At 57.1% G+C, this 107491-nt stretch overlaps 3 protein-coding genes and 1 long non-coding RNA gene across 6 annotated transcripts; 2 read left to right on the forward strand and 2 right to left on the reverse strand.

Moving 5' to 3' along the window:
* Nucleotides 1-987: 987 nt before the first annotated feature.
* On the reverse strand, nucleotides 988-9381 carry LOC130706555 (uncharacterized). The gene is made up of 3 exons (XR_009006777.1): nucleotides 9258-9381; nucleotides 1769-1832; nucleotides 988-1296 (listed from the first exon to the last, which is right to left on the reverse strand). It is a non-coding gene; the product is annotated as an uncharacterized LOC130706555 (long non-coding RNA).
* Nucleotides 9382-9545: 164 nt separating this feature from the next.
* Nucleotides 9546-34556, forward strand: MAP2K2 (mitogen-activated protein kinase kinase 2). Its single transcript, XM_057540772.1, has 11 exons — nucleotides 9546-9933; nucleotides 13602-13812; nucleotides 19835-19981; nucleotides 24089-24166; nucleotides 24827-24878; nucleotides 24956-25080; nucleotides 25804-26017; nucleotides 27871-27935; nucleotides 29163-29224; nucleotides 30153-30198; nucleotides 32012-34556. Exons 1-11 carry the CDS (start codon nucleotides 9842-9844, stop codon nucleotides 32120-32122), a joined length of 1203 nt encoding a protein of 400 aa, XP_057396755.1. The 5' UTR covers nucleotides 9546-9841; the 3' UTR covers nucleotides 32123-34556.
* A 21465-nt stretch (nucleotides 34557-56021) lies between these two features.
* On the forward strand, nucleotides 56022-76566 carry ZBTB7A (zinc finger and BTB domain containing 7A). Of its 2 annotated transcripts, none has more exons than XM_057540333.1 (3): nucleotides 56022-56415; nucleotides 66140-67413; nucleotides 71456-76566. In XM_057540333.1, exons 2-3 carry the CDS (start codon nucleotides 66155-66157, stop codon nucleotides 71955-71957), a joined length of 1761 nt encoding a protein of 586 aa, XP_057396316.1. In that variant the 5' UTR covers nucleotides 56022-56415; nucleotides 66140-66154; the 3' UTR covers nucleotides 71958-76566. The 2 variants fall into 2 exon arrangements, with proteins under 2 accessions (XP_057396316.1, XP_057396317.1); XM_057540334.1 differs by lacking the exon at nucleotides 56022-56415 and adding an exon at nucleotides 57356-57662.
* Nucleotides 76567-79538: 2972 nt separating this feature from the next.
* Nucleotides 79539-104258, reverse strand: PIAS4 (protein inhibitor of activated STAT 4). Of its 2 annotated transcripts, XM_057541555.1 has the most exons (12): nucleotides 104135-104258; nucleotides 98730-99156; nucleotides 87437-87521; nucleotides 86693-86734; nucleotides 86265-86355; nucleotides 86010-86138; nucleotides 85805-85910; nucleotides 84178-84234; nucleotides 83123-83196; nucleotides 82872-83032; nucleotides 80714-80844; nucleotides 79539-80377 (listed from the first exon to the last, which is right to left on the reverse strand). In XM_057541555.1, exons 1-12 carry the CDS (start codon nucleotides 104159-104161, stop codon nucleotides 80109-80111), a joined length of 1599 nt encoding a protein of 532 aa, XP_057397538.1. In that variant the 5' UTR covers nucleotides 104162-104258; the 3' UTR covers nucleotides 79539-80108. The 2 variants fall into 2 exon arrangements, with proteins under 2 accessions (XP_057397538.1, XP_057397539.1); XM_057541556.1 differs by lacking the exon at nucleotides 84178-84234.
* Between the last annotated feature and the right edge of the window lie 3233 nt (nucleotides 104259-107491).

Consider the following 107491-nt stretch of genomic DNA (forward strand, 5'->3'; position numbering starts at 1 on the left):
TCCATCCATCAGCAGTCTTATCCAGTCTGCCTCACTCTGCTCCAGCCACCCGGGCCTCCTGGCTGTCCCTCCAACACGCCAGGTGCAGTCCTGCCCCAGGACCTTTGCACGGGCTGTGTCGTCTGCCTCAAAACTCTTCTTCCAGATCTCGATGGAGCACACTCCCAACTTTTTCTGCTTTTGCCAAATGTCACCTTCTCAATGAGACCTTCCCTGGCATCCTATTTATTTATTTGGTTGTGCCGGGTCTTAGTTGAGGCTCACGGGCTCCTTAGTCGCGGCATGCATGTGGGACGTAGTTCCCTGACCAGGGATCAAACCCAGGCCCCCTGCATTGGGAGCGTGGATTCTTAACCACTGCACCCCCAGGGAAGTCCCTGACATCCTATTTAAAACTGTGACTTTTGCCCTATTCCCAGCTTCTGTGTTTCCTCTTCTCTTGCATTCGCTATTTTTCTTCCGCGGCACTTGCTGAAATGGGACATACTGTTTTTTATTTGTTTGTGGCCTATTTCTCCCTATCAGACTGTGAGCTCCATGAGAGCTTGGTACAGAGTAGGGGTTCAATAAAAATTTGAACGAACTGCTATAGCTGTTGAATGAATGAATGATTTGCCTTAACTTAGTTATGAGGAACATGCCACGTCTTATACCCCAAGTGCCTCGAAGTGTAACCAATGTCCTGATGCCCTAGATCAGGGGTTGGCAAACCACAGCCCATGGGACAAAGCCAGCTCACCACCTGCTGCTGTATTGTCTTCAAGAATGCATTTTACACTCTTTAACCGGTTGAGAAAAAGTCTTAAGAATATTTTCTGTTACTGAAAATGCAAATGTCAGTGTCACCTGGCCACACCCATTTGTCTCTATATTTTTGCGACAGAGACTGGCCCTCAGAACTGAAAATATTTATTATCTGGTCCTTTACAGAAAAAGTTTGCAGAGCCCTGCTCTCGTGTCAAAGGAGGAAATGGTGTTGCCAAAGGGGAAACTGAGACCCAGAGGGGTGAGATGAGTTTTCCAAGGCCCCATGTTTCTGAGGGACTCCTCCTTTGCTGAATTATCTGAACAATGTTTCTGATGCTTTACAGGAAACAGAAGTCAGACTGCTGGGGACTTCCCTGGTGGTCCAGTGGGTAAGACTCCACGCTCCCAATGCAGGGGTCCCAGGTTTGATCCCTGGTCGGGAACTAGATCCCGCATGTATGCCGCAACTAAGAGTCTGCATGCCGCAACTAAAGGATCCTGCGTTCTGCAACGAAGATCCGGCGTGCTGCAACTAAGATCCGGCGCAGCCTAAATAAATAAACAAATATTAAAAAAGGAAAGGAAGGGGCTTCCCTGGTGGCGCAGTGGTTAAGAATCCGCCTGCCAACGCAGGAGACACGGGTTCGAGCCCTGGTCTGGGAGGATCCCACATGCTGTGGAGCAGCTAAGCCCGTGCACCACAACTACTGAGCCTGTGCTCTAGAAGCCGCGAGCCACAACTACTGAGCCCGCGTGCCACAACTACTGAAGCCCGCGCGCCTGAAGCCCGTGCTCTGCAACAAGAGAAGCCACTGCTATGAGAAGCCCGCGCACCACAACAAAGTGTAGCCCCCGCTCAGCGCAACTAGAGAAAGCCTGCGTGCAGCAACAAAGACCCAACGCAGCCAAAAATAAAAATAAATAAATTTATTAAAAAAAAAAAAAAAAGGAAGGAAGGAAGAAAGAAATCAGACTGATGAAGAAACACCTTCATAAATTGAAGGTCACCTGAGGTACCGACCTTGAGAGAGAAATCTGCACCCAACCATCTGATCTTGCCAAGCCCCGGAGATTTTTAATTGCCCCTGTAAAAAAAGAGAAAATAAAGTCATCACTCACTCTAGAAACCTTGAGTTTGGGACTTTGATCGGAGTGATTACGACATCCCATCAAAACTCCATTTGACTTCATCCCTTCCGCAGACATTTATGGGCACAGTCAGAAGCTGATGGCAAACTGGAGGCAGAAAAGCAAGTTTCCGGGGGCTGGGGAGCGACGGCTAATGGGAACGGGGTTTCTTTTGGGGGTGATGGAATGTTCTGGAACTAGATAGCGGTGAGGGTTGCACAACACAGTGAATATACTAAAAACCACTGATTCGTACACTGTATTTTATTTTTTTATAATTTTTTGGCCTCGCCACGCAGCATGCAGGATCTTAGTTCCCCAGCCAGGGATCAAACCCGTGTCCCCTGCAGTGGAAGCACGGAGTCTTTACCACTGGACCGCCAGGGAAGTCCCCATACACTTTAAAAGGGTGGATTTTGCATTACATACATGATGCCTCAATTTAAAAAAATAATAATAAATTTTAAAAGACAATGCTTATCTGTTTCTTACTAAATAATAGTGCTATGAAATAAATAAATAAAGGGAAGGCAAAAAGTAAATTTCACCTATTAACCACCCCTGCCCCAAGTCAAACTCCTTTTCCACATTCCTCCTAATTCTTATTCATCTGCATGGACCCTTTTTGCACAGCTGTAAAATAGATATCATCTTGCCCATCCATTGGTCAGGACATGATACAACATCATTAAAAAAGAAAAACAACTCTAGGGGCGGGGATAGGAGGGGCAAGAAATGGGTGAAAGGTGTCAAAAGGTACAAACTTCCAATTATAAAATGAGTCCTGAGGACATAATGTACAGCATGGTGACTATAGGTAATAGTACCGTGTTGTATATTTGAAGGTTGCAAAGAGAGGAGGTCTTAAAAGTTCTCATCACAGGAAAAAAAAAGGTGTTTGTTAACTACGTGTGGTGACGGATGTTAACTAGTCTTGTTGTGGTGATCGTTTCTCAATATATACATAAGCCAAATCATTAGGTCGTACACCTGAAACTAATATAATGTTACATGTCAATTATATCTCAAGAAAAATAATCAAATAATAAAAGGAGGTAAAAAGGAAGGAAGGAGGGAAGGAAGGGGAAAGAAAGAAAGAAAGGAAGGAAGGAAGGAAGGAAGGAAGGAAGGAAGAAAGAAAGAAAGAAAGGAAGGAAGGGAAAGGAAAAAAGAAAGGAAGGGAGAAAGAAAGAAAGTAGAAAGAAAGAAAGAAAGGAAGGAAGGAAAGAAAAGAGAAAGAAAGAAAAAGAAAGGAAGAAAAGAAGGAAGAAAGAAAGAAGGAAAGAAAGAAAGAAAGAGATGGGAATTCCCTGGCAGTCCAGTGGTTAGGACTCTGCACTTTCACTGCCCAGGTCTGAGGTTCCATCCCTGGCTGGGGAACAAAGATCCCTCAAGCCACGGTGGTGCGGCCACCAAGAAAACGAAATGAAAAACAAACAAAAAAAACAAGCAAAAAACACACAAAAAACCCTCTAGGGATGGCATCACAGAGATGGGCCCTCTGTGCTTTTGTCCACTTATTTGCTACTTCCTGAGTTTTTGCTCAACCCCATATCCCTTTCTCTCTCTGAATAGCTAAGTATCTGGATCGAAGCTGATGCAGGGAATGATCACAGACATTTCTGTTGAAGTAATTAGTGAATATCCATATCCCCTGGGGTAGGTCTTTCTGCCCGGCAGGGAGTAGACACTCAATAAATGTTAGTTGAATGAATGCACACCGTTTTGGTGGAGGACTATCTCAGCTCCCCAATGTGTAAAAGTAGTGGTGTGCTGGTCTGTGTTTAACAACCGGCTCTCTTGGAAGGGAATTTAGATATCTCTGTATATCTAATATATATTATACATGTGTAACATGCATGCATTGCAGACATCTCTATATGTTGAATATACATTACACGTGTATAATATACATGCATTGCAGACATCTCTATATGTCGAATATACATTACATGTGTATAATATACATGCGTTGCAGACATCTCTATATGTCGAATATACATTACACGTATATAATATATATGCATTATATAATATATATATTTATTATTATTATTATTAATCTTATATTTTTTGGCTGCCTTGGGTCTTCGTTGCTGCATGTGGGCTTTCTCTAGTTGCGGCGAGTGGGGGCTACTCTTCGTTATGGTGCATGGGCTTCTCATTGTGGTGGCTTCTCTTGTTGCAGAGCACGGGCTCTAGGCATGCGGGCTTCAGTAGCTGTGGCATGTAGGCTCAGGAGTTGTGGCTCATGGGCTCTAGAGTGCAGGCTCAGTAGTTGTGGTGCACGGGCTTAGGTGCTCCGCGGCATGTGGGATCTTCCCAGACCAGGGCTCGAACCCGTGTCCCCTGCATTGGCAGGTGGATTCCCAACCACTGCACCACCAGGGAAGTCCCTAATATATATTTTTAAATGTTAACGATATAAAGGAGGTGTAGGACACAATTTACAGATAATAATCACATATACAATATCGTATTATAAATTCTCTATAGCCACTTGAATCTCAGAATAGGTTTTGGTTGATTTTTGCCAAACTCTTGTATCCATAGCCAACCTCTGGTGGCAAATAATGGAACAAGTGTAGTTCTGACATGAACGTTGGCAATATTTTTCATTTATGTTAATAAGTAACATGAAAGTGAAGATGTATGTTGGAATTTCACTTGTTCATCAATAATGTGAATGTCTTCTTTGGTGAATCATATATCAGTTTTTGAATACTGGAAAATATCTTTCCATTTCTCTGTGTGTGTGTGTGCTAGTCACAACCTAACAATGGTAGACACACACATTTTGACATTTAATCTGCATTATTAACTTTTCTCCACCACTTTTTAAAGCCTAAACCAGGAGTTGGCATGCTAGGATCCTCTGCCTGTTTATGTAAATAAAGTTTTATTGGCACGTGGCCATTCCCATTTGGTTAGTGTGGTCTGTGGCTGCTCTCTCCGCCGTACAGACATGCAATAGAGATGTAGGGCCCACAAAGCAGAAAATATTGACTGATCCTTTACCAAAATATTTTCTGACTCATTCTGTGCAATCAAAAACACAATAAATCAAGCCCTCATTTGTATCATTTGCCAATTTCCAGGGTGTAAATACTCTCACTAGGGACCATTTCAATCTACCAATGTGATGTCAATGACACAAAGTTAAAAAGATACAGAAAGTACCTCCCCATCATATTTCCACCAAACAGATACAATAACAAAAACAATGAAAATAGGTGAAAATCAAAGCAAATTAAAAAGCGTATGTAATAGCAAAATATAATTAGGATGTGATGTTTTGAGTATAAATACTTTTTACCTTTAAAAAAAACTGAGGTGATGGGGACTTCCCTGGTGGCACAGTGGTTAAGAACCTGCCTGCCAATGCAGGGGACACAGGTTTGAGCCCTGGTCCGGGAAGATCCCACATGCCGCGGAGCAACTAAGCCCGTGCACCACAACTACTGAGTCTGCACTCTAGAGCCCATGAGCCACAACTCCTGAGCCCACATGCCACAGCTACTGAAGCCCGCGCGCCTAGAGCCCATGCTCCGCAACAAGGGAAGCCACCACAATGAGAAGCCTGCGCACTGCAACGAAGAGTAGCCCCCGCTCACCACAACTAGAGAAAGCCCGCACACAGCAACAAAGACCCAATGCAGCCAAAATTAAATAAAATCTAAAAAAAAAAAAAAAAAATGGTGTCGTAAAAAGTCTTCTGTAACTTTCTGTTTCTAAGACTTTTTTACGTTGTTGTTGTCATTTGTGAGTTTACTGCTCCCTAATATTTCTTTGGGGACTATACTGGAACATATTTTTCCATTTTTCCATCAATGGATATTCGTGTTGTTTCCAGATTTTTGCCACAGAGAACATTAGTGTATGTGTCTCCTGGTTATACAAGGGCATATGCCTAGGGGTAGAATTGCTGGGTTGTAGGTAGTCTAGATAGAGCTCAACTGCAGTATGCAAAGGGGTCAGGTCAGCCGTTCTTCAGTTAATCCATTGCCCAGGTGAGAGAGATAAAGTTCAGGGTGCATTCCGAGATAGGCAGAGTGTACACATGTGATATTAACGCTAAATTGTTCCTGAGTGAGATAAACTCACTTTGGATTTAATCTATCAACAAAGCTATTGGAAATTAATTTCCATGGGGAGGGGGAGATTTCAGAGAGATCCAAGTCTCTGGGACCAGGGAACAGATGTATCAAGAAAGATGTGATTGGAACCAACGATAAGCAGAGAGATAGGTAACAGGGTGAGGTTACAGAGCAAAATGTACTCCGTGGTCAAGATAGAGAAGGGGGTGGAGGGCAAGTCTGCTGTAATCGCAACAATAAAAGCTCATGTTCTATAACAAGGGCTGAGCATTAGGTGATTAGCAGGAAGTTCACCTCCCAAGGACAGGAGCACCCATTTCATTAATTCAAGTAGCATATATTCGGAGGGTTCCACTATCCAAGGAGCTGGACTGTTAGAGGAAGAGACAAATCCAACATCTTCCTTGCCTTCAAAATGTTCATAACTGGAAGGGAAGATAGAATAAGAGAGCAGGGAAGGGAATCAGAATGCAGCAAGAGCCATACGCCAGAAACAAGCAGAGTGTAGTGGGAATTCCAAGAAATAGGGAACTGAAAGGAACAGGGAGAATCAGATTTAATGTACGCTGAGCCCCCAACTAGGAATTGAGGAGAAAATTCTGCTCATTAGAAAAGATTTGATCCCTTGATCCTCCTCAAGAACTAATTTAACTCAGCCATTAAAAAAAAAAAAAAGAATGAAATAATGCCATTTACAGCAACATGGATGGACCTAGAGATTATTATACTAAGTCAGACAAAGACAAATATATGTCACATATATGTGAAATCTAAAAATAATGATACAAATGAACCTCTTTACAAAACAGAAACAGGCTCACAGACATGGAAAACAAACTTATGGTTACCAAAGGGGAAGGGGGGGAGATAAATTAGGAATTTGGGATTGACAGATACACACCACTATACATAAAATAAACAATAAGGACCTATTGTATAGTACAGGGACCTATATTCAATATTGTTTAATAACCTATAATGGAAAAGAATCTGAAAAAATATATATTATAATATATACATAACTGAATCACTTTGTTGTACACCTGAAACATTGTAAATTGATTATACTTCAATTTAAAAAAAAAGAACTAATTGATTGGTCTACATGAAGGGCAGTCCCCCAAATACACACGATGGAATATCATACATACAGCAAGGAAAAAACCAAATTACTGTTACATGCAATCACATGGATGAATGGCCAAAATATTTTGCTGAGCAAAAGAAGTTGGGCACAAGAGTACATACTGTACAATTCCATTTCCACGAAGCTCTAGAACATGCAAAACTAATCTCTGGGGATAGAAATCAGAATCTAAGGTGCCTGTAGGGGAGTAGGGGGCTGCAGCCAGCTTGTCCTGGCTCATAGGTGCCTATTGTTACCATCCTTTCCAACTTCATGGTAGATGGAAATAAGTCTCGGTGGGAATATATACACCACAGAAAAGGACAAGTACTACAGATTACAAAGCAGCCTCTCTCTCTCTCTCTCTCTCTCTCTCTCTCTCTCTCTCTCTCTCTCAATCTCTCGTTTCACAAGCCCATCGTTAAACATTTACCAGCACACCACTGCTGCTTGGGGCAAGGGGGATTAACTGAATAGGACACCGAGAAAACTTTCTGGAGTGATGGAAACGTTCTGCATCTTGTTTCCGGGAATGGTTTCATGGGTGTATACAGTTATAAAAGCTTAAGGAACTGAACATTCAAGAACTGTGCGTTTATTACATGTAAGTTACAGCTCAATAAAAAAGACTATACGTATATATAGCCTAAAATAAAATAAAATCATAGAGAAATCATTTTGCAGAACAGAAAGACATTGGAAACGCCCAGATCTGGGAAAGGTCATGGCATTATTTGAGGCTAGATGAGCATTCTTCTGAATTTTGGATGAGCGACTGGGAGCGGTGAGAGGCAAAACAAACACGGCTCAGATTGTAAAAGTGGAGGGGCAGGCAGTGTCTGGGAGCAGTTTTCATCAGGGGAGAGCTATGGTTACATCTTTGCATTTTTAGACCATTGTCACATTTTGCAATTATGTATATTTAGATTATGTAGCTATTTTCTTAAACATTGTATCTCTCAGTGCCCAGCGACGGTCTAGCACCTAAAAGGCTTGCAAATTAACTGTTAAAAGAATGACTGCAGGGCTGCTGGACAGGAAGTGGGCAGGGCTGAGCCAGGGGGACCAGGGGACCTGGGTTGGACCTAGAAGAGGTGGACTGAACCTTCCTCTCTGTTTCCTCCCACGTGAGGATGCACCCTACCATGAAATGCACACAGGTGCTCATAGATGTGAGCCAAAAAAAGCAATGTGGTGAGTTTTTCATGAAGCCAACATTTTCCCATTTAAATGGCTGTGCCTTTATTCTGCGCCATATACTGCCTCCTTTTTTTTTTTTTTTTAGTTTGTGTTAAAAATGACCTTTCTCATAAAATGGTGTAGCCGCTGTAGGAAACAGTATGATCCCTCAAAATTAAACATAGAAACACCATATGATCCAGCAATTCCGCTTCTAAGTAGATATCCAAAAGAATTGCAAGCAGGGATATGAACAGATATTGGTACACCCATATTCATAGCAGCACTATTCATCACAACCAAAAGGTGGAAACACCCAAATGTCCATCACTGGGTAAACGGATAAACAAAACATGGTCCAACCATACAGAGGAATATTATTCAGCCTTAAAAAGGAAGGAAATTCTGACACGCGCCACAACATGGATGAACCTTGAGGACACTATGTTGAGTGAAATAAGACAGTCACAAAAGGACAAATATTGTATGATTCCACTTTATGGAATCATATGTATGATTGTATGATTACAATCATATGTATGTATTTATTGTATGATTTCCAATTCATGATTCCACTTTATATGAGGTCCCTAGAGGAGTCGAATTCATAGAGGCAGAAAGTAGTGGTAGTCTGGGGGAGTAGAATGGGGAGTCTGCGGTTCATGGGGACAGAGTTTCAGTTTGGGAGGATGAGAAAGTTCTGGAGATGGATAGTGGGAATGGTTGCCAAACCGTGCGAATGTACTTAATGCCACTGAGCTGTGCACTTACAAATGGTAAAATGGTAAATTTTATGTTGCAGATACTTACAACAACAACAAAAGTTTTTAAATGACCTCTCTTTCGTGAAAGAATGATGGTAATTGATATTATGAGTGGGGTGTGTGTGTGTGTGTGTGTGTGTGTGTGTGTCCATAATTGGCAAAAAGCCTTTGACACTGAGGTCAATTTAAGTCGCCCACAACTTTTGAGGATTTTACCGGGTGATGTATTCGCAGTCCGGCACCTGCAAGGCTCTAACGGTCTGACGTCTCCCCACGCGCACCTGGTCACCAAGTCCTCCCTCTCGCCCTGCCTCCTCCGAACCCCCTCCAGGCGCCCCGGGCACATGCGCACACGCTCGGCGGGAGACGAGCGAGTGCGCATGCTCCAGGCGCCGCCTAGCGTCGGTATCCTCCCCTTTTCCCTTCGAGGAGGCGGCCTCAGGCTGGTGCGCACGCGTCGGGGTGAGGGGCGGGGCCCGGCTCGGTTCACCGGCGCTGGTTCTCGCGAGAGGCCCGCGATCTCGTAGCTCCCCCTCCCTTCCCTCTGCCTCCCGGGCTCCGGCTGCAGCGTCAGCCTCGGTCCGGCCTCTGTGGCTGCCGCGGCCCCGATCCCTCGGCTTCAGCCCCTGCGTCCCTTGGCGCCTCTCGTCCCCGATCCGCAGCGCCGCCCATCCTCGCCCCCCCGGCGCCGGCCTAGGCCGCGGCCGCAGCCCCGCGCTCGCGTCGGCGCCGCCCGCTCCCGGCCCGCCCCCTATGGGCCCCGGCTAGAGGCGCCGCCGCCGCCGGCCCTCGGATCCCCGATGCTGGCCCGGAGGAAGCCGGTGCTGCCGGCGCTCACCATCAACCCCGCCATCGCCGAGGGCCCGTCCCCCACCAGCGAGGGCGCCTCCGAGTGAGTGGGCCGGGCCAGCGCCGGGGAGAGGACGGGATGGGGGTCCTAGAGTACCGAGGTCGGGGGAGGGGGTCGAGGAGATGAGAGGACGGGGGAGTGGACCCTGGGTGGGAAGGACGGGGGGAGGGGTCCCTGAGTTGCGAGATCGGGGAAGGGGGTCCCTGAAAGGAGGGGAGGGGGCCCTGGGTAGCAAGGTCGGGGAGGGGGCCCTGAGAGGAGAGGAGAGGTGAGGGGCTCAGAGTATCGCTGTCGGCGGGAGGGAGGTCCCTGAATGGTGAAATCGGGCTGGGGGAGGGTTCTTGCTGGGAGAAGATGGGATGGAGGGTCTCAGAATAGTGAATCGGTCCCTGCGGGGAGAAGACCGGAATGTGGCGCCCTAAATAGTGAAGGCAGGATGATGATGGGAGGGTTTCTGAGGGGAGAGGATGGGTCAGGGGTCCGCAGTAGTGAAATCGGAGGAAGGAGGAGGAGTCCCTGAGTAGTGATGTGGAGGGAAAGGCGGGGGGGTGGGGGGGGGGGTGGGGTGGTCCTTGCGTTCCAAGAACGGTGGCGCGTGGGGTTCCTGAGAGGAGGGGATGGGGCAAGCGGGGTTCCTGGGAGTGAGCATGGGGTAAGGAGGTCCAGGAAAAGAGGAAGGGGGTACCTGAGAGATTCGAGGGTGGGGAGGGATCCCTGAGGGGTGGGGGGTCCTCAGGGAATTGAGGGGAAGGGAGCCTGAGAAGACCCTGCTGGTGGGGGGTGGAGCTGAACCTGGGGAGAGTGGTGAGGAGGCCTGGGGGAGGCATAGAGGCTGGGGGGGAGCACGGAGCGAGGGGCATTTGAAGGGGCGGGGGTGGGGAGAACTGGGCACCCAGCAGGATAGAAGTCGGGGGCCTGCTGGGACCCCTGAAAGCAGATGAACAGAGATTCTGGATCGAATGGATTAGCAAAGCCTTGAGGGGCTGGAGAAGTGTGGGTGGGTTTGAGGCAACTGAGGGGGACAGGAGGACTTGAGAGGAAGGAAGGGGACAGAGGAAGAAGTACAGGGCATTGGGGTTACCCGATGGTAGAGTCGCATTGTGTGAGGTCACTCCACTTGGCCCCAGAGCATGTCCCTATGACCTCGCTACTCCCGTTCTTCATGCTGGAGCGGCCAGACTGGTCTCATAGGTCCGTGGCCGGGATCCGTGTGCCGTGTGCCGTGTGCCTTGCCTGTGGTGTGACCCATGAGAACCAGGTGTGATGGGCGAATGGCATGTTTGGTGCCTCTCGGGGGACTTAGCCTCCTGCAACCAGATGAAGGAGGAGCGCCTTGATGCATATGTGTGTGAGTTCACATCTTTCTCTGTCCCCGAGGGCGCAGCTCAGTGTGGGGACGTGTTCCTGATTCTCAAAAACTCCACTTATTCTTACAAGACAGCTCCTTCATCATATTCTCTTCTCGTTTTTTTTTTTTTTTTTTTTTAAATGTGATTTGTGATTTCCATCCCTTCAAGAATTCCCCCAGTAGAAGAAGCCAGCCGTTGGAATTCCAGGGTTTTTTTAAAATAACCACAGTGGAGTTGCCATGAAATGTAAAATGTCTTAATCAGCTGACTCCAGAATGCATTTTAGATGTCATAGGCCAGGCTGGACACATTCCAGGGTCTGAGGGTCTGGCTGCAAAAGCTGCCTCTTCAGCCCTATGGTGAAGGGGTCGTGGCACATTCATTCCTTCCCTTTGCCTTTCCTTCTCTGTCTGTCAGCGTCCTTCTTGTTCCCCCTTTATCCAGGTCCTGGCTCAGGGGACCACTACCATGAGCACAGGCTTTGCAGGCTGGAAGGACATAGGTGTCGCTCCAGCCTCTGCCACTTCCTTGCCTTGTGACCCTCAGGCAGGTTACTGAACCTCTGAGCCTTGTCCCTCCTGGGTGGGCTGGGTCTACAAGAGAGGTGCCTCCCAGGAGGATTGTGGGAGTTAAAGCTCTTGTACCTGCTCAGGAAGTGGCACCTAGCCCCCTACCTCCCAGCGACCTCTTCGAGGTACCAGCTCAGGTGACATCACCCAGCGGCAGGTCATCTTGCTCCTGTGTGCCCTTTTGCTCACATCTCTTTAAGTTGTAGGCAAGTCATGGTTGAACTTGGGGCTTGGAAGGTTCCTGCCAGAACTCCAGTGTCCCCCTTCATCTCCTGCTTGAATTCCCCCGGGGGGGGTCTCCCCTAGGTGGGCGGTAAACCTTGGCTTAAATGCCATGGAGAATGGTGAGTGGGGACCTCTGGAGGTGGCCCATTCTCCTCTAGTGACTTTTCTTAGAGCTGCACTCACTGTTTGGGTAGAGCCCTTGGCCACAGCCAGCGCTTGAAATGTGGCTTGTCCAAATTCAGGGAAGCTGTAAGTATAACACGTATTCCAGAGTAACTAATTTCACCAGATAAACATTTTCTAACGTGGCTAGAAATTTTTAGAATTGCATACATAGCTCATGTTCTTTTTCTTTTGGGCAGCCTCGGGTTAGTCCTTGTGTGCGTTGAGCATTGAGCTGGCGTCTACCTGCCTGTTATAGTGAGCTGCTTTTTACTCCAGGATTTGGTTCAAAGTCAAGGCACTAGTGAAAATAGCTAACTGTCAACCTTTCCTTTGAAAGTTCGTTGAATCACCCAATAAAGTGCAGTATACGTGGTTTTTATATACATTTATTTATTTATTTGTTTACTTATTTTTGGCTGTGTTGGGTCTTCGTTACTGCGCGCAGGCTTTCTCTAGTTGCGGCGAGTGGGGGCTACTCTTCATTGAGGTACGCAGGCTTCTCATTGCGGTGGCTTCTCTTGTTGTGGAGCACAGGCTCTAGGTGCACGGGCTTCAGTAGTTGTGGCATGCGGGCTCAGTAGTTGTGGTGCACGGGCTTAGTTGTTCCGCAGCATGTGGGATCTTCCCGGACCAGGGCTCGAATCTGTCTCCTGCATTGGCAGGTGGATTTTTAACCACTGCACCACCAGGGAAGTCCCACATGGTTGGTTTTTAATAACCGGCTCTAGGAATGCGTGTACATATAAATGCCTAACGTTTACAGTAATGCTCAGGATATAATAAGAGCGTGCTGCTGGAAAGGAATGCCCTGGAATTGTCTGCACTGTTTAAATTATGCCCCTCTCCTTTCCCCTGCCCGTACCTCTGGGTAATTCGTGTAAATTAGAGGCACAGATGCTACGGCTTCTGTCATCTGCCTCTTGGTTCTAGTTCTTTGCTCTGAGTCCACTCAAAATGAGTTTGCTCCTCCATCCCTGTGAAAAACAGGTGTCCTGACCTGGGCCTTCACTCCCCGACCCCCAGGCTTGTCTCTCCGGTTCCCTTGTCTCCTTCCCATGTGGTCCAGAGCTCTTGTGTCAGGAGGAAGGGCTCCTGGGTCTGATACTAGGGCCACTGAGCTAGAGCTGGTCCTCAAGGTCCTGAGGTCTCCTAACCTTTATGAGCAGGGGGGAGGGACGGCATCCCCAGTTCTCAGGGACCTCAGCTGTGTGTCTGCGGGTGGTCTTTCTTTCCCATGAGATCGTAGGCCCTTCAAGCACCAGAATCAGGTCTGATTCACCTCCCAGCTACAAACCCCAGGCCTGGAATGTGCAGTGGCCACGCGGTGACCTCGGCTCGGGCTGAGTCATCTCTCGGTAGCGCGTGCAGTCTTGGCTAACCCTCGCCCTTGGGGTCTCCGCAGAGCAAACTTGGTGGACCTGCAGAAGAAGCTAGAGGAGCTAGAACTTGACGAGCAGCAGAAGAAGCGGCTGGAAGCCTTCCTCACCCAGAAGGCCAAGGTCGGGGAGCTCAAGGACGATGACTTTGAAAGGATCTCGGAGCTGGGAGCCGGGAACGGTGGGGTGGTCACCAAGGTCCAGCACAGACCCTCGGGCCTCATCATGGCAAGAAAGGTGAGAGGCAGCTGACGGCAGGGCAACGGCTCTGTCCCCGTGCTCTGCGGGTGCGAGCAGTGGCGACAGGTGCCCTGGCAGCAGGAGAGAGGGGCCTCAAGGGTGCCGGCCTCTGCCTTCTGACAGGCTCCCAGGCTCAGAGGCCACCCCTGCCAACGTGGGTTCTAGTTAGAATGTGGTGATGCAGCCTGGTCCCACGCAGCTCTTCCCTTGGAGGCCACCCCCTGCCTTGCGGGATGTCTGAAATTCAGGTCTCCGGGAACGGACTGGCTTGAGAAGGGTAGCAGACGGAAGGGAGGAGAATCGAGTCCCCTTAGAGCCGGCCTTCCCCTGACTTCACAACCAGGAGAAGGCCCTGCCGACCAGGACTGGCTGCTGGTAGCGACGGTCACATCGGTGGGGTGGGGGAGGGCGGTCCCTTGGCAACGGGGTACCCGAGCCACCTGTAGTAGCCAGGGTTCTCCAGAGAAACAGAAGCACTAGGGGTGTGTAGGAGGTGGGGTAGGTAGAGGTACTTTAAGGCATTGGCTCAGGTGATCGTGGTGGCTGGCAGGTCTGAAATCTGTAGGGCGGGCTGGTGGGCGCAGACCCAGGAAAGAGCTGGTGCAGCTTGAGTCCAAAGAGAGTCTGGGGGCTTCCCTGGCGGTCCAGTGGTTAAGACTCCATGCTTCCACTGCAGGGAACGCTGGTTCGATGCCTGGTCAGGGAACTAGGATCCCGCATGCTGCGCGGCGTGGCCAAAAAATTTAAAAAGAAGAAAAAAGAGAGAGAGAGAGAGGGAGTCCGGAGGCAGAATCCTCTCTTTGTGGGGGCAGGGGGGCACGACCTCAGTCTTTTCTCTTAAGGCCTTCAACTGATTAGATAAGGCCCACCCACTTATGGAGGGTCACCTGCTTTCCTCAAAGTCTGATGATTTCCATGTTAGATCACATCTAAAAAATACCTTCACGGTGACGTCTAGATTGGCGTCTGACCCGACAGCTGGGTACCGTGGCCTAGCCAAGCGGACACACAAAATCAACCATCACCTCCCTGTTCAGTGCAAACCCTGGTGCTGAGAAGTCCCTCATCGGGGCTCCTGTGCCACAGTGCAGCCTCCGTGCTACACGTAGGGGAGGGTCCCTGAGAGACATCGGGAGTGGGGAAGAGGAGGAGGTCACCACCTGGGGATGGTGGCTTCTGCACACGTGACTGGGATACGTTGAGTTGACACATGATTCAGCTTACACAGGCATGTTCCTGCAGACATAGAAAGCCCCCTCTTTCTGGAAGCCCATCGTCCCGTAGTTTCCGAATTGTGCTCTTGGAAACCTGACCACCCCGTTCCCCGGGGGTATCTGCGCAGGGCCCGCCTTTCCTGGGAACCATGCACTCGGTTTCCACTGGGGGGGGGAGGTTAGCGCAGCAGCTATTCCTCCTGCCTCCAGAGCCCCGCCCTCCCTCCTGAAACCTACAGCCACATGCTTTCTATTTCTGTCTGCTTACCACAGGCAGCCTTTTCAAAACCAGAGCAGCCCCCGAAATCCCTGGTCTGCCATCGCCCAAAGCACAGGGAGTGGAAGGGCAGACGTGAAATTCAGACGGTGACGGAAGGTGGGGACTTGGGGACAGAGTGCACGGGTCAGAGTGCTCGTCAGGGTCGGAGGGTTCTCACGCCAGCCAGGACTCTTCCAGGTGGCTGCCGACGTGCCTGGTATAACCATGAAATCCGAGAGTTTGTCTACGGCTTTCTGAAAGCCTGCGAAGTAAGGCTTCCGGGTTTAAAGCTGGGGGGCCCAGGTGTAGTCTAGTTAGTGGTGCTGCCCCGATGTCTGTGTCCCGGCTGTGATACCAGCCTCGGTCACAGACAGCGTCACTGCCAGGGGAAGCTGGGTGAAGGGCACACGGGACTCTCTCTGCTGTTTTTGCAGCTTTCCTGTGCTTGCATAATCCTTTCAAAATAAAAGGTTTAAAAAAAAAAGGGAGGACTTCCCTGGTGGTCCAGCGGTTAAGATTCCGAGCTTCCACTGCAGGGGTTGTAGGTTCAATCCTTGGTCGGGGAACTGATCCCACATGCTGCGCGGTTTGGCCAAAAAAATAATAATAATAGAATAAAAATTTTTTTAAGAAAGGGAATTCCCTGGAGGTCCAGTGGTTAGGACTCAGCACTTTCACTGACAAGGGCCCCGGTTCGATCCCTGGTCAGGGAACTAAGATCCTGTATGCCGCGTGGTACGGCCAAAAAAAAAAAGTTCTAAAAACTGGGGGGGGGGGGGGGTGAACCTCAGACTTTGTTCCCCATCAGTCGTAACCCCTTCCAGTTGCCTGTGGCCTGTGCAGCCGCACCCAGAGTCATGCAATTCAGGGCGTGAATTCACTTCCTGGTGGCCCCGGAGCCCTCGGCCGGTCTGCGGAGGTCAAGGGCTCCCAGAGTGACAGTTCTCCCAGGAGCTCTGTTTGCCTGTATTCAGCAGAGGACACAGGTGGGAAAATTGACGTGTCAAAGTGGTTTTTGAGGAACAGTGGCCTCCGTCCTTGCTCCACTACCCTGGGTGGAATTCCGAATTCCTGGGAAGCCGAGTAGGAATTCCACGCATTCTGGAAGGCCTGCACAGATCCTGCTGTGGGCCGGCGTCCCTCCAGCCCCTGTGATGGGCAGGGGATTATCCTGACCACTACGACACAAGCAGTGACGCCAGTTCCCTAAGACCCGCGAGAACTGGTCTCCATTTCCACTGTTACGTCCGTTTGTAAATGTTCTCTGAACTCATGCCTGGTGTCACGATTCCTCCCGCATCCTTGCGGGAGCCCTGGGCACACAACCTCTGCGTCACTGGGACCGGCAGAGGAATTCAGTGACCGTGTTGCACCTGTGGGGCTCTCCCAACTTCCCTGTGCTCCGAGCGGAGGGATGTTTTCAGCCTCGTGTGTGTGTGTGTGTGTGTGTGTCTCCCCTCGGCATCTGCATGCTTCCAGAATGGAGGTTACAGACCTGCCCAAGGCCACGTCCTAACACTAGCTGCCTTCTTTCTAGTGATGGCCCTGGGTCAAAGCTGGTGCGCACGTTCTCATTTGCATGGACCAACAGCTCTGTTTTACTGAGAAACTGAGGCTTAGCTGGGTCGGTGTCTGAATTGGGCTTGAACCCTCTTGGGTCCTCCCTTTGCAGTTGACCCTGACCCAGAGGAAGCTGTCAAGGCCTCGCCTCTGCAATCCATTTCCCTCTTTACATAGTTTGTGCCCCCTGCCCCCATCCCTAACTCGAATCCCCCATTCTGCAGTAGGAACAGCCTTAGACTCCTAGATGGGGTTTGAACTCCTAGCACCATACTTATTTAATCAGCTGTTGGAGCTCGCACGGCCCAGGTGCTGCCGTGGAAAGAGCATGGGTTTTGTTTGGCATTCCATGAGCCAGGCCCCAACCCTTCCTGACCGCTCACCAGCTGTTTGCCCCTGGGGGCGTCATTTAAGTCTCTGAACCTGAACTTGCTGGTCAGCCCAATGGGGGCAGTTCTCACCACCACTCTCCAACCCCTATGGGTCATCATCGTCAGGGCGAATCGCAAGCACCAGTGCTCAGAAACGTGGCCCTCGTCCCATTCCTGCTTTTTCTCCACACCCCCTCAGCGGTGGTTCCTAGGTGATCCACGAGGCTCACTTCACATGGCAGCCGCCCCTGCATGCTCTCTTTATCATGTTTTTCTGGAAAGCCTCTGACTTCTTTTGGCCTTATTCACATTAAGGCCCTGACTCCAGGCTTCCAGGACCCCTGGGATTTGTCCAGATCTGCCCAGTTTCGTCCAGTTTTGTCCAACTCCCCCACTTCTGCTTCTCTACCCACCCCCCCAGTGATTCATCTGCGGCTCCTTTGAAGTTCTTGGTCGAGAGCAGCTCTGTCCACGATGGCTGCCCCTGGTCAGGCGCGGTGGCCGAGCCCGTGAGACACGGTCGATGTCAGCCAGGGCTCACCGTACGTGCAGAAACACAAACCAGGTTTCAGGGGCTCCGTGTGAAAAAACTCAATATTTTTACATCACCCTCACGTCGAAACAGTCAATTTTTGATACATTACACCGAGTTTCAACAAAACACATGAAAAATTCATGTCACCTGTCTCTCTGTACTCTGAACACAGCAGCTAGAGGATTCAAAATTAAATTGGTGGCCCGCGCTGTATTTCTCTTGGGCCTTGATGGTCCTGACGCCGGCATTGCCCACTGTCAGCCTCGCCGTGCCCTCCCGCCTGGCTTGCAGGATGAACCTGCCGCGCTGCACGCGGACGGCAGCACTTGGCTTTCAGACCCTCATCTCGCCCTTTCCAAGCGGGTCTGTGTGCACGTGCTCACGGGGGCGGCCGATGGAGGAGAGAGCACCTGGGGTTCTGGTGTGTTCCGCCATCCCGCTGGTGGTGGCCAAGGGGCAGGTGCGGTGTCCCAGGGCCCACAGCCAGAGCTCTGCTCTGCAGGCTGGGTCAGGTGGGGAACCTTCACGTGGAGGCGTGAGGCTTTGCCTGGGGGCGGCGTAGGCACCAGGCACCGTTTCGCCGGGAGCTGCCGCAGTTCTCAAGGTTTTGAAAGTCGTTGGTGGGTGCCCCACACACGCCCTGTGCCCCCCTGAACTCGGCACACAGCCCGCCAACAGGCAGCTCTCTGTCCTTCCGCCCGGCATGCCCACCCCACCTGGTCCGTCTGGCAGAGTCCCACCTGTGCTTCAAGGCCCGGCCTGAGTGTCGCCTGAGCCCTGGACCCCCCTCTGTGATTCCTCCGTCAGCATCTCCACCACAGCGGGGTTGTTTTGCCTGCGTCTCTTCCCCTCCTGGTGGTGCGTCTCCTCCAAGCGGGACCATCTGTGCTGTCTCTCCCTGTCACCAGCCCCGAGTGTAACTGACTCTACAGAAATGTCTGTTGAATTGATAGTGGTCATTTTCAGGTACCAGGGATCTGGTTCTGCCTCTCTGATGGACAGGTGGAAATCACACCCTTTTCTTGTCTTATCAGCATGGCTGTAGCATCTAGGACTCGAAGTAACCAGGACGTGGACCCGCAGCCTGACTCTCCCCCGCTGTACGGGGGATCTTGGCTTATTTGGGGTTTGTAGCTGGGCGTTGCTCTTGGCTGTTTGTCAGCTGTCTTTTCTACATCTCTGGACGATCCTTTCTTTTCTAACCTTTCCAGATATTGCGATGAATTTGGTGACTGTCCTCTCTGCTGACTTAAACTCAAGGGGAAGGGGAGCTAGGATCCTAGGGTGGCAGTGGAAGGCTATCTGTTCTCTCTAGGCTGGGGGTGGGAAGGGGTTCAGAAAACCCAAGGGGCGGAGGGGGGCAGAGGTGAAGTAATTGCCGCATCGGACAGGGCATTACCTGGTCTGCTCCTGGAGAAGGCTGGCCCTTTGTATGATTTGATTAACAGAGCTCCCCCTGTAACCAAGTGAATAATGTTGCCTCTGATGATATATTTTGTTTAAACAGCATTATTGAGATGTACTTCACCTACCATACAAACGACCCTTTTAGAGTATTTAATTCACTGATTTTTAGTATATTCACAGAGCTGTGCATCCATCTCCATCATCAATTTTAGAACATTTTCATCACCCCAAAAATATGCCCCATCCCCATTAGCAGTCACTCCCCTGTCCCCCAGCCCCTGACAGCCAGGAATGCACTCTCTGTGGATTTGCCTGTTCTGGACATTTCCCATCAGTGGAGTCACCCACCGTGTGTCCTTCTGCGTCTGGCTTCTCTCACTGAGCATGATGTTCTCAAGGTCCATCCACATTGCAGCGAGTGTCCGCGCATCACCCCTTTTCACGGCTGAGCGATGTTCAGGGCGTAGAGAGACATTCTTCTGGCCCTTCCTCCGTTGATTCAGGGCATTTGGGTTGCTTCCACCTTTCAGTTGCTGTGAAGCCGGTTGCTGCGAACATTCCCGCTCCAGTCTGTGTGTGGGTGTGTGTTCCCCGTTCTCAGGTACATAGACACCCCCCCTTCCCGGCCCCCCTCAGTGGCCCGATCCTGACCCCGCCTCCCTCTCCCTTGCAGCTGATCCACCTGGAGATCAAGCCAGCCATCCGGAACCAGATCATCCGTGAGCTGCAGGTGCTGCATGAGTGTAACTCCCCGTACATCGTGGGCTTCTACGGGGCCTTCTACAGCGACGGCGAGATCAGCATCTGCATGGAGCACATGGTGAGCGCGGCGGGGCCCAGGGCACCTCCCCTCCCACCCCGGAGTCCCCGTCCTGTTCCCGGGGGGCCCTCTTGGAGGTGGGCGAGGCGGTGCAGCCGTGTGTGCACGTAGGCTCCTTTGTTTCTTAAGCACCAGACACCTTCCTCCCGATGTTGCTTTTTCCCCGGATCCATGGTAGACGTTGCTCTCTGTCGGCACAGAGCCGGCTCCGTCTTTTTCCCCTCCGTCTAGCGCCCTGGCGTCCGCGTGGACCTGTTGGGTAATTTATGAAACGCTCTTGGTGGACACTGAGGTTGTTTCCGGTCCCCGCGGCCTTCTGAGTAATGCAGCGTTGAAAGTCCTTGCACCTAAGCAGGCACGCCTGAGGGCTGAGGCCCGCCGGTGGGCTACGCGACTAAACACTTGATCTCTCCTTCCCAAGTGCCCTCTAACCAGAGTGCGTGGTCTGGGGACCCGGCTCTGCACCCCAGCTCAGACCCATGGGACCAGGCCTCTGCCATGGAGGGTGGTCGCCCATCTCTTAAACCATGGTTGATTCTGATGTGCTCCTTCATTAAGGAACTCTGGTCTCGAGGCTCAGAAGTGGGTGGGATCAGGTGTAACGAAAGCAGAAGTGGTCAGAGCCGAAGGCCCCCAGAGGAAATGCCGCCGGCCCTCTGCCGTGCCTCCTTTGTCAGGTAGGGCCCTGCCCGCGCCCGGCTGTCCAGGCCCCGGCCCTCAGGGCCCTTGCAAAACCAGGATGCCGCGTGGCTTTGGGCGGGTGGCTTCGATTACGCCTCGCCTCCAGCGTGCCGTCCCCTCTGATGGTTTTGTAACGGAGGCAGGAAACGAATTTGAGCAAGAGCCCGCGAGGAATGCATGTGGGCCGGAGGGAGGGCTCCCCCAGCTGCCTTGCGCCGACCTGGCTGCCTGATTCCCGCCTGGCACTGCCCCGTGGGAGCCCCTTCCCCACCTGGGAGAGGGCAGTCGTACCTGCCCACCCACCTGGTCGACACTGCACAGACGAGTATCAGGGCAAGAAAAGGATGTGACATCACTGTGGTGTGAGGGGAGCCTCTTCTGTGCTGTCTCTCCCCGCCTCCTCCCTCCCTCTCCCCTTCCCCCCTCCTCCCCTGCTCGCCCCCCCATTCAGCTACCCCCATCCCTGCTCCCTGAATACCCTGAGAGTTTGGAGGCCCCTCTTTGCCTTGTACAAAAGAGGCAGCATGGGACTTCCCTGGTGGTCCAGTAGTTAAGACTCCGTGCTCCCACTGCAGGGGGCACGGGTTCCATCTCTGGTTGGGGAACTAAGATCCCGCGTGCTACACAGCACGGTCTAAAAAAATAAAATAAAATAAAAAAGAAAAGAGGCAGCATCACAGCCCCACCCCCTCCCCCTCCGTTCTTGGTGGGTGTAAAGCACCAGTTCCAGGTGAGACGCCTGCACCCCGGCAGCGCACAGACGGAGCCGCTGGGATGCAGGGGAGATGCTGGATTCTCTCTGTTTGCCGCGTTTGTCCTTCAGAGCTTCACGGTTGGGCTTTTCTTGTTCGCTTTCATAGCGAGCGTATGACGACAGTGGAACGCGTAGATGGCACACAAACGCAAAGACACGGGCCCGGGTGTGGCCCACGCGCCCCTCTTTCTGCTGACGGGTTACATCCGTGGAGGTGAGCCTTAAGTGGTGGGCGGCTGCTGGGCGGGGAGGGTGTGAGGAGGACAAGACGACAGGAAGCGCTGAGAGGGCCTGTGCCACCCACCCCGGCGTCCTCGTGCCCGATGGTCCCCTGCAGGGTCTCGCACATGGCGGTGAGAGGACGCTTGCAGTCCCCCCACCTCTCACGCGGGACTGGACGAGTCTCACACCTTGTCTGTCAGGCCAAGGGTGTGAGGACGGGGCGAGCTGGTCCGTGAACGCTGACGGAGCGTCAGCCGTGACGTTGTCACCACCGCCACCATTTCCCCAGATTCCCGCATCACCTCCATCTCTCTCCCTGTCGAGGGCGCGCATTCGTCTCTACGCAGGGTCGTGCACGAATTGACTCCTGTCTCCCGCCGGGTAGATTCCAGCTCCAGCTTGTGAGAAAGGCCCGCTGGCTGTGACAAGCAGCCCCGATTCAGCACAGAAGGAGAAACTCACCTGTGGGCACGGGAAACAGCGGGGCTGGCGGCTCCCCGGTGCCCAGACCTATTCCTATTCCTGGGGAGACTTGGGGCCTGGACCAGCAGACAGCGGGTGTCTCAGGGCCGGAGCGGCCAAGGAGCAGCCGACTGACCACTCAGAGGCACCTCTTGGTATTTTCTTGGGTCCTGGTCAAATCTACTGAAGAATGCACTACCTTGTTCTACAATAATGAAAAATCAGACACGTCCATCAGCAAAGGGGAGGTGAAGAATGACACCAGGCCGCTTTCCAGGGGAGAAGTGAAAGCAGCATATATGCACTGGATGAGAAAATCCCCCAAGAGGAAAGTATGCATAATATGAGCCCCCAGATAGATAGACAGATAGATATACTTAAAACTCCATATCAGCTCGGCCCCCCACAGAGGATGATCCACGCTGACGTCAGTGGGTGGGTGGCAGTGGGGCTGCGTGGAGAAGACCCGTGCTGTGTCCTGAGTCGCCTTGAGACCCCAGTCTGGGGCCTGGCCCACCGTAGTCGCTGCGGAGACGTTCTCCCTGAATGTCATCCAGCAAACATACTGCAATCCTACGGAAAGTTAAGAGTATAAGGAAACGAGTCAGGGAGCAGGGATCACGAACGCTTTTTTTAAAAAATCCTTTTAAAGTTGATGAAACAAAAAATGAGAAAAAAATGGAATTCCCATCTCGCCCTGCACGCAGAACGGGGCTGGGCCGGGCAGCCTGCCGACCAAGTACACTGGACCGCCTGGTCCCGTGGGTTCCTCTGCGGCCACACCCGCCGTCGCTGCACGCACAGCCCCCTCGTCCTCAGGATGGGGCTAGCCTACAGAGTCCCTCATGGGTTCCCAAAGCGTTGGAGGACCTGGGGCTTTCCACAACTCCCACCACGGCCCTTCTCCCCAAGCACAGCTGGAGCAGAGTGCCAGGGAGGGGGGACCAGGCGTCTCCGAGGCTACAGGCTTCTCGCCCTCCCTCAAGCGGAATAAGAGGCCTCCTGGGACAGCCGGTGGCCACAGGAGCCCTAGAGCAGCATGGAGAGAAAACAGGCTCTCCACCCAGCTGCGCGTTCAGATGCTGACCACCTCCCACTGCATGCCCCGAGCCTGAGCTCTGGTCTGCCTAGCATCCCGGGGGAGCCTCGGTGTGTCCTCAGAGCCCATCTCTGAAGAGGCGCCTTGGGCCGGTCGGCGACACCCGGGTTTTGGTCTCCAGGTTTGCTGCCGGGTGACCTTGCGCAAGACACTTGGTTTCTGTCACTTCCTCATTATCGTGTGGATTTGGGGCCATGCCCTGGTCAGGGGATCAACTAGGGTGTGCTGTGTCACGTCCTTTGCTGGACATCCCAGGTCCAGGGTGGCGAGCAGTGGCTACCCCGGCAGGACGGGGGGCCGAGCCATCGTTCCCCCTCCCCCATGCCCCTCGGCCATCAGGCCTTCCTGGCGGAGCTGGCTTGGCCTCCCGTCTGTGCCGGGCACTTGTGGGCGGCGCCCCTGTGCGCGCGCTCCCCTTCCCGAGGCCGCGGCTGACTTGCTGGGAGGGGATGCAGGCCCAGAGCTGCTGCGGGTCTGGCTCAGGTACGCTCTCTGGTGCTCCGGCTGCAAGCTGGGCGGCTCAGCCGCAGGCCTCGTGGAGCACTGGCCGCCTGCCGCTGCCGTGGCAACCTCAGGAAGGCTGAGTCACGCCGTCCAGCCACGGGCCTCAGTTCCGGGAAGGATGGACCGCCTGGCGAGCACACTGGCACCCTTTCCGTTTCCTGAGGCCCCAGAGGTGGCCGGGGCCGCGGGAGTCCCTGCTCTGAGCCAGTGGGCTGCCTTTGGCTGTGGTCTGGGCTCTGTTTTCCATGGAGGAAATTGAGCACCAGCTCGCTGGGAACCAGGGAGATGCTTCGTTTTCCTCCCTGCCACTCTGGCGTCCCTCTGGGGAGCCCTGCCTGGCGACGGCTCAGGGCAGCTCTGCCTCTCTCTCCTGTGCTGCCCCTAGGACGGTGGCTCCCTGGACCAGGTGTTGAAAGAAGCCAAGAGAATCCCCGAAGAGATCCTGGGGAAGGTCAGCATCGCGGTAAGTGCGTGCGGGCGCGCCCTCCCGGCCCCGCGTCCTCATGGGTTTCTTCTTACTTCTGCCCCCTTCCACGCGGCCAGGCTCGAGGAGCCTCCGGAAGCCAGTGGTGGGCATCCGCCTCCGGGCAAAGAGGCAGAGGTGCCAGTGCCAGCCTCCACCGGCTGTGGGACTGAGCGGGTGGCGTCCCTTCGCCTGTGAAGTGGGGGTGATACTTCCCTGCCCCATACAGGCAAGGGGGTGGCAGGAGGAGCCGTGGCGTGGTGCCAGGCACGCACTGTCCCACGGTGCTGTCGTCGTCGAGTGTTGCCTGTGTAACTCGGTGAAACAGCCACTGTATCCTTCACGCCGTCGACCTGGGGGCCCTGAGCACGGTCCCGGCACCAAAGGGCTCAACAGAGGACGCCTCTCGGGCGGGGGTGACCCCTGAGGCGGGGCGGTCGGCTGGACGCTGACAGCCCTGCTGACAGGGCCTCGGGCCCTCCTCAGACAAGGGGAGGGCGGCGTCCTCCTCAAGGTGGGGGGCCGTGTGAGAGTTGGGGAGGTGGGTGACTGTACCCACCCGAAGAATGTCATCACTGTCACATGGCCACTTCGGCCTGGGCCTCGGGCCTGTCCAGAGGACAGTCCCCCTCACGGCACTGCCCTGCGGCTTCCCTGCAGGTTCTGCGGGGCCTGGCGTATCTCCGGGAGAAGCACCAGATCATGCACCGAGGTAAGGGGACGGGCGCCCCGGGGCCGGGAGGGGCTGGCGGCGACCCGCAGCGTCCACACCGCCGGCTCTGCTCCCAGATGTGAAGCCATCCAACATCCTCGTCAACTCCCGAGGGGAGATCAAGCTGTGCGACTTCGGGGTGAGCGGGCAGCTCATCGACTCCATGGCCAACTCCTTCGTGGGGACGCGGTCCTACATGTCTGTGAGTCCTTCCAGCGTCCTCCACCCCCCCCACCCCGACCCTCATCAGCTCTTCCCCATTTTCCAGAAGCTTTTCCAAAAGCCTGCCCTTCCCTGTAGTATAGTTTCTTTTGCGGGCTTTCTTCTCTCCTTCGAATTTCTAGTTTCCATCACCTTCTCATCTGGGTTTTTGTCTCTCTGGAGACGCTGGCCTGGTGTCTGTCCACTCGGGGAGAGTAGTCAGTTAATTTCTGAGCCAGTCAACTAGCCCTCCGTTATCTTAGGAACTATCTGGGTGATTTTATTTTTTTATTTTCATTTTTATCTCTTTAATTTTTTTTGGCCGCACCGCGTGGCATGCGGGATCTTAGTTCCCCAACCAGGGATCGAACCCGCACCCCCTGCATTGGCAGCGTGCAGTGTTAACCACTGGACCGCCAGGGAAGTCCCCATCTGGGTGATTTTAAGAGCAGATTCTGAGAAGTCCGTGTTGGGATTGTTGGGAGAAGGAGACGTTCCGGCGTCTTTCCTGGGCCGGTCGCTCTCCAGAAGCGCTTTGGGTTGCGGGGCTTTAAGGGGCTGCTGTCAGCACGGCTGGAAGCAGGTGGAGGGAGGGGGCGGAATGGCTTTCTTTCTGCTGCTGGGTCCCTAAGCGGGATGGGGCTGCAGGGGGACCACAGGGACACTCTAGGGTGCCAGCGCCCCCCCATCTCCCTCGGGCCGTCTCTGCCCATCTCCCCCCCAGCCGGAGCGGCTGCAAGGCACTCACTACTCGGTGCAGTCAGACATCTGGAGCATGGGCCTGTCCCTGGTGGAGCTGTCCATTGGAAGGTACCCCATCCCCCCGCCGGACGCCAAGGAGCTGGAGGCCATATTTGGCCGGCCCATGGTCGACGGCGCAGAAGGAGAGCCTCACAGCATCTCGCCGCGGCCGAGACCCCCCGGACGCCCCATCAGCGGTATGGCCCGAGGCTGGGACTTCCGGTTTGGACGGGGCATACGGTGCCTGGGGACGGCAGCTGCCTCCCCTCTGGCCCCTCTTAGCGCCACCTGTCCCCCTGGGCCGCGCTCACTGCGGTCAGCAGTCCTCAGATGGTCCTGAGGCTTCTGGGGACAACGCGGCAAGCAACGCCCCGAACTGTCCCGTCTGGGGCAGCTGCACCTGTCGCTGCCAGCTGGCGGGGTCAGGACACTCGCCCCTCAGCCAAGCCGTGGGGTGGCGGGTGGTTTCTCCAGCATTTCATCACGAGAACGTTCAAGTGTACAGAAAAGCCGAGAGGGTTGCCCAGCAGGCAGTCTTCTGCCCCCCACCTGGACTCTGCAGTGGCCGTCCTGCTGCGTTGGGCCAGACCTTCCAGGGAGTCCAAAGTGAAAGGAACTCGACTCGGGTCTCGGGCGGCTGGTTAGATTCAGCCCCAACACACAGCACGGGTACGGGAGGGCAGCGGGGCTCCCAGGGGCCTCCTGGTACCTCAAGCAGCCGCCTGCGAGGTTCAGGCTGATGCTTCCACCCCGCTGGGGGCTGGTGAGGGGGTCAGGGTCATGGCTCAGGTGGTGTAATTAGGAAGCGGTGCATAGGGCTCTGTGATTTTTTTTTTTTTTTTTTAATGTCAAGTGACCGGAAGAGAGTTGAATTGAGTGAGAGCCCAAAGGACCATGCAGTGGACTGCAGTTGGTTGCTTTCTAACAGCTTTATTGAGATAGCATTCACATACCATATGGTCCACTCGATTCCGGCTTATAACTCACTGGATTTCTATACCTTCACAAGGTTGTCCAACCATCACCTTTATCTCACTTCAGAACATTTCATCACCCCAAAAGGAAATCCTGTCCCCTCCCCAGCCCCTGACAACCATGAACCCACTCCCTGTGTCTGTGGATTTGCCTGTCCTGGACGTTTCCCATCAGTGGAATCACACACTGTGTGTCTTTCTGTGTCTGGCTTCTGTCACTGAGCATTGTGTTCTTGAGATCTGTCCACACCGTGGCAAGTATCAGTGCCTCGCTACTTTTTTATGGTCACATAATATTCCACCGTGTGGTATCTGTTTACCACTGACGGACACTTGGGTCGTCAGATGGTAGTTTTCACAGTATTCTCAAGCCCAGACCGTCCCCTTTCCTGGTGCCGCACCCAGACTGCTGAGGTGTCTTGATTTCCTCCGAGGGGAGAACCCCCCCGCCCGCATCTGTGTCCTCAGGCCCCGGCCCTGCCCCTCCCTTTCCAGCCCAACTCCCAGACGGTGCCCAGGCCTTCCAGGCGGGGAGGAGCGGGGCGCTGTGCCAGGCCGCTCGGCCGGCCAGCACCTCCCCCAGCCCCGGCCCCGGCCCACGTGCCCATTTCAGGACAGGGGACAGAAGGCAAAAGTCCAGCTGCCAAACGCGGGCCTGGCCAGCTGGGTCTAGGACAGGGGTCAGCCATCCCAGCCAGCCACCATCCTGAGCCCGCAGGTCCGTGCCAGGTCACACTGCTGCCCTTGCCTGCTCGACCCCCCGTGCCCCCTCCCCCAACGCCAGGGGGCAGGGGGTCGGCTTTAGCACAGCCCAGACGCAACCCCCTGCCAGATGTGTGCCTTCTCAACAAACGTTCCTGTTCGTTCTGGTGTTTTGTTTTTTTAATTCACCAGAGGCTCAGGAGGGACCTGTTCCTCTCCCAGGAAGGCAGCTGGGCCCGGGAGCCTGCCCTCTGGGTCGGGCCGGGTGCGGAGGAGGGCACTCGGCTGCGCGCAGCGCGCTCAGGCCCCGCCGCCCGACGGAAGCACAGTGCCCACCTGGCCGTCTCACCCGTCTTTGTTTCTGCCCCGGGCAGGTCATGGGATGGACAGCCGGCCGGCCATGGCAATCTTTGAGCTGCTGGACTACATCGTGAACGAGGTGCGTGCCCGGAGCCCTGCTGGCAGGCAGGTCTCCACAGCGGCGGCATCAAGCCGTTCGCGTTGGAAAGCGTCCCCCAGAAAGAAGAGCGTTCGACGTGTAGACTGTGGGTTGTGTCGGGGAGGGGCCGCAGGGAGCCGTGGAGACCACTGAGTCCAGTAGGATGCGCACACCTCCCCTCCCCAGGGGACTCTTTTTTATCTTTTCACGGGGATGAACCCAGAATTCTCACTCTGAGCCCAATGGCCGAGCGCTGGGGCCCTGTGGGTGACGTCATAAATCATCCCACTTCCTCAGAGAAAGTTGAGGCATCACCTTCCTCTCTGGGAAGGGGGCACAGGGCGCCCACCCAATCCTTCTCCCCTCCCCGTGAGAGGGCAGCGTGGATACTCCCACTGTACAGATGGGTAAATCCAGGCATAAGGATGGGAGTGGCCTCCTCAGGCCCGCAGCTGGGACGGGACCGAGCAGGACCTGACCCTACAGCCCTCCCTCTCGGCGTGGCCGGGTCACCCTCCTGGCTCTTCTCTGATCAAGTGTGTTTCCAGTGGCCCTTTGGAGTTGGGGTGGCCGAGCTTGGCCCAGGGTTGGGTCTTGAGGTGAGCAGCTCAGAGCAGGGTCAGTGGTGACAGAACAGGGTGGGGTGGTTCCGGTGACACAGCTATCCCTGCACCTGGCAGCGACGCCCAGGCCCAGCGAGCACGTCCTTCCAGGGAGGCCACCGACACCTCCCACCCCTGCACAGGAAGAAGGCCCACCGCCCTCCTGGACGGGGCCTGAGACTGCGCACGGCTGTCCCCACCCCGGGACCTGTGCGGGGCCAGGCCCCTCGGGCTCCCCCTCTTTTCAGGCAGACCCCCAGCTCTCTCCAAGCACCTCCGGAGGGTAGTGGCCCAGACCGTGTAGCACGTGGTCAAGAGTAACCACCCTCGTCCATAAAATGAGGATGAGCCCTGTTCTCCTTCACTCCAGAACCAGTCGTGGTCCCCAGACAAGAAGAGCTTTTGGAGGAAACTCTGGGAAAAGGCCGACCCAGTTGGCAGGGCTGCCTGGGGAAGCTGCTGGAAGGGGGGGGTGGGCGCGCTCTGCCTCCAGGAAGGGTGCGTCCTGAGGGTCCCCGACAAGTGCCGAGCTGTCCTCAGAGGCACAGGCTGGGAAGCGCCTTTTCTCCCTGATTCCAGAAGCATCCTTGAGCTCTCACCCCCGCCTGTCTGTCCTGCCCCACAGCCTCCTCCCAAGCTGCCCAACGGCGTCTTCACCCAGGACTTCCAGGAGTTTGTAAATAAATGGTAAGATGCCACGGCTGCCAGCTCGGGTCGGGTGGGGCAGGGGCCAGGCCGTCTGCTTCCTGGGGCGACCGGGGCCTCGGGGATGCCGGGCAGTGGCGGCGGCTGGCGGGACCGGAGCTCACCTGAGAACCCAGATCCCCCAGCCAACCCCCCACCGAGGCTGCTGAGTCACGGCGTCCAGCTGCCACCCCCAGCTTGTCCCCAAAACCCCGCGCGAGCCAGCATGGCAGGCTCTCTGGAAATAACGCTACTCCCGCCTTGCCTTCTGCCAGCAGGCAGCCCACTGTCCTAAACCCTCAAGCCCCTAACCCGCGGCTCCTAGGCAGGCCTTCAGAGCCGGTTTCCGGGGGATGGCCCTCCCACCCTCTGAAGCGTCTGGGTGATGCGGCCTCGGGGGAGCGGGCTGTGGACCCGGAGGGCCGGCCCGTCGAGCGCCCTGCATGTCAGGACGCGACACTGCGGCCCAGGGTTGCGTACCTCGCAGCCAGCCTGTTGACTGTGCGTCCAGCGCGCCCCGTAAACCTCTCTGTGCCCTGTGAGGTTGCCAGTTTGAAGAACTGCCACTCAGCCCTGAACTGCTTTGAGCAGCTGCCTTTTAGACAGTTCTGCTTTCGTGAAGGGAAGACTTCCACTTTGACCCTTGGACTCCCAGACTTGGGGTTTTTATTAGAAACTTAGCTGCGGTTGCTGCTGGGCCTCTGATGGAGCAGCGTGGGGGGGTTTCCCACCCTTTTCCCCTTTCCCTCCTGTCCTGGTCTCAGATTCTTGCCCTGCCCTCCTGGGGCATCCTGCTCTCACACCCAAGGATGGTGGTGGAGCCCCTCACCCACGGGGGCCAGGCAGGAAGGGGCAGCAGGATGCAGGCCTCCTCCCCCAAGGCCACTGACTGCCCTCCTGTCTTCTCTCTCCCACCCCCTGGAACCCACAGCCTAATTAAGAACCCAGCAGAGCGAGCAGATCTGAAGATGCTCATGGTGAGTGATACCCACAGATTTTGGACTTCCGGAGGTCCCTGGCAGGCCCTCCTCGCCCTGAGTGAACACTAAGCTGGCTCCGATGTCTCTCGGCCAAGCTGGAGAACCCCTGTGGGTCTCCCTGGCTTGCTGGAGGGGGCCATGCAGAGCGGCCGTGGTCCTCTTAGCTCCCCGGGGGACAGAAGGGCCCGTGTGCCCGGGGCTAGGGCTGTGTCTCAGAATGGCCAGCCTCCAAGGCGTTGGGGGCACCACTGGGGTGTTTGCCTTCCTCTAAACCCGTACTGTCCAACGTCCTTGAAAACCAAGGTGGTCTCCGGCATTGGCCTTCCCCCGGCAGGGCTGCCTGCCAGCCTCAGGGTGACCGTCACAGTGCCTTCCACCCACGTCCGCTGTGGACGTTAGGCCTTCTTCCTCCATCACCAGGCCTGACCCCCTGAGTCACCCCCGATGCTGAGTCAGCCCCTTGTTTATGCGTCTTGTGTCTCGAAGAGAGAAAACACTGCCAGCTACAGGCGTGAGACGTTGGTTGTCAACCTCAGGTGTCCACACGGGAGAGAAGGAGCCTCTTAGGGTGGCCACGATGCGGTAGTTTGAATAACCGAGCCACGCCCTCCGGTGGGCTCCTGTGCCCCTGCCCCCACCTGCAGGACCACGCTCCCCCCTCCCCACCATGTCCTCCACCGAGCCTCCCTCCCGCTTTCCACCTCAGGACCTTTGCACAGGATGGCCCTTCTCCTTCTGGGACGTGTCCTGTTGCCCTCTCCCCAGCTGTGGGCCTCTGCTTCGGCACCGCCTCCAGGAAGGCGCCCTGTCTAAGCCCACCCCTCTGTTAGCTGTGGCTATACAGCCTGTGTGTCGCGGCTGTAGTCAGTTTGCTGTGGCCCTGAGAGTGAGCCTGGCCTGGAGCGCCTTGTGGGAGGGGGTCTGCGTCCGTCTGCTTCTTTCTAGAAGCTCCTTACTGAGTCCAGTGACGTGCGTTCAGGGCACGCACGACATAAGAAGCACGTGTTCACTGTGGAACATGCAGACCCACGGAACAGGGGAGTGAACTTTGACACCTGCCGTTGTCTTCCCCGCCCAGCTCCGCGCAGTTCACACGGGGCGGGACGACGTCCAGGTCTCTGCCTGCGTGACACCGCGGGCCGTGTGGGGCTGTCTGTCTCCCCGACCACGAGTCCTGTTCCCTTGGTTTGGTGTTTTCACCCAAGCCTGCGCCCACCTTTAGGGAGGTGGGGGTGGTCTCGCCTCCCCAGCTGGCATAACAGGCGGATGTCACGTGGGAGGCCTAGACCCCCGCCCTTCCGAACGGGAACCGCTGTCAGAGTGACTGTTAAAGTTACTTAAACTGCCGGACGAGGCGCGATCCTGCTCTCCAGCCACACGGGCCCTGTTTCAAGGGCTCAGGAGCCTCAAGCGGCCGGTGGCTGCCACCGGGACAGGACACGTAGGGCACTTGCTATCCTCACAGAGTTCCGTGGTTCCAGATCAGATGTTCTCACCCAGGCGACTCTGCCCCCGTGGATCCCTGGGCCACATCTGGGGACGTCTGTGGTTGTCACACCTGGGGGGACTCCTGGCGTCGAGCGGGTCGGGGCAGGGATGCTGCTTCACACCCCGCAGCGCCCAGGACGCCCCACAGAGGGTGAGCCGACCCCACGTCACCCTGGGCTCCAGGGGGCATAGAGTGGCCTCCCCTGTCGCCTGAGACCCCGTCCCAGGCTGCGTGGCCTCGGGCCCGGGCCTCCCTGCTCTGGGGTGGGGACCCGGCCAGCCGGCCAGGGCTAGGCCACTCACGTCATTCCTTCCCTTTCAGAACCACGCCTTCATCAAGCGGTCCGAGGTGGAAGAAGTGGATTTTGCCGGCTGGTTGTGTAAAACGCTGCGGCTGAACCAGCCCAGCACGCCCACGCGCACCGCCGTCTGACGGTCCCACCACCAACAGACCCGCTCCCCCCCCGCCCCTCCCGCTGCACCCTCCGCGGGGATGCGCGCGTGGCCCTCGGGCCTGGGGAGGCCGACGCCGCTGTGCTGTCTTCTCAGAACCTGCTTCCTTAGGTTTAAAGAAAAAAACCGAAACAAAACAGGGAAAGAAAACGCAAACGTGCCGGTTGTGCTTCTTGTGCCTCGTCCTTGGGGTGTCAGCCTTGGTCCAGCCCGGGGTGGGCGCCTCTGCGAGGGCGGCCCCACCCCCGAGAGACAGGCCTGGCGTTGGGCACTGGCTTTGCTCCTTTCCCAGGGCTGAAGCCTCGGGGGGACCCCCAGCCGTGGGTGACTTTCACCAGAAGAGAAGGGGGCTGCCGCCTTGGGGTGCGTGTGTGCCCCCAGCCTGGCATCTGCCCCTTGGAGGTGGCCCTCCCGGCCCGCAAGAGCCATCGGGCCCAGTGGCTCTCGTGGGGTCCCCTCCCCGCCCCGCCGCCCCGGCGGCTCCAGCCTCGGGCCATGCAGCCTGTCCTCAGCAGTGCGTGACCTGCCCCCTGGGAGGGACCTCCGGGTCCTCTCCTGTGCTTCGGGGAACAGAGACTTCTGACAGCTCGCAGCAGCCTGAGCTGACACTCGCTCCGCAGAAAGGAAGCCTTGGGTTTCCAAGCTGTCCTGTGGTTGAAGCCCCAGCAGATCCTGCAGATAAGGCCCGCTCCCCTATGCCTGCAGGCCGACAGACGTGGGCGGGTGGCTCTGTGTCACCTCCGCTCGCCCAGCAAATCAGAAGTGACCACCCAAGGCACGTCACTGTCTCGGGCCTTGAACCGTTCGACCGCAGCGGATCGGAAATGAGATGGTGGGGGTGAGGCTGTCCTTACTCCTGGTGGCCATTGAGGTGTCCAGCCAGGCCCCCTGCAGGGGTCTGCATGAGGTCCGAGGCCCGAGACCCAGCCTTTCCGCCTTCAGGGCCGTACCACCTCCAACGGAGAAGGCCGCCTCTGGGCCATCGGGCAGTAGGAAGTGGTGGAGGGCAGGGCTGCTTCTAAGCCCTCCCCTCCTGCAGGCTCTCTGAAGATGAAGCTGTGAGTCTCCCCACAACCCCAGTACTTCCTGAAAGCTTGAAATGAGCCGATATTTATCTGTGATAAATCGCAGAGGAAGGGTTCTCGTAGAGCAGCGGTCCTGGTGCAAGCCACACCGGCCCCGCGTTTCTGGAGAAGGTACAGCTGAAGGTGGGGGACTGTGGCCCTCTGGGAACTGCTGGGTCCTTTTCTTCCTAGGGAGACCCTTCAAGTCTCCTCTGTTTTTTCCTGTGGTCACCAAAGAGAAGACAAGTTGGTAGCTGTTCCAACCAGCTTTCCAGATTTCTGCCACCTCGTAGTTGCCCCCAAAGTCTTTCCTGATTTAGAAAAGAATAAAAAAGATAACTAAAAGTGATGGAGGTGTCGCTCTGTGGGTACCCCAGCTCCCTCCAGAGCTTCAGAGGGGGAAGGGGGCCTAACGGGTGACTGTGACTCAGCGTCTTGGCCCGTGGGCGCCCGGCGCTGGCAGTCACAGCCCCATCGTCGGGCCAGTCCTGTACACGTCAGGCTGTGGGCCTGACCAATGTCTGTTAACAGAGCCGACTGCCGTTTGCAAGGAGTGAGACCACATTGACGGGGTTCCTAGGGGTGCGGGTGAATCAGGTCGGTGGGGTAAGGCCTCCAGCGTTGCTGGGGGAGCACGGATCGAAAGCAGGCGCCTCCCCCAGCCCATCGGCTCCAGCCACCCACCGTCTGCTGTGTTGCTTTGCCAGGACCCCGAGGCGCCTCAGGAAAGGACCAGAGAGACACTTGGCGCTTACCCTTCCCACTCCGAGTCAGCCAGGAACACGCCAGAGCCTTGGAGACCGTGATGAAAGTGTCCGACTTTAACAGCCAGGGGTCTCCCTCCCTCCCCCGCCCCCCCGCCCGCTTCCTCGCTCCCGCTCCCTGCAAACGTCCCTAGACTTGGCCCCCTCTGCTCCCACACCCCGACACCCCGTCTCTCCCCGGTTCACAGTGGTCCAGGCCTGGCTGCTCCCAGCGATCTGGCCAAAGGTGACCACAGGCAGGCCTGGGGACGCTGCTGCCTGTCCTGTCGAGGTCCTCTCTTGCAAGGGGGCAGGCTCTTCTCCCTGAAACATGTAACATCTGTTGGTTTTGGGGTCTCCTGACGTGTAGGGGTCCAGGCAGAAGGGGGGGTCAGGCAGCCAGGCTGCTGGACCCTCCCGAGCTTCTTGTGAGAGACTGTGTTCTGTGTCAAGGTTCCCCGTGGCTCTTCCTTAAACCCCGAGACGGCCAAGTGCGTGAGATGATGCAGCCGCCCTGTTCGGGGCCCCTGGGACCCCCAGCGCCCCTCTGTCTAACCTCTTTGTCCAAAAACAAATCAATCAGGAAATGAATCCAAGAGCTTCAGAATCTCGCCTGTTGGGTGTTTTCTTACTTGGGTTTTGAGTTTTCTTCGCTTCTGGGGTTTTGGGGTTTTTTTGTTTTTTTGGTTTCTTTTGCGCTTGGTTTGGAAGAAGAAGGTATCCAGCGTCTTGTCGATGCAAGTTTCTCCTCAGGTCCAAGTTTTCATCATATTAAACAGCACTTTACAACACCACGTGTGCTGACCCCTGTGTCCCCAGAGAGCAGACTCTCCCTGCCTTGTTCTGAGCAGCTCACAAGTGACCTTGGAACAGGTGATGAGCCGGGAAAGGTGGCCCAGCTCAATCAGGGTGCCACAGGCTTTTACCCCCAACCCTGGCCATGGGCCAGAGCCATCTAAAAGCTCGGGGTCATGGGCGGGCAAATGCCTGCCCGCCTGATCCAGTGGAATTCTCAGGTTGGACCAGCCCCGGCCCCGGGACCGTCGCATTCCCTTCTCTGAGTGTAGCAGACATTCCGGGGATGGGGCAGAGGGAAAATGGAAGGAAAGAAGGTGTGCAGAACCCAGAACCGGCAGGCAGATTCCAGGCGGGTCTCGGCCCCCTGCGCCCTCAGATGCCACTGGGACGCATGCGCATCTTTCAGCTGCAGGCGCAACTTAAATTTCCTCGTGGCCACGTTTAAAATAGGAAAAAGAGTTAACCCTTCTGGTTTCTTGTTTTTGTTTGTTTTTTGTTTTGGCCTCACCGCATGGCACGCGACAGGCGGGATCTTTAGTTCCCCAATCAGGGATCAAACCTGTGCCCCCTGCGGTGGAAGCGCGGAGTCTTAACTGCCAGGGAAGTCCCTGGCGAAGGTAATTGGAGGGTATGTTTTATTTAACCCAGTGTAGCCAAAATATTACCCTTGCACTTTGCAGTCAATATGAGAATCAGTCTGGTCTTTTCCTTTTTTTTTTTTTTTTTTTTTGGTACGGAGTTGTGATACCGTGTGTTTTGCCCTCACGGTGCATCTCAATTCGGACGGCCCACATCTCCAGTGCTCGATGCCCCACGTGGCCAGAGGCTGCTCTGTCCTCTCCCAGCTGTCATCATGCCCACTGGGTCTCAGTGGGGACAGTCTTGCCCCCCTCAACCCAGGGGACACTGATGTCTGGGGACATCTGTGGTCATCACGACTGGGGGGCTCCTGGCATCCAGCAGGTGGGGCCGGGGATGCTGCTCCGCCCACCAAGCCCGCAGTGGGCCCCCTAGAGAGTAACCCGGCCCCCTGTCAGCAGTGAAGGGAGGAAGCCGGTTTAGCCCACGCCCCTCCCGGGATCCGACAGTGTAGGAGGCCACAGTCCCCCAGTAGCAGAAATCAGACCCTGGGTTTTCTATGTCCAAGGCAGCTCTGCCTGAAGCCACCAGGTTTCCTGTGTCCAGAGCCTGGGACACGGTGTGGCAGGGGGCGTGTGGGCAGGGGCGGCCCAGAACCTTCCGGAAGGCAGGGAGTCTGGAGAAGGGCGCTCAGCCAGCCCCGGGGGTGGAGGTGTGTGCTGGGCAGGAAGCCTCAGGTCCGGGAGGCGGAACTCAGTGGACTCCGGGTTAACCGAGTTCAGTTCAGAAGAAGCTGCCACAGCGTTTCCCAGAAAGTGGGGATCGGGCGGGCGGAGTGGGAGTGAGGAAGGGGAAGGGACGGCCTCAAAATGAAACCAACAGGGGCCCTGCGGGTCTCGCCCCGCCTCCCGGGGCTGGGGCTCCCGGTTGACCAGGTGTGCGGGCCCCAGGCCGCCCACCCGGGGCTGGAGGCCACACCTCGAACTTCAGGCCAGTGGCTGGAGGACCTGCCCGGTCTGCAGTCCCCGTGACAACGGCAGGGAGGCTCTGGAGGAGGAAGGAGGGCGGAGGGGGAGGCCAGGCCCCATGGCAGCCTGAACCGAGGCTCGGGTTTCTGCCCAGGCTTCCCTGGGGACCGAGGGAGGCCCGCAGAGAAGCACCTGGAGAATCAGAGAGAAGCCTCAGGTGAGGGAGGGACCGAGGCCCGCAGCTGAGTCTCCTCCCCACCCCCATCCCTCGCCTGACCCCCACCCCTGGGGGAGGCCACGCCCCTGCAAGGGGGTCATCCCGGACTAAATGAGATGGCTACTGCTGACCCCCAAGGAAGGAGCAGACCCTCTCCTCCTGAGCACCCTGAATCCCTTTTCCCTTCACCCTGGCTACACCCCGTGAATTGGCCAGAACAGCTAACCCCATCGTCCCCCCCTGAGCCCTGGCGACACGGGACCCGTCCAGAGGCTCCGAGCTCCCCCGACAGATGCCGGGCGCCCCCCATCTCCACACCCTGCGTGCTGGAGAGTTCACAGCCCTAGCGGCAGCACCAGGCAGAAGGCCGTGGGCTGGGTGTCCACGCTGAGAACACTTGGACCGGAGAGGGCATCCGGGGCAGGGGAACCCGCGTGAGCAAGGGCGTGGCAGCGGGGCCAGGGTGCAAGATCTTTAACAACCATCCAGCAGAGCAGTGCCCATTCCTGATGGGCCCGCGAGGGCGCCTGGACTCAGAAAGGGGTCCTCTACTGGACCTCGTGTTGATTGTTTAATTTCTGGGTGGGGGTGGGGGGGACATAGGGGCTGGGGTGTTGGGTGCCTACCAGGTGAACGAACGGAAGCCTGTCGACATTTCAGCCCCCACTGGCCTTGGATGCAGGACAACATGGGGGCTGAGTGGGGAGCCAGGTCACTTGGATGCCTGGCTAAGAAACCGGAACTTTATGGTCGGGACGATGGCCGACTGCAAGCTGGGCAGTGAACTCAGACAAGCAGGTTTGGGAAAATGAATTAGCAAAGGAACAGGATGCTCGGAAATACCACCAAAGGGGTCCAGGCCAGTCCCCACTGTGGCTGTCCTCTTGGGGGTCACACCAGCTAGGAGGGCATGGACATCCAGGGAAGCTGGCCTCAGGTTACAGATTCTCCTGCAAAAAGTCACAGAGAGGGACTCCCCTGGTGGTCCAGCGGTTAAGACTCCACGCTCCCAATGCAGGGGGCCCGGGTTCAATCCCTGGTCAGGGAACTAGATCCCGCATGCATGCTGCAACTAAGAAGTCCACATGCTGGGCTCTCCTGGCGGCGCAGTGGTTAGGAATCTGCCTGCCAATGCAGGGGACACGGGTTCGAGCCCTGGTCCAGGAAGATCCCACATGCTGCGGAGCAACTAAGCCCGTGCGCCACAACTACTGAGCCTGCACTCCAGAGCCCACGAGCCACAACTACTGAGCCCGCATGCTGCAACTGAAGCCCGCGCTCCTAGAGCCCACGCTCCACAACAAGAGAAGCCACTGCAATGGCAATCCCGCGCACCGCAACGAAGACTAGCCCCCGCTCACCGCACCTAGAGAAAGCCCGCGTGCAGCAACAAAGACCCAATGCAGACAAAAATAAATAAATAAAAATAGATAAATTTATTTAAAAAAAAAAAAGTCCACATGCTGCAACCAAAGATCCCGCATGCCGCAACGAAGATCCCGTGTGCCGCAACTAAGATCCAGTGCAGCCAAAATAAATAAAATAATAATGATCATAATAATAAATATAAAAAGAAAAAAGTCACAGAGAGAGTCAGGCCGTGGGGCAGGGCAAGGCCTTGGACTGGAGACCCCCCCATACCTTCCCCTTAGACCTATCGCTCCACAAATACCCTCCTCCTGGTGGCCTGCCCTGGGTGGAGGTAAAGGCTGGCCCCTTACCTCCTGTCCCCATGTCCCCTCTTCCTCCCAGAAGACCAAGCCCACCTGTCCCCAGCACTGGCATTGCTGTCTGTTCTGTCGCACTTCCTACTCTGCTCACCTGTGAGCCTTTTCACTCCCTTCCGTCTGCACCTGCCTAGCTCCTGCTCCTTCACTTGTGGGTGTCTCTTGGGGAGGGTTCTCCGAGCCCCCATAACCCTCCCCCCTCCCGTGTGGCTGGGATGCCCCCCCCCCACTACCCTCACCTGCAAGTTCACACACAGGGTCAGCCCGCCACCAGCTCCCCTGCCGGGCCACCCATCTCCTTTCTTCTATAACGGACTTGGATTTTGAGGTGGGGACCAGTGAGGTTTCTAAGCACAGACACGTCACTCCCCAACCCGTGATGTCTGTGGGGGTGCCCAGTGTACAGCGGTAGGGACTGCCCAGGGGTCAGAGTGTCAGGGAGGAGGAGTGGGGAGGGGAGAGAGAAGAGGGAGGGGAGGGGGAGGGGGAAGAGAAGGGGGAGGGGGAAGAGGAGGGGGGAGAGGGGGGCAGTGCAAGCCTTTCACTCACTCTTGGCTCCCTGTCTTTGCACCTGCTGTTCCCTGTTCTGGAATTCCTCTACCATTCCCCCCTCCCCACCCTCAGCTCCTGCTCAAACTTCAGGCAGCCTTTCCCTTCCCCCCGACGAGGGCCGCCAGACCCCCACCCATGTAAAACCCTCAGCAAAACTGCTCCTTTGACTTTCCCATCACCCATCTTCATGGCCTTGAACTTGGCAGTGGATTCTTCAACATGACACACAGGCACAAGCAGCAAAAGAAAATATAGATGAACTTGGACTTTGATCAAAATTGAAAACTTGGGTGCATCGAAGGACGCCCTCAGGAGAGTGAAGAGAAAGCCCACGGAGTGGGAAGAAAGTATTTGCAAATCCTGTAGGGGAGACGGGCCTAGTACCCAGAAGATATAAAGAATCCTTACAACAAAGAAAAAAATCCTTAAAACTTAGCAACCAAAAGAGTCGCCCCAATTAAAAAGGCGGGTATTCCCCCAAAGACGTTGTACAGGTGCCCAGTGAGCACGTGAGGAGCTGCTGGACGGGGTCTCCCCACACCTGGACTTGGGCTGGAGGAGGGGGCGGGGCGAGTGGGATCAGCTTCTACGCAGAGGGGTGGGGTCTCCCCGGCATGCGTGAACCCGGAGGTGCGCTGTCTCCTGCTTTCACCCCACATTAAAGGGCAGGAAGTGGCTCCGGAGTGACGGGAACGGAATCCTGTGTGACCCCGTCTCCTCCTCCTCCTCCCCTGCCCGGGGGCTCCCCGCCGAAGGGGCGGCGCAAAGCCCGGCACAGGTGCGAAGAAGCCGCCTGCCTACCTGCCCTCTGAGGAAGCCCCGCCCCTGCCCTCCTCTCCTTCCTGCCTCTCCTCTGCTCTCCCCTCCCCCGCCTCGGCCGGCCCACCCCCAGCCCGGCTCTACTCCTCATTAAAAGGGAGGGGCCATCTTCCGGGGCCTTGCTCCCAGCCTGCCTGCCCTGCTGCTTCATGCTGGCCCCTGAGGTTCTGGGAGCTTCTCAAACTCTCCCTTTTGAAGTTCTGGGTTCACAATTGGAGCCAACCTGGGCGGGGGTGGGGATGGGGAAGGTGTTTTCCCAGCATCCGGCAAAGATCCAGGGAGACTGGGTGCTGGGCCGCCCCTGGGGGTGCTCCTTCTCTCTGTGCCTTTTACAGTGTGCTTCTTACCCCCCAGAAAACGTGGGGTCCCCAGACATCACTTATGGTGGGTGGACACGCACCAATCAACACCCACTTCGGTTAACACCTGCCCTCATTCACAGCAGCCCAAACTGGAGACGCCCCAAATGTCCATCGGCTGAGGAATGCATAAGCGGGATAAGGCACATCCACACCCGGGAACATCACTCAGCCGTGAAAAGGGGTGAAGCCCTGACACTCGCTACACCGTGGATGGACCCTGAGAACACGATGCTCAGTGAGAGAAGCCAGACACAGAAGGACACACAGGGTGTGATTCCATGGATCGGAAACGTCCGGAACAGGCAGATCCACAGACACAGAGAGTGGGTTCCTGGTTGTCAGGGGCTGGGGGTGATGCTAATGGGGACGGGGTTTCCTTTTGGGGGGATGGAATGTTCTAAGATTAGATAGTGGTGATGGTTGCACAACACTGTGAATGTCCTGAAAACCAGTGAATCGCACACTTTAAGTGTGTGAACTGTATGGTATGTGAATTGTATCTCAATGAAGCTGTTATACTAAAAAACGACAGATGTAGAGAACAAACGTATGGACACCAAGGGGGGAAAGTGGCGGGGTGGGGGGATGGTGGTGGGATGAATTGGGAGATTGGGATTGACATATATACACTAAAATGTAATATATGTAAAATAACTAATAAGAACCTGCTGTATAAAAAATAAATAAAATTCAAAAAAATTTTTTTAAATTAGAAATAAATAAATAAATAATGAACCACCCTCTCCCATTGGCTCCCACACTTCCTATCTTGCTGAGCTGTGAGGTTTTTTTGTTTTTTGGCCACGCCACGCAGCCTGTGTTCCCCGACCGGGGATTGAACCCGGGCGCACGGCAGTGAAAGCCCACGTCCTGACCACTGGACCACCAGGGAATTCCCTGAGCTATGTTCTTGACATCCCCAGGTGACTCTCCCCCCCACCCCCGCTTCCCGTCCAGTCTGGGGAGTCCTGGAGAATGGGCCCATCTCCTGACATCAGGTGACTCTCAACCAGGCCCAGAAGGCAGTGAATCCATGCCCCAGGCTGTGGACCCACACCCTGCAGGAAGAACAGCAGGGGTGAGGGGGACAAGGCCACGCCATTGCCCGGCAACAGGCAGACCTGCCAGTAAGCAAGTGGGGCACCTGGGTCTGCAGCCCCATCTGCCAGACCATGAGCCCCAAGCCACAGCAGGTGGCCTCAGGGGACACTGTCCCCCCCCCCCCCCCACTTCCCACGCAGCCCCGACTCAGGCCACATGGATCCTCCTTCTGTAGGATCTGGTGGTTTCTGGGCCAAGGGTCCCTGCTGGGTAAAGGCAGCCGACATCCTGTTCTGCCTTGGACCTAGCTCCGCCCCCTCCCAAAGGGGATGTTGTGGGACTGCTCTTGACGTTCGTTGGCCCGAGTCAGCGGTCAGCAGAGCTTTGATCTTCCCAGCACCCCATGGGGTGGACCTGATCCCCTGCCCCACTTTTACAGGAGGTCGGGAGGTGTGGGGAAGGAGCCCAGGGTAAGAAGATGGCTTGCCTTGCCCAAGGTCATGCAGAGAGAACTTGCCCTTTGACCTCTTGACCTTGACTCTGAGAATCCACAGGCCAGAGGAAGGTCAGGAGAGGGAGCGGTGGGCAGACGGTGGCCCCGCAGGACAGGACGGGGCGGCGGCTGACCTTGCACCTGACACAGCTGCCCTCCCTCTCTGTCCCTATTCTCTTCCCTGTCTCTCTCTGTCTCTCTTCTTTCTCTCCCGGAAAGTGAAACCGGTGACACCAAAGTGAAACTGAAGCTACTGCCTCGCAGCCAAACCAGCCAAGGGAGCGAGAGGGCCAGCGGGTCACTCCCCTGGCTGGCCCACGTGGCAGGCGGCAGGATGGAGGGAGGAGTCCCTCCTTAAATTGCGGTGATTTTAAAAAAAGAAAGATCCGAAGGGGAGGTCTGGCCGACCCGAAAGGCTGCCACGTTCTCCTCTTCTGCTCCTCCACTGCCTTCCCTGGCTGTGGTCCCCTCCGCTCGGCAGGCTCCCCCAGGGGTGCCATCCTGTAGAAGGCCCTGGGTGGGCAGGGGCTGGGGTGGGGGAGGACAGGACTGGCCTGGTTCACCCGGGGTCCCTCAGGTGAAGCTGACCCACGGAGGCTGTTTCCACTGAGGGACCAGCCTCAGGCCCCTCACACGGATAAAAAGCCAAGGACCCCCCCCCAGCGTGGAGACAGGCTGCCTGGGGCAGTGTAGGGGTGTGGGTGGGGAGGAGGCTTTGCTGGGGGAGGGGGGAAGGGCAGCGGGATGGCTCAAGGGCTGGGACCTGGCCACCGGTCAAGCAGAGGCCACCGCGTAGTGGTTTTCCTTCTCTGCAGAGCCCGGAGAGGAAGAAGCAAGCAGGCGCGTTAGATCCAGGCCAGAGTTTCTCCCCCTGGGCACTGTGGACATTTGGGACCGGTCATTCCCTGGGGAGGGGCTGTCCTGGGCACTGTGGGGTGTTGAGCGGCATCCCTGGCCTCCACCAGCTCCATGTCTGGAGCTCCCCCAATATGACAGCCATAGTTGTCCCCAGGAGGTAGGGGAATCACCCCCCTTCCCCGCCCCCCCAGTGTGACCCCCTGCACTAAGCTAACTCCTGTCGGGGGGGACCCGGCTGCGGAAAGAATGACAAAGACAGAACTCTGGGCTGGACCCCAAAGGCAGACAGGTTGGCCCCCCCGGCTTTGGAGCACTCCTTCGAGGTTCTGAGAGGCCCCTGGGAGCTGTCATCCAGCCTGAATGTGAGGGGGCATCCAGGAAACTGGCGCTCAGGTAGAGAGGAGCCAGGGCCGGGCGGAGACTGGGAGCTTCCGGCTGGCAGGACCCGTTGCACAGACTGGCAGGGCCCATTGCACAGACGGGAATCCTGGGGGTGGGTGGAAGGAGGGAGGGACGGCAGCACCAGATCAGTCCTGCCTTTTCCGCCTCTGGAGCAGTCTAAGCCACCTCTTAAGTGAGGCTCCCTAGCCCCCCAGGTACCCATGGACCAGCCATTGCCCCACCCTCTGCTGCTTAGAAAATGTTTCTCCGTGATGCTGGGGGCCCTCCGTGAAGCTGCTGAAGTATTTCGATACTTGCACACCTGGTTTGGCCACCCCGGGTTGTACTGGTTAAATGTTAGCTCGTCTGGGTGGGGCTCTGGGGACCTGGGAGGAGCCTGGATGGGAGGAGGCATCCACCCACTGGGGAACCAGGGGCTTCCGGCGCCTCACCTGGCTTTCCTTGCACCCGGGCACCAGTTCCGGGTTTATGGGGCACCCAGGGCAGACAAAGTCCCTGCCCACAGAACCAGCAATGTGCCTGTGAGTGGTCACGGCAGGGCTTGAAGCGTCCAGAAGCCGAGCTGGGAGCCATTTGACTCTGTACTTGTGGCTGGTGGCTCTCACGTTCTTTTCTTTCCAATGTCGTCACTTGTGAAAATAAAAAGGCTGCGCTCTGTTAAGTTGGACCCCGAAATAGTTTCTTTTGGGTTTTTCTTTAGTCCTTTTTTTAAAAACAGACCCTGATTTTTTTTACTGTAGTAAAATATACACAAAAGTTACCATCTTGATCATTTTTAAGTGCATAGCTCAGCGGTTTTAAGTACATTCACATTGTTGTGCAAACATCTCCAGAACTTTCTCATCTTCCCAAACTGAAACTCTGTCCGCATTAAACACTGACTCCCCAGCCCCTCCCCCAGGCCCTGGCCCCCACCATATACTTCTTGTCTCTATGGATTTGAGTCCTCTAGGGGCCTCCTGTGAGCGGAATCCGACAGTATTTGTCCTTCTGCGTCTGGCTTCTCTCACTGAGCATCATGTCCCCAAGATCCATCCATGTTGTAGTGTGTGTCAGAATCTCCTTCCTTTTTAAAGATGAATAATATTCCACTGTGTGGATGGACCACAATTTGTTTATCCATCATCTGTCGATTTGGCTACTGTGAATAATGCTCTTACAAATACAGGTGTGCAAACACCTGCACGGTTTTAGGAATTGAACTTTGCTCTGGATTCTCTGACTTAGGCCTCGGCAGCCCTGTCAGCACTTTGACCTAATGAGTCTGGTGGAAAGACCCCCCCGCCCCCAACAAGGCTTCCAGGAGTTTCTCCTGATATTAGGCTGGTCCACCCCCCAAGAGTAGAGTGGACCACCCATTGACTGAGCCCAGTGCTGGGTGCCAGGCAGTAAGAGGAGACTCAGATAGGACTGGGACCAGCTCTGACATCCCTCCTTCCCTCGGGAACATCCCAGAATCATTTCCGCCTTCCACCCGTAAGCCCTACAGAGAACTCCTGGGAGCCAGGCCCAGCTATCAGTCTGTCTGTCCGTCTTTTCCTCGCGGGACATGGCTCCTTGTCTCCTTTCAGCATGCTGGTCTCGTCCCCAGAATGGTTTGGGAAGAACACCATCTCCCTCGAGCTGAGCGCTAGACCTCTATTAATGTGGCCTGAAATCACATTAGCTTTTTCAGAATCTCAGTTGCACTATTAATTGCCTGGTTTGTCCATACAAACCTGTGATGGGCAGAATAATGGTCTCCCAGAGACGTCTGTGTCCTAATCCCTGGAACCTATGAAGATGCTCCCTTACGTGGTCAGAGGGACTCTGCAGATGGTATTAAGTTGAGGCTCTTGACAAATGAGATTATCCTGGATTCTCTAGGGGCCCAGCATCATCACAGGGTCCTTATAAGACCCTGTGATGGGAGGGTCAGAGACAGAGAGAGATGGGAGATGCTGCACTGTTGGCTGTGAGGATGGAGGACGGGGCCACGAGCCAGGGATGCGGCGCCACTAGAAGCTAGAAAAGGCGGGAACCGAGGCTCCCCTGGAGCCTCCGGAAGGATTGGCTCAAGACCCATTTTGGACTTCTAACCTCTAGAAATGTAAGACATCAGTTTTATTTATTTATTTATTTATTTTTATTTATGGCTGTGTTGGGTCTTCGTTTCTGTGCGAGGGCTTTCTCTAGTTGCGGCAAGTGGGGGCCACTCTTCATCGCGGCGCGCGGGCCTCTCACTATCGCGGCCTCTCTTATTGCAGAGCACAGGCTCCAGACGCGCAGGCTCAGTAGTTGTGGCTCACGGGCCCAGTTGCTCCGCGGCATGTGGGATCCTCCCAGACCAGGGCTTGAACCCGTGTCCCCTGCATTGGCAGGCAGACTCTCAACCACTGCGCCACCAGGGAAGACCTAATGGGACCTTTTAAATGTACTGGTTTGTAACCCACTTTTCTAGTTACTATAGCTTGACCATCTCAAACTATTTCTTTTGGATAAATTTCTAGATACAGAATCTCTGGGCCAAAGGCTGTACATATTTTTAGGCATTTTTGGTCAAGCAACTTTTTTTCAGGTGTTTTAATTTCTGTGTGTTTTTATAAAATTAAGGTATAGGCTATATACAATAAAATGGACAGATATTACGTATAGAGTTGGATGAATCTGACAAATATATACACCCATGTAGACTCAATTTTTGCTTTGTTTTTGTTGTTAAATAAATGTTTTATTTCAGAAATATTTTAGATTTACAGAAAACTTGCAAAGATTCCAGAAAGGCTTCCCATATACCCTTCACCCATCTTCCCCTAATGCTGTCATATATCACCACGGTATCTCTGTCACAACTTAGGAACGAACACCCGTAAATCACCACGAACAAAACTCCACACTGTCTTTACATTTCACCAGTTTTTCCACAAATGCCCTTTTTCTGTTTCAGGATCCCATCCTGGAGCCCATACTGCACTGAATCAACTGACTCCCCACCTTAAAAATAATAATAATTGTAGTAAAATATACCTACATCCCATTGAGCATTTTAACCCTTTCTAAGTGTGCAGTTCAGTGGCATTAAGCACATTCACACTGTTGGGCAGCCATCCCCACCATCCACCTCCAGAACTGTCTTATCTTCCCAAACTGAAACTCTGTCCCCTTTTACTCAGTAGCTTGCTTTTTTTTTTTTTTTTTTCTTTTTGGCCACACCGCGTGGCTTTCGGGATCTTTGTTGCCCCGACTAGGGATCCAAACCTTGCCCCCTGCAGTGGAAGCACAGGGTCTTAACTGTTGGACCGCCAGGGAAGTCCCCTCAGTTGGTTTTTGAGGGTGTGCATAGAACTTTACAGCTCTCCCAGGAAGGTTAGTGTTTCTTTGTGTGTTTGTTGTGATATGCCTTGAATCCAAATTTATCTCCGTTCTCCCAGAACTGATAAGCCAGCCTTCAGCATCTTGGTATCTTTATTCAAAGTCACTGGTGAAAAAGATTAGATAGATAGATAGATAAACATATACACATATGTATGTATGACTTGTTGAAGTCCTAACCTCCAGTACCCTAGAAGGTGACTTTATCTGTGAATAGGGTTGTTGAAGATGTAATTAGTTAAAACGAGGTCATGCTGGAGCAGAGTGGGCCCCTAATCCAATGTGACTGCTGTCCTTATAAGAAGGGGACATTTGGACGCAGAGACAGATGAGCACAGAGGGAAGATGACCTAAAGGGACCTGGGGAAGCTGGCCACCTGCAAGCCAAGGGAGGCCTGAGGCTACTGGAAGGAAGCCAGGCGAAAGGCCTGGGATAGACCCTTCCTCAGAGCCTTTGGAAGGAGAATGGCCCTGCCAATACCTTGACTATGGACTTCTGGCTTCCCGAACTGAAAGGGAATACATTTCTGCTGTCCCCAGGCACCCAGTTTGTGGTACTTTGTTACAGAGGCCCTAGGAAACTAATTTATATACATATTTCATAGGGTCCTTATAAGAGGGAGTTAGGAGGGTCAGAGTTAGAGAGAAATGGGAGGATGTCAAGCTGCAGGGTTTGAAGATGGCAAAGCAGATCATGAGCCTTTTAAAAATAAATGTAGGGAGGGACTTCCCTGGCGGTCCAGTGGTTAAGACTTTGCCTTCCAATGCAGGGGGTGTGGGTTCGATCCCTGGTCAGGGAGCTAAGCTCCCACATGCCTCGGGGACCAAAAAACCAAAACATAAGACAGAAGCAATATTGTAACAAATTCAATAAAGACTTTAAAAAATAAATAAATAAATAAAAATAAGTGTAAGAAGGGACTTCCCTGGCGGTCCAGTGGTTGGGACTGAGCGCTTCCGTAACAGGTTCAATCCCTGGTTGGGGAACTAAGATCCCGAGTGCTGTGCGGCCAAAAAAAAAAAGGACCCTGTCCACCTTCCTTCACTATTGTCTCCATCTATGCTGACCGGGCTGCCCACACCAGCGTCCGAACTGGTCTTGCCCTGCTCAGGGCTCTTACACAGTTATTGGAAAGATTAACAAAACATAAAGCAGTGCACATGTCTGCTCAAACCCAGGCTGATGTCTTTCTTTTTTTTTTTTTTTTTGAATTTTTGAATTTTATTTTATTTATTTTTTTATACAGCAGGTTGTTATTAATTATCCATTTTATACATATTAGCATATATATGTCAATCCCAATCTCCCAATTCATCACACCACCACCACTCCCCTGCCACTTCCCCCCTTGGTGTCCATACGTTTGTTCTCTACATCTGTGTCTCTATTTCTGCCCTGCAAGCTGGTTCATCTGTACCATTTTTCTAGGTTCCACATATATACGTTAATATACAGTATTTGTTTTTCTCTTTCTGACTTACTTCACTCTGTATGACAGTCTCTAGATCCATCCACGTCTCTACAAATGACCCAATTTCGTTCCTTTTTATGGCTGAGTAATATTCCATTGTATATATGTACCACATCTTCTTTATCCATTCGTCTGTCGATGGACATTTAGGTTGCTTCCATGACCTGGCTATTGTAAATAGAGCTGCAATGAACATTGGGGTGCATGTGTCTTTTTGAATTATGGTTTTCTTTGGGTATATGCCCAGGAGTGGGAATGCTGGGTTATACGGTGATTCTATTCTTACTGATGTCTTTCCATCAATACTTTTTGGGGGGTACCTTTCAATTTTTTAATTTTAATTTTTTGGAAAGGAAAAACATTTAATTTTACTTTTTTTTAAATTAAAACATTTAATTTTAACATTTAAAATTAAATAACGTTTAATTTTAAAATGACCACGCTTCATACTAATGGGATGTGCGAATCCATTAGGCACCGCAGGAGTTCCCAGACTTTGGAATGAGATGGCGCCTGGCCACCCTCACATCCTGTTCCAGGCCGACTTTCCTTTTGAACTTAAAACAAAATTTTTTGGCAACATACCTATGACATAAAATTTACCAATTTAACCATTTTTAAATGTACAATTCAGTGACATTTAAGTATACTCACATTGTTGTGCAAAAATTACCACTATCCATCTCCAGAACTTTCCCATCTCCCCAAACTGAAACTCTGTCTCCAGGAAACACTGACTCCCCAGCCCCTCCCCCAGCCCCTGTCCCCACCATATACTTCTTGTCTCTGTGGATGTGACTCCTCTAGGGACCTCCTGTGAGTGGGAGCAGACAGTATTTGTCTTTTGTGTCCGGCTAATTTCACTGAGGATCATGTCCTCAAGGATCATCCATGCTGTAGCAGGTGTCAGAATCTCCTTCCTTTTTAAGACTGAGTAATATTCCATTGTGTGGATGGACTATATTTTGCTTTTTCATTCATCGGTCAATGTACATCTGGGTTGTTTCCATATTTTAGCTATTGTGAATACAGCTGTTATTAAACATGGGTGTTTCTTTGCTTTTTAAAAATTGAGATGTTATTCACTACCAGAATATTCACTCTTTAATGTGGACAATTCAGTGGTTTTCACAGAATTGTGCAACCATCACTACTATCTAATTTTTGAACATTTCCATCACCCCCAAAAACTACCCCATCCCCCCTTAGCAGTCACTCCCCTCCCCCTCCCCCAGGCCCTGGCAACCACAAACCCAGTCTCTGTTTCCGTGGATTTGCCTGTTCTGGACATTTCACACAAACGGAATTACACACTCTGTGTCCTTCTGTGTCTGGCTTCCCTCATTGAGCAACATGGTCTCAAGACGCATTCATGTTGTAGCGAGTGTCAGTGCTTCACTCCTTTTTATGACTGAATCCATGACACTTTAAATAAAGTCCAAAGCACTTGGCTGGCCTGCAGGTGCCCGTTTACTGCCCTCTGAATCTGCTGCTCCGGCCATACTGGCCTCCTGGCTCAGCCTCCATCATGAGGGGCAGTCCCACACTGTACCCTTTACCCTCAGGCCTGGGAACCTGCCCCCATATCCTCATTCAGATCTCTGCTCAGTATCACTTCCTTTGAAGAATTCTCCCTGATGATCATTTCAATAACAGAACTAGCCCCTAGACAAACCTAGCCACGGTCTGATTCTATGGGGTCTCTCACCTTTTGCCATCTTTGGGCTATTCTACAACTGTGTACGTGTAGAAAACTGATACTTATGGCAATGATCCTTTTTTTTGTTTTCTTTTGTTTATTTGTTTACTTATTTAGGCCATGCGGCGCTGCTTGCGGGATCTTAGCTCCCCGACCAGGTATTGAACCTGGGACCATGGCAGTGAAAGCGCTGAGTTCTAACCAGTGGACCTCCAGGGAACTCGCTGGCAATGATTCTTGTCCAGACAAATACAAATGAATCATACACAGTCCTGTTTTCCTCTGTCTGTAATTCATTCCAGCATTGCTCACCTGTCTCTATAGGAACGTTCTTCGGATTTGTCCTTTGAACCCGTTGTAACATCTTGCTGGTTCCCTCATTAATTAATGAACGAAATAAAATCTTTTGACATGTGTTCATTTAAAAAAAATAGCCCCCAGGCCCCCATCACTCTCTATTCAGTTACTCACCGCTAATTGTCTGAAATGATTTTATCTGTCTCTTTGCTTATTGTCAGTATTTGCCACTAAAATGTAAGCTGGAGATCAGGGACTTGGTCCATGGGAGGCACTAAGGGCTGGCTAAGTGGGCTTCCAGGCAGACCAAACTCTGAGCAGCATGTTCTAAAATCGTCATGGGGGGCTTCCCTGGTGGCACAGTGGTTAAGAATCCGCCTGCCAATGCAGGGGGCACGGGTTCGAGCCCTGGTCTGGGAGGATCCCACATGCCGCAGAGCAACTGGGCCCATGAGCCACAACTACTGAGCCTGCGCATCTGGAGCCTGTGCTCCGCAACAAGAGAGGCCGCGATAGTGAGAGGCCTGTGCACCGCGATGAAGAGTGGCCCCCGCTTGCCACAACTAGAGAAAAAGCCCTCGCACAGAAACAAAGACCCAACACAGCCAAAAATAAAAAATAAATAATAAAATCGTCATGGGGTCAACATCAAGCTCAGTGACCCCCTGGGTTTTATTTATTAATTTTTTTCAAGATGGTTGCAGTGACTATTTCATAAACTACATTATGCAAATTATAGGCAGATTTTTTAAAAAATTTTTATTGGAGTGTAGCTCTTTACAATATTGTATTAGTTTCTGCTGTATGGCAAAGTGAATCAGGTATACGTATACATATATCCCCTCTTTTTTGGATTTCCTTCCCATTTAGTTCACCACAGAGCTCTGAGTAGAGTTCCCTGTGCTATACAGTAGGTTCTCATTAGTTATCTATTTTATACATAGTATCAATAGTGTATATATGTCAATCCCAATCTCCCAATTCCTCCCACCTCCCCACCCCGGGTTTTAGAACCTACCTATGTCCCTGTCTTTTTCAAAAGCGGAACACTTACCCCGCAGCTCCCTTTCCCAGAAGTTCCTCCAGGAATATCAGCTAGGATTCCCAAGGCCCATGTGCAAACTGTGTTTTTGTTTGTTTTGTTTTGTTTCGACTGCACCACGCGGCTTGTGGGATCTTAGTTCCCTGACCAGGGATCGAACCCGGGTCCGCGGCAGAAACTGTTTTAACACCTCGAGCTGTGAGGCCCCTGGGTCCAGCTACAGCCCCTAATTCACCCACAGCAGTCAGGGAAGGCCCCTCATCCACTCCCTCTTGGGTCGTGGTTGAGAGAACCGTCAATACCTGTTGAAAAACCTAAAGACATCACCTAAATGGGAAAAGAATTTGAAGAAGAATAGGTACATGTATATGTATAATGGAATCACTTTGCTGTACACCTGAAACTAGTCCAACATTGTTCATCAACTGTGCTCCAATATAAAATTTAAAAACAAAACAAAACAAACAAACAAGCAAAACCTAAAGACATCTGATCCAAGTTCCCAAAGGCACCTTGCCTTGTTTGGAGGCTGCTTTGTAAGCCTGTGAAAGAAGTATGGCACTCGCTGCCATTGGTAAGCTGAGGCCCAGCGTGGGAGGGTCACTTGGGCCGCAGAATCAGAACAAGAAGATTGGTCTCAAGAAACACCAGCTTCATGCATGGGAGCCTTAGGGGTTCAGACAGCCACCCCCCCTAGGCTGTGGAGGAGCTGGGGTCTGGGATGGAGAGATGGTGTGCTCCCTCTTGCCCAGAGCTCACTTGGCCCTGAGATTCTCCTCCACGTCTTCCCCCAGGAGGGAGCGAGCTCTCAGGAACTCAACCTGTCTCATCCAAGAAGTTCCCTAGATGACAGCTAACATCCCCACTTGAAAACCTTTATGACTCAGGAAACCTGAACTCCAGTCCCCCTTCCAAGCTCAGCATCCGTATGACCTTCTGTAGTAACTGAGATACCCTCTTTTAAAATATCTCAGGTATTTGGAAGCTTAAATGAGATAACAAAGATGTAAGAATTTGGTCAGCTGCAAAATGTTCCTCAACCAAAAAGTAAAGCTATTGTAAACCAACTATACTTCAATAAAAAAGTAACTCTAGGGACTTCCCTAGTGGCGCAGTGGTTAAGAATCCGCCTGCCAATGCAGGGGACACGGGTTCGAGCCCTGGTCTGGGAAGATCCCACATGCCGCGGAGCAACTAAGCCCGTGCGCCACAACTACTGAGCCTGCGCTCTAGAGCCCGCGTGCCACAGCTACTGAAGCTTGTGTGCCTAGAGCCCGTGCTCTGCAACAAAGAGAAGCCACTGCAATGAGAAGCCTGCACACTGCAACAAAGAGTAGCCCCTGCTCACCGCAACTAGAGAAAGCCCGCGTGCAGCAACGAAGACCCAATGCAGCCAAAAATAAATAAATAAATAAATTTATTTTTTAAAAAAGTAACTCTCTCTATATAATTTCTATTGAGATATAATTCACATGCTATACAATTCACCCTTTAAAGTGTGTAATTCAGTGGTTTCTAGCCTAGTAATAGAGTTGTGCAACCATGGCCACTACCTAATCCCAGAACATTTTCATCACCCTAAAAAGAAACTTCACGTCTATTGGTGCACTCCCCCCACCCCATTCTCTTCAACACCTCCCAGCTCCAGGCATCCACTAACCCACTTTCTGTCTCTGGATTTGCCTGTTCTGGACATTCCATGTAAATGGAATCATACACTATGTGGCCTTTTGTGTCTGGTTTGTTTCACTGAGCATCATGTTTTCAAGGTTCATTCACATTGTAGCGTGTATGTGCTTCACTCCTTTTTAAGGCTGAATAATATTCTATTGTATGGATGGACCACATTTTATTTATCCATTAATCAGTCGATGGACACCTGGACTGTTTCTACTTTTGGCTCTTAGGAATAATGCTGTTATGGATATTCGTGTTGTCATTTCACTTGGGTAGAGACACCTAGGAGTGGAATTGATGGATCATATGGTTACTCTCTGTTTCACCATTTGAGAAAGTGCCAAACTGTTTTCCACAGCAGCTATAACATTTTGCATTCCCACCAGCCACATATGAAGATTCCAGTTTCTCCCCATCCTCATCAACACTTGTTACAGTCTGTCTTTTTGATTCTAGCCACCCTAGCAGGGGTGAAGTGGTGTCTCCTCGTGGTTTTGATTTGCATTTCCCTGATGACTAATGATGTTGGGTAACTTTTCATGAGCTTGATTGGTTATTTATATATCTTTTTTGAGAAATGTCTATTCAAATCCTTCGCCCCTTAAAAAAAAATTGGTAGTGTTTTTATTGTTCAGTTAAAGATTTCTTTATATATCCTGGGTAGTAGACCCTTATCAGATCTATGATTTGCAAATATTTTCTCCCATTCTGTAGGTTTTTCTTTCACTTTCTTGATGGTGTTCTTTGAAGCACATAGGTTAAGTAATGTGTTACTTTAGAAGTATTTTTTATTTTATTATAAGTAATAAATGCATGATACAAAATTCAAAAGATCAAAGAGAGTGAACAGAAGCTCTCTCTTTCTCTGCTCCCAGAAGCAACACCTGTTTATGGTGACAAGAATTATCGGTTCAAAATATTATACAACTTTGCAGCCTAGCCCATATAACTCGAATTCAAGTCACCTTGCTCGAATGCTGTGTGACTTTGGCAAATTTCTTACCCTCTCTGGGTCTTGGTGTCTTTATCACGTACATCAAGGATGATAATCCCTGCTCCACAGATAAACTAAAATAACACACAAAGGTGGAACTCAGAAAATGAGAGCTGGTGTTACTACTCACCCTAGAACAAATCTGTTCTGAGGCAAGTTTCAAGTATTTATCAATTTTTGTATTGTTTTATGGCTATGATGGAGTTGGTTCTGATACATTCCAAGAACCCTTTAGCCAAGCACATTGGCGGGGGGGGGGGGTGTCTGCCAATGAGGTAAAAAAAAATGCCTTGAGTGTGTGCGTGAATTTTTCACCTTTGGAGATGTGGGTTTCAACTCTACCCTGGCCAGGAACAGGGTGGGGGGAAGGGTATGGCCCAAGTAATAATAATAATGACAGCAATAACAGCATGGTCACATCTATCCTGTGTTGAGGACTTCCCACCAACAGACACTGTGTTGTTTAAGTATGTTACATGTACCATCTTGTTTCTCCTTTGTCACAACCCTAGGAAGTCTCTACCATAATTCTTTTTTAATTTTTTAATTAAAAAAAATTTTTTTTTAATTTTTATTTTTTGGCCACGCTGCGGCATGTGGGGATCTTAGTTGCAGGACCAGGGATGGAACCCATGCCCCCTGCAGTGGAAGTGCAGCGTCTTAACCACTGGACCGTCAGGGAAGTCCCTCTACCATTATTCTTTACAGAGGACTCTGAGGGTCAGAGGGGAGGGGGTGGGACTGAGGAGTGGGGGTCAGGACAAAGCTTTGCTCCCTTCCCTCTCTTTTCACTGCAGGGACAGGAGTGGGCACAGGGTAGGGGTACGCCATCCCAGCATTTATTTTCTGAAGGACCTGCCCACAGCCCTTCTGGCAGGGTCCAGAGCCAGGTGAAGCTGGGTTCAACATCCTTGGCCACTGTCCCTCTCTGGGTCTCAATTTCCTCAAATGTAAGATGGAAATCATATGATCCCTGTTTTTTCCCAGGGCCTGATAAGGATTAGATTCAACGCCAATCCTACATACGAGTTCCCTGCCCCTTCTGAGTCAGGTTATTAACTGCAGAGAAGGGTGCCAGATATCTGAGGCTGGGTGGTACAGAGGGGACCCTGAGTCACCCCTGCTCTGGCTGAGTGGGTGGAGCTTAGGCGGGATGGCAAATGAGACCATTGAGGACTAAGGCTTGAGCTTCAGGTATCTACAGAGACCAAGCACTGCCCTGGGACCTGCACGTTGGAAGGAAGAGGGCTTATATCCCAGGCAGGGTCGTTAGAACAAAGTCCCTGGGCTCCGCCCTCACGCTGGACGCATGCGGCCCCTCCCTCAGTCCCTTTCCACCTACCCCGGGGCTGGTTTCAGGCTGCAAGTCCTGGGGCTGTCGCTTCCCTTCTGGGGCCCTCCCGGGTTTCCCCTTGAAGCCCAATTATTATTACAAAAGCCAATTCAACCCATTTGGGCGTTGAAAGGCACTTTTAATACGTGTGTGAAGAGACAGTAAAGTGCAGGAGGTTGGGGGGGGGGGGAGGAAAGCTTTGAAGTCGGAGAAGGACAGACGGGGTGCATTTCACCCACGGCAGTGGAAGTTTCCTGCCTGTAAGGTAATGGTGGTAAAAATGATAATAATAAATAATGATCATGATAATGGCATTAGATGTTAGAATGAAGGTAAACAGGACCCCGGACAGAGACAGCCACCAGAGAAGCGTTCAGTAAACGACAGCTACGAAGCAGGTGCCAGCCCTCTCCGACCAAGGGAATGAGGAAGGGGAAACTGAGGCTCAGAGCTCCCCAGGCGGCTGATTGCACCAGCCAGCCCTCTCCGGGCGCCTACTGTGTGCAGCGGGCAGCCGGCCGGGCCGGGTCAGGCTGTTCTCACCCCTCGTCCCCTCCTCCCCCTCCCCCGTCCCCCGCCGGACCTCTCCCACGACCGGGGAGGAAGTGGGAGAAATGGACAGGGAAAAAAAGTTGGGCTGAGCCAACGCCTCCCCACTCCCCACCTCCGCCCCTCCCGAGCCACGCAGACCCTTGCGGGAGCGGACCGCAGAACCCAGGCGTCCGGGGCCGGGACCCCGTCCCGCCCAGTGGCCCGCAGATGGGTGGGGGAACTTGGAAAGCCGGGAAAACAACAGCCCAGCCCGCCCCTCGCCAACCCCTTCCCCCGCTACGCCCCTGGCGCAGCGGGCGGAGGCGACTCCTTTATATAATCTCGGGCGGGCAGGTTGGCTGTTTCATTGAGGGACCCGGGAGCCCAGCGGACCCAAGCAGTCAGCTGAAAGCCTGCCCCCGGGTCCCTTCCGCGGCTGGGCAAACTGAGGCCCGGGGAGGGCCGGCGCCAGGCCCGCGGCCCCCACCCCCTCGCGCCCCCCCCCCACCCCCAGCAGCCCGGGCAGCCGCGACCCACGCCCGCGTCTCTCCTCGCAGTGCGCACAGCCCTCCCCGCCCCCGCTGCCATCCTGCCACGCCCCAGGCGTCGGGGGCAAAGCCCGCGCCCCCCCCGCACCCGCCTCTGCGCAGAGGCTGGGGGCCTGTTTATCTGGAGGCCCCCACCCCCTCCACCCCGGGGGGCCCGCTCCCCCCGCGCCCCGGGGAGCTCTGGGGCCAGATAAGCTGGCAGGCTGGCACGGCGCCGCACAGCGGGGCGGAGAGGTCAGAGGAGGGGGGGGCGCGCCGGGGGCGGGCTGGACCCCCCCAACAACTTGACAAAACCTAATAACAGCCCGGTCTCCCCGGCGCAGCGGGCGAAGCCCCACGGGAGGGCAGAGACGTGGCAAGAGGGGACCTGCCGAGCCTGTTCTGGCCTCTGAGGCCGGGGTGGGGGGGGCGGGCTGGGCGTGGGGGGGCCGGCGGCTGCGGCACCTTTAAGACAAGGGAGGACCCCTCTTGCCCTCGGAGAAACCAGGAAGGGAGTCGCGAGCATCATACGGGGCTTTGGCTGTACTGTACAGTTACTGTAGGGGCAGTGACGCCGCCGCCGGAGCGAGGGAGCGACGAGGGGAGAGCCAGCGAGGGGAGAGCGAGACGCGGACCCCAGAGGCGAGCGGCCGAGGAGCCCAGTCCCAACTCCGGGCCCCGGCCCCGCGCGCCCCGGCCCGGCCCGGCCCCGGCCCGGCCCCGCGAGGTAAGTCAGCGCCCGGCGTAGCCCCCAGCGCGGGGTGCAGGGCGGGGACGGGCCGGGGGCGCTGCGCCCACCCCTGCCCTCTCGGGAAGGGGCGATCCCGGGATCCGGGGACGTTCCGCAAGTTTCAGAGGAGGGGGTGGTTGGCAGCTGCCCGGAGGCGGGAGGCGCCCTGGATCCCGAGGGCGGGGAGGGGGCGCCGCCCGGGAGTGGGTATTGGGGGCGAAGTGCATGGGCTTGTGCGCCAGCCCCCCCCTCCGTGCATGGTTTTTCGGGGCTCCCAGGCGCGCGGGGAGAGGGGGAGGGGAAGCGGTGCTGCATTGAGGGTGGGGGGAGCCGGCGTGGGGAGATAGGGGGGCGCGTCGCGTGCTAAGTTTGCATCTGGGTACTGGGGGCGCTCTCGCCCCCCGGGGGCCTATTCGGTGCTGCGTGCATACGTTGGAGTTGGCCAGGATTGAGCTCCATGGGGGATGGGGGGGAGGGGGCTGAAAAAACAGGGAGGGGGGCTTTGCAAAGGAGGGGGAAGGGGTGGGGTGTCCGGGTGGGCGGGCGCGGCCGCTCGGGCCTCTGGGTATCGTAGTTCCCCCGCGCTTGCGGCTGGCAGGTGGCAGGCAGCTAGGACTACTAGTCCCAGGGTGCCCTGCGCCGGCGGCCCGCCGCGGCCCGCGGGTAGGGGCGGTGCGGAGGAGGGGCGGTGAGCGGCGGGCTGGCGAGCCAATGGGCGCGGACCGATCGCGCGGCGCGGCTCGGGGGCGGGCCCTGCCGGCCAGGGGGCGGGGCCTGGAACCGGGCTCCCCTTGCCGGGGGCCGGTGGCGGTCCCCGGCTTCCGGCTGCGCGGCCCGCGGGCCGGCCCCCTCCCCGCCCCGGGGCCCCTCCCCGCCTGGTTGTGTAACCGTCCCCAGCCCCCCTCCCCTCAGCCCCCCGCCCCGGGGGGGGGGGGTCACCCACCCGGCGCTCCCCGGGGAGGGCGGCGGCCCGGGCGGCCGCGCAGCGCAGGCGAGCCCGGGGATGCGCGGCCTAGTGCAGACTGGGCCGGGGCGTGGGGGAGGCGGGCGGGCGGACCCAGATCCGGGGTAATTTGCATCGCCCTCCCCCCAGCCCGGGTGGGGATTGGCCGCCGGCGGCGGGGGGTGGCGCGGGGCCAGGCTCACTGCCGCCTCCCGGCCCCTCGGAGGGAGCCAGCCCAGCCGCAGCCGCCGCCACCGCCGCCGCCGGGGCCGGGCCCCCTCGCCGCTGCCCCGGGAAGGAGGTAGGAGCCCCCCGCGCGGGCGGCGCTGTGGGGGCCCGCGGGCCGGGGCGGGGGCCGCGCGCTGCGGCCGGGGCGGGGGAGGGGGCCGCTTCCTGCCCCCGCCCGGGCCTGACTCAGCCCTGGGCGGGGGGACCGGCCTGGCCCCTCGCCCTGCCCGCGCGGCTGTCCGGCCCCGGCCCCGGGGGAGGGAGCAGAGAGCACCCCTCTCCCCCGTCCGCGCCCCCAAAGCGCGTGACCCCGTCTTCTCTGGCCCGGACACCCCTCCTTCCCCTTGACGCCACCACCACGTGCGAACCCTGAGCCCGGGCAGAGGAGGGGGTGAGCTGGTGGGATCCGGCCCCCTCCCTCGCTTTGCCTCCCTCCCCGGCCTAGGAACCGGCCCCCTCCCCCAGCCCCGGGCCTGGGAACCAGGCAGGGGCCTGAGCTGGGGCCGGTGCACCCCCCGGGGCCCAGGCCTTTGCGGGTCCTGGGAGGCACTGTCCGCGCTGGCTGGCCGGCGGCAAGGGAGTCCGGTGGACCGCGGCAAGAGACTGCTGTCCAACCAGGCCCGGGCACCCTGTGGGCACCCACTAAATGTTTGGGGAATGTAGCCAGCAGTTGGCGGGGTGGCAGGGGGAGGTAGGCAACTCCTCTCTCCCCCTAGCCAGGCGGCGGAAGTGAGAGAGGTGTTGGTGCCCCTCCACCGGGTGTGCCCACCTGGCTCACCCATGGGTGGCGGGCTTGCTTGGCTTCCCCCACCCCCCCCTCCCTGCCAGCTGCCTCCCGGACCAGGGCCGGAGCAGGCCCGGCCGGAGAGGGCGTCCAGGATTCCATGTCAGCCCCCCACCCCCACCCCAACAGGGCCAGGGCGTAACCCTGAGTGTGCCGCTCCCACACTGGGGGGCCCTCCCCAGGACCAGCCGATCACTTCCTACTGGCAGAGCTGGTCTTGGGAGAGGTCCGGGGAGTCCAGGCTAGGCCCTGCTGCTGCCCAGGCCCCCGAGGCTCCAGGTAGGGGGGCATTCTCCCCCGAGGGCCACCCCGGGTGGGGCCTGGCACTTATCGGCTGGGCTCGGGGCTCTGTTTACCGCCAGCCATCGCTGTGGAGACGGGAGCCTGGGGGAGAAGGGGGGGCAGGAGCCAGTGGCTGGAAGAGCGAAGCCCTGGGATCCGCATGCCTAATGAAGGAAAGAAGAGCCAACGGGGACACTGAAATTTTAATTCGTGGGTCACTTTGGGGGGGTATTTATTATTCAGTTCTGATTGGCTGACTGGCTGCGTGGAGGCCAGTCAGCACCCTGGCCCGGGCGGGGAGCCACGCAACTCTCAGCAGAGGCCCTCGGCAGCGGGTGGCTGCGGGGAGCCCATGCACCCTTTTCTCCGTGTGGGAGACTGAGGCCCGGCAGTGCTCAGCCTTCGTCCAGTGGGGAAGGTTCTCGAGGCAGTAGCTAGCCCTTGTGTTGGCGTTTTTCCTTCCCTTCTTTTCCTTGGAACCCTCTGACCCATAAGCTGGTTGGGCTGGTGGAGGTCCCCGATGCCATGCGAGGAAACTGAGACCAGGAGGGGAGGCCAGACGCAAGCATGGGGCCTCAGGGGCTTAGAGCAAGGCTCAGAGCGGTGCCCTATGGGGCAGGGAAGACTGAGGCCCTGGGGGAAGCAGAGAGCAGCCCAAGGTCACCCAGCCAGAGCTGGGTCTGACCCTTGTGGTCCTGCCTCCTAGTTTAGGACGCGTCCAAAGTCCTTTGTGTGTCACAGCCGAGGGGCGCCGGCCCACCTTTCTTCCAGAGGGCCTGGAGGTTGACAGCAGGCACCTGTCTGCCAAATGGAGCCTTTGCCCCAAGAGGACAGTGAGGCTCAGAGAGGGGCAGCAAGGTGTCCAAGGTCACACAGCAGGGGCCTTAGCCTCCCTGCGTCCCAGCCTTCCAAGGCAGGCCCTTCCCACCCCATCTGAGCTGCAGCCCCGCCCCTTGGCACCTTGGCCCCTGGAGACCGGCAGGGCTCTGTGTTTTTACAACCCATTATTTCCGAGGAGACCCAGGTCACCTCCCAGAGCCAAGAGTCAGGGCCAGCCCCTCTGAAGCAGAGCTGGCCTGAGGAGGGGGTCCACAGGGGTTTCAAATGCTGGCCCACTTGCTCTGTGACCTTGGACAAGCCCCATGGCCTTTTGGAGCCTGAGCATCCTTCTCTGTAACATGAGGTGGTTGTGGGTTCCCCCCAGGTACTGCCTGCAGGTCCACCTGTGTTCCCTTTCCTTCCCTCCCTCATGGAGGAAGCACCTGGGTCAGCTCAGGACACAGCAGGGATTCTGCTAGAGTGTGTGTGTGTGTGTGTGTGTGTGTCTGAGACACCCCCCCACCTGTCATCTTGTGCTCCAGGCACCTGATAGACCATAAACCACCCTGCAACAGCCCTGGGCAGTGGAGACCAGAGGAACAGGCTTGGGTGGGGGCCACTGTGGTCCAATCTCAGCCCGGCCCTCCGCTCCAGCTGAGGTCCACCTCGGGAGGTCACCTCCCTTCTGCCAACCTCAGTTTTGCCATCGGTACAATGGGGAGATTACCTTTAGGCCAAAAGTGAGGATTTACTCAGTGATTCCCCAGGAATGTTTGTTGAGTGACTGCTGTGTGGTGTCAGGGCCTGGGGGAGCCTCTCCTGCATCTCTGTTCTGGTGCCCTGAGTTCACAGGTGTCAGCTGGACTCCAGCCCTGCCCCAGGCTCCCTGTGTGACCTCAGGCAAACCTCTCCCTTTTCTGGGCTATCACAAGGCAGCTCTGAGGGGGTGTGAGAATAAGCTGTCCTCCCCCCGCCAGGCCCCCAGGGTGGGGGGATATAGTCCCCTGCTGGTACCTGGGGGCAGTGTGTGTGGTGGGGGAGGAGGGTGGAGCCCTGGGAGGACTAGTTAGTTTGGCCAGAGGGAGCCAGACAGATGACCCGTGTTCAAATCCAGCTCTACTGTGTGACCCTGGGCAAGTTGCCTCAATTTCCTGGCCTGTGAAGTGGGGCAGTGGTTACAGACCCTGCCTACCAGAGCTATGAGGATTGTTGCTGAGTTGATCCAGACCAGGCCCCCGGCAGCCCCGTTGAGGAACAGCCCCTGCCCTTGCGGCCTGAGTCCCGAGTCTTTGGAGCACCAAAGCGCGGAAGGTGCCCTGTGGAGAATCTGGCCAAAGGACCAGCCCCTCCATCTGTCCCCCCAGCAGGCTGTGGACGGCCACTCGGTGGAAGCGTCCCCACCCACGCCTTTCTGGTTTGACTGGAAAACAAGGCTCGGTCCCACCTCCCATCAGGATGTGTTTAATAGGAGGGAACTGGCTGGATTTGTAAGCACAGGACACTGGGGCCCCAGTGGGCCAAGCACCCCTTTGGGGTTTCCAGGCCGAGCTGTCCGCCTGCTCAGGCTGTGGGTGGGGCTGGGGGTGGTACAGGCACCTCCAGGTGACAAGCCGGCCTCAGGGGAGGGAGGGAGCAGTCTGGATGGAAGTCACCCAGGCCTCTCCTGGGCATCTTGGATAAGCAGGTGCAGCCTGAGTTGAGGGCAGTGTAGACACGGATGGGATTCTGTGAGGCCTGGCTTTGGTTACCCCCGGTGACAGGAAGCTTATTCCTTCCACCTCCACTGAGAATGGCTCTGTCTTCGCAGGGCTTCCTCTTGGAAGCTGGTCTTGGTGTCGAGGCTGTACTTCCTGGCCCACGACAGCACTCAGAGCGTGGGAACAGGGTGGGCCTCAGCCCCACCCATGAGTTGGGGCTCAGATGGGATCCCCATGACCTCCTAATCCCCACCCCCACCAGCCTCCACACACACACTTCCCACTGGGCCCGCAACCTTCCTGCCTCTGGCCCTTTAAGGCCCGGGCAGGAAGCCCCTCCCCATTTAGGGCAATAAATGGACACATAAAATGGCCGAGGGCCTGTTTGCTGGTGTCTGGCCTGGAGGGAGGCCTGCGAGGACAGGCGGGCAGGGGGCAGGCTGACAGCTGGCAGCCAGCAGTCATCCTGAGCTGTTGGTGCCCCCCACCTCCTGATCAGGATGCTGCATTCCTGTCCCATTAAACCCCGGCCTCGGTACTGGGCCAGGCGGGGATTGGCACCAGGTCGGGGCGGGGTAACCCGTCAGGACCAACCTTGCAACACAGGCTGCCAGGCTGGGAGGGGGCGGGGGCGGCCGGGCACTGGCCTGGCAGCCGCACCTGGGCGCCAGACTTGCTGTGTGACCTCGGGCCGGCCGCCCACCCTCTCTGGGCCTGGTTTCCCCCACACACACATGATGGCTCAGCTTCCTCCTGGGGCTCACCACACACTTCCTTGGTACACAGTAGTTGGGGAGGGGGCTGGATTCCTGGAATGACATTCAGAGGTGAAGTTCAAAGCCACCAATCCACAAGGGAGGGGGTAAACAGCCTCATTGGGCCTTTGGGGATTGTCCATGGCACATAGTAGGTCCTAGGCCAAAGTTTGCTAAGAGGATGGGAGTGGAACCCTTTGCCACTGTCACAACCCCCAAGGAAAATGAGGCACAGAGAGGTGCTTTTCTTGGCCCAGGTTCACCCAGCTTGGAAATGGAGGAGCCAGGATATGGACGCGGGCTGCTGTGGCAGGTAGTAGGTGTTAGAGATCCCTTATATAGTTTCCTTTCGTTCTCTCCCTGAGTTGTAGGGAGGGAGGCCTTAACCCCCTGTTAAGCTGCCCGCATCCCTGGACACTCCTCCAGGAAGGCGTCAGGTGGCAATTACCTACCTATCCACTGCTGGCCACCCCCTGAGGAGTGTGGGGGGGAGGAGGAGGCCCGGCCCCAACCCTCACCTTGCACCTGACCTTGGGGACTCTCCAGCCTCCTTCCCCTGCCCCTCTCCCAGGTGCCCACCGCCGGGCCTTTGCCCCTGCTGTTTCCCATGCTTGGGACACCTTTCCCACAATCCTAGGGTCCTTCCTGGGTGACACCTGCTGTTCCTGGGACCAGGTCAGGACGCTCCTGAGCTCTCCCTGCATCCCCAGTAGTTGAGAGGTGTCAGCTCAGGCCGGCTCAAGTGAGAGCATTTGAGCCCCAGCCTGGCTGCCGGTCTGTTGTGTGACCTTGCCCTGGTCTTATCATCTCCCTGAGCCTGTCCTCATCTCTAAAGCCCAGGGTCCAGTTAGTTCTTGAAGGTTCCAGGGCACAGAGGAGGCCCCCTCGGAGGGTAAAAAGCAGGCCCGGGTCCTTGCTGCCTGCTGCAGCAAGTGACCCTAGGTTAGATTGGAGGTGGGACTGGCACGGTCCCCTGGTACTGGGTGTGCCTGCCAGCCAGGTGGGCGGGGCTGGGTGTGGGCTCTCCAGCGCATAGCTCTTTGGTCTTTGGTTCCTCCTGTCGTTTGCTGCGCCCCTAACGTGCACTGCCCAGGGGAGGCCTGGGCCGGGGGCGGGGGGTGGAGGGTGGCCTGGGAGCAACCCAGAGGGAGGAGGGCGCCCCACCTCCAGCCCAGGAAGAGCCTGCCGAGGCCTGCCCCTCGGCCGGCCGCCGAGTCAGCATCGAACGGCCCCGGAAATCCCATGGGGGCGAGTGTCGGGGTGGAGCTGTGATGAAACACGGGGCCCTGGGTGGGTGCGGGCCTGGGCTCAGGGGACCCTGGCCGTTGAGGGGGTGAGGCTTCCTGGAGGAGAGAATTTTTCGTTGGCTCATCATTACCGAGGAAACCGTCACGTGTCGGGGCACCTACTAGGTGTCAGGTGCCAGCCGGGCCGCTTAGAGCCAGGAAGGGAGCCACGGGGCTCTCCTGGTGGGTGCTGTGGCGCACAGTGAGTGCTCAGCAATAGGTGCTTTTTGCTGCCTGGACCCCACGTGACTTCCTTCTCCCACCTGGCAGGGTCTTCCTCTGCTTTCTTAGAGGGAGGGCCCTGAGAGGCCCGGGGGCGGGGGGGGGGGGGGGGGGGGGGAGGGCAGTGGCCCCGGGCGTGGCAGGCAGGTGGCGTGTGTTCCTGGAGAGAGGGCTGGGTCAGTTTAGTTTCCAGGGCCAGGGAAGGGGCTGTGGCTGGCTGGGAGGTGTCGGCGGGGGGAGGGTTGGGGGACCCCCAGCCTCTTGCCTCTGTCAGCTCCTGGATCAGTCTTGCTGGGTGCCCTTGGCCTGGATCCTAGCTGTCTCTGGGCCTTGGTGTTCTCATCTGTAAATGGGGGTCATGCTACTTCCCTGGGGCTTTCCTTGGTTGGTATTGCCCCAGGCCCTGCCCTTTGGGGGAGGGTCTCAGATGATTATCTGGGGGAAATAGAGGCCCCAGCGGGGAAAGGACAGGGGCGCAGACCCTCAGACCCAGCCCAGACCCAAGGGCTGCCCCACACAACAGGCTCTTAGCATGTGGCCCGGCTCCTCCAGCTGGTGGAGACCCAGGCCCAGGGCTGGGTACATTGCCCCAGGCCAGGTTCAAGGCCAGAGCTTGCTCCTTCCCAGCCGGGTGGCTTCACGCCTGAAGTAAGGATGTGCCAGCATCTGGCCCGGTGGGCTCGGTGCTGGTGGGCTCGGTGCTGGTGGGCTCGGTGCTGGTGGGACGGGGCGGGGGGTGAGTCACCCGGACCAATTCAGGTCTCGACCTAGAGGCCCCAGGAGGACCCCTGAGGGGACACTGGCAAGCAGGGCCAGGGTGGCCATCTTGGCACATTGGTGGCCCGGATCAGAGGAGGGGTGAGGAGGGGCGAGGAGGGGCCGAGGCCGGTCTGATCCGGAGTCCCATCTGCCCGCTTGCTCCCTGGGGCCCGGGGCCAGACGGCAGATGGTGGCAGGGGGTGGAAGCCGCCACGGGGCCTCTGCCGAGGCTTCCCGTGGCCGAGCCTCGGGGGGGGGGGTGGTCGTCGCGCCCCCATCCCCATCCTCCTGCTCCCAGCAGCCACATCTGAGCCTGCCCCGCCACCCACCGCGGGCTGGTGGAACAGAGGCGGGAGCTAAGCAGCTGGTGCGGTCGGCGGGAAAGAGGGCGGGCGGCGGAGAGAGGCGTCCCGGGAAGTGTACTGGCCGCCTGCACGCCACACAAAGGCCTCTGTGTCGGCCCCAAGGCCTGGACCCCATTCGCAGGGCGGCCCTGGGTCGGGACAGGCCTACCCTGGCCTTAGGGCTGACCAGACCAAGCCCAGCTCCCTTGCCGGGCCAGCCGCCTGTATCCCACTAGAGGCACAGTGGGAGGGATCTGTGTTAGAGCTGAGCTGGGTCACCCAGCTGGGGGTCCTGGGGTCTTTAGGAGGCTGAGGAAGGCCCGGTTCAGGCCCTCTCCCCAGAGACACGCAGAGGCTCTGGCCTGAAAGCAGGCTGGCTGGGCCCAGAGGAATGTGGGTTTTGTTGGGTGGCTTGGGGCAGCCGGGGGCTCCCCGGAGAGGGTGGAGGGGTGGGGACAGAGCCAGAGGGTTGCACAAGCGCCCGAGTGGGTGGATGAGTCACAGCCCAGGGGAAGGCGGAAAATAGGAGGGGGGGGAGAGGGGCGGGACAGAGTCCCCCCCATGGCCCTGCTTTTCCAAAGGCTTCTGCCCATTTGACAGATGGGGAGACTGAGGCCCGGAGAGTGGCAGGGCCTTGTCCCGGGCTGAACAGTGCAAACAGGGTGGCCAAAAGGAGAGGGGCTGGCCAGGCAGGACGTGGGCAGGAGGCCCCTGGCCCCCCACTCCTCCTTGACGGGGTCAGCTTGAGTGGGCAGGGAGGAGCGTCAGGCAGTGGCCTGGTTTCCCCCAGTTACTTACTGCGAGGGCCGAGCCATGTCCTAGGGGTTCCACAGGGCAGGAAGGGGTCTGTCCTGCAGAGTCACCACCCCACCCCACCAGGGCACACCCTCGGCCCTGATGACCCTGGCCAGGTCCCCGGGTCTTGGCCTTACCCCTTCCTGCTGACTCAGAGACCCGCAAGAGAACTGGGCCCGACCAGGAGGCAGGAGAGAAGGTTAGGGAGGCTGAGGGGCTAGGCAGGGATGGATGGCCATGCTGGTTGGATATTGGGTCTTGGGTCAGTTGCCCTGGGTTTGAGTTGAGGTGCAGCCATGGGGCCCTGGGACTCCCTGAGCCTGAGCCTCGTTTTCTCACCTCTGTGGTGGAGACGGTGCTGCCTCTGGGACTGCTGGGCGCTCAGCCAGGGCAGCGCACGGTGGGTGCCTTATGTCACCGCTGTGGCCTCCTAGAGAGGGCATGGGCAGAATCCCGTGCAGAGATTCATTAGGAAACAACTTGTGTCGGGCATTTATTGAGCACCTTCTGTGTGCTCCCACGCCACTTCAAATTGTCCTTTGGACGGGCACTCCCCTCTCTCGTAAAGCGGGGAGGGGGGCCGGTGTTCATCTCTGAAGCACCCAGTTGGGTTTCGCCAACGTCCTCTCACTTTGATGATGCAGAACCAGCCATGGACCATCCTGGTGCAGAGCTGGGGAAACCGAGGCTGGCGGGGGAGGTGGGGCGGGGATGTGGGGGCACTACTTTCTGAGGGCCTCGCAGCCCGGCCAGTTGGCCCGGCCCTCCCTGTCCCTCACGACCACCCCTTCTTCCCCGGTGCTGCAGGTCTCGGCGCGGAAGATGGCCGGCGGCGTGGACGGCCCCATCGGGATCCCGTTCCCCGACCACAGCAGTGACATTCTGAGCGGACTCAACGAGCAGCGGACGCAGGGCCTGCTGTGCGACGTGGTGATCCTGGTGGAGGGCCGCGAGTTCCCCACACACCGCTCGGTGCTGGCTGCCTGCAGCCAGTACTTCAAGAAGCTGTTCACATCGGGCGCCGTGGTGGACCAGCAGAACGTGTACGAGATCGACTTCGTCAGTGCCGAGGCGCTCACGGCCCTCATGGATTTCGCCTACACGGCCACGCTCACCGTTAGCACAGCCAACGTGGGTGACATCCTCAGCGCCGCCCGCCTGCTCGAGATCCCCGCCGTGAGCCACGTCTGCGCCGACCTCCTCGACCGGCAGATCCTGGCGGCCGATGCGGGTGCCGATGCCGGCCAGCTGGACCTCGTAGATCAAATTGATCAGCGAAACCTCCTTCGCGCCAAGGAGTACCTTGAGTTCTTCCAGAGCAACCCCATGAACAGCCTGCCCGCCGCCGCCGCCGCCTCATTTCCATGGTCCGCCTTTGGCGCATCCGACGATGACCTGGACGCCACCAAGGAGGCCGTGGCCGCTGCCGTGGCCGCTGTGGCCGCCGGCGACTGCAATGGCTTGGACTTCTACGGGCCCGGCCCCCCAGCCGAGCGGCCCCCGGCCGGGGACGGGGATGAGGGAGATAGCAACCCAGGTCTGTGGCCGGAGCGGGATGACGACGCCCCTGCTGGGGGCCTCTTCCCGACCCCCGTGGCCCAGCCGTCCACCGCCACACAGAACGGCCACTACGGCCGGGGCGGGGAGGAGGAGGCAGCCTCGCTGTCAGAGGCGGCCCCGGAGCCGGGCGACTCTCCGGGCTTCCTGTCAGGCACGGCCGAGGGCGAGGACGGGGACGGGGCCGACGCGGACGGGCTGGCGGCCAGCACGCTTCTGCAGCAGATGATGTCGTCGGTGGGCCGGGCGGGGGCGGCGACGGCGGGGGACAGCGACGAGGAGTCACGGGCGGATGACAAGGGCGTCGTGGACTACTACCTGAAGTACTTCAGCGGCGCCCACGACGGCGACGTCTACCCGGCCTGGTCGCAGAAGGTGGAGAAGAAGATCCGGGCTAAGGCCTTCCAGAAGTGCCCCATCTGCGAGAAGGTCATCCAGGGCGCCGGCAAGCTGCCGCGGCACATCCGGACCCACACGGGCGAGAAGCCCTACGAGTGTAACATCTGCAAGGTCCGATTCACCAGGTGAGCCGGCGCCACCGCGGCGTGGGGCGGGGGTCGGGGGGGCGTGGGGGGTGCTTCCTGGGGGCCCTTTGCCCCAAAAGCAGCCACACGGGGACCCCCTGCCCCGCCCTGCGCGAGCACGCTCACACCCTGCCTCCGCGTGTGAAAACAACACCGCGCCCTGCCCTGCAAGGGTGCCTTGTCTATCGGGGCACCCCCGACCCCCATGCGCCTGTCGAGAGAGCCTGGGTGGGTGGTGCCGCACAGGCCCTAAACAAGGTGACCACAAGAACATAAAGCGTGCCAGGCGGTGCCGACCTGCGTGAGGCTGGAAGGAAGGGCCCAAGGAGTCACTTTTCTTCTTTTTCCCTGGGTGGTTCTTCTCATCCCGACTGGAGCATGTGGGCCTTGGGAGAGGGCGACAGCCCCACCTGGAGCAGGGAGTTCTGGTCGTTAGGTAACTTTGAAGTCTTCCGTGAGCCCGGGGGACTTGCTTCATTCAGCCAACGTTTATGGAGTGCCTGCTGGGTGCCAGGCCCTGTTCTAGAAGTGGAGGGACAAGCCAAAATCCCCGTGGGGGCGACGGAGCATGTGCGAGATAAAACCGCAGAACTGATAACACTAGTTGGTGGAAAGTGCCAGGGAGGAAAAGAGCAGAGAACAGGGTCGGGGTGCGGCTGTAGGTGCTGCCTTAAACAGGGAGGCTTCCCCGAGGACTGAGAGCTGAAGGAGGAGAAGGAGGGAGCCGTGGGGAGAGGGAAAGGGAGAGGCAGAGGGAAGAGCCAGTGCAAAGGCCCTGAGGCCAGTTCAGCTTAGGGAATCGCCACAGCCAGTGGAGGGAAAAGGGCACGGGAGCCGTTGGGCTTGGTCCCTGGACAGGAGGAGTTTGAGGCCAGGCTGGGGGGATTTTGCGATCTGGTCTTAAGAGTCCAGAGGTGGCAGGCTGGGCCTTGTGGGCCAGCCCGGTGGGGGCAGGGGGCTGGTGTGCGGGGGCCTAGCCAGGCTGGGTGACTCAGCATCACCCCCTACCCTCACCAGCCCCGGGGTTCCCCCAGCCACACCCACCCAGGCCGAAGAAAGAGGCCATTGTCCCAGCTTCCCGGCCCTGCCCTGTGGGGACAGGATCTGGGAGCTGACCCCCGGACCAGCACCTGGGCCCCCTCCCCAGCAAGCCAGGAGAGGAGGGTGTGGCTGGGACTCCAGGGCCCAGGAGTGCCAGGCAGGGGCAAAGGGCACTGGCCGGGAGGCAGGCAGCCTGGTGGGTGGCCTGGCTCCCCCCCTTTGGTGAGATCGGGGTGCCGGTGGTCTTAGGGGCCTCCCTCTTGCTCCAGTTGTGGGGATGGTGGACTGGGCTGGCTGTGGGCCCTGCCCTCAGAGGTCTTGGGGCCTGGGAGGAGCAGCCTGGTGGAGGCCCAGCAAGCCAGAGCCTGGAGAGGTGACACCTTCCCCCACGCCCCCACCCTCAGCCAGGCTCAGTTTCACCTTCTGGCCTGGAGCTCTCTTGGCCACCCCACCCTCAACCCGGGGCTGATCCTGTTTGCCGTTCTGGGAAACTGAGGCATAGAGAGGGCCACCAGGCCAGGCCTCTTCCTCCCAGGCGCCCACCTGGCTCCTCTCTGCCCCCCAGGGCCCCAGCCCCCGCCCCTCCCTCCAGGCTGGGGAGCCCAGGGGCCCCTCTGAGTCACACTAAAGAGTTGAGTAAGCAGGGCCTGTGGCGGCCGGGGCTATAATTACCCAGGCCGGGGCTTGAGGTGATGAAACTGGGGCTTCCTCCACCCCCACCCCATATTGGGACAGCCCCCAACCCTCTGTGCAACTCAGGGCAAGTCACTTCCCCTCTCTGAGCCTCCAAGCCTCAGCTAGGGACATCTCTGTACAGTGCTAGAACAATCCGAGTCCCTCCTGTTCCCTCCGTGACCTGGCCCCAGGGTCTGAGCGGGGCAACTGGGAGACCATGTTAGCCGGCTCCGAGGAGGCAGGGTGGGGGGTGGCGGGAAGCGCCTGGCCATTGCCATCCTTTCTGGTAACAGCCCAGGTTAATCCAGGGAGCGATGAGTTTGTTGTGGCCCAGGTTCTGCTGGCTCACGTGGGGGTGTAACGAGGCCAGAGAATAGGCAGGGGGTCTGGTTGCAAAGGGCCAGGTCTTGATCCTCAGAATAGTAAGAAGCCATAGAAAAGTTAGGCCAAGCAGGGACACCATCTCTGTGGGCGGTACCAGAGGGAGGGACTTGGGACTGAAAGCCCCGGGGGAGGGGGGTGCAGGCCTTTGTCTCGGGGTTGGGAAAGACTTCCTGGAGGAGGAGGGGCATTTCAGGTGGGGCTTTGAAGGATGAGTAGGAGTTTATTAGTCCTGGCACTGAAGAAGCTCTCAGTCTGGTGGGCATCAGAAGGGAGAGACCCCGAGTGACTCAGTGGAGCATAAGAGTCTGCAGCAAGGAGCAGGTCAGAGTCTAGCCAGAGCTCTGGAGACCGAGGTCCCTGCCCCTGCCTTGTGGATTCCAGGCAGGAATCCACCCCCATCACTATGGACCAGCATAGTACAATAGAAATATCATGTGAGCCACCTCCGTGACTCTACATTTTCTGGCAGCCACATTTTTAAAAAGTAAAAGAAACAGGTGAAAGTAATTTTAATCATAGTTTACATAATCCATTAGTTCCATTTCAATATGTGATCAATAAGCAGAATTATAGTATGGAAATATGTATGGAAATATGTTAATATAAATGTTTCAGACATTACATGAAATTTCTAAAAAAAAAAAAAAAAAAAAAAAAAAAAAAAAAATAAGCAGAATTATAAATGAGATCTTTTACAGTACATTGAGCAAATGAAGTCTTCAGAATCTGGGGTGCCTTTTGCACTTCTTGCGCATCTCACCTTGGACCAGCCACATTTCAAGGGCTCAAGGGGACAGAGCAACACCTGGGTCATAGTCACCCCAGAACTGATAATGGTGACCAGCTTTGTGGGCCAAAGGCCCCAGGCTGAGCCAGGTCCACACAGTTCCCTGTGGGGTGAGATGGGCATGGAGGGGCCCTGGAATCACACCCAGTCCCTGTTTTCAGGGCTCACAGTCCAGTCAGGGAGACAGATGAGAAACAAAGGCAGTGGCATGAGGGACCGGGGGTGAGGGAGTCTGGGAGGGCCTCTCTGAGGAGATCACATTTGGGCTGAAATTCAACTGTGAAGATCTGGGAGGGAAAAAAGTGCTCCAGGTAGCCAGAACAGCATGTGTAAAGGCCCTGAGGTAGGCTCATAGTTATCAGCATGTTGGGGTGACAGCCAGGAAGCCAGTGTGGCCAGAGCAGAGTGGGCAGAGGTGAGGGGAGAGCTGGCAGGAACTGGGGGTAGGGGGTGGGGTCCCTGGGGTGGGGGCTTGGTTACTACTGTGACCAGCTGCCCTGGATTTTCAGTGACTGAGGGGTTTCCCAGGACACAGAACTTTCAGTGCTAAAACCAGGACAGCTTAACCCTCTCTGTTACCAAATACTCCGGCATTCCTCCTTGTTCCCTGTAGCATTTTCAGCACCTGGAACAGGGTCTGGTATGCAGCAGGTGCTCAGTAAATGCCTGTAGTGTGAAGCCATGCACCTGCCACTGGGCAGAGCCCCAGGTGGGAGGGAAGCCTGTTATCTTCCTCCTCCTATGCATAAGAAAAGGGTTTCAGTGGGACTTCCCTGGTGGTCCAGTGGTTAAGACTCTGCGCTTCCACTGCAGGGGGCATGGATTTGATTCCCTGGTGGGGGAACTAAGATCCCGCAGTGCAGCCGAAAAACAAAAAAACAAAAAAATTGGGTTTCAGAGAGGTTCAGCCATTTCCCCGTGGCCACACAGCGAGCAGGGTCCAAGGCCCTTTTCACACCTTCGCGGGTTCCTTGGTGCTGTTCTCAGAATGGGGACCCGCACCCCCTTTCCCCGCAAAACGGGGTCGCCCCCTGCTGCAGCCCACCTTTCCGCGAGGGTCCCGGTTTCCCCGCGACGAGGCTGGCGGGGGCGGAGGGGCTTCCATCCTGGGCAGGGGCCCGGCCGGGCGCCGGCTGACCCTCGGCCCGTCCACAGGCAGGACAAGCTCAAGGTGCACATGAGGAAGCACACGGGCGAGAAGCCGTACCTGTGCCAGCAGTGCGGTGCGGCGTTCGCGCACAACTACGACCTGAAGAACCACATGCGCGTCCACACTGGCCTGCGCCCCTACCAGTGCGACAGCTGCTGCAAGACGTTCGTGCGCTCCGACCACCTGCACAGACACCTCAAGAAGGACGGCTGCAACGGCGTGCCCTCGCGCCGCGGCCGCAAGCCCCGGGTGCGGGGTGGCGGGCTTGGGGGGCCCGAACCCGCCCCCGCCCCGGGGGCCCCTGCGCCGCCCGGTGCCCCTGCCCCGCCCGGCTCGCCGGACGCGCGGCGCAACGGCCAGGAGAAGCACTTTAAGGACGAGGACGAGGATGAGGACGAGGCCAGCCCCGACGGCCTGGGCAGGTTGAATGTAGCGGGCGCCGCTGGGGGAGGCGACGGGGGCGCCGGGGCCACCGCCGATGGCAGCTTCGCGGCCGGACTCGCTTGAAAACCAAAAAAAGAGAAAACAGAAACCCGAGAAAGAGAGAGAGAGCAAATCACCCACCACCCCCCAAAAACACAAAAAAAGAAAATCTATCTATATACAGATATCTATATCTATATATATATATATACAGATATATATATATGAAGCGTCACAGAATCTAGGGTAGTGCTTTTCTCAGATTTTTCTCCTTCATGATGTTCTCTCCCTCCATGGGGACCCTCGCCCCACCCCACCCCCAGCCCCGCTTGCCCCCCACCCCGTCGATGGCTTTCGGGGCTCAGCTTGGGGTTTTTGTGGGACACGAGGATTCTGAGCTCCCCGGGCGCCCCGCGGTTCGGGGTCTGGGGTCCCATTGGAGGCCCGATCAGGGCTCCAGGTCCCGGCAGGGGTGAGGGTGGTCACGGGGGGGGGGGGCGGGGACGGGGGGGGCTTTTCTTTTCCTCGCCCTTCCCCGCCCCCGCTGGTTTCTAGAGTCTTTTGAGATAAGACCTTAAAAATGATTTGTGTCCGCTGTGAGCGGACGTTAAAACGGCCCCATCCGCACCCCCACCCTCCTTCCTCAGGGCACTTCCGAAGTGGGGGTTTCCCCCTCCGTCTCCCCGACTGCCTCCCCGCCTCCCGTCCCTGCCTGTGGTCCCCCGGATCTCCTGGCCACCGCGACACAAATCTATTTATTTCCAGGCGTGGAGAAAGGGGAGAAGACGGGGAAGGGGGGGAGGGAGGGCGCCAGGGTGACTCCCCAAGGGCCCCCGCCGCCTTCCTTCACGGCACTTACAACCCGGCGGGACCTGCGGGCCGCCACTCAGGGCGCCCCTGCCACCCCCGTCTTGGTCCCCCGACCCAGGCCCACCCCAGACCCCATGAGACGTTTGGAGCGAAACTTTTTGTCTTCACCCTCTCCCCTTCCCCTAGCCCTCTCCCGATTTTTAAAAGCACTTTTTAGATTTTTTTTTCTCTTTTCCTCCTTAAAAACAAAATTTATATATAGATATATATATATATAAAATATACTTTTCCTCAGAGGAGCAGGCGACAGTGTGGGGTGAAAGAGCCAAGAGCAGAGGGAACGCAGGGTCTCACGGTGGCAGGGATGTGGGGAGCGAGAGTGTCCAGAAGTTCCAATGTCACAAAAGCAATAAAAACAAGATTTTACAAAAAAGAAAGGAAAAAAAAACCAACAACAAGACAACCAACCACAAATAGAAGTCTTGGCACTTTGTAACAGAACGGGTACTACACTTTATCTTAATTCTTAATTTAAAAACATGTTTACAAGTTGCAACCAACTTCTATGAAAAGTCAAAAAGACAAAAAAAAAATAAGAGAGAGCGAGAGAGAGAGCGAGAGAGAGAGCGAGAGAGAGCAAACAGAAATTCCTAAAAGTCGATTTATTTTTGTACAAAATAATAAAAAAAGAAACCCACCACAGACGTAGAATCCACTTCTGTTCCCCGAGGTGAGAAGGGGGTCAGGAAGTCACGGGTGAGGGCGAAGCCTTCTGAGGTATTTGTGCTTTACCACGGGGGCTCGCCTTGCAGGCAGGACTGCGGGGTTTTTGTGTTTCTGCCGTGTGTTCCCCCCCCTCCCCCCCACCGATTCTGTCCTTTTTTTGGGTTCTGATTTGGAGACGTCTCGTCACCTGCTAGCCATACAGTGGCCACCCGTGTCCGCAGGGACCCTCCTTACCGACTCCCCAGCTCAGGGATGGGCCCGAGAGAGGGCTGGCCTTCCAACCAGCCAGAGCAATCCTGTCTCCCTGCCCTTGTCCCCCAACCCTTGCTGTCCCCCCACCCTCCAACATGGCCGCCCTTCCTTGTGGCCACCGAGGAGCTGCCATCTTGGATACGCCATCCCCACCGAGGTGGGTGACAGGGGGCCCCACCTCCAGGGCCTTACTCCACCCCCCACTGCACCCTTCTTTTTACTCAAAGGCACTGACTGTAACTTGGGGGCTGGTACCTGCCTCCCCCCAGCCTCTGGCTCCCCAAAGGCCCGGCGTCGACCGAGCCACAGGCCACGGACTGGGGCCAGGGCTGGGGAGGCCGTGTCGCCAGAGGCCGGGGCACCCTCCTCCCCCCCCACCCATCCCCTGTCGCATATGCAACCCTAGCGTGGGGCCCTGTAAATAGACGCTCTGCTGAGCGGAGACCCTTCCTCGTCAAAAGCCGGAGGTGCGGGGGGTGTCCCCACTCCCCGCCTCCAGCTGCTGGCCCGTCACCCCGTGCCCCTTGGTTCTGTGACAGACCCCATCTCTTTCTTGTTTTTAAAGGGAAGCTTTTAAAGAAGGCAACTTTCATCATTGTTTCTACAGGACAGTTTTTTGTTTCCTCCTGCTCCCCCCACCCCTGAGCCCGTCAGCCCCCCAGATGTCTCAGGACCCCCCCTCCTGAGGGGGGTGGCAGGGGAGCCCAGGGCCGGGTGGCCCCGCCCACACCCCAGCATCGTGGGGCGAGCTCTCTTGGAGAACCACCCGTGGAAGCCGAACAGGGAGCTCGAGTGCCCAGGCTAGGGACCTGCACCCCTACCCCACCCCAGCTCCCAGAGAGGTTCCCTGAGGGGACAGCCCTCTCCCCCACTACCCACACACCCCCTCGCAATAAAACCAACTGAAAAATCACAGCTGTCGTCCTGGCCGGGTGGGGGGAGACCAGACTTGGGGGATTAAGGCCTCTGGGACTACAGCGGGGGCAAGGGCTGAACCCCCGCCGAGCACACTTTAACACAAACCTCCTCGGGAATTGCACTAAACCCCTACCCCTAGCTCTGCGCTCAGCTTCTGCCAGCCTTGCCCACCCACTCCGCCTTAACCCCTCTCCTGCTGCCCACCAGCCCATCCCCGGGGGCCGCAGCATCTGCATGGGCCCAGAGCCGGGACCCCCGCCCTCCCAGCCCAGCCCCTGCCCCCAACTCCGCGCAATCACATACTGTATATAGACGTGGATCAATTTTATTTTTATTCTTTAAATTAAGGTCGTGATAAAGTGTTGCCAAAGATACTGCTGAATTCTCGCGTTTCAGGAAACAAACAAACAAAAAAAAAAAAGAAAAAAATTTGAGGGGGAACGTGCTGACTGGTCAGAAAGGACACAGCAAAAAGTTTTTTTGTTTGGTTGTTTGGGTTTTTTTTTTGTGGTTTCTTTTTTTGGGGTGTTTTTTTTTTTTTTTTTAACTGCCTGGTACAAAAAAAAAAAAAACAAAAAAAGAAAAATAGCGAAATTGTTATTTCCATCATCTTGGTGAAGCTGCGTGAATGTGTGTGTGCGCTTGTGTATGAGTGAGGTCCAGGCGGGGGGAGCTCCGGGAGGGGGCTCCGGCGGGGGCTGGGAGGGCATCCTGGGACGGCGGCGGTGGGCCAGCAGGATGGTGGGGGCCGGAGCCCTCACCTGGAGCGGTCGCCAGCCTGCAGGACCTGGGAGAGAGAGATTAGCACCCTTGCTGCTGCCCCCTGGCTAGCCCCCCACCTTGATGCCCACCCCGCCTTTTGAGATTAGGAGAAAAAAAAAGAAAAAGGCAAAAAAAAAAAAAAAAACAAACCTTAAAAACCAGTGAATGTAAAGTGCCGGACCAGGCCCAGCCTGACAAGGGTATGGGTCTCGACCTGTGCCCAGCCGGGCTCCCCTGGGCCATACCAAAGTCTGCCCGCCATGGGCGGCTCGCCCAGGAGACCCCTCATGGCTATCCTGTCTTGTCACCCTGTTTGTACGTGGCTGTCCCTTTGCTTCCTTCCAAGGGGGAGGGGGTCTTGGGTAGGGGGAGGGGTCCCCCAGCCCCTTCAAGAGTCTTCTGGGGAGTCTTTGCACTACTGAGACCCATTGTCCGTGGAGGGAACGGCCTCGTGGCATGTGATGGGACGGAAGAGGCAGGGGCTCCTCCAGGACCAAGGCAGTCCAGGCAGCCAGGATTGTAGGCGGCGAGAAACGAGAGAGTGAAAGGAAAAGCAGGAGAAAAAAAGTAAAAATCAACAAAAAAAAGCAAAAATCCTATTTTTTGAGAAAGAAAGATATTTATATTTGCAGTTTTATTTTAAAAAAGTTATTTAAGCTGAGGAAGCAGCCTTCCTGGAGTGGGGATGTTGGCTGGCGCAGGACGGGTCAGGGCCTGGGGCTCGGGCACCCCAGGAGCCATAACCTCAGAGTCAGACTAGCTCGCACTAAATATATAGATTTACACGGGGGGTGGGGGGCAGGGCAGGAGATGGAGGGGGCTGGGGAGACCTCCATCCCCTGGCTGGGGCTGCCTGAAGGCTGTGGCCAGGGGTCCCAATGCCCAGGGTCCCCCCTGCCCCAGCCAGGCCCAGATATGAGGTGCCTTGGACTTTGGGGGGCCAGGCCTGGTGGAGGGGGGCGGGGGTGGCGCCCACTGGGGGCACAGAGCACAGAGCAGACATTCCATAGACTGTATTTGAGAGTCTTTATAAAAGTGTGGGAGATTTAAAAAAAAAAAATTGATAAAAATGCACTTTTTGGGGGTGGGGAGGGAGAAGCTTTAAAAGTAATAAAAGAAGCAAAAAAAACAAAAACAAAAAGACAAAAGATGATGAAAAACCAGACAAAAAAAAAATCATTTTTCTTGTACATAAAAAAACCACTAAACGCAGCCTGTTACGACCGCTGCTGCCTCATTTGCCTGATTTTGATGTTCTTTGTGTTTTGTCGGGGGCGGGGGGAGGCTGGGGAGCGGGGATGGAGGGTTTGGGGGGCCCCTTCCCTGTGGGCTGGGCCCCTTGTCCACACCACTCCGGGCCCCCCTACTCGGGTTCCAGGGAGAGGACTTCAAACTCAGTCTGACCCTTCCTGCCAGGCCTGGGAGGCAGGGGCCTGGATGCAGTGACCCTGCCTCTGGGCTTCCAGGGTAGGGTGGGTGTCGCCAGCAGTGCCAGGCCTGGGGCCCCTACAGAGGAGGTGACCCACACCCCGGGGCATGGGCGGGTGGCACCAGGAAGGGGCCCGAGGGCCGGTGAGGGCGAGGATGGGGTGGGCAGGGAGAACCGGCTGGGCGGCCTCCTCGGTCACCTCCGACTGCAGGGTTTCTGGAGGCCCTGGGTTGGGGTGGCCTCAGCCCGGGAACCTCAAGTCTGCCAGGGGGCCCCAAGGTGCCACCCCACGCTGGGCCCCACTGACATGACCCCGGATCCGAGCTGGCTGCTTCCACCCACGTTTCCCGGGGGAAGTCAGGCCGGGGCCCCCTCACCGGGGACAGGGGTCGTAGGCTGCAGCCCCACCTCTGGTTTGGGGTCACCACACACAGCCACTTCCAGGGCCCTGGAAGAGCCCTCCTCCCGTCTGTCTCCCAGTCAGACTGGGGCCAGTGGGTTGGGGTGGGGGTGGGGTGATGGAGGAGCCCCGAGGGGACACAATGGCCACGCCGCGGCCTGGGAGAGGAGGGCCAGCCAGCCCTTGCCAGGAGCTTGGGGAGGATGCAGAGTGGCGGCTCCGGGGGTCCTCCATCAGCAGCAAGGTCACTGTGCTCACGTGGACCCAGGTGTCCAACTCGGGCCAGGGTGGGTGGGGGACCAGGGCTTCCACAGCCAGACCCCGAGGGGACCTGAGCCAGCCGACAGGGAGACTGGAGGCCTCGGATGATGGTGAAGGATGGTTCTGCAGCCACTCGGCCCAGGAGGGCATCTTCGGTTAGGCTCCCATGCCTCCCCCGCTAAGAGAATTCTTGCATATTCGGAGAACCGTGCAACCATCACCTCCACCTGGTTCTAGAACACTCATCACCCCGCAAAGAAACCCCTTCCCCACTAGCAGTCACTCCATATCCCCCTCTCCCAGCCCCTGGTGACCTCTAACCCCTGTCTCTGTGGATTGGCCTGTTACGGACATTTCATATAAACGGAATCACACGCTATGTGGTCTTCTGTGTGGTTGCCCTCACTGACCATCATGTCCTCAAGGTTCATCCACACTAGCGAGCGTCAGCGCTCCGCTCCTTTTTAAGGCTGAATCGTATTCCACTGGGTGGATGGAGCACGTGCTGTGTCCATTCACCTGTCGGTGGACATCTGGGTTCTTCCCAGATGAAAGGGTTATTGTTTCACAACAACCCTTTCGCTGTTGTGAATCATGCTGCTGTGAACAGGTGTGTACGAGTGTTTACGTGAGCCTGTTTTCATTGACCTTGGGGTAGACACCTAAGAGTGGAGTTGCTGGGTCAGACGGCAACTCCAGCCCAGGACTCTCCCACCACAGCTGCCCCATCTCACATTCCCGCCGGCAAGCTCGAGGTCCCCACTTAATCCCCGTCCTCGCCATCTAGCCATCCTAGTCGGGGTGAGGGGTGAGGTGGCAGTTGTGATGTGCATTTCCCTGTTGACTGATGATGTCGAGCATCCTTCTAAGGAGCTTATTGGCCATTTGTGTATCTTGGCCACCCAGGGGAGCAGGGGCCATCCTGGGATTCAATGGCTCTGTCTGAATTCCTTGCCCGGTCCAGCAGACACACACTGGACCTGGCAGTTCAAGGTGGAATCTTTCTCATTTGACCAAATGCTGTGACTTCTGAATCCGGAAGGCCATGCAGCACAAGGCCAGGAGAAGCATGGGATAGGGCACAGGTTTTGTCCTTTGCTCCCAGCCATGGCCCCGACGCACAGAGAAGTGGACGCTGCGGTAGCTTCACCTTGACTTTTTTATTTGCGTTTTTAAAAAACAATTAAATTAGAATACAAATATTAGAAAACAGCGGCCCTCGGCTGCCAGCGCAGACGGAGGGGGGGCTGAACTGCACAACTGAGTTTATACAGTAAAACTGAATTTGCCCTCGACCAGATTCATGTCCCTTTCTTCTTTAGACCTGAAATGATATTGCTTCCTGACTAGAAGAGTTCTGTTTATACAAAGAAAAAATATTCTGGGGCTTGGGGGTGAGGGGTGCGGGGAAGAAAAGAAAAAGCAAAAAGAATGGCGGGCACAGGAGATCTGGAGAACCAGGTGTGGCCTCCGGGGGACAAGGGTGCTGGGCGGGGGTCCGGGCACCCAGCTGCGGGTCCCTGGAGGCGTCTGGGGCCGCTGTGGGCCCCCGTGGTCGCTGGATGCCCGCCCCCCGGCCGGGAGCCACCTGGGGCTGGGCAGGGAGCTGAGGCCCAGTCCTGTTGGAAGACAAGAGTGAGGCTCCCGGAGGAGCGGGTGCCGGGCAGGCCTCGTACCCGTCGGAAAACCCAAGAGCAAGGAGAGGGGGAAGGAACCGCCCCAAATGGAGAGGCCGGGGCAGGTCCTGGCCGACCCCTCGGAAGTGGCCGCGCCCCCCTGCCCCACTGAGGAGGGGGCTGGCGACGGTGGCGTCCTTGGACACCTGCGCTGTTCCGTAGGGAAGTTAACCTGAATTGGAGTTACCGAGGTAGCTGGCTAGAAAACTGAGACCCCCCCCCCCACGCCACACGGTGCCGCGCTCTGGGGCCCCCGCCTTCCGCCGGGGGTCCTGGCCACACGCCGGGTCTTCAAAATACCAAGTTATTGCACTTTCAAAAAATACAACACATCTGTGGCTAAACCCTCCCCGGCCCCCCACGCCCCGCCCCACCCCGCCCCCCACTGCCCGGACCCGCCCCCCGCCCCCCCCCCCCCAACTCCATGGCTTCTTGGCTAAAAAAAAAAAAAAAAAAAAAAAAACGCTCCCTGCTCCCGGCTCTCAGGAGAGGACACGCTTGCAGAGAGAGAAAGCAAAGGAACAGACGAACGTCAGAGTCGGGGGCTGCTGCCGGGGGAGAGGCTGTCCTCCCCGCGTCCCCACCGCCCGGTCCCTCGCACCAGCTGGAATGGTCGTCCGGGGGGCGCGGCGTCCTGGGCCCACCCGCCCTTCCCAGGGTTGGCTCTGACTTCGGGCTCCGACTCCGGCCGGGGAAGCGGCTGTGTGGGTGGCTTGCCTTGTTTTTAAGTTTGATTTTTGTTTGTTTTTCTTTTTTTTTTTTTTTGGACTTTTTTTTGTCGTTTTACTTTTTTTTTTTTTTAATTCTCCAATAGGAGAGTCCAGAGGTACAGGTGCCAGGAGCCAGGCAGGGAAAGGGGTGGAAAAACAAAATGAACAACAATAAAAAGAAAAAAAAAAAAAAATCACTCCTCCCGCTGTGCCCGAGGCCCGCCTGCGCCCCTCTGCGTGGTGAGCACCAGGAAAGTCGAGTGTCCGGCTGGTCGCGGCAGTGGCCAGCGGTCAGCAGGCCGACACCAGGCCCTTCTGGAAGGGGCAGCGGCGCTTGGGCCGGGGGCCCTCCTCGTCCTCGTCCTCGTCCTCCTCGTCCTCGTCCTCCTCCTCCTCCGAGGACGACGAGCTGTCCAGCGTGAGGTCCACCACGTCAGCTCCCGGCTTCCCGTTCTCTACGCCTCCCGCCGTGCCGCCCCCGCCGCCCGAGCCCCCGAGCGCGCCGCCACCCCCGCCGTTGACGTTGGGGGTGGATGGGAGCCCATTAGCATCCGAGGTGCCTGCGGAAGAGAGACAGGGACAGATGTTCAGGATGGCAGGTGACCCGCAGAGCAAGGAAATCGAGGCCGGCGAGGGGCGGGGGCAGCCTTGTGCAGCAGCACACCTCGGAGGACGGGGCGAGGTGACCTGAGGCCACCGGCTCCCCCGCGCTCTGGATGGGGCCCGGCACACAGCAGGCGCTCACTAACCGCCTCAGACGCCCCGCTCCAGGGGGATCGACTCCACCAGGACGGGCGCGTTTCAGATAAAAAGGCCACGCGGTGGGATAGAGTCAAACTCAGCAATCGGCAAACTCCGGAAACAGAAACTCGGGCAAAGCCCAGCTGAGGCCTCACCGAGCACAAGGATGGGGCACTGGGGGCTGCAGCTGCGCTCCTTCTCGGCGCGGATCGGGCACCACGAGCCGTCCACCAGGTACTCGATCTCGTCGGCATCCTCGCACTCGCTCAGGATCTTGGAGAGGAGCCTGGAGGCGGGAGGAGGGCGTGCTGACTCCTGGGCCCCACCCTGCTCCCCTGGCCGGGGGTGGGATGCTCGCCGAGCCACTTCCTGCTCTCCAAAAGTGGCTCCAGGACAGCACTGGCCGCACCTGCTGACCTGAGGTTCGGGGCGGGGGCCCATGCCAGGCCGGGAGCAGGGACACACCAGAGCCCCCAGCGTTCGTTCAACATCAACACTGCACCTGCCTCCAGGTGACTCTGACCGCCTCAGTCACGATCACAGAGGAAGGAGGCCTTGTCCAGGACACCCTCTGTGGCAGATGGGGCCCCTCCCAGCCCCATCACCATAGTATGAATACAGCTCTGCCATAGTACGGCAGAGGGTCACCACAGTATGACTACAGCTCTGCCTGAAACATACTTTGCACTTGGAAAACTCCTACTCACCCTCCAAAGCCCTACTCTACGGCTCCTCTTCTCCAAGCAGAGCACAAGCAATAGGAATGTCTGTCTCTGGCTCGGTCCTCCCATCCCACACGTCCAGCTGGGAGTTCCCTGAAGGCAGGGTCTGGGATGGAGTCCTTTTGGGGACCCGTAAATCACCCAGCTAAGGGCCAGAAACCAAGTGGCAGAACCTTGTGGAATAAATGCACGACTCAAAGACCCTTCCCCCAGGAAGCCTCCCTGGCTATACCCAGGCCGCATGGGCTGATGGAATGGCAGTCCATGTGCAGCACAGTCACACTACCCAGCCCCAGCCCCGTCTGTCCCTAGAGCTGTCAGTTACCACCACCCGGGCCTGAGTGACCTGCTCTAGGCCTGTGCGGGGGAAGGCGGGCCCCGGGCTGCACAGCTGCCAGGCTGGGAACAGAGCTGCCATTCAGGCCCAGCCCTTGTGCCCGGCCCCAGGGGCCTCCTCACTCCACCCCGAGGCTGGACAGCGTTGGGGTGGCTGCTCGGCTCCTCCGGGGAGGGCACCCAGGCTCAGAGCTGGTCAGACTGGGTTTGAAGTCCTTGCCCGGCTACCTGTGAGCTGGGGGCCTGGGCTAGTGGCCACCCCTTCTGAATCTGTCTCCTCATCTGTAAGGTGAGGATGATCAAGGTCCACCTCCCTGGACGGCTGGGAGGGAGGGCTTCTGAGACCTCGAGCGCAGTGACCAGAGGGAGACGAGTGCCCGACCGTGGGGACAGTTCACACGCGGCCACTGCAGGTCAGGGCTACCCCCTTCCCCGCGGCACACACCCCAGCCGCGCCTCAGTCATCGTGTGCGGGCGGAGGCCACGCAGTCGGCGGTCCAGGGCTGCCCCATGGTCCGCTCCTGCCTGGGCCACCAGGTTCCCTTCCCCAGCCCCGGCTCTGGGGACAGAAGTGGGTGTGGCTGGCGCCTGGCAGGAGCCAGTCAGTCAGGTGCTGGGCTCAGTTTCTGGAAACTTAAGACCAGAGCAAAGTTTCCCTTTTAGGGAGAATGGCCTTCTTCCCCTTGTCCCCCCTGCGGCATGGGGAGGGCCTGCTGGTTAGGCTCAGGGGACAGCCTGGCCGCACGCTGGTGTCACCTCGGAAAGGGCCCAAGAGAAGGTGGTCAGAGTTTTGGGAAGACGTGCGCCCCCTTCGCCTTCCTACGTGGAGGATGTGACCAAGCCTTTGCTGAACGCCACTTGAGAAGCAGCTCCCCGAGTGGTGCAATGGGATGGAAGCTAGGGGTTCTCGGGCCCCCATTTTACACGGGGGAGGAACAGACTCACAAAACGCAAGGTGACGTGGGGAGCAACAGAGGACCTCGTGGATCTGGAGCCCCCCTTCTGAACCCTAAGCTACGCCATTGCCACCCACACAGCAAAGGCCCTGACAAGTCCCGCAGGGCTGACACCTGCCTCTCTCTGTAGCCCAGGGCTTGCAGAGCTGCCACAGGGTGCTGATGGGCAGCCTGGAGGCCCCAGGAGGCCTCAGAAGCTGCATGGCCCCGCTCCTCCTTCCAGAGGCCCAGACAGGCAAGGGGCCAAGCCCAGCACAGCCTGGCAGGCGGCGGGGCCCCTGTGCACCCCAGCGACTCACCCATCGATGATGAGCTGGTCGTAGGGGGCTGGCTTGTCGCACACCGGGCACATCCAGGTGGGCTTCTTCTCATTCATCTGGAGGTAGAAGACGGCGTCGAAGCACTGCAGGTGTGCACAGGTCTCCGCGCGGCAGGGCACTGACAGCCGCATCTTCACCAGCTGCGCGGGTGGGAGGTGACAGGTGTGAGCGGCCGCCCGGCGAGCACTGTCCACCCAGCCGCTCCCACAAACCCGCGCGCCCCGACTCACCGGGCAGATGAGGGAGACCCGCACGCCGGTGGTGGCAATCTCGCTGTCAGGGTCCAGGCGCAGCTTCTCTTTGACTGTGGGGAAGGGGCGGCCGGTGTCAGCGGGGCCGAGGGGCAGGTGTTTCCAGCAGCCAGAGATGCTCGGGAGGGCAGCAGTGAACACCCTCAGCACCCCTCGCCTCAGCCAAACACGGTGAGCACCCCATGTTCACCTCCCAGGACGATGAGACACATGCTTTAGCTCCAGGACCCAGGACTACGAGGAGAATCTATGTTAAAAAAGCCCTGGGCAGGGACTTCCCCTGGTGGCGCACTGGTTAAGAATCCGCCTGCCAGTCCAGGGTACACGGGTTCGAGTCCTGGTCCGGGAAGATCCCACATGCCGCGGAGCAACTAAGCCCATGCGCCACAACTACTGAGCCTGCCCTCTAGAGCCGTGAGCCACAAGTACTGAAGCCCGCGTGCCACAACTACTGAAGTCTGTGCGCCTAGAGCCCCTGCTCCGCAACAAGAGAAGCCACCGCAATGAGAAGCCCGCGCACCGCAACGAAGAGTAGCCCCTGCTCCCCGCAACTAGAGAAAGCCTGCGAGCAGCAACGAAGATCCGAAGCAGCCAAAAACAGAAAAAAAGCCCTCGGCAGCAGCCATTTTATTTTTGACAATAACCTGGGTGCACAATGAGGGGGGCCAGCCCCCCAACAAGACCGCCCTTCTCTGGAAAGATCCAGGCAACAAAGAGCTGCCGTAGGCCACCTGCTGTGACTGTTAGCTCTGATGAAAACCGCCAGGACCTCCCGCACCACTCCAAGGGCTGGGAAGCCCCAAGGCCAGGAGAGCCCCACCAGGGACCCTCCGAGGGCGGAGTGAGCCCACGAGCACAGCTCCCTTGCACCGTCTGAGTCTGATTCTCTAACAGATCAGAAGACAGCGGGTGCCCACCATAAAGCCACCGCACGGTGAGCCCATGAGGTGGAGGAAAAAAGCCTGGAAGGAAACTGGCCCACTGCAGCCCTGGGGATGGGCCTGCAGGGGGCGCAGGGAGGCTGGGCGACCAACCTGAGAGGGGCAGCGGTTCAGCTCCATCCCCAGGTGGCTCGGGACCATGCCTGGGCCCTGCAGAGTGGAGGGCACTCGGCTTGGACGATGGGACTGCCCTTCCCTCCTTGATACAACGCCTGCGCCCCCTCCTCCAGAGAGCCTTCCTCCCCCTCCCACAAGGGGTTGAGGGTGACCTGCCAGCTTGGCCTCCCACCCCCTCAACGCCCCTACTGTCCTCAGCCACCCTGTGGCTCCCATCTCTGGCTAACAGGTGCAGATAAATGGTAGACCCAGAGACCCTGGCCCCTCAAAAAGACCCTGGGCAGCTGAGGACGGGTGCAGTGCGTTATCATGCTTCAAAGCAAGGCCTCGGTCCTCCTCTACCTAATAGAGGGAGGGTACGTGCAGCAGGAAGGGTTCAAGTGAAACAGAGAACAGGACTTCCAGGCTGCAATCAGACAGCAACCCAGCAGGCACGATGCCCAGCCTGAGCTGGCTGTGGGAAGGAAGCTGGGGGCTTGCTTCAGAGGGGAGGCCCTGCCCGCCCCAGCAGGGGCCCGGGCTGTCCCGTGAGCCGCGACATATGCTGCCGTGGCCCCTGCACTGCCCCAGGCCTTGGCTCCAGGCCGGTCACGGAGGAGTTAAGCCAGGCCTCCCCATGTCCGTCCCCACCCTGGGGCCCACGGGTGCCTGGATGAGCCCTGCCCAACCCTGCGCCAATGCCTGAACCTGCCAAGCGGGCAAGTTGGGGGGGGGGGATCGAAGAAAGGGCCATTTGAGGAAACAGGCAGGCGGCAGGGCAGGGTGCCTAGGCTGAGGTCCTGGGGTCACAGAGCCCTAACTCTGCCACGCTGGCCTCAGTGTCCCCACTGGGCAGACTGGGACGTGGCCAGGCCCCACTGCCCGGATCCGCAGTGAGGATGGAGTCAGAAGGCACCCTGCAAGGGCCTCCAGGTGACCAGAGAGGGAACTCCTGAGCCCCCGCTGTGTGGTGGGCAGCCCCCCGGGGCAGGACACAGGAAGGTGCGATCTGCCCGTCTGAGTGGCTCTTCTGGGGTTTTTTAATGCTCTGTGTATCCCCACCCCCTTTTTTCTGGTTCTTAAAAGTACAAAAAAGAAAAAAAAACAATGGTCTCAGCATTCCCGGCCAGAACCTCATCATCACGTGTGCCTCCAACTGGGAATCCATCCTCTGCTCCCGCTGAGCGCTGGCCCCCGCCCCCTCCTGGTACCGCACAGCCGCCAGAAGCACCCGCCTGGAACACTGATCACCTGGGGTCTTCCCCTCCCCGCAAGCCCTCCAAGGCTCCTCGCCCACCAACCCCGGCTCTCCTCGCCGCATTCACAGAGCTCGCTGGGGGCTTTCGGCACACCCAGCTCGTCCCTGCCTCAGGGCCTTTGCACTGATGGTTCGCTGCCTGGCTCGCCCTCCTCCTTCCGCATCCTCCAGAGACCTCCCAGAGCTCCCCAGCCACCAGGGTGATGGCAAGACTGGGGAGGTCCAGGTCCCCCACAGGCAACAAGCTCCTGAGGACCAGGCCTGTGCCTTGTGCCCAGCAAACTGGGTCAGCAGTGATGGAGCCATGGCCACCCCCAGGGACCGTGGGGAGCCCCACCCAGCAGTGCAGAAAGCCCCGGGGCTCACCCAGTGCCTTGCACAGCTCCGGGTGCTTGACCCCGATGGTCTTCAACCTCTGCAGCAGCTCTGAGGAGGTCAGTTGCCGCACCAAGTACAAGGCCACAGAGTAACTCTGGGGGTGGGGGAGGGGAGGGGAGTCAGGACTGCGCCAATGGAGGCGGGGTGGGCAGGGGAGGGAGGGCAGAGGGAGGGAGTTCCGGGGCCTGCTCACCTTGCCGTAGTTCCCCCAGGTGACGGTGATGCGGTTGGTGGCCGAGGACAGGTACATGAGGTGGGTGAGGTTAATGGGGCGGCACGGCCTCTTGGGCTCCACTCCAGGCTTGTTCGAGGGGTAGTAGCCCTGGAAGCAGACACCACGGCTGTGACCATCACAAGGTGTTCCATGTGCCCCACCCCCCCGCCCCACTCTGTACTCTCTGCCTCGCCCCCCGCAGCAGATCCAGGGCTGCCAGGGTGGCCCACTCACCGGGACCGAGCAGTAGCTGTGGTTGACCTTCACGGCGATGTTGGGTGGGTACTGGTCTTCCTGAGGGCTGCTGGTGTCTGAATAGCAGATTCTGCAAGGACACCGGGGACCATAGGGCCACGGGCACCTCGGGCAGGGGAGGGCCCGCTGGGAGGGGCGGGGAGGACAGATGGGGGGCGAGGGTGGAGGTGACAGGACCCGTATCTGGCCTGAGTGGGGCTGCATGCTGGTGTACCCACGGACAAGGCCAGATAGCGGGGGTGGGGGGGTGGGGTGGGGTGGGGTGGGGTGGGGGGGGTGGTGTGTGTGTGTGTGTGTCTGTGTGTCTGTGTCTGAGAGGGTCCTGGGGCCTCCCAGGGTGGGGGAGGGGAAGGTGGGCAAGGGTCATGTCCCCACCCACCCCGGGGCCCGGGCACACCTGGGCTTACCTTAGGACGACCTGCACGGCCTTGACCCCGGGCTGCAGTTCTCTGTGCGGGGGGAGGAGGGGAGGGTCAATGGCGGGAGAGCGCCCAGCAGCCACCTCTGACCCTTCACCGGGGGGACCAGCCAGATGGACTAACCCACTACTTCCCAAGGCGACCGAAGGCCAAGGGTACTGCCTAGAGCGTTCTCTCCTGCCATTTACTCACGGGTGATTTGGGCAAGTGACCGCCTCTCTCTGGAAAATGCGGGGCTGGTACGGGTAGTAAGAGGGTTGGTGGGTGTGGGCCTTGTGCCCAAGACGCGGCGGCCCTAACGGTGACTTCTGTCTCAGCTGGAGATTGAAGGCCTCAGAGAGCAGAGTCAGAGCCCTGGGACCAGCCTGCATCCCTCATCTGCTCAGCGGGGGCGGCTCTGCCCCCAGGGGACACTGGGGATGTCTGGGGACATTTGTGGTGGTCACGACTGGGGGGCTCCTGGCATCAAGGGGGTGGGGGCGGGGATGCTGCTCCACACCCCACAGAGAACGCCCCGACCCTGATGTCCGGACCAGTGAGGGGGCGACCCTGTAAAAGGGGGACGATTGGCCCACCTCGGGGCTGTGGGTCAAAGGTGGTGAGAGCGCTCGGGCCCTGAGCACGGGGTGGGGGCCACCCTTCCCCGCCACGCCAAGCCCAGGGTCTGCTGCGGGCCTGGCGAAGGCTGCCCTGGGCTGCCACAGCGGCGGGCAGCGGGTGGGCACAGCGCACCTGGAGTTCCGGATCAGCTCCACCTGTCTGGGCGTCAAGGCAAAGATGCACGGGCTCTCCTGAAGCTTCTCGTTATTCTGCGGAACTGGAGACAAATTTGGGGTCAGGGTCACGTCTGTTCCCTGGCGAGGGTGCCGACCACGGTCATTCCTACAGGCCTGGCCCTCTTCAGACTGGGAAGTAGGAAACGGGAGGCTGAGCCCTACCCAGGTGGGATGGATTTGGGGGATCCTGCCCCTTCCTGGGTAAGGAGAACCACAGCCCATGGTTCAGGGAGCACTCATGACCTCCCATGTCCCCCACTGAGGGCCACTAAGGGAGCAGCAGCCTCTTCAGCCCTCCGGGGCTCAGGCATCTACTCAAGAGTACCGAGAACTGCTCGGCGGGGGCAGAAGAGCTTTGCTGGGCCGGCAGGATGCAGCACAACAGGCCGCGTGCCCTCGGGCCAGCCACTTTCTCCAGGTCTGTGAGACGCCAGCAACAACTCTGTCCTCAACTCCCAGGGCTGTTCTGGGCATCTGGTGAGCCATGTGCCCAACCATGCAGCACTCGGCCCAGGCCCCGCACGGGCTCAGCACGGCACTGCCAGAGGGAATGGGGACAAGTTGAACAAGGTCCCGCCTCCGGCACTCACGGGATGGTCAAGGAGATACGGAAGTGAACCGGCAGTGAACCTCCAAGTGCACAAAATAAGAGTCACAGAGCAGCCTGGCCTGGCTCACAGCAGGAGGTGTGAGGAGGGCAGCAAGGACAGCACACACAGAGCCCTGCTCGCCATCATGGAGCGCTGGGTGCAGAAGTCGGGAGAGAGTCTGCTGGGGACGGAGACCTTGGTAGTGAAGAGCCGGCTCTTCACTCTCAGTCATAACTGTACTGAGAACCCCAGGCGAGATCAGAAAGCACTCTGAACTGAACGAGAAAATACAATACTCCAAAACTTGTGGGAGGCAGCTAAAGCAGTTGTGAGAGGGAAAGCTATAGCTTTAAATGCTTCTATTAAAAAAGAATGAAAAGGGTTTGAAATGAATGATGTATGCTTCCTCCACAAGAAGCTAGAAAAAGAAGCCCAAACTAAAAGCCAAAGCCATTAGAAGGGAGAAAATTAAAGATAAAGATGGAAGTCAATAAACCAAAAAGCCAACAACAGAGAAAACCAACAAAGCCAAAGTTCTTTGATACATACCTAGCTAGACTGAACGATAAGATCGTGAGAACACAAACTATCATGAATGAAAGGTGGACATCAGTACAGATCCTATAGCCTTCAATAGGGGGCTGTAACTTCATGCCAATGAATTTGACAATTTAGATGAAATGAACAAACTCTTCCAAAGATGCCAACTATCAAAACTGGCACCAAAACATATAGAAAGTTTGAAAAGCTTTTTATCAGTTAAAAAAACTGAACTCATAATTAAAAACCTTTCCACAAAGAAAACTGCAGGCCCAGGTTGGTGGATTCAATCAGTCGTTTAAGGAATAAACCATATAAGCTTTATATAAACTCTTCCAGGGAGTCCCCTGGTGGCCTAGTGGTTAGGATCCTGGGCTTTCACTGCTGGGGCCCAGGTTCAATCCCCGGTCAGGGAACTGAGATCCTGCAAGACGTGCGGCACGGCCAAAAACAAATAAATAAATAAACTCTTCCAGAAACTAGAGGAGGAAGGACACTTCTCAACTCACTTTAACTAGGCCAGCATAACCCTGCTTCCAAAACCTGACAAAAATGCATCAAGAAAGGAAAAACACAGCCGAATATCCCTCATGAACGTGGATGTAAAAAATCCTTAACAAAATATTAGCAAACAGCCAGGGCCCCTGGGATCTGGCCCTGGAATGCAAGATTGGTTGAAAACCTCCACACGTCCACTTAAAGTGGCTAAAATGACAAGACCAACAATTCCAAGTGTTGACAAGGACCTGGAGCAACCAGGACTCTCTCCTGGGGGTAGGGGTGGTTGTAACATGCTACAGACACTTTGGAAAACCGTTGGGCAATGATTAGTAAAGTTAAACATACGCTTACCCTGTAACCAGCAATCTGCTGTTAGCTATTTCCCAAATAAATGGAAGTACGTCTACAAAAAGACCTGTGCAAGAACGCCTGGCTAATTTATTCCTGGCAGCTCTAAACTGGAAACAACCCAAGTGCCCCACAACGGAAGAACAAATGGACAAGCTGTGGTACATTCATACAGTAAAACTTGCAGTCCACGCATCGACACAGACGAATCTGAAGCCCCAAAGCTGAGCCAAAGAAGGCAGACGCAGAGAAGTACGTGCTGCGTGTGCGTTATATCAGCTTCCTAAACAGGCAAAACTAATCTATGGTGATAGAACTCAGAACAGAGGCGGCCTCTGGGGGTCGGGGGGAAGGCAAGGACTGCCTGGGAGGGGGGTCCCTTGGGAACTTAACAGTGATGGAAATGTTCTGTATTTGGTGGCATTGGGGTTACTCGGTCACATGCATTCGCTAAAACTCAAGTTACACACTAAATATCTGTGGATTTCATTGTATGTAAACTATACCTCAATGTTTAAAATTTTAAAACTACACTGAGAAGTAGTGATCATTCTGTAATGAATAAAAATGTCAAGTCACTGTGTTGTACACCTGGAATTAATATTGGATTGTAAGCAATCATACTTCAATTTAAAAATAAATTTGATGAAGCCAAAAAAAAACCAAAACCCAAAAAAAAAAAACCTACCAAAACTAAACAAGGGACTTCCCTGGCAGTCCAGTGGTTAAGACTCCATGCTCCCAATGCAGGGGGCCCGGGTTCGATCCCTGTTCAGGGAACTAGACCCCGGATGCAGCAACTAAGAGTCCACGTGACACAACAAAGATCCCGTGTGCTGCAACTAAGACCCGGCGCAGCCAAAAAAGGAAGATGGGCTCCAGGCCCCACGTGGAGGAATACTACGCTATCGCGAACACAGGGAGTCACGAATCAAGCAGCTCTTTATGCTCCGACAGAGACTAATCCCTAAGATGGTTTTAAGTGGAAAGAGCAGGTGCAGAGCAGTGTGTACCTCAGGCTGCTATTCGTGTAACCAAAACCAAGGAGGGGGTCTGTGCAAGAGCCGCCTCTGGGGAGGGTGGGTGCCAGAACCGGCCACTACCGCAGCCCTGGAGCCGGGGGAGGTAAGGCGTCTGCTCTTTTTATACTGCAAACCCTTTAGGACAGCGGTGGGCAAACTGTCCCTACAAAGGGCTGGAGTGTAAGTATTTTCAGCTCAGCAAGCCACACTGTTTCTGCCTCTACGTCCCCACTCTGCCTTGTACCATGAAAGCTGCCGGTGAGGGCGAGCACGCACCCGCCCAGCGCGGCCGGGGTGTGGGGCTGCCAATAGGGAGCACGCGGCCCTGGTCGGCCCACCCCTGCTTCAGAACCTTCTGAATTCCAAAGCGCCGCCTCGGGTAGGCTATTTAAAAAGCAAACACAATTTGAATTTAAAAGCAGCTCGGGCTCAGAAGCCAGAGCTCCTGGGCTGGGGTTCGTACCCCAGCTCTGCTCAGCCACACCCCCATCCCCACCCAAGCCTGTGCGCCCTCCACGCAAGGGACCAGTTTCTCGGGGTTCATAGTGCCGGGGCCGGAGCTGGCGCTCAGGAAGAGGTGGCTGCTGAAACCGCCACACTGCTGCCGCCAGTTCCTGCTCATTGTGGAGGGAGGGCTGGTCCCTCCGGAGTCCCGGTTGGGGCCCTTGAAAAGGGCCGCTTAATTGGAGGGCTGGGGTGCACATAGGCTACCTGCAGATGCGCCCAGACCTGCCCGAAGAGCCCCGGGCAATTATTTATGGGGGGAGGGGGTCTCACAACATCTGAGCTGGGCCACCAAGGCTGGGGGGGGGCGTGTCAAAAATACTCCCCCGGGCTTCCCTGGTGGCGCAGTGGTTGAGAATCTGCCTGCTAATGCAGGGGACACGGGTTCGAGCCCTGGTCTGGGAAGATCCCACATGCCACGGAGCAGCTGGGCCCGTGCGCCACAACTACTGAGCCTGCGCGTCTGGAGCCTGTGCCCCGCAACGGGAGGGGCCGCGATAGTGAGAGGCCCGCGCACCGCGATGAAGAGCGGTCCCTGCACCGAGATGAAGAGTGGCCCCCACTTGCCGTAACTAGAGAAAGCCCTCGCACGAACTGAAGACCCAACATAGCCAAAAATAAAGAAATAAATAAATAAAGTAGCTATAAAAAAAATACTCCCCCACCCCACAGAGTCCCCTGGGAGGCAGGGGAGGGGACGGCCCACCCGCCAGCCAAGGAGCTCTTCCTGCAGAAACCGCGAGAAGCGTTGCCGAAGAACTAGCTCCGGAGTCCCTTTCCCGGAAGGACTCCTATTTCTAGGTGAGCCTGCTGCGGAGGCAGGGGATGCATTCCGAATCCCGATTTTCTGCTGTGCCATCAGCCTGGGGTGGCCGACTGTTCCCCCAGGAAGCCAAGTGGCGGTGGGAGGCCAGCTGCCAGCTCAGCTGGGACACAGTGGGCAGGGGTCCCCCAAACCCGGACCTGGGCCATCCACCACCAGGGGCAGCCTCACCCTTCCAGCTTCTCAGGACTGAGATTCTGGCGGCATCTGTGACCCTCACCCTCACCCCCACTATCAGCTCCCTTGGCCAATCCTGTTGTTGAGGACTTCCGAACGCGCCCAGGGCGGTCCCTTCACCCCCAGTGCTCATCTGATCAGTATGAAGACCCCTTGCCGGTCTCCTGGCTCCCCCCGGCTCTGGGCTTTGGGGGAAACTCTGTCCCCAGCCCTGGTAGCCTTGATTCCACCGCAGCCACCCTGGGCGCCTCCTTGTGCTCCCCACCTGCCAAGAACATACCTCGGGGCCTTTGCACTCGCCATCCCCTCTTCCAGAACATTCCTCCCCCAACCATCTACACAGCCCTGGTGTTTTAAGCCTGTGCAAATGACACTGGAATGAAGCCTTCCCCGAGTGCTTGTATGTAAAAACTGCACCCTCCACCCCAACCCACCAGCGACGCTGGCACTCCCCACCTCCTTCCAGGCTCCATTTTTCTCCCAAACCCTCACCTCCTAAGAATTAACACAATTTTCCCGTGTCTTTGGTTCGTTGTGGACACAGAACCAAAACTACCTCTACTGTCACCCACGCTGCACAGCAGGGTGGCCATGGGGGCCCCCTGCCAGGCGGCTTGGGGGCTGGGATGAGGTACACGCCCTCCGAGCCCCAAGCACACCCAAAGGTCTCAGCCTCAATGCTTCTCCGGGACTAAAGGGAGAACCCCTGCCCCAAGGTCCTCGGGGAGCTGCACTCCCAGGAGGAGCCAGTGGACCAGGGACTCAGACCCCGGGCTCAATCCGAGACCCCGACAGAGGGCCTGGCACACGCAGGCGGCTGCCAGGCAGCCTTGCAAACTGTCACCAGGGAAGAGTATTTAATGACCTCAGCAGGTGCTCACCACATACTGGGGCGGGGTTGGGGGGGTGTTTTGACAAACCAACAGTCAGGACACACCACACATTCGAGGTTGCACACGCAGACAGAAGGCAGCAGCGGCAAGGACAAGCGCGTGACTTCTTCGCTGTTAACCAGTGTTTTCTATGATGAACACGTATTTTTACAAAAGTTTAAATAGAAAGAAAAGGAGATTTTAAGAATTCGATCGGGGGACTTCTGGTGGCGCGGTGGTTAAGATTCCGTGTTCCCAATGCAGGGGGCCTGGGTTCGATCCCTGGTCAGGGAACTAGAGCCCACATACATGCTGCAACTAAGAGTGCGCATGCTGCAACTCAGGAGCCCCTGCCTGCCGCAACTGAGACCCGGCGCAACCAAATCAATCAATAAATAATAAAATTTTTTTAAAATTTAAAAAAATAAGAGAATTTGATCAGCTGGGACTTCCTCCACTGGCCTGAAGCCCTTCGGCGGGCAGCCCCTGCCCCTGGGCCCCCGAGGTCCCCTGCTCCAGGCTGAGGCCTGGGCCCAGTGGTGATGGCGGGGGCATCCTGGAGGAGGTGGGAAAACAGGTCCCCCAGGCTGGGCGCAGGGGCCTCACAACAGCAAGGGGTGGGCGGGTTCAAGCCCCAACTAAGGGCTCTGGGTTCGAATCCCAGCTCCTCCATTCACGGGGCGAGGAACCCGGACTTCCTGCTCGTGGGGTTACGGGAGGAACAAGCACTGAAGGAATGACTCAAAGTCTTTCTCACTGCAGCCTTCAGGCTGCTCCTCATCTCCAAGCCTTTGCTCACCTACCCCCACCTCACTCTGTCCTCTGGATGCAGTGGGGAACAAGCCAGTCCCAGGCGATCAACAATGCCAGGGTTGGGAGCAAGGCCCCGGAGGAGGAGAGAGTGGTAAGGAGAGAGGGATGAGCTGTAGATCAGGCGATGGGGCAGGGAGGGCCATGGGGGTGTCTGGGGAAGAGTGTGACAGACAGAAGGAACAGCACATGCAAAGGCCCCGGGGCAGGACCAAGCCTGGAGTGCTGGAGGAGGCTGGAGCAGAGTGAGTGAGGGTGAGGGTTAGGGTTAGGGTTAGGCCAGGTGAGAGAGAGGAGGGGAGGGGAGGGAGGAGGAACGTGACCAGCCTGCTATTCTAAAAGCTTCCCCTGCGGACTTCCCTGGTGGTCCAGTGGCTAAGACTCCACGCTCGCAACGCAGGGGGTCCGAGTTTGATCCCTGTTCAGGGAACTAGATCCCACATGCCACAACTAAGAGCCCGCATGCCGCAACTAAGACCCAACACAGCCAAATAAAAAATTAAATACTGAAAAAAAAGTAATCATCTTAAAAAAAATAATAAAAAATTTAAAAAATTAAGAAAAATAAAAGCTTCCTCTGGCTGCTGGGGGTAAAGTGTGTGGGGAAGACACCAGAAAGGAGGTTGGGCAGATTAAAGCCAGGGGCGGGCAGAAAGTCAGGGGGATCACAGCAGGCAGAGGTGAGCCACCTCTGGCAGGACTTGGGGTGGGCTGGAGGCCTTGCCTGGGACAACCTACACGCCCACCTGAGGGCCCCCTCACAGGTAATGCTGGGTGCTCCCCAAGGCACCCACCTGCTGCGGAGCTGACGGAGCCCCTCCCACCACCACGGGCAGGGGAGGCCCAGCCAGCCCAGTGGGTCAGGCCACCTGCCCCTGATGCCACAGACAGCCCATGGGCCTGGTGGGTACCACACTGGGCTGTGGGGCGGCAGGCAGGCCTGCCGCAGGGGTATTATCCACCTCAGAAAGGACGCGAAAGAACAAGACCTGGGAAGCCCTCAGGACAGCCCAGTTGGTCCCTACCGTTCCCCGTGCCCCACCGATCTTGGTTTTTCTGGCCTCTGCCACCCACGTCCAGGCCACTCTCCCTTCCCCAGCCTCCGGCACACCACACTCTGGTCACAATGGCCTCCATTCATGAGCTCTCTCACCACCGGGCCTCTGCCTGGAACACGCTCACCCACCCACCCCCTTTGTCTGGCTTAATTGCTACTTATCCCTTGGGTCTGGATGGGATTGTGACCTCCTCCAGGAAGGCTTCCTGACTGCCATCTCCCCACAAATGCACAATAAGGGGCTCCTGGTACTGACAGTGCCCTCCCCCCACCCCCACCCCTGGGGAACCCTGCACTCCCTGACCAGAGCATTCCTCGCCCGTCACCGTTTAATCACCTCTAGGGCACCTTCCTGGCAAAACTCGCCAGGTCAGGGACCCCACTACCTTGCTTGGGCAATACCAGCCAAAGGGCTCGGAGCCTGAATGAGGGACGTATTGATACACTGGCCCTGCCCAGTGGGGACAGGGCTAGACCAGTGGCTCTCCACCAGAGTCAGCGCCGACCACGTCCTGGGGCATGAGGAGAACTGGGGGGCAGCCTGCTCACCCTGCTGGACCACGGGAGTGGTCCCAGCCCACAAGGTGCTGGCCACAGGATGCCGGGAGCCTCGAGGAGCAGCGGTGGGCCAGGTCGCGTTTCCTTCCTTCTGCCCGTGGTGAGTCTCATGATGGTACCTCGTCTCCCCCACGCTCCCTGGCCCTGAGGTCTGGGCCTCCCAGAGCGGACACTCAGCCTCTGCCTGCTGACACCCCAAGTGGCCAGGCTTAGGGGACCCTCCGGCCATAAGAGGGTTGAGCCCCAAGCAGCAGTGTTGGACCTGAGACTGCATTCCCAGTCCCTCTGAGTTCTGCTGTGGGTGAGCAGCGAGCGCCTCTGCCCCCGGGGTGCCTGGCCCAGTTGGCTGGGCTCCCTGTCCCGAGAAGAGGTCTGAGGTCCAGAACCTTCATGTGGTTCAGAACCAGGGCTTTCCCACAGGGAAGCAAAGTGCCAATGGCGCGGGGAGGGGGTCAGAGGAGGGAAGATGGCTGAGCACGCGGCCCCGGAGTCCCTTCCCTCAGGATGCCGTGTGACCTTGGGCTAGTCTCCTGACCTTTCTGGGTGCCAACCCCCAGTCCCCGCTGGAGTGGATCATCTTTCTCCTAAGGTCCTTCCAGCTCCCAGTCTGTGGCTCTATTATTCCCCTTCCCTCCCCCAACCAGAACATTCCCCTCCACGTGATTTATGTCTCCTGTCTGCCTGGCGCGGTCTCCATCCCGGAGCCTGCCGGCGGCTCTTCCGGGGAAATAGGACCAGACTGTTTGGGCCTCGTTTTGGTTGGCAGGTCATGACCAGGGGTGAGGGGGAAGGGGAAGCTGGCTAGAGCCTCCTGAGGTGGCTCCTGGGCAATGCCAGTGCTGCAGAACTCCCCGTGGGGAGGCGCCCAGGGTGAGGGGTAGGCGGACAGAACTGCTGGTGCTGGAACAGCAGGGACCAGATGGCTTCAGGGCCACCATCAGTGCTCGATGAGGCCTCCCCCAGGAACCCGGGCAGCCCCCGGGGAGTCCCTGAGGAGAGGGGAGTCTCGGGAAAAGGGTACATCTTGGGAGAGGGGCAGGGGAGTGGGTGGGAGCAAAGGCAGGGTGGGGTCGGCCTCTTTGTTCTGAGCCGAGAGCAGAGTGATTCCTGGTGTAGACAGGGGAGCAGACTCTCCTGGAGATCAGGTGACTGGGGTCCCTGGGGGCTCAGGGCAAAGTGATGCATTGTGGGGCGGGAATGGTTGCATGTTCGCGGGCAGGAAGGAAGCCCATGGTCTGGGCAGGGGAGGGAGACTGCCGGCCCTGAGTTCAAAGTCACCTCCAGTCCCAGGCCCCCGCCCAGCGCCAAGCCCGCCTTGCAGCCTCCCAAGCCCGCCTTGCAGCCTCCCTGTAAAAACCCAGCCTCCCTGATATAAAGATCGTGCTCGAGTCCTTAGGAAGGAATCTGAATCTTCAGCTCGACCTCCAGAACCAGCCAGCCAGCCAGGCCTGAGACTCCAAAGCCTGCGGGTTGGTGGGGGGGGGGGGTTGGGGGGAGGGGGATGGGTCCTGGCATCTAGAGAGAGGTTGCGGGGAGCAGAGACAGGGAAGGTCATCCTGGAGAAACTCAGGAAGGGGCCCTGGGTCCCCAGTGCTGCCATGTCACCCCCACGATAGGTGCTGGTGAGCCAACCTGCCCCCCACCTGGGGGCTGGCGAGAAACCCCTCCTGACTCCAGAGAGAAGGCGGGGGAGGGAGGAGCCCCGGGCCAGAGTGCGGGGCCTCAGACCCCAGGGCCAGGAGCACCTGAGGCACTTTCCTCCACCTCCTATAGCCTCACCTGGAGCCACAGGCCCTCTGAGGGAGCCGCCGCCCCTCCCCCTCCCCCCACCCAGGGCAGGACGGAGGGGGCTGGCAGGCGGGGCTGGAGCTAAAGCCTGTGTGCAGACAAGGGCCCCCTGGCCAAGCAAGGCAGGCCGCTGGGTCAGCAGGGTTGGGAGGGACTGAGCCGCGTGGCCAAGGGCACGGCGGTGGGGGCGTGGAGGGACCGTGACCTCGGCCACAGCACACAGGGACCGACTCACGACCAGGGCCCACTGTGACGGACGGCAGGACCCACAGCGTGGGTAGGCTGGGGGCACCCCGAGGCTCCGAACAAGGGGTGCTAGAAGGGAACCTCCACACGGGTGGGGGGCTCTGTCTGCTCCCTGCTGCACCCCCTGATGGGTGCCCACCCAGCAGGTGCTCAGGTATATGCTGTGTGACTGGGTGGGTGATGAGTGGCAGGAGGGGTCTCCAGGAACACTCAGGCACCTGGTAAAACCTGAGGGGTGACAAGAGCCCCATCGTATTCCACGCGCTCTCTGGAGCCCTGGAGGCCCAGGAAGCTGTGGCTGGTTGGTGTCCTGGTCCCAGAGCTCAGGGCAGCATCTGAGGCTGAGTCCAGGCTGACACCCACTCCCAGCCCTGTCATCAGGCTGTCCGGAGTCGGGGGATGGGGGGGGCTGCTACAGGCCTGATACACAGCAGGCCTGTCCCTCAGTCAACGTAAGGACAGAGAAAACAGGACGATGTTCCCCGGCATCATCTCTCTATCCGCGCTGCACCCCACCTCTCAGAGGCACACCTGACCATGTCCTCACGGGCCGGCCCGTGTTGACAGGCCTGAACCCGCTGACTGAGGTCACTCCCGCAGGCTGCCTACTAGGAAACAGCCTTCCGCGGGGGGGCGGGAGGGAAGGTCGAACCTCCAGCCCCTTCGCCACCAGGAGTAAGACCACAGAAGCCAGCCTTGCAGGTGGCCCCCAGTGCCCCCGCCTCCTGGTGGTCCAGCATGGTGGAGCCCTCGCCCACGGTGCACCAGAGTTGGTTCCTCTGACCAGTGGAATGTGGCAAAAGTGAAAATATGCCACTTCCAAGCTGAGGCTGTGAGAGAGCCCTCAGCTTCCAGTGGGGTCATGCACTCACACAGGTGCACACGTTTTCTCTCTCCCTCTGTCCACCACAGCACCCCCGCCCCGATCATGGCTCCGGGGGAAGCGAGCCACCACACCATGCTGGGAGGATGCTCAATCAGCCCCCAGAGGCCCAGGCGGCAAGAACTGGGGTTTCCGGCCAGCAGCTGGCAACCACGTGAGTAAGCGCCCCGCCCCTAGCCCCAGTCGAGCCTACTGATTAGGCAGCCCCCAGCTGACAGGTGGACTGTGACCCCCCTGAGCGACCCCAAGCCAGAACCACCCAGCCAGGCCGCTCCCAAGTTCTGACCTTCAGAAACTGAAGTGTCGGCTGTTTCAAGCCACTGGAATTTGGGGTAACTTGTTACATGGCAACAAGTCACTAATTCAAGGACCCCAAGGTGGCCCCTGTGCTTCCTGGGAGGGACAAGCCCCCCTCAGCCCCTCGGCCCTTGCTGCTCCCCAGAAAATGCTCTGGGTTGGCTGCTTGGCTGGCCTTGGGCGCTGGGAGAACTCAAAAGGTGGGGCCGCCCCCAGGGGCGGCGGGGACTCACCCAGCTCGGTGGGCTTCAGCAATTCATCCAACATGTTAAAGAAGGGCAACTTCACCAGGCGCACTTCTGGCTTGAGGGTCTTGGCAGGCAACCGTCCGAGTCCGTTTAAGTACTTCCCGTAGAGCACGGGGTAGTCAATGTTGGGGCCCGTGAGGGGAGTCCTGGGCACCGAGCTGGCCCGCTCGTAGGTGGAGTGCATGGTCAGGGGGTCCAAGGGCCGGTGGGGCTGTGGCACGGGCTCCGAGCTTTTCTTGGCGTAGCGTGTCTCGTAGAGCTCCTTGATCTTCTTGAACAGCTCGGGGCTACAGTCAAACTGGACCAGCTGGAGGGCCCGGGTGACAAGTTCGTGTTTAAGTCCGCTCTTACTCCGGCCGACAAAACCCAGGAGCATCTGAAGATCAGAGACTCGGAAACTCATCACCATGTTCTGGGGAAGAGCAACCACAAACACACAGGTTCAGAGGGACACGCTGCCAGGGTGAGGAACTGCCTGGGCCAGCTGGGGGGAAAGTGAAGTGATACCCTGCTAGCAGCTGGCCGGCCCGGGGCCCCCAGGAGGAGGAGGCGGCAGCTTCTGCCCCAGTCCCACCGGCCCGGGCTTGGTCCCACCTCCACGCCTGTGCTCAGGCTGCCGCCTCCCCCTCCCCTGAGAGGCCCCCTCCCCGCTCAGCCCTGCTCCCCTCCTCCCCCTCCAACCTTCCTCAGCTTCACCAATGCAGCAAAAGCTCCTCTGACTGACCCCTCCCCACCAACTGCTTCTATTTTAGGTCCTCTTTTCCCATCTTCAAGCCTGAAAGCATCCCCAGGGCAAGAACTGGGAATCTTGCTTCTCCATAAACAGCCTCAGCTGCTCTCCAGCCGAGAACACTGATGGCCTCTCTGACCCTAGGCCTCTTCGTCAGGGAGGACGGCGGGTCCACCTCATCGGGATGTGGGAAGGACCAGATGAGGCGATGCACGTAAAGCAGAGTGAGCGCTCAACCAACGTCGGCCACAAACACATTCTCCCTTTGGTCTGGAGCACGGTAGCCACCGCTTGCTTAGTACTGAGTCACCTGCCGGGGACTGAGCTGGGCGTGTGATTATGCACTTAACTCTGATCCTTCAAACACCCCTACCAGGTTGGGGTGAGCTCCAGTTACAGACAAGATCCAAACCCGACTCTGAAGCCAGGGTGGCTCCTCTCTACCAGGCTGCCCCAGCACCGACTTAATTTCAGCTGAGCACTGCCAAGGCCGTCAAAGCGTCTGCTGGTCCCCCCCGCAGGCTTCCTCCCCTTGGCACTGTGGACACTGGGGCTGTCCCGGGCATGGTGGGGTGTGAAGCAGCATCCCTAGCCCCGCACACTCGATGCCAGAGCTCCCCCAAACCCCAGTCGTGACAACCACAAATGTCCCACAGACATCACCAAATGTCCCCTGGGGGGTAGGATCAGCCCCAACAGAGGAGCGCAGAGATCCAGCAGCCACAGAGACTATGAACTGACCCGTGGCAAAGTGATGACTGGCCATTATTACCTGGCAGGGCCCCTCCAACGAAATCAGACCAAGTACAAGAGAGCAGTGGAGCCCAGTGTTTTCTGTGGGACTGGCCGGCAGTGGCCTGCCTTCCGTGACCCTCTGGGCTCCCCGATAAGCTACATAAGCAAAGTATCCTGGAGGGATGGGCCAGCGGGGTATGGGGGCCACCCATGCCAAGCCCTGAAGCTGACCTGTGATGAGTGAAACGTGGTGGGAAAAAGACACTTCCGGGGGGGGATGGAGAAAGAGAAAGTAGAAGCGATGACAGTGGACATGGAAAGCTGGCGAGCCTGGGGCAGGACAGCACCCAAAGAAACCAATAAATCACTTAAACTCAACTAGAAAAAGTCTGATGGTCAGAGGTGGGCGGGACCCCTGCCAGGCTGGTTACGTGCCAGAAGGCGCTGCTGTTTTCAGGCTGTCAAAGAGTGAGCTGTGGAATCTGATGGTGGCTCCAGGACCCAGGAGCCCTAGGTTCAAGCCCAGACCCTGCCCTAGGTTCCCAGATGACCCTGGGTCCGCTGTCAGGCTTCTCTGCACTTCGGACAAGATGGGAACTCTAACGTTCTTTCCAGCTGTACGGCGCCAGGCTCCTGCTGATGGCAGAGAGGTCTGCCGGGCCCAACACGACACAGATAAAGGTGCGGGGAGGCCCCATCCTGCCTGCAAAGCCTCGAGGGGGAGGCTTTTCCTGCTGCAGGGTCTTTCTCCTACTTCTGCACTGCAGACGGGGAGCGCCCACCAATGCCAAGCACAAGGGCCTTCATGGTCACTAATCTCACAAGGACTGGTGCCCATTACACAGGTGAGAAAACTGAGGCTCTGAGAGGCAAGCAGCTGGCCCAAGGCCTCCCCGTGCATCCGCGGCAGGGCTGGCGGTATTTGGACTTGGGGCCATCGGGCTCCTGAGGCTGCTTACTTCCACTCACACCCAGCTGCCTGGGAGCCCCTCATTCCCCAGCACACCCACTGCTTGGGGGCCTAGCAGTCTGCTGGCCCTCCGAGAGTCTGAACACTTTTAAAAACAAAGAGGCTTTGCCTCCCTCGGCCTGACTTCCTACCTTGAACAGAGAAGAAAGGCTTGCAGACAAGATGTTTCTTCTGGAAGAGCCCCAAGGCGCTCCAGGGGAGAGGCAATGTCATATGGAAGCTGACCGCCCACCATGGAGCCAAAGGCAGGTGGGCCTGGCCTTTTGGAGTCTGACCACAGCACATCTTCCTGCCCCTGGGAGCCCCTGCCCCTACCTACCCCTTCCACCAGGTTGGGGCCATCCGGAGCCGCCTCATGCACACGCATCCCGGGGCACACCCCTCGAGCTGCCATATGTTCATGACTCGGATTTCTCAGCAGCTGCCACCACGGAGGAGCCTGCCCTTGACACTGGGAGGGAGGGGGGGCTGCACAAGCAGGGTGCAAACGTTCAGGAAGAAGTCCCAAGTGCTGCGCAGACCACTTCCTGCCGTGGCTTCATCCTGACCCGCCTGCCCCTCAGATCTGTGTTTATAAACAGCGCCAGGCCCCAACGGCTTCCAGAGCCTCAACTCTGGGCTCCTTCAGAGCCGTGTGGAGAAACAGCAGCTGCGTTGAACTTAACAGGGGCGCCTCTCTCCAGGAACTAAGAGCTCTGTGCAGAATGCTACACACCCTCTCAGGGAGTTCCCAGACCACTCCCCCCCCACACCCCCAAGCCCCTCTCAGGGGCCTCAGGTTAAGAGTCTCAGATTTCCAAGCTTATCAACAAGCCCCTCGCTCTCCCCTCAGACCAGCCCATTCTGCACCCCAAAAGACAAAGTCTCCGGCTCGCGCTACAAAAGGCTGGGAAAGCGCCTAAAAGAGGGGGACATTTCAATGACATGTAGGCACTCCACAGTGACAGCAAGGGACTGAAGGAGAAAGAAGGCTCCCTAGGATGGGAGCAGGCTGGGCTCACGAGGCTCGTGTTTTAGAGCACTTGAAAAAGGGTCAACTTGATCTAATTGGGGAGGGGGCCCCCAGCCACTGGAGGGTCAAGTAGAGTTCATCAGATCATATTTCAAGGCCCTGGATGATATAAGAGTTCAGAGCCTACTCTCTGGCTGGAGTGGGGGCAGGCGCCCAGAGCCACAGCCCCACAGCGGCCCGAGGAGGTTAAATTTCAGGGCTCCAGGGGACTTCAGGCCGCAGGTTGCTGCCTTGGGCTGGCAGAGTTCAGACCTCTGCATCTCTAGGGCAAGTCTCAATTTCTCAAAACTCCGGAGAGGGGCAGCCATGTGTGTGATGCAGGTATACGGAGCGGGCACTCAGGGGTGAATGGAGGCCAATACCCTATAATCACAGAACCTTGAGGGCTGCATTTCAGATCCCAGTGGGAAGGGAAGGGAGATGTAAGGAGAGGGAGGAGCAAGAGAAAGAAAACATTTACAGGTCAGGACCCTGGGGAGGGGAGAGCAGCAGGGGGAGGGGGCGGTGCCTCGGTCCTGCAAGGTCCGGTCCCCCACCTCCCTGGGATCAGCGGCCTTGAGTAAACTTCTCCGGGAAGAACCCTAGCCTAGTCAGGGGCAGGGGTTCTGGAGCCTCACCTCGGGGAGGCATCTGGGGGAAGATACATCCCCAGGAGAGGGATGCTCCCAGCTTAGTCCCAAGAGGGTTAAAAGGGGCCCCAAGCTTGGAGAAGAGGTGGCATCTATGGGGTGTGGAATGTGGACCCCAAACAGGAATACGGGGGAGAAAGACTAGAAACTAACCACCAGCGTTCCCCAGCGCCGGGAGCCCCCAGCTGTCCCGTCACGTGATCGCCCTCCTAACTACCCTACCCTGCAACCAGCCAGGGACTCTCCAAGGATCGACGTAAGAGACCGGCAAAAAGAGAAGGGTGCCTCAGATGCCAGAGCTGGGGTGCATAAACAGATCTAAAGCAGGGGTTCTGGGGGCTGTGTGGGAAGGGAGTGTGATCTGAGCAGTAGACTCACGATGGGGTAGAGTATAAGGGAAGCAGACAAGGTTTGGAAATGGAGTCTGATCCTGCGAATGTGGGGTCCAGAGACCCCAGGAACAGAGTCCAAAGCAGCACAGATGCTGTCCTGAGGGTAGAGAGGGAGGAGGAAGGCAGAGCCCAAGACCCAAGACTGAGAGGAGAGAGTTATTAGGAAGGCACCGACACAGGGGCCAGGGCTCCATCCCATCGGGGAGGGCAAGCTCAGTTATCGCCGCGCGCACTCCGGGGTGAAGAGGGTGTCGGGAGGGGGGCGGGGCTCTGGGACCAGAGCGGGAGCTGAATATTGGCTCCAAACCCCAGCCTAGGGTAGAGACCCCAAGAGACACACTGTGTTTGGGGGCGGTTCAGGACCCCAGCTCATCACCCCGGATGGTGGAAACGGTGGCAGAAAAGTCAGGGGACCCTTCTGAGCAGGAGTCGCCAACCCCAGCCTGGTCAGCTAGGCGAGGAGGCTGAGACCCAGATGCCAGCCTACTGTACCATGGGGGGCGGGGAGGCGCAGACACTCCCCCAGGCCAAAGAGCGCCGAACTCGAGGAGGGAACGAGCAGTCCAGCCAGTCATGCTGTCCGGGGGGACCGTGTCTCAAACTGGGAGGCGCGGCCCTGTGCCCGTGCTTAGGGAGATCCAGACCCCAACCGCTTGAACTGGAGAGAGGAGAACCCAACCTCCCACCTGGGGGCCGAACCCCTGGCGCGAAAACTGGGGTGAGGTTTGGGGGGCCCCGCCCCCGGCCTCCCCGCGCCCCGCCCGCAACCGGAGCCCCGGGGCCAGGGGCTGGCGAGGGAGCCGGACGCCGAGCCGCGGGCGGGCCGCACTGTGGGGCCCCGAGCGGAAGGCGCAGACCTCGGCCGGCCGCCCGGCCCCCGCCCCCCCGCCCGCCCTGGCCGGCGCTGCCGCCGCTCACTCACTTTGGCCTCCACCAGCTCCGCCGCCATCTTGGCCACCAGCGTCCCCCGCGCCGGGAGCCCCCAGCCGTCGCGTCACGTGATCACCCTCCACTCGCGGGCGGGGCAGCCGCCGCGGCCAATTAGCACCCGCGCGCCCTCCTCCTCGGGGCGCGCGCGACTGCGCACTGCGCAGGCGCGCGCGGCCACCGCCCGGGCCTCGGGCCAATCAGGGCGGCCCGACACCGCCCCCCCTTCGCTCGCGGCGACCACGCCCACCCCTGGCCGCGTCTGGCTTCTTAAAGTGGCACGAGCCCGGCACAAGTGGGGGTGGGTGCTGAGTCCTGTCTGGGGAGAGAGTAGACACCAGAGGCGACAACAATGCAGCCAGGTGCCGCGGCCCCCGGCGCGAGGCGGCCTCCAGGTGCGTGACTGGGCGCCCGGCGGCGTGGGGGGAGGAGACGGTTGGCCCGCGCAGCGGCCGCCAGTGCGTGCAGTGAGGCGCGTTGGAGCGCAGCGCGGGACAACCTCGGCTGGCCGGGCGACCCGCGCGCTGTACATCCGGGTCCCAGCGCGGCCGAAGGAGCGCGGGCGCTACACCTCCTTGCTTGGCCCCCGGAGGAGAAATGCCGGACCCCCTGCCCAATTCCCGGGATGCCGGCGAACCGCCCCTCCCCACCCCGCCCCCCTAGTTCCGCCTCCCCACCCACACGGTAAACCTTCGGAATCTGCACTAACCGGAAACTCCCCTGCTCAAGAGCTCTCCGTGGCTCCCCAGTGCCCGCGGGCCGCTGTACTCAAACTTTCGTGTGCCAAAACCTGGAAGCAAGAGGACAAAAACATATTTCAGGGCCCATCCCTTGAGATGATAAATCTCAGGGCAAGAATTAGGCGAAATTTAAAACAGCGCCCCAAATGACTCAGTTATCAAGATAAGTATGTTTGTGCGGTATTTTTTAAAATAAAATTAATGCAAAAAAATCCATGATGAAGAAAATACTAAAATTTAAGTAAAGAAGGAATCCAGCTCTGCAATTGTACAGGGACCTCCCTCACCTCATCCAAACTCTGACTCTGCAGGGTTTTGTTTTACTTTTCCTACACTTTTTTTATTTTGAAAAGGGTGCAGAACTAGCAACCTTCACCCTTATGTACCCTTCACCCAGCTTCCCCCAATGATATCTCACATTCCCACAGTGTGTTGTCAAAACCAGGAAATTGATGTTGGTACCATACAATCAACTCAGGTACAGATATTTGGATTTCACCGGTTTGGGGGGATTTTTTTTGTTTTTTTTTTAATTTTTATTTTACTTATTTATTTTTTGGCTGTGTTGGGTCTTCGTTGCTGCACGCGAGCTTTCTCTAGTTGCTGCGAGCAAGGGCCGCTCTTCGTTGCGGTGCGCGGGCTTCTCATTGCGGTGGCTCCTCTTGTAGCGGAGCACGGGCTCTAGGCACGCGGTCTTCAGTAGTTGCGTCTCACGGGCTCTAGAGCGCAGGCTCAGTAGTTATGGCGTACGGGCTTAGTTGCTCCGCAGCATGTGGGATCATCCTGGACCAGGGCTCGAACCTGTGTCTCCTGCATTGGCAGGCGGATTCTTAACCACTGCGCCACCAGGGAAGCCTGATTTCACTGGTTTTTACATGCATGCTTTTGTTTTTTTTTGTTTTTTTTTTTTAATAAATTTATTTATTTTATTTATATATTTTTGGCTGTATTGGGTCTCCGTTGCTGCGTGCGGGCTTTTTCTAGTTGTGGCGAGAGGGGGCTACTCTTCGTTGCGGTGCGCAGGCTTCTCATTGCGGTGGCTTCTCTCGTTGTGGAGCACGGGCTCTAGGCACACGAGCTTCAGTAGTTGTGGCATGCGGGCTTAGTAGTTGTGGCTCGTGGGCTCTAGAGCGCAGTCTCAGGAGTTGTGGCACACGGGCTTAGTTGCTCCGCGGCATGTGGGATCTTCCCGGACCAGGGCTTGAACCCGTGTCCCCTGCATTGGCAGGCGGATTCTTAACCACTGCACCACCAGGGAAGCCTGATTTCACTGGTTTTTACATGCATGCTTTTGTTGCTGGTGGTGGTGGTCATGTATAGTTTTATGAACTTTGATCACTTACAGATTCTTGCAATCATCACGATTGGAACAGCTGAAGGTGTGATAATCGTGCTATGGCTATGTTATGGAAAGAGTATTTGTCAGATGAATGGATAAAGAAGATGTGGTTTATACATACAATGGAGTATTACTCAGCTATAAAAAAGAATGAAATAATGCCATTTGCAGCAACATGGTTGGATCTAGAGGTTATCACACTAAATGAAGTAAGTCACAAAGAGAAAGGGAAATACCTATGATATCACTTATATGTGGAATCTAAAATATGATACAAATGAACTTATTTGCAAAACAAATAGATTCACAGACAGAGAAACAAATTTATGGTTACCAAAGGGGAAAGGCACTGGTTGGGAGGGTGGGGAGGATAAATTAGGAGTTTGGGATGAACGGATACACACTACCATATGTAAAATAGATACAGAACAAGGTCCTGCTGTATAACACAGGGAACTATATTCAGTATCCTATAATAAACCGTAATGGAAAATAATCTGAAAAAGAATATACGTATGTATATATCTGTAACTGAGTCACTTTGCTGTACACCAGAAATTAACACAACACTGTAAATCAACTATACTTCAGTACAAAATAAAATAAATAAATAAAATACAAGAGAAAAAAATAAAAAGAGTCTTTGTGAAGAATACATGAGGGCATATGTACAGAAGAAATGATATAGGATTTGCTTTAAACTAATGAGGAGGGAATTCCCTGGCAGTCCAGTGTTTAGGACTCTGCTTTCACTGCTGAGGGCCCCGGTCGGGGAACTAAGATCCCACAAGCCACAAGCTGTGTGGCCTGGCCAGCAAAAAAAAAGAAAAAAAAGAATGAGGAGGGCATGGGGAAAGGTGGACGAAACAAAATGGACTGTAAGTTGTTTATCGTTGAGGCCAGGGATATGGACTTATGAGGGAGTCATGATATTCAAGTAGCTAAGGCTGCTGAGCTCTCACAGAACTGCCAGATCAAGCTCTTTCTGTGTGATCAGCATTCTTGTTGACCCCTGTTTTTTACCCAGGCTCAGACATGGGAAGCAACCTGCCCAGACATAGGCAGAGCCAGAATCTTTGTTTTTTAAAATTTATTTTATTATTTATTTATTTATTTAATTTATTTTTGCCTGCATCGGGTCTTAGATGCCGCATGGGTGATCTTTTGTTGAGGCATGCAGGATCTTTCGTTGTGGCACGCAGGCTCTTGGTTGTGGCATGCGGGTTTTATCTTCTCTAGTTGCGGTGCGCAGGCTCCAGGGCGCTTGGGCTCT

Source organism: Balaenoptera acutorostrata, chromosome 2 (assembly GCF_949987535.1).
Source record: "Balaenoptera acutorostrata chromosome 2, mBalAcu1.1, whole genome shotgun sequence".
NCBI lineage: Eukaryota > Metazoa > Chordata > Mammalia > Artiodactyla > Balaenopteridae > Balaenoptera > Balaenoptera acutorostrata.

Bases quoted from the DNA above. Each gene is read 5' to 3' on its own strand.
- MAP2K2 (XM_057540772.1), top strand. From the start codon at position 9,842: ATGCTGGCCCGGAGGAAGCCGGTGCTGCCGGCGCTCACCATCAACCCC. The intron at 19,982-24,088 runs GTGAGCGCGGCG...TGCTGCCCCTAG, and splicing joins GCATCTGCATGGAGCACATG to GACGGTGGCTCCCTGGACCA. The intron at 29,225-30,152 runs GTAAGATGCCAC...TGGAACCCACAG, and splicing joins CAGGAGTTTGTAAATAAATG to CCTAATTAAGAACCCAGCAG.
- ZBTB7A (XM_057540333.1), top strand. From the start codon at position 66,155: ATGGCCGGCGGCGTGGACGGCCCCATCGGGATCCCGTTCCCCGACCAC. The intron at 67,414-71,455 runs GTGAGCCGGCGC...GCCCGTCCACAG, and splicing joins TGCAAGGTCCGATTCACCAG to GCAGGACAAGCTCAAGGTGC.
- PIAS4 (XM_057541555.1), bottom strand. From the start codon at position 104,161: ATGGCGGCGGAGCTGGTGGAGGCCAAA. The intron at 86,735-87,436 runs GTGCGCTGTGCC...CCCCCCGCACAG, and splicing joins GAGCTGATCCGGAACTCCAG to AGAACTGCAGCCCGGGGTCA. The intron at 86,356-86,692 runs GTAAGCCCAGGT...GTGTCCTTGCAG, and splicing joins GCCGTGCAGGTCGTCCTAAG to AATCTGCTATTCAGACACCA.